Source organism: Falco peregrinus, chromosome 2 (genome assembly GCF_023634155.1).
Source record: "Falco peregrinus isolate bFalPer1 chromosome 2, bFalPer1.pri, whole genome shotgun sequence".
In the NCBI taxonomy this organism is placed as follows: domain Eukaryota; kingdom Metazoa; phylum Chordata; class Aves; order Falconiformes; family Falconidae; genus Falco; species Falco peregrinus.
Window position 1 is genome coordinate 68,400,372 of NC_073722.1, and position 107,764 is coordinate 68,508,135.

Consider the following 107,764-nt stretch of genomic DNA (forward strand, 5'->3'; position numbering starts at 1 on the left):
TGCTAACTGTGTATTAGTAACATTTACAGTGATCTTTTTAACCTCTGGGTCCCCAGTAAGAGGAAAGTTGACTGAAAATGCAGAGAGCAACGAGCACTTTATGAAATTTAAACTGAGGACACCCCAAAGATGAATGCTATTTCAGACATTTGTTGACTTTTTCCCTTTAAATTAATTCAAGCACTTAAAAAAGCAAATAAATGAGGAAAAAGCATCCCCAAAGGGTTAAATTTTTCCCTTACAGCTTTTCTAAGCGGAACTTATATTCTTAGTCTGACTTAAGGATATGGAATAGAAAGGCTGCCAACATCTGTTGTGGTCAGACACAGATAAAAGAGACTAATTCAGGGCTGGAAGAACCCATGTACAGCATTCTGTGTTGCATTACCCTTTTCACAAAAGCACGCAAAATAGTATGTGATAGTATGGAAGATACATGCTCACCTAAACTTCTTCACTGTAAAAAGCTAGGAGTTTCACATGTACGTGGGTACCCTCATTGTCATCTCGTCACACAGAGACAGTGAGAGAGCACAACATGAAACACTGAACTTCTAACTCAGGAATTCCAAGTGAGAATATTTCAGAAACACTAAGTATATAGTCATGCTGCTGTATAATGGGAATGAATGAAAGAAAAGAAGAAACAGGTCATTTGTGAGCTTACAGGTATTGGGAACAATACCGATTTAGCTTGCCAACCATGGAAAAGTTAGCACAGAACAGACTAATATGCTAATTAACTTTGGATGTGGATTAGCCCAAACTCTATGAAGCCACTTAGAGCAAGAATATCCACACAGAAACTTCAAGAAAAGCTACTGTGATTTACATTCACATACTAATTCAGTTATTAAACATACTTCATGTAGGCAAGCCTTCAAATTACTGCAATCGGCAACTATTTCCAAGGAAGCCAATTGTATTATGACAGTATAAGAGGCATACAGTCAAAACCAGCTCAAAATCTATGGACTGCAAAACTATTATGTCCATCTCTGTTTACTTTTGCCAGGACTAATCTCACTATGGGAAGGGAACTTCAATATCTGAAGTGGATTTTGAATAACAGCTATTTTACTACAGGAAGGAAACATTTTACAGGCAGGCAGCCTAATTACCAGTGAGACTGAAGTGACACCAAATGTTTAATGTAGACATTTTCTTTTGGTGCATCCTCTGCTGTCCTTATTCCACAGAAGCACCTGGTGAAGTCAGGAGAAGCTCTGCACAAGGAAAGGCAGCCAGCCTGCCTCTTTCGTCACAAAGCAAGAATTATCCCTCACCTTTTGTTTGCATCAGTTTGTAAGATGCAGGCATGGAACTAGAACTCCCTGGCAATGGGGCCATGGCATGCATTGCTGCCAGGGTAGAGACTAGAAGTGGTCACAGGGTCTGGGCCCAGCTGCCCAGCTTTTGGGAAGGGTAGAGCTGGAGAAGCTCTGCCTTCATTTGTTCCCCTAGCAGGTGGCCCAGTCCTTACTCCAATAGATGACTAAGCTTAGCAGTATTTCTCTCAACCTCTTACACCCTGACATGCCCCTAAAAGCACATCTCAGCTTTCTGCAGATGTGCAGAACTTTAGTAATAACCAGTCAAAATCTCAACCATTCTCCTTTAGCTACCTCCACCCATTTTAAAATTCACTTTGCACTTCTTGATCTTAATAGCCTGGAGAACCTCATCAAACATTTCTCACTTGATACAGAATAGTTCAGCTGGAAAAGACCTACAACAGTCATCTAATCCAACTGCCTGACCAAAAGGTAAAGCCCATTAAGAGCATTGTCCAAATGCCTCTTAAAACTCTGACAGGCTTGGGGCATCAACCACCTCTCTAGGAAGCCTGTTCCTGTGTCTGAACACCCTCTCTGTAAAGAAATGCTTCCTAATGTCAAGTCTGAAACTCCCTAAGCACAGCTTTATCAGATTATGAAGCACTGGATCAATAATTAGGGATTCTTAATGTAAACACCAGTTTCGTCTCATATACTTATAACTATGCATACCTTTCACAAAACAGGTGTAAATTTAGAAGCTGACTTTGAACTCATCCCCCATTGCCAAACTTTAAATTTTTTTTTTCTACTCAATAGCACACTTACATATTAAATATACAAAGAATTAAGTCTTATTTACTGAGGGTTTACCACTGTTAGAGATAGTTATTTTGCAACATTTAAAGCCTCCAAATATATTTTAAATTATTTATAAGCATGTATTTTGTCATAATAGTTTTTTTGCAAATATAAATGTTTTGAATAACTGATCTTTACTTTAGAGGCATAGAAATCAATTATTTAAAACATACTTTGAGGTTTAAACAACTATACCATGTCTACCTCTTCTGTAATCTCAGGCTGCATATATCAAAATCAAGATGCACGCTGCCACTTAAAGACAACTTGCTACAGCTAAATGAAGTATCCAAATGCAGCTCTTAGATCCCAGGCATGTTTCCCTGTTGTTAAATAGTATGCCCAGGAGGCTAATAGCAGTCTTTGTGCAAAACGCTATCCAGCAGGATTTTGCTGCCCAAAACCTGCCAGCCTCTAGATCCGTATTTCTACGACTGCAAAGGCAGCTCCCTGCAAAGAGACAGGGTTTGGGCAAGAAATAGGCGGCTTTAGTATACCACACTAGTTCCTCATCTTCCACAGTCCAATATAGACTTATCTGGAGCCAATTTACCGAGTGTAATTCATACCAGACCCTTGCTGGAATGACTTGCACTCTTGCAGCTCTTCAGATGTATATCCAATAGGGAGCTGTCACTCTGTATGACTTTTAATACAGAAGTCCAAGTACAAAATCCAGTACCCAGAGACACCATGTGGCTTTGTAGCTCTCCTTGAGAGAAGCTGAGCCAACATGAGAGCAGCTGGGCTACACACATCCATGGAGTCTTCCTACTTGTGACAGGTATAAAAAGAAGAAAATAACCTGTATTAAGTTTTGACAATGTTCTTCAATAAATAAGGAGGTCAAATATTTATAATGAGGTTTTCAGCCTAAGAAGTCATTTTTTAACTTAGCTGTTATTTCAGAAGGACATACCTGGTCCTTAGAGATGCTGAGCATTGGCTACACCTCAGAAGAAAAGCATAAGGTATATACAAATTTCTTATGAATTTAAGGCCCTGGTAGCCTTTCATAGTGTTTAAGAGCATGAAATCCAAAAGTCTCTATATAATAGTCTCCTATATATCTGATGCCCAGTCTATATGTATTACATACAGAGAACCCAAAACACAATGTAAGGAGCAGTAGTAGCCATCCAGGAATATCTGCTGTATGCGAAGGAGCAATGCTTTGGAAACCATACGCTGAAGGTATGCCTCCACCTGCACCCTGCAATGCAGTACACGCACTCAACTTTCAGCAAACCATTTCCCATAGCAGAAGTAGCACAGGCTAGGCAGCATAAAGCTCATCAGGTGACCTCTCCGTAAACACTGGAAGAGAACCACAATAAGCAGAATTTAGCTCATTTTGTTGCAATTATAGTGTCCAGAAGTCCTTAACTAAAAAAGGGAAGTAACACTCCTGTTACATTTCCCTCAGAATAGTAGAAGCAGATTCTGTGCAACCTGCTGCATGGCTTTCTGGATATTAATATACAGAAACGAGATTATCTTCACCTGCAAGTAAACCTTAGACCATAACATCACTGTACTATCAAAAGGCAATTTCTAGCAGTCTCACATCACCCCTGCACCCTCACTATGTCTATTTTTCAACAGGGAGATAAGGTATAGGGAGACTATGCCTAATATCACACAGGCAGTCAGTAAGGGAGCAGAACTGTGAACGTAAAGTTACCGCATCCTAGATCACCACCCTATTTTCTAGAGCATCCTTTTAGCTTGAACAGAAGGAAGAAGCTCCCTCACACTGTGTGTCCAGCAGTTCCTGAACTGCAAACAAGACACCCAGCTTGCAGGGCAGTAGAAATGTCACCAAAGTTAAAATTAGTAGATTTTCATTAGCTAAATCTGCAAATGGCTTATGACAGCAACATGGCAGATTCCTAGTCATTCATTTTAATAGGCCCACTGCCTTCTGGTAAAGAACTAGGGATCTTTCCTAGATATTTTTTGCTAAAGTAGCTGAAATTTTTACAGCATTAGGTACCATATCAGTATTTAAGACTGTCATACTGAAAACCCTTGGCCACACACAGCAGCCTCACCAGCTTTGATATTCAGTGATAAGAAAGTTCTTTTAAATTCTCACAGCAGGCAAAACAGGGCAGTGACCCCAGCCCCAGGGATATTTAGTTTCTGATCGCACAGGTGGTGTGGCCATCCAGCCCCACCAGAGCAGAGGACCAACAAGCAAAAAGGGCCACAGCAATGCCAGTGAGGACCCCAACCTCCCACACCACCCATCCATCACCTTGCTGGGGCCGGTGTGGTAGCCCAGTCATAACCTGCAACTAAAATCCAGGAAGCCGAGACAGGGAAAAGGTGAGGAACAGTGCTTATGTAGGTGCTCATCTAATTAGGTACTGAGGAAAAGAAAGATACAAGCAAGCTCCGCGGCTCATGACACACCTCTGCCACCTCCTGCGCTGGCAGTCTGTCCCATGCCAGCTCAGGGTCACCAGCCATGACCTACCAAAGCTGCCTGCTAGAAAGCAGCAACCATCCCATCACTCCATCACAATGCAAACCATTAGACACACACTCAAGTGCTTATTTATGAGTAAGCAGCACAAGAGCAGGGCTTGTCATAGTTCTCCAAACCTCTTGCAAGAGATTATTCAGCAGCAGGACACCATAGACGACAAAATCATCAAATACATCCTGGGCAACAGATACAGTATGAGGGATAAAGCCAAAATATGTATCAGATACATATAGACTATTAGGAATACCAGCTTTAGGAAAATAGATGAAATTGCTGCCCTCATAAAACCACACATTAATAAGAGAACATGCCTACAGCTTTCTGTAGGCCATCAACATTTTAAACAAATGAAATAAAGGAATGCTTTTTCACCCCTTAGGCCCCACATCCAGTGACTTTAGAACACTTTTACAGTCTGCCTCTAACCTCACCGCTGCTTGGCACTAAGCAGCCACAACAGACAAGAACCTAGTCTGAGAAGGCTTGAAGTTAAAAAAAAAAAAACAACCCAAAACCTCAAGAATAACCTTTGTGAGATCAAATGCTCCCATTTCATAGATGGATGGACCTCTCTGTACTATGCTTAACATACATACACAAGCCCTACAAGTTAAAACAGCACAGGCTCAAACAAGGCTGGGGATTAGCACAAATCAGAAAACATGGAGAGCTTACCTCAGTTGTTGAAGCATCTTAAAAAAAAAAAAATAGCTCTGGTCATAACAGACTCATACCAGCTTAGATAGCTCTTCTTCCCTCCTCCTTTAAAGCCTTAGCTTTCTCCATGGTGCACCAAGGAGAGCAGCAATCACACACAACATCACCTACCCACAGCACAGCAGGGAAGATGGGAGTGTACATCCCCCAGCCCCCCAGCCCTTTATAGTTTGTTTTGCCACCTGGTGTGAGACACAGCTGGGATGAATCTTCCAGAACTGCTCCACCCAAAACATTAGGCTGTGTAATTTATGCAGACCTCATGGCTGTCAGAGTGGCACCAGGAGTTGATCTGTCTTTCAATGCAGCAGCAATTCTGTCTGCTAACCAGAGCAACAGCAGCTCCTCCAGAAGGCCCAGAATAAAAATGTAGTGAGCTTCTTTCCAATCTTTTGCAAAGAAAAGCTATTCCCTCTCATCTGTTAGAAACACCTTCCCAATGATGTGCTGCTTGCAGTCAAAATGATACCAGTACTTTGTTGACACAGACCTTTCATGGACAAACAAAGACCATAAAAATAGTCAAGTCATCAGATGATAGGGAAGCACCAACATATTTCCCCATGGCAAGAGAAAAAGCTATCATCATCAGCCTAAGAAGAAAAGGGTTGATTTTTGTTTACAATACTTGACTGTGAGAGCAAACTGGGCCATCCATTTAGAGCTGGATCCTGCTCCCTGACTGCACAGCTATTTTTAACTTCTGTGTTTTTATAACAAGTCTGGCTACAAACTCTGCTACAGCTCCTCGTACAAAGAGAATTCATAGACTTTCAGCAAGACTGCTGTATTTTAGATTAGATGGCAATTTTATTTGAAAAGTGACAAGGAAAAAAGTGGTTTCTCTTACTTGGCAGATCTGTGCCCTGTGTGTATTCAGTTATAATTTATTCATGGTGGTGATGAAATACATTCCCCTCATTTTCAGTCACTCAGCCCCACAGAGCTGGTGGAGCTCAGAGACAGAAGAGCATCCGCATCTTGGGGCTCTGCAGAGCACATCTGTGTAAAACTTCAAAGGTTTATGGTGTGGGGTTTTTTTTCTTTCTTTTTTTTTTTTTAATTTGGCTGGAATTTCCATAGGTAGCAAGCACAGGTGGATCTCCCCTACAGCTGCCCAACTGAGCTACTGTGTGTCCAGATGCTTGTACCATCCAGGACCCACAAGATCTATTCAGCTAGCAGTAGGTAAAACATCATGAAATTCATCATGAAGCCAAATCTATGAGATCCTCATATAAATCCCTTGCCTCCAATAGCTAGGACTTTGAACAAAAGTTGTGAGATTTATGATAAAAATCATTTGGCGTACATAAATGCCACTGAGGTTAAGCAAAAGCTTTAGAAGAGATGAGTCTGCAAAGGCAAGCAAGTATGTATTTTGGCCATAGCACCACCTCTGTCCTCTGGGCCCATTGCCACCACAGCCAGCTTTGCCGCCTCCTGCCAGTAAAGCCCAGTGCAAGCAAATGTGTCACAAAAGTCATCATGTTGACTAGCTACCACATATATCACATAATGTGTTGCTTGTAAGAAAAACTGTAAGAGGTGATAAGTCCAGTCCCAACTTTTAGAAGCATTCCTGCAAAAAGGCATACAGAGAGGACAGAGGAGGAGCAGTCCTCCCTGTCCAGGGATGCGTGGGACAGCTTGGAAGACAAGCAACTCTCCTACAACATTTGATACACACATTTGTTTGGTGGCATGTACAAGTGGTATTCCTTGAAGTTGGCCACCAGGTAAACAACACAGATGACACAGATGCAGCTGAAAAATGTATTCCTTCCCTGGGGCTCCCTCCAGAGTCTAGCTTTTAGCTTCCTGAACTTTAGGGAAAAGTTTTATTTGGGGAACGTGGGGGTGTCGGTGATTTGGCTTTTTTAATTTCTACATAATTTCAGTAGATTCCCTAAGATAGAAAACTTTAGAAATCAATCAGCCAAATATATAAATAAAGGGGGGGGGGGGGGGGAAATGATGTCACCCTCAAGCAGTTCCATCAAGGGATGACATTTTAAATCACATCATGCCTCACACCCATTTCTTAGTGCAAAATAAATCACTTGAACAGAGTGCAAGCCAATTTTTACTTTAAGAAATGTTGTGTCCTAAGGCTCTCTTCTTGAACTTCAAAAGCATACTTCATAATTACTCTACCTATCAAAGGAAACTCAATATTTCACCTCCAACCTCCCTCTGCTTGTGTTACAATTTTTAATTGTTAATAAATTATATTAATTTTAAACTGGTTATTCTCTCTTGAAATTACAAATAAGTATGCAAACTTATTTTAAATTAACATATTTACCTTAAAATTATATTTCAGTAATTTGTTTATGACTTTTCTTCCCTGTTAATTCTTGTATTAGGATTTCAATCTTGAGTTACCCCATTTAATTTTATATTAATACTGTTGTCTCAATTTAAGAGTCAAAACCTATTTCATAGAGCTTGAGATTTCTGGCAAGCAAATATTCTTTTTAGCACATTTATATATTTTTGTTTGGAGGCCTCATTATCCACTCCATGGGCTTTTGTCACTGCAGACTTCAGACACAGGAGGAAAATTGAAGGTCTTTTTTACAATCTAAAATCTTTTATTACAGGTGCATGCAGCACTCTCACAGAATATACCACATCAATATTTCGGGCAGGGCTATATTATTTTCTTCAGCTAGCAGATATTTCACTTAACACTCAGTCCTTGCAAATATATTCAAGAAGGCCAGACACAACAGACTCCAGGCATGGTATTTTCTGTAATGCTGAGGGTGCTTCTGAACAAGGAAGCAAGGTTCCTGTGTATACTCAGGTCTGATAACAAAGGCATCATTCTTCACAGAGTCCAGCAGTCAACATTTAAGAGCTCTCAGTGATTTTTCAGGGCTGGTCACATGCTTAAATGGGGGAATAACTATTACAAAATGGTAGAAAAATGTCAGTATGCCAATGCCAGTGTGACATAAATCCGCACTCTTAAAAACTCCATCATGCAGAAATTACCCTCATGGCAGGACCAACCAAAACAGGTTGCAAAGCCTTGTGCTCAAAAGTGATTTGAGCTAGGAAACAGAGAAGTTCACACTCAAGCAACGTTCAGTTGGCTTCTGAGGCTCTTGGAGTGGATCAAGGCATACTGGAGCATGCTGCAAGGGAAAAAACGCATCCAGTTGGTGAACTCAACTACGTGGCTGAACAAACAATTCCCTCATTGAAAGAAAAATCTTCCCAGAGATGCCTTTGGGATTCCTGGGCAGCACACAAGAAAGAAAAACAAAGCGGAGATTGTCCCTGGAGAGTACGTTGCAAATGTTATGTTAAGACCAGTGTCTACAGGACACTATTCAGTGCCAGGTGGGTACTCCTCAGTCTGCAGGGTAGTTTTTTAAATAAAACAAAAAAGAAGACTAGGACTGTCTCACCATGCCAGTAAATTACATAGCCACATACAAAATTATTTTTTTCCAAAGTATCATAACCAACTGCAAATTGCTCATATTAGAACAACTCTGGCTATCAAAGGTGAGAGACAAACAGCCTGTATCTCAGAGATTGCTGCTTCCCAAACCTGCCACATTTTGTCATCTTGCCCTCGTTATTCTTTATGCACAACAGTCTTCCTGTAGGAAAAAAATCTGGGGTTTGCTCTTCCTTCAGCCAAGCTCTCTGCTCACAATCAAATCCCCAGAGACAACAACTATTTGTGAGTCCTGACGACACCCATTGCTGGTAGATCACAGGAGGACTAAATCACAGGATGATGGAAGCAGTACAAGCACACCAAAGAAGAATAGTTTCAGACCGAATTCACGGTCTTGCATAAATCTCAAGACATGCTCCCAAGTCCCAGCTCATCAAGATGAAAATGTAGCTCCTAATTCTTCCCATATGTTTCAAACAAAATGTTATGAATGAAAGATGGATCCTCTTCCCAGTTGTTCCCTTCCAGTGCAACCCACCCAACTCCAGATTAACCCACTTCATTTTAGTTCCATCCCCTCTGTGTGGTCAGAAGCAAAGCAGGGAGATGTGCCAACACAGACACTGGACTTCTGCTCACCAAAGGAGCAGGCACATGAGGTAGAAGGCAGCATGCACTGGAAAACTCAGATGTCAAAACACATGTTTTTCTCCAGCAAAACGAGAGAGGGAGGGGTCGTGTGGAGCGAGGCAGAGCAGCTCCTCTCTTTTATGTTGTGAGAACTTCCAAAAGAGAAGTGTCTTTCAAACAAAAGTGAGGCACGGGTAGCTTGCCAAATGTTCTCAGCTTTTTTCTGATAGTTGTCTTTATTTAAGGAGCAATGTGTTTTCTCTTGAGCCTGGAATAGCCACTGGCTGAAGCAACAGATGTACCACACTGATGATCCTGAAGAAGGAAAACACATCTGTCTGCAGTAGCTTTTTTGGACTCTGAGGACCAAGTGTGTAAGCCTGTGGGAACTTCACAGACACTTGAAGTCCTAATTTATTCATTGTTGACTTATTTATATACCTTTATGCAAGAGCTTTGGTGATACACAATAATGTATACAGAAAAGTTTTAGCATATAAATTACATTTGTTCCCCATGTTAAAATAGCAAGTAGGGAAAAAAAAAAGAGGCTTTAGGTATCTGTGAAGTGGCATGTCATTAGATACTTGTGTATTGAAGTGGGCATCACACGTTTTATAGTGTACACAATTGGCACACCTGGGAAAATGCATACACTGCCAGCTAAAATGCCTAATCTCTTCTTTAGCACATTTGTGGTTTAATTACAAAACCTACTGAACAATTAAAATTCCGGTCAGCACACAGCAGCAATACCAGCCTTTGATGTGGGGTCAGTATTGGTCACAGTCCTGTACTCATTACATAGGTTAATCAACTTAGTGGAGTAAATATGACAGGACTGACCAAAAATCGATGTAATTACCATCGCTCTGAAAGCACTGGCAAGCAGGGCTGGTTTATTTGTTTGACACACAAGCATTATTTTTTCTAAATAAAACACAGATCCAGAGCTGTTAGTGTAAAGCAGATCTGTTTCTTCCACGAGCAATCATCCCTGTCGTTGCTGCTGCCCACCTGCACACGCATGTGCACGGGGCAAGGTGTGCACCCCCATGTACACACATGCAGGCACCCCCACACACACCCCATCTCGTCATTAGATTTGTACGAGTGGTTACTACTGCCCCTGCAGCATCCTGCTGACCGCAGCTGATTATGTTCTGTGCTGACTTGCAAAGCCACAGCGCAGACCCCATTGCAGCAATTTCACATGAAATAATGCGCACATTACTTTTTGTCTCAGAAAGAGAGAGGCATCTGTGTGACAGTGGCACTTAAATGGGATGGGAATATATGGCAACATATGTTTGTGACTGCCTCAGCCAATCTTCACCTCCTAGTCCAGCTCACGAGCCCTACTTTTTGTCAGTACAAATTTTTGGGCACGGTTACTGCTTAATAGAAATGGTTGCTACAGCCAGATCAAATATTGCTTTCTCTTGCCCGGATGTAGATTCTCCTTGGAAGATTGTAGATTCTCCCTGGAAAAAGGAAACCCATCACAAGCCTCAGACAGGTCATACTCTGTGCAGCTTGAGGGGTGTAGCTAAGGCCAAAATGTCAAAACCCTCTGCAATGGAAAAGAGATTCCTGCTGGCTTTCGGGTGGGATGCACAGTGCTTGCTTCCCGCCTTGAAAGCCAGGAGTTATCAAGCTGTTCAGACTGGGATTTTCGCAATAGGCACCCAATTCCCCCTGAAAGGAGAATGACAGCTAGGAGGTTTGAGCTGGGATTTTTGCAACAGTCACCAAACTCCCAGGGAAATTCAGTGAGAGCTGGAGAGTTTTGATCCCTCACATGAAAGTTGATAGCAAATTAATATGCATTTCAATGGGAGTAGGAGTAGGTCCGGATGCCACACTCCCATAAGCTCTTTTGAAAATCACAGCCTTAAATGGTAATATTCTGATATTCCAAATATGTGGGGTTAGGTAATTTTTTCTAATTCTTAAAAATGTATTAGTCATAATTTTCTTCTGCCTTTCACTGCCTATGAGATAAAAGGAGTCTGGCTTTACAAGCAGCAAGATTTACCAAAATAGCCCCAGAGAAGTTTTAAACCATTTTCTACAATATTTCCAAATTCTTTCCTAGTTTTTCTTTCTGTAAAATGTGTGCCATACAGGGTGTAGGACTGTGGGCACTGTCCTGGCTGAGCATTTGTCTGGGCTGACATATGTGTGTTTCAGATGGATGTCATCTGAACACTATTGATTACCTTTGTGGCATCCCCCCTAGGAACAGCCAGCCAGCCACAGGTGACAATTAACCAAGGGAGGAAGCTGTAGAAACGTGCCAGAGGGTACACACAGCCACAAAACACAGAGCCAACAGAGTACAGCATGGCATTGTAACGGCATGCTGTGCTTTCATTAGGCTGTACTGAAATATTAAAATAGGACAATAAAGAAAAAAATGTTTTTGTAATAAACCATGGGCCATCCCTTTGTGAAACAAAAGCTTAATTGCTCTAGAGACAAGGTCTCTGTCTTCTTGTGCTTGTTTTCTGGTGTCTGTCTCACCAGCCTCTTTATATACTATTGGAATAACGATAAATAACAGGAGACTTTAAGTGCTACTATAGTGTTAATGCGTACTACTGGTAATGGGTGTTGATGAACAGATCTTTACTGCACATTTTCTGTTTGAATCCTACTCCCTACAACACTCTGCTCTCTCGTTCTCCCCACCCACTGCATTTAAACGAACAAACCACGTTTTCTTTATGTCATCTCCATCCATCCCAAGAGCTTTGATCACCAAAGGGAACATGTCAGAGCTGGCAGTGTTCTCATTCTGGGGGAAATGTTGATATTTTGAACTTATTTTTCTTGTGCATCTGAATGACAGCAAGTATTTTCAACTGTTTTAGTTTTCCAAGGAAAAACCACTCTGGTCAGGATAGCTTATTTAGCTTACTTTAAACATTTCATTTGCAGTTTGACTTATTTTATTTTTTAAAATGACTTTTTAACTGCTTCCTAGAAAAATAAAAAAACAAACCTTCAAGAAAAAATTGCTTGGAAACAAAACGCTGAAGCTGCTTGTGGTAGCAGTAAGCAAAAAGGACATATTAATATTTTGCTTTTGTATTTTCAAATAAAATTCAAGGAAATGGTCACAGACCCATTAGACATTCACTTTTTTAAATAAAAATGTTCTTTTTGGTAGAAAAAGATTCCGTATTATTTTTCATGGCCTAGTTGAAGCTACCAGGGACAAGCACAATGTCGTTTTGCTATTTCTCACCTCCCTATTACTGAGTTTTACTGCCAGTTATTCTGCGGACTTCAGCTGGGTCACGTGGAAATGTGGGAACAGAAAGTTAGTTACGACACCCTTGAACTGAGTTAGTGGAGTATCTGTACTCCATTAGGGACTATATAAATATGTATCTGAGGCAGATGGCGTAGTGTCAGTCACCAGCGCCATCCCTATCACCATTCACAGCAGCTCTTGATCCCACGTTGATCATTTTCCTTTATCTCAAGGGAACTCGCTTGGCTTCCCTTTTTTATTCCCAAGTCTGGAAAACAGGAGCAGTCCAAGGGCAGTGCAGTGCAGCGCCAGCAGGAGGTGCTCCTATAGCAAGAAAATCTGTCCAACAAAATAAATCATAGATAGGTGGCACCAAATTTCCCTTCCGCTACATAATAAACATTTGGCATACTCAAAAAAGGGGTTTTGGCAGAGCAGGGAAACCAGTTTGAGCTCTCCTACTGCAGAAACCTAGACAGATGCAATATTTCTCTTGTTTTTAAGTTACTGTAATCAAGCATATTGCAAAAGAGGAAAAAAATAAACGAAAATATGTTATTAGGTCCTAGTAGACTTGCCATTTCTGAAATTCTTTTACAAATGCCCATAGAGTATTCCATCTTTATCCTCCCAAGTCACTGAGAATAACACATCAAAGAGCATGTTTGCATTTCTATAATAGATAACAGCATTGACATAAGCTTCAGGGTTCGTACAAACTATAAACTGAATTACCAATCTCCTATCTCACATATTTATAAACTGTAAGTTGAGCCTGGAGAAAAAATTCCAACTCCAGGTGAAATAATTATTCTGGAGCTTTTAAAGATTCATTTCTGAGCTGCAATCTGAATTCCGGTGGACGTGAATTATCAGTTTGGTTTGTATCAGCCTCTCTCTGCTTGTGTAGCAGCAGTCAAACAGTGACCCAGACTCTGCTGGTCACTGCAGCGGTAAGGTTGGCTTCATCGTTTGAACCAGAAATTTTCTAAAAGTTTCAGGTCTGCCTCTCCCCTGGCCGAGGAAGGATGTGATTTTCTGCTGCCGTGCTCTTGCATTGCCTCCAAAGCCTGCAGGACCCAGCTCTCCCACAATCCTCCAACATGCCAGAGCCTTAACTGAAGAAGCCTTGATGGTCCAGAGCTTCTGCTAATGATCCTGAAAGCATTATAAACTATGACACTTTTCTCCTCATGCCTTAAGGAAGAAGAACATAATTACCCTTATTTCTATAAACCAGAAGGCTCACACAGAAAGGACCCATTTTTGGAGAAACTGGGCATCTTCCAACCTCCTTTGACACCAAAGCATCAATAAAGCCAGGGGGTCCTGCCTCAGAGGCAAAGGTCAGCAAAACATCTAGAGTACTTCCAGAAGACCACAGGTAACCCAGCTATAAGTATGCCCTGACAAAGGCCAAACTGGGAAAAGTCAATGAAATCTGCCTTTCTCCTGCCTTTCTCCTATTGCCAGGTGCTTGGTTGTGTGTGCCTCACCTAAACCACAGGCCGGAGACCATAGTTCTTGGGTTAGGACACATGTCAGTGAAATACAATGTTTGGAGATAGCATGAGTCATTCACGCAGCCACTCTCTATACAACTACACTGAGGTTTTGTGTGCTATATTGTCAGAAAGGAAAACAAAGTGAAAAGGAAAAAAAAAACATTGCTGGAAAAGGTTATCGTGCTGTCTCACGCACATATGTTAAAAGAGAAACCGAAACCCTTAAGCCAATACCACTTCTGGGACTCCAGTACTGGTCTGAGCAGTCAGCTCCTCACCATTACTCCCCAAAGCCTCTCTTCTGCTGTTACTGTTCAGCATGCCCAAAAGAAGGAACAATAGGTGTCAGAGAAAATAGTGGTGTGGGATTTGAGGCAGGATGTTCTTTTCCTGGGTAGTTTGGCAGAGACTGACCAAAGACTAAGGTGGACACATTTGTTTCTAGACCTCACACAAAAACAGTAGACCCAATGTTTTATGTGAACTTCTCAGTAGCATTTGGTTCTGGAATATATAACAGCACGTAGGCATTTAGGACACGCAAAATTAAATTAGGGGACTTCAGTTATTATGGGCTTGTTTTGAAAATTCAGACCTCTCCTCTTAAGGTCTTAAGAAACTATCTTGTCAGGAATGGCTCTAGTTTTTCATCTTAGAGACTTTATATTGCATCAGCCCTATGGTTCCTCACCACAATACAGATAGGAAGAATCCATTTCATTGCACCATCCCTTACTGCAGTACGCAAACACTGGAAATCCATTAAATTCAGTACTATTATGTACCTTGGAAGTGAAATCATCAACTATTTTTATTTCAGCTATAGGACAAAAAGCTTTTCTCTAATGTGTTGCTAACTTATGGAGCACTTACTAATTTAAAAACCTTTCCTGACAGACAGGACTGGTTCCAAACCAGACCAGATATAACACACTAGAAGTTCTGCCGTGTGGTGACAAAACCAGCCTATAAAATGACTTTTTGGAGATTCTTTTAAGTCTCGTCAGCATGATCAATTCTTGTTCGCTTACTACCGCATCAGTATGCGCAGAGTTGGCATTAGGATTTGGGGTCGGATCAGCAAAAGGATTCTGGTGACAATAGCAGCATTCACAAGCTCTGTCAATGTGGCATGCTTTATTTAATTCAGCAAACACTTAGCTTTGGCAGCAGAGAAAGGCAAAAGCAATGCAGACAGAAATATTAAGGTAGAAGTACAGAGAAAAAAATTTCTCCGGCTAGACCATGTCTAGATTCAAAGGAAAATTGGGGGGGGGGGGGGGGGGGGGGGGCAAGGGAGTGGGATTTTTTTGTTGTAGTTGTTGCACCTGGATTGTTTTTTTTTTTCTGAAACAGAGTCCTGTTCTTGTGCTGCAAGTGGCAGAAACATGAGGTGAGGATCACTAAGTGATGAAGGCTCTGCAGCTGACAGATTACAGGACAGATTCAGCTCAGTCTCTTTAACTTTGTTTCTCTGCAAACTGAAACACTTTTATTTTTCTCATTGGAGATAGTCTCTAAGAGGATGGATACATGGGAGAGAAGAGAGTTCAGTTTTCTGGGAAACAGAGACACAGCACTGAAGAGATGCTCAAAAAGGCCCTAGAAAGTACTTGACTCTTGAATAGGTTATTATTTAAAAAATTGGACTGTGTAAGTGAAAGATGAAAAACTGTTCCAGTAGACTATGCACCAACACTTTAAAATGGAAGTTTACAAACAAGAGCCCCTTTGTTCAGTGGCGCTGTTTCGTTTGGGGTTTGGAGGTTTTTTTGTTCCTTCCTGGCTCCAAGTTGCCTTAAAGAAACTAAAAATAAATCTTGCTCCAAAATCTTGCTGAAAAAATACTTCTAAGTTAAAACACACAAAAAAAGCACACGAACATGATGGGATGGTGTCGTGGTTTAACCCCAGCCAGTAACTAAGCACCACACAGCCACTTGTTCACTTCCCCCACAGTGGGGCAGGGGAGCAGATCAGAAGAGTAAAAGTGAGAAAACTTGTGGGTTGAGATAAAGACAGTTTAATAGGTAAAGCAAAAGCCACGCATGCAAGCAAAGCAAAACAAGGAATTCATTCACTCCTTTCCATCACCAGGCAGGTGTTCAGCCATCTCCAGGAAAGCAGGGCTCCATCACACATAACAGTTACTTGGGAAGACAAACACCATAATGCCAAATATCCCCCTCACTTCCTTCTTCCTCCCCCAGCTTATATACTCAGCATGACATTCCATGGTATGGAATATCCCTTTGGCTAGTTCAGGTCAGCTGTCCCAGCTGTGTCCTCTCCCAGTTTCCTGTGCCCCTCCAGCCCTCTCGCTGGCAGGGCCCAAGAAACCAAAAACTCCTTGTCTTAGTGTCAACATCACCCAGCAACAACTGGGTAAAAAACCATCAGCGTCCTATCAACATTGTTCTGACACTAAATCCAAAACACAGCACTGCATCAGCATCTATGAAAAACATTAACTCTATCCCAGCTGAAACCAGGACAGATGGTATGTTTGATCAACTCTCATGTCAAATGATTTCAGAATTTAGTTGCAATAGAGAAGTGGGGCAGATCCTCCTGTACATCAGGGAAATGGCCAACACCATCCCAAAACTGAGGTTGCTCAATAACGTGCAGGTGCAGTTATTATTGAGTGTCCCTGATACCTTCACATGACATCTCACTGCCAGGTGTCTTACTTGGTTTTCTCCAAATGGCTTGCAGCTTTTCTGCATGTACTGCTCCATAACCATCACAGCTGGCAGTTGTGCCAGACGCTGTGAAGTTTGAAGGAAGATGGGGTCCAGGGTACAGCATTTGCTGTGAGGTTCTTTCAGCTTTATGGAGAGGTCTCCCTGCCTTTCCCAGGACAGCGTCAGCAAAGGCACTTCATACACTGCAAATAATGTATATCGAGGCTGCAGTCAGCAAGGTGGGTTTCTGAGAGAGGAGCTGGACTTACAGAGTTGAGTGAGCAGTTTTGTGTTCTCCTAATAGTTTCATTTGATTTAAGCATTTAAAGTCCTACAGACTTAGAGAGTTGTCCTTATACTTTTTATGTAAATGAAATAAATCAGTACTACTGCAAAATTCCTGCCAATAAAGAATTCCCACTACACTAGTGTGTCTGAATAGTCAGACCTACTCATCACTACTAAACAGATGGTGGGCTGTTCAGAGAAACCCTCCTAGGTTAAGTAAGTATGGTTGATGGTGTAGGCCAGCACAACAGCTTGTCTTCATGTACAGTAACTTGTACAGAAGAAAACCTTCCATTGGAAAAGAAAAGTATAGCCAACAAACTAGCCCAGCTTAGACGCACATGAATTTCCCTACAGCTACATGCACTGAACTCAGACAGGGCAAGGAGGTAACTACAAAGAAAATGCCCTGGCTCAGCAGCCTCCCACTTTGCCAGGGAAAGGGCCGAAATCTTCCAGTAGGAAAATCTCTCACAGCTTCCCAGCTTGGCCATCTACTTGAAATAAAAACACTGTCAATCCTCACAGCTGAAGTTGTACAGCAAGTTATGCTGTGCTGTACAGCCAAAGTGAGCGCTGCTGCTCTGAAAGGCCCCGCTGGGCTGCCATCACCCTCTACATGAGCTAATCAAAGGGCATAAGCAGGACTTACGAATTGAAATAACACATATATTTAGTATTTGTGTCTATCACAGACCTGCAGGGTTACAATTGCTAAGAAAAAGGCGTGCCAAGCATGTTTCACCTGAGCAAAGAAAGGGGGGAGAGCAAGGTTTCCCCTGCACCCAAGCAGGGAGCTGTGCCAGCCCGGTGAAATGAGGGCAGGCCCGGGCCCTGCTTGGCCACTTGCTTGGCCACAGCGATGTTTACACCAAGCTGCTCAGCCTGGACATATATGCTATACGTATACATACACGTATACGCACATACAGGTGTGTATTCTGACTCTAATTGGGACTGGAGTCCTGTTGTGTTCCTCATGGAACAAACACAGAGGATACCATGGGCCTGCTCCAAGGGGCAAGTCTCTGAAACCACAAGCAAGGATTAATTTTAAGCAACTGCTGCCAAGACTGCTGAAAGTACGTGCCTGAAAACTCTTTCAATGTCCCTTGTGCTGGAGGCCGAGAGATTAGGAATGTGCAACCAGCCTCCTTCAAACACCTCTGACAGGACCCTAAGCCCAGCAGCACTGCGGCGACCCTGGCAGCCCTCCATGAGGAGATCGCGTTTTCTCCCCTTCACCAAGGAACAATTGATATTAAACACTTCTAGGTCTTAGCCAATGCTGTTTTCTTTTCCTTTGTTGGCCTCATGTCTGAGTCTCATAAAACTAAGACCGAGGGACAGTAAGTTACCTTGGGGCAATTTTCACACCAACCATCTGTTGCACGTAACTTCACAGGTGAAAGGGCCGGCGCCCTCGACACATCCAGCACGGAAGGAAGGACTCCCCAGAGGGCAACTGCGAAGGCGATGCCACATCTCGCAGTCAGCCCCAGGGCTGCTGTAAGCCTCCAACAAGCCTTGCTTTCAGAGCTGAACACCTGGCAAGCTCTTCCATCCCTGGCATGGCCAGGGAGCCATTTTCAAGGATCTTCCCCCCAGTCTTTACCCACCTTCTTCAACACCACTGCTGCCAGTTGCGCCTGAGCATTTCCCAGCTGCAGGCAAGGGGCTGCCTCCTCGCCATCCCCTGCCCAGCTCTGCTCCCGCACCGCCTGCCCACCACGGCTCCCCTCCTGCACCTCTGCCAAGCACCCCACTGCGCCGTGTGGTCTCTATCATCATCCGTCTTCCCCGGAAACTGCTTCCAGCGATCCTGTTGGGGCACGGGCATTGTCTTCCCGGACCTGATAGTAGCCCATGTCTCTTTCCAGGATCCTCCAGCCACACAGCGATCCCAAAGGAAGCTGAGCACTTGGATCAATCTCAAGCCATGCTTTCTCCATATCACCCAAGCATGGCTGACATTTAGGCTCCTGGCAGAACAAAAGAGGCAGAGCAGTTAAATGTTAACTATTGCATGCTTATTAAATTATGTCATATTATATTATTATCTCCGTTATCATAGGGATGGATCTCAGAATCGGTGTGAAAATTGTTGCTGCTGCCATTTCCTCCTCTACCATATAATAAACGTTAATTTGTGCCTTTGACAGGAGTAAGGCACGCTGGATCCCATGCTCGCGTGACAGACGACATCAGGCAGAGGCCCTTAGCCTGGGCTGAGGGTGCCTGGTGGAGGCTTTTGCATGTACGCCAGCCCCCACTGAACCAACACGCAGGCACTGGCCCAAGCCCGATAGTTACGGGCATTGCTCCACACCAAGTTATATTTAATGAAGGGACCTAAACTACACAGCAGATGAGGAGAATCCCCTTTGAAAAGGCTTACAAGCTGCCACCTGTTTTTCCCAGGTCAGAGTCAGGGCTTTTGAAAGCACATATACTTTATAATATCCAGATCAACTGAATAAAGTAACACTAATAGGACTCCCTCCCCTGCTTAGGCAATGGGCACAAGGCAGCTGCCTTGGTGCCTGGGTTAAAATTAGTAGCATCTCCCAGGGGATGTTGCAGGCTTCCCCAGCTGTGGGGAGAGTTCATAGGGAGGATGTGCAGCAACAGCAAGGGAGACAAAAGTGTGACTGAGGGGACAGGGAGCTTCTGAGAGGTGAGAAGGAGCTGAAGGATAATGAATTTCCCCAGCTGAGGATAATTCAAATGAGGTCACATAGGAGCTTCCTCCAAAGCAGAAGCTCCTGTCTTTGGAGCAAAGACCTGCTAATTCAGAGAGCTTCCCATGTGCAACAAGAGGCTGTGTGGGCACCTCCATGAACTGTTGGGGGAAGCAGGTGGTGAGACCTTCCTGCCTGAGTCAGACCTTCCTTCAGACTCACAACACCAAATCCACCAGCACAGGCTAGCGTATGGATGAAGTAGAACCAGCTCATTGCAACCCTGCACAAGAGCTTGCATAAAGCAACAGACCTGAACGCCCCCCAAAGGTGCTCTGCGCCCTTTCTCTGGACCTGCCTCTGGAGTCTGCCTCAGCTGTCCTTCAAAGCATCCACAGCAGTTCCTAAAGCACCACCATTTTACTATCTACATATAAAACCTCCTGATGTGTTGGGTTTTAGTGAACCACAAACTACCTTAAAAATGCAACGTAAAATTAAAGAATTCACTGTTCATAGCTTGTTCATAGCTCCAAGTAGGGAACCAAGTAATTAATATACAGCTTAATCTACAGCTTCTGCTATCCTTATAGAGCTCCAGCGCTTTGGCCTGCAGCCCCTTTGCTTTAATTGCTCTCGCTAAAGATAGCACTCTTCTAATGCAAAATAATCTGGTGAATCCTATGCCCGTATCAGGGCTAAATGCAGGGTGCATAAGAAGAAAAGAGAACTCAGCATAACAAGGTGTTTGCTTTCATTCAAGGGAAAACAGAAAGGTTTACCAAAAGTCAAAATAATATATCACAGATTAAATTAAACCCCACTAAAAGCTAATTTTTCTAGTTATCTAGTATTATTTTGGTTATGGTGAATGTTTCATCGATGGTCTTTTGTTAACATATAATGTTGAGCCACAACCTGCCTGCATGCTAATGATACCCTCTAAAGAAATAAAAATACCATGCAACACTTCTGTACTTTCTTATATAAAGATTATTTTTTTTTATGAAACACTATTTAGATGCTGCATGGCCAGCAAACATAAATAAATGTTATAAAAAGTAGTCTTGGCTGTGAGAGAGGTCTGAAAGACTGAATTCCTCAAGGGACAGACAAATAAACCAGGGAAAGTTTTATTTCATTATCAACATAGTAGTGGCACACACACATCAGCTGGTATTAATCTTGGTTATAGCTTGAGGCCAGTGACTGACGGCATGCTGCAAATTCAAATTCTCAAGGAAAAAAAAAAAAAAAAAGTGACCCTCTTGATTGATATATTAAATCTCATTTTACATTAGATCAGATTGCAGACATATGACTTTTACATCACAGCACACACTTGGGTCAGTTTCTGCAGGTTTTGGTTTTCTGCTCCACACGCCTCTGCTGTGTTACCTTCCCTGTGCCCAGAAGGACTGTCTGCAGCTGGAGGTTCAGGGACTTTTAAAGCTGGAGGTTGTATCTGACCTGTCATGTTTCATAGCTAAAATGAATTTGCCTAATCCTTTTCTGAATCCGTTCAACATTTTGGTCTCCATAACATCTTACAGCAAGGAGCTTCATAATTTAATTATGCATTGTGTAAAAAGGTACTGAAATTAGTAAAAGTTATTAAAGTCTTTTAGCCGAGAAGAATATTATTAGCTGGACTCTCGTTTTGTTGAAAAGCTTTGCTGCGTGGGCAAGGAGGGTCAGATCTGCTGCTGGAAGTTCACCCAGATGTGTAAGTTTTGCAGCTACTCCTTCCTTCTGACCAGCACAAAGCAGGAGAGGAGGTAAGGCAGAAACAGGAGAGCAAGCATGGCTTTCTGTGGAGATGTGCAAGCCAGAAGATGGCTGATCAGTCATGGCATAACAGCCTGACCCAGCAGATGGGCAACAACAGCCACAATCTGAACCCTGTCTGGCTTCAACCCTTCCCAACCCGGCCAATCTCAACAGGTCCCTCTCCCTTGTTACCCTTCTCCAGTGAGGCAGAAATGACTCCTTAGGTAGTGGCTTATTCTCAGGGGGGCTGAGCACCCACAGCTCTAGCTGAACTCAGCAGGAACCACAAGCGGTCTGAAAGACTCAGGCCAGCACCCCACAGGGAATTTTGTGATGATAAGGGCAACCATTCACTTACTGTTTTCTCCTCTACACCACACTGTCTGTAATGTCATCCCCCTCTTTTCTAGCTCAGGATCTCATCTGTAGGTCCCTGCTCCAGCACAATTATGAGTCAAGGTCTGCAGAATTTGACCCAAACCTCCTCATGTATGGTGTTTGCCCTCCTTCGACAGCCCAGCCACACCCGCAGGACTTTCGCTCACATCCCTTTACTTCCCTCAGCCTTAGACAGCCTTCCTGAAATTGTGAATTGCAAGCCGAAACTGCCTGTTTTCACAGGACATGGACGCAGTAACCCATGAGACCCACGCAGAGGAGAGCCGAGCTAAAGGTGAAGCGGCCAGCTGCAACTTGGTCTGATCTCGCTCTTCATCAAAAGGCAAACCCTAATTGCTCTCCCCATAAGCCGTGCCTCTCTGCCTTGCAGTCACCATGAAGACACCTATTTTTGAATCGTTATCAGACCCAAAAGCGTGAAGCTGTGATGCTGGGATGACAAGGCTCTGACCAATATCCCAGACTCCTGCAAACTCCTCATTGTCTTCTTCTGACACTTCCCTAGCAAACACCACTGCCTTTGACTGGCATTCAGCTGCTACTGTTCAATACCTCTGTCAGGCAAATTAGCAGCAGTTACTTCCCTGGGAAGTGAGAGATGGTACTTTAAAATAAGACCCACCTCCAAATAACTTCCTCAGCAAGAAGGAAAATTTGCCACCTCGTTACTCGCTTCAAACACTTCCCCAGGGGGAGTGCCCCGTATTTCTCCAAGTGCAGCGAGTTGCCTGGTACAGCCCAGCTGCCATTCCCCCTCCCCATCCAGCTGTGTATGGGCGATGGACTTGGTCACACAGAGGTCAGAGAATTAAAAAAAAAGTAAATAGAAGTCATGCCCTAGGAGCAAACATTCACTGCATTGCTGAACTGTCTTACTAACCCAGGAGAAGCCTCCCACACTCCCATGCCGTTAGTGCACAGCTGCCACTGGAAAGTTGCCCACGGAGCCTCCCTCCCCTCCCACCTCTTTGAAAGGACCTTGTCTGGAGCTACCAGGCTTCTGCCGGCAATATTTGTCAGGGCACAGAGAACTAATGTCACTTAAAAACAAGCAAGGGATTACGAGATTATTTGTTTTCGTTGTGAGCACATAAAGGGAACTGCCACTGTTTCAAAAGCTAGGAGGAAATGCTGGTGCACAGTCAGCTCGGCATGTTCAGTATATATTTGGCAGAATGTATCAATTGGTTTAATGCAGATTTCAAAAACAGGCCTAGCTAGACCCATGCCAAGGGCTTTTGTAGAAGGATGACTTCTCCACAAAGCACCTTACATACTTCTGGGGCTACAGATAGTAATTTTGCACTGTACAAGCAAGTACCAGTAGAAATAAACATTTTCAGCGCAAGGCTTCCAACAACATATGCACAAAACCCCCGGCAAAAGCCCCTCGGTGCCTTCCCTGGTGCATCCAAGGAGTCGCAGTGTGAGAGACATGCACCGGCACCTCTGAGTGCAAAGCTGAAGAAGCGGGACTCGGTCAGAGAGGCCTTTGAAAACCTGCCCACGGACACTACCCCTGGGTGCGGCATCCTGGCTTTCAGGGATGGAGAAAATCTCATGTTTTCTGGGACACATATAACAATTATTTACTCAGGAGCAGAACTTGCCCTTCTAAGAAAGCAGGAAATGTTGACGTAAGCGGGCAAAACTGCTACTCTGCAATTAAAATGCACTCCTTGTGCCAGAATCTCTCATAAATGTAGTGTCCAACAAAACTACTAAAGTTTGGATTTTCAAAGGGCCCCTCGGGGATGTGGTACTCTACTCCCTTTGAACATCTCTTCAGTCCTTTCAGAAATCTCAGCCTAAAAATCCCTGCTGGGGGGCAGCACATTGCTGTGCTCTTTTGAGGTCTTACCTTTAATACAACATTAATCTCACATTTTGCATTCTTCCATGCATGGCTTTCTGAGTTTGGTTTTGACTCTGGGTCCCTCCTCCCCTTTTATCCACATGCTGTGGATTATCTGATCTGATGAATCATCAGAAATAATCCTGCAACAGCACTGCTCGATGTAAGGGTTAGTTTGCAAGCTACTTCGTGTCACCATTTATTTGAATAAACTGTGCCACTTCCCCTGTATTTTATCTTGCGCTTAAAGAATGGAGAAGAAAGCAGTCCCTGAACTGCTTACTATTTTACTCTCAGAGTAAGAGAACATATTTGTGAGATCTGAGCCACCAATGCCTTCCTCTAAACAAAAGGTCTTACAGTAAAAACGTGCTGGTGAGATTTTCCCACTCAAATCTCATAAAGCCCATGTTGTTGCAAGGGCTAAGAAAACCTAGCTCTTTAAATAGAGTAATTCTGGGCTAAGAACATTAATGGCATCCCAGAACTGGAAAGCTGGATGTGTAAATTAAAAAGCAAAAAGCACATATACACTCTTAATATCCTAATACCTATTACATGTGATCTCTTTCAAAGTAGCTTTAAATGAGAAGTACAGTTACTCTTTGATATAGCTGCTAGAAACGTAGCCAGGATGTCCTTTGTTGTAATTTTAAAAAATGAGCCCACATCTCATAAAGATTCATAATAACTGAGTTTTCAGAGCCAGCACATATTATTCCCTTTTTGGTTTTTTCCTCCATTCAGAGCACAAATCTGCAGCAAATACGGAGCTGTTTCCTTCACTCGGCAGCATCCTCTTGACTTCGCTCAACCACGGACCATTAGAAAGAAGCCTTTTTAGCCACCATAAGGGAAATGACGATGCATGTGGTGAGAAATCCCACCCCACCCTAAGTCCCCCCGAGGCTACTGGGGACTGGCATCGCTGGTTCATCAACCGGGACCCACAGCCCCAGCAAGGTCTGGAGACCACAGCAGGCAACCCACACTGATGAGCAGCTGGATATGGGTCATGGTCACAGCATCTGCAACCCAAACCTGGACCCAGATCCAAAGCTACACCAGCTATCTGGCCCCTGTGTTAATAAAAGCACTGCCAAAGGGACCATCTGCCTGGTACAACACAAGAGCGAGGGTGCTTTGTTTTTTGCCCCCAAAACATCCAGATATGTTATTGACCACTTTTCCTATGGCATTCATCTGAGGAGCCACAAGCGTTTTACACAGAACGTTGCATTTGTTCTCACAGGGTGAAAAAGTCTTAGAAGTACTATCCTTGTTTTAGAAGGAAAGAACGGGTCCATATTCCTAAATACACTCATGCAACCTGAGGCAGCCAGGGGCTGGCTCGCTGGTGGTACAGCACAGCAGCAGCGCATGTGGGAGACCGCAGCGATAACGCTGGAGCCCAGGGCTAATCGTCGCATCCCTGCTCACCCCATGTCCTGACGGAGGAGGATTTATTTGCTTCAGAAGGAATTTGGGAATTCAGCCTATATATTCAACTTGCACATAAATCACAGATGTTATCTAAATAGGGTGGCAAACGCAGACCCAGGGAACATGCATAATTCAGTCACATTGCCTTGAAAAGGCACTGTAAAAGTTTGTTTTGAGAGATTTTGAAATCCAACATCCTTTTTTGTGCTTTGCAGTCCTGGGGGAGCCCAGAGGTGGGTGGCTGTCCCTGTGGGCCCAGGGCGAGCAAAGTGTGCACAGCGGTGGTTGGGCCCCCGGGGGCTCCCCTTCTGCACCCCAGCCCTGCCACCCATGCACCTCACAGCTCATAAAAAAGTCGTGCAGCACCTCAGCAGCGAGGTGCATGCCTGTCCCGCTGGGGAGCCACAGGGCACAGCGTGGGCTGCTGCAAAGAGCGCCTGCCCCACAGCACACCCACCCTTCGGGGGGCCACCCTCCACATTTCCCACCTGGGGGAGGAAAACCCACTGAGGGCTTGCCTGGAAAGATTCCCTCCAGACTGGCACTGGCCTCTCGGGCGGGGGAGGGGGGCTCTTTGCCGCTGTTCACTCGTTTGTCGGTCAATATAAAGTTTTGCCCATGGGGCCGCTCAGCCCCGGCCCGGCCGGGCGCAGGGACGCGCCGTCGGGCAGCACTTCCAGGCGGAGCCTGCCTGGCTCCACAGCCCGGTGGTTTTAAACAAAAGGGTTGGTGTTTCGGTTTGTTGGATTTATGTTTTTGGTTGTTTGGTTTGGTTTTTTTTTTTTTTCTTCTCTGAACGTAACTACAACCCCCTTTGCAAGCATATATTTTATTTTATTTTTTTTTCCCTCCCGGAGAAAACCAGCTCCTTCCCGCCGGTCCCTCCCCACCATGTGCGCAGCGCTCCCCCCTCTCCCCCATGCCTCCGGGCTGGCATGCGCCCAGGCCGGAGGCTTTTTTTTTTTCTCCTTTCCTTTTTGTATTATTTTTTTTAAATTATTATTATTTTATTTCCACTGCACATTTCGGCTCCCCAAACTCTTTGATCTCCCCCCTCTGTCTCCTTACCCGGAAGAAAACCCTTGCCCGCTCAGCTGGGAGCTCGGCGCACACGTGGGCGCCCTGGCGCGCCTCCATGCTCCTGCCAAATTTAGTCACACAAAGGGCCCGGGGGGGGACCGAGGGGGGGATGAAAGGGGCCGCCGGCGGGACATCAAAGGCGCCGCCGCCCCGCCCCGCTCCCGCCCTCCCCTATATAGGGGCGCCGGCGGCGGACGGCGCTTCGCACGCCAGGGTGTCCCCCCTTCGCTTCTTGCCATGGGGAGGGGCGGGGGGTTCCATAGCACCCCGCTTTCCTCCGCTCCCCGGTCAGCCCCCCGCCCCGAAATCCCGCTGCCCTCGCCGCTGGTGCTCGGCCCGCCCCGAGTTCCGCTCTCTGTTTGCCCCCCACCCCCCATCCTGGGGACGGGAGAGCCGGGGTGGTCATCGGAGAGTGCTCCAAGTGCGGAGCCCTCAACGCTGAAATGCAAGAAAAGAAAAAAAGAAAAAAGAAAAAAGAAAGAAGAAGGAGAGAAGAAAGAAAGAAGAAAACCTCCTAAAACGCCAAAACCCGCTTAAACGACCTAAAAAAGCTAAAACGCAAAAACGTCCAAAATGACAAAAAAACCCAACCATCCCCCCAAGCAAACCAAACACGCGAAAATACCAAACTGCGGTAAAATGAAACGAAACCCACCCGCACCTAAAACAAAAAAATAACCCCTGGTGAAGTCCCAAGCAGCGGGCGGCCGGTGCGGGCAGGCAGCGGGCACGGCGGCGGGCGCGCTCCCGGCGGCGCGGAGGGGGGCGGCGGGGTCCTGCCGGGGGCGGGCGGGGGCACCGCGGGGCGCCCCCCCTGCCCCGGGCCTTGCCACCCCCCTCCCGGCCGTGCCCCCTCCCCCGCCCCACGAACTGCGAGTAAAGCGGCAGCTTTGTGTTGTCTCCAGTCAAATCTGGCGTTGGGGTTGAGGTTTCCTGAATTTATCCTCTTGCCATAAATCATTACGGTCTCCACCTCCCCCCCCCTCCCCCCCCGCCGCCCGGCCGGCCCTTTTCTGCCTTCAAAATCCTTCCACCAAAAACTGATCCGGGAAAAACTCCAGCCCACATGAAGGGGAAGACCCCGGGACGGCGGAGGGGCGGGGGGAGGATGCTTTGCCAAAGGGACTCGGTAATGAAAGAGGCGGGTGGCCGTGCCGCCGGCTCCTCCGGCGGGGACCCCCGCCTGCTCCCGGGCCGGGCCGCCCCGTCGGGGGAGCGGGCTGCAGTGCTCGGGCGCTTGCCGCGGGGGTGCTTTTTTCCCAAAAGGGCCCGGGCCGGGGCACCTTCCCCCGGCGCGGGTGCCCGGTGCCCGCCGAGCGCCGGGAAAGGGAGGAGGGTTGGGAGGGATGCGGCGGCATCTCCGCGCACAAACCGTCCCCGAGTCGCCGTTTTCCAAACAACCGCTTCCCAGCCGCCTCTCTCCGGCCGCCTTCGGGAGAGGGGGGGCGTCCCTGCATCCGGGGAGCGTTGCACAATTAAGCCCCTTCCCAGGGTTTTACATTTCTAATTTCTTTCTTTCTCGATTCTTTATTTTACGCACTTGTTCGGCTTGACAAGTCCACCCCCGTTTCCCACTACCTGCCCCCTTTCTCGGGGTTTCGCTGGTCTCTGTTCTCAGCTCGATAATTTTAATTGCCCGTTGGCGGGCAGCGGCGGGGCGGGCGGCCGGGCTCAGCCCGCCCGGATCCCAGCCAGCCGCGCCGCCGCGCCGGCCCCAACATCTGCTGGAAACGGATCGAGCATCCACATCTTCCCGTTCCTCCGGCTCCCGACGCCTCAGCGGTTAGCAGCCTCGCGGGGCATGTGCAAAGCACGAAGCGCACTTTTCCGATGCCAAAATCGGGGGAAGTTGTTTCCTGCAAAATGTGCGCCCATCGAGTTCGCAAAAGAAAAGAAGTTGTGGATCCTGACGTTTCTCAAACGCAGCGCGCCTGCTTTTGTTTGGATGATTTTTTATTATTATTACTATTATTTTTAAAATTTACTTGTGCCCTGCGCTGGGGCGATGCCGTGTCAGCCGGGAGCTAACGGGGCAGCGGGCGGCTGCGGGAGCGGGACGGGGCGCAGGGGTGAACCCCAGTGACTGCGCGGGCTGCGTTCACCGGTCTGAACGCGGGGCGAGCTCACCCCGGCTGGTTTTCTCCCTTGTTGCCCGGGGGCTACTACACGTTTCTGCCGGGCACTTGCTGGATTTAATGGGATGTGTTAATTCTGCCCTTCGTTCGAAGTAGGCGCGGGCAGCGCCCGGGCAAATCCTCGCACACTCCCTCGCTCCCCCTACCCGAGCAGCGCCATGTGGCTGCAGCACCCCGCACCCCCCAAAAAAAAACAACCAAAAAACAAACCCGAGGAGTCTCAACAAAGCAGCCTTAAAAAAGCAGGTCTGCCTGCCTGGGGGGATGCGGCGAGTGCCCGTGCCCGGCTCGGCAGGCTGCTGGCTGGGGAGAGAGAAGCGCGGCAGTGCCCCGGCGCAGCCCCCCCGGTGCGGCACACGCACACGCACACGTGCGCACGCACACACACACGCACACACAGACTGCTCGGCGCAGCCTGAGCAAAGTTTGCCCGGGGGCAGCCCCGCAGCCGCTCGCCCCCGAGCCGCCGGTCCCGGCCCCCTCCCCGCCCCCGCCGCCCGGCCCCCCCCGCCCCGGGCGCTGTGTCAGTCACGGCGGCGGCTCCTTTCATCTCCGCCGCCCCCGCCCCGACGGCGGAGGGAGGGAGAGAGGGAGGGCGGGCGCGGTGCTGAAGTTGCGCCGCCGACGCCCCGCGCCCCACCGCCGCCCCCCGTGGGGCGCCGCGCCCGCCGGCTGCGGCAGGCGGCCCCGCGCCGGGCGCTGAGCGCGGAGGCGGCCGGGGGCGCGGAGGCGCCGCGGCGGCAACTTTTTTCCTTGCCCGCGGGCGCGGAGGGAAGCGGGGGGGCGCCTGCCCGCCCGCTCCATCGCTCCCGCCCGCCCTCCCTCCTGGGGCTGTTTCTTCCTTGCCCCCCCGCCCCCCGCGGTGCCGCCGAGCCGAGCCCAGCCGTGCACGGAGCCGCGGGCGAAGCGGCGGACAAAGGCCCGGTGGGTGCGCGCCGCGGGCAGCGCCGTCCCCGTCCCCCGGGCGCCCCCACCCCCTGCCCGCCCCCCCCCCAGCCGTTTTAACTCGGGCCCTCCCGGGTGGCGGCAACTTCACTCGGAGGCGAAACTCGGGCGGGCTCCGCTCCCCTCCACGTCCCCTCACCCCCGGGGTGAGCCCGGGCCCCGGGGCAGGGGGGGCGGGGGCCGGGGCTCCGGGAGGGCGGGCCCCGGCGCGGTGCCTGGGGGCGGGCGGGACACAAGCGGGTGTATCTCGACTTACTCCGGCCGTGCGGCGCGGCAGGGGGGAGGCTCCCCGCGGGGCCGTGGCCGTGCGGGAGCTGGGGTACCTCGGCCCCGAGGGGGCGGGCGGGCGGGCGGGGGTCTCTAGCTGTCGAGAGCAACCCCAAGGACTTCACGGGATTTTTCCTTCTTCTCTCCTCCTTTTCCTCCTCTCTCCTCCTCCTCCCTCCTCCTCCTCCTCCTCCTCCTCCTCCCCCCGCTGCTCCTCCCGCTCCCGCTCCCCTTCCCGCGGCGGGCCGGCGGCCGCAGCAGACGCCGCGTTGCCGTGAGGATGCCGCAGCTGCCGGGGGCCGGGGGCGGTGGGGGGGACCCGGAGCTCTGCGCCACCGACGAGATGATCCCCTTCAAGGACGAGGGGGACCCCCAGAAGGAGAAGATCTTCGCCGAGATCAGCCACCCCGAGGAGGAGGGCGACCTGGCCGACATCAAGTCCTCCCTCGTCAACGAGTCCGAGATCGCCCCCGGCGCCAACGGGCACGAGGTGCGCGGCCGCGGGGGCTCCGCGGGGCAGCGCGGAGCGGAGCGGCCGCGGGGGCGTGGGATGCCGGCGGGCTCCGGGATGCCGCCGACGGGAAGGGGGGGGAGGGAGGGAGCCTCGGCGGGGCACCGGGGAAACCCCAATTTGCCGAATTTTGCCTGAAAAAAAAATCATCCTACCCCATGTCCCGTTTCCAGAGGGGCGGCGGGCAGAGCCGCGCGAGCTCCGCGCCCCTCCGCGCCCGGGGATGGTCCGGGAAGGGGGGGCGGGGGGGGCGGCCCCCTCTGCGCTTCGGCCCGGGACGAGAAAGTTCCCGCGAGTCCCCCGACGGTGCGGTGGTATTAGACCTCAAGCAGCCATGAAATTTCCTCGGTGAAATCAGCGGGGTCGGAGCATTAGCCGTAAACTCTTTAAGGGATTTGCATAAAACTGTTTCGGAAGAAATTCCCGACGCTAAAACAACTTTAGGGCGAGCGGGGAACCTGCCTTTTTTTTTTTTTTTCCCTTCCTCTTTGCCTTTTTTTTTTTTTTTTTTTTTTTTTTCCTAAACATCTGGTAACGAGGGCAACCTGTTTTTCATCATTATTTTTGCTATCTTTTTACCAAGAGTGTTTGGACTGCAGAAGCTCCAAATATTTTCCAGAAATAAGCCAGTTCCATTAAATGTAGGGCGCTTCTGCTAGAAGCGTTTCGCAAAGCCCCATAGTTATTTATGTCATTTCTGGTACAGTTGCCTTCCAAGTGACTTAAGAGGGAAAAGAAAGATGCTTACATCTTACTCTTAACTTTTTCCATTCTACAAGAGGCTGTAGTGCCATGATCGATACATGAGCATCCATACAATGACTATCCTTTTTCTTCTTCTTTTCTGATGGTGGATTCCCTGTGGTCAGGTTTCGAGGCAGACCCAAGCGCAGGATTCCTACCATGATAAAGGCAGAGAGCACTCCGAGGAAGGTGAGAAGTGCATGGTCCTCTCTTCTGATATTGGCCCTCTTAGTCCCCCTGTGAACCTCCAAGCAATCCTCAAACGGGAGCTCGGTTTCTTTGGGGAAACATAAATCTAGTACCTTTGGGGGAAGGGGGATGCCAGGATGCTTTCAAAGTGCATTTTAAAAGGAGGTGAATGTGCAACATGTTTATCTTGAGTGACCAAATGGTATTTCAGTTGTTTAGAAACTGATAAGTAGGCCAAATGGATCTTCGCTGAAGAAATAACTATTTTTAGGCTATCAGTTTAAACACATCTATGCCCTCACTCATGCAGTGCAGCCCAGTTGTGTGTGTTCAGAAACTCTGTGCTTTTTTTGCCATAGCCAAAGTCTGTTGCTTAAATCTCCTCTTCCAAAATCGAAGCTTTAACAGACCTCTTGCTTTTTTTGATGTACCAGCTGGTTAATTTTGATTGAGGAGGACAGACGAAAAACAGTTCATCGAGTATCTCTTAGGAAGCTGGGCACATGTACAAAGAATGTGTGCTGTGAAGGATGGGAGATTATGTTTAAAATGAAATGCTTATCATCACAAACCAACCAGATCATAAATATCATATAAAGACAGACACAGTTCAATCCCAATGCTTTCTGGGACTCTGTGGCGATCTTTCTCCAAACTGGTCAGTAAACAGCCTAAAAGCAGTAATGTCCACGCTCGTACCATTTTGGCACTGAGGAGGTGGAGGTCAGCTCTATATAGTTGTCTTTTCAGCCTTGCATACTTGTAAAACCTCACTTTTGAGTAGTACCATTGTCAACGGTTATATAGGTGGGAGACCTGCTCAGCCCCCCTTTGTAGGACTGGGACCCAGATTCTTTATTTTCCTGCAAAATAGTCTCCCTCACTTGGCATCCCTCTTGACTGTAGTGCCATATGTGTGCAACAGTCAGGTGCCCCCCAGATCATGACGGTTTCCTTCCAAGCCAGCCTCTGCCCTCTAATTGTGTTCCCGGTGAGCATGGCCAGAACGCATTGTTGACCGCACACAGTGGCTCAGTGAGAGAGGGAAATGATTATATCTAGTTATCACTGCCCTGTTCCTCCCTTTCCTAACAATGACATTGGAAACCCATACTGGCAATACTTCTGAATCCGCAAATCCTAAAGGGATGTGTAAAATGGGGGGAAACTGCTACTTGAGAAATGTGATGTCACTGCTGATGTTTCTGCCTTGATTTGAACAGGGACTAGCAAAATAAATCGGTTACTCTGAGCCTATTCCATATTTTAAGCATAAACTCTTCACTAAGAGTACTTGCTCCTTTAAGAATTGACTCTTCTTAAAAAAATGTTACTACAAATTGCTGTGGACCACTTTCAGGGGTAATTTCCATGAGTAAGGAAACGTTTGCATGCAGAACATTTTTATGAATGCACAGTACCTGTTTAAGTGCTCTAACTTACAAGAAATGCGTATGTGGGGGATAATGTAATCATTGTTTCCTCTTCCATAGGAAAGCATCCAGACAGTGGCTTATACAGCAAGGGACCATCATACTCTGGTTATTCTGGGTATATCATGATGCCAAATATGAATAACGACCCGTACATGCCTAATGGATCTCTGTCGCCACCCATCCCCAGAACAGTGAGTTATCTCTTCCTAAGACTGGGTTTTGCGAGCTGGGTTTCCTCCCGTTCGGTCTGCAGTGTGTGCTCACGCTGGGGTTTTTTGGGGTAGCTTCAGTCATGGTGAAGGTTGCGCTTCTGCTGTTCAGAGCCTCCGTCCAGTGGAGTTTGAGAGGTCTTGGAGGTGTTGGTTGCGATTCTGGTGGAAAAGCTGAGATTAACATCTGCGGGGTCTGACATCCTTTGAACAGGGATGGGGGCTTTGGGGAAGCAGCCCTGGTTTGCAACTGTAGGATAATGTATGGCGGAATGATGTAAATGCCGTCTTTGTAGTGACTGGGACAGATGTGAATTTTCTGGCTTTAACTCTTCGTTTGTTGAGGAAAATGGAGGGCTGGAAGCTGAACTAATAAAATTGCTTGTCAGTGAGATGAAAAGATCGGATTTTTAAATTATTTTTTTTTGCCTTCAGATACGGCATTGCTCTTTGCTGATGGAAATTTATTTCTGCCATCAGTTGCTCTGTGTGAAGGCTTTATGTTTCTGGCAGTATTGCTTTGAAACATACTCTCTATCTCCAGCCACAAATTGTGAAATGGTTGTTTAGGAATTAATATCAGCTGTGATGCAGTAGTTAGAGCTTTCCTTTATGTTGCGGCAGGCACTGATTCATCCAGGTTGGTCCCTCTGTTTCCATTGGTGTAGATGCACGTTTGATGGATTTTAATGTATTTTTAATTTTGGATAGTCAGTGCCCATTTTATTTTTGTAAATCTCTTGGTATATGTACAGAGCGATGGGGAGGGAATGTTAAAATGAGCTGTGGAAATGAGAGTAGTAGAACCGGAGTGGAGCGAGAAGCAAATTTGGTTGTACGCATCCTGCTGAAAAAATGCCACTGCGGTTGTGTGTGGTGTGATACAAGAAGTTGGACGCTGGTATTTCCCTGTGATAAAGCAGTTTTCTGTCTTACTGGCTCTTAGATTTTTACTTGGTGGTCTCTGTCAAACAACTAGCATTATTTTGCTTTCCGATGTTCTTGATTTTTCTTTGGGGTTGTGGCTTTTGACTTCAAAAACAGGAAAGAGGGGGCCTAATCTGAATTGGTAATTTGACAGTAGCAAAGCATATTAAATTAGTGGATGTTCGGATTCAGAATGGCAGGGCAGTTTGGCACTGGGAAACACAGATCTGCCCTTTCTATATGTCACCATTTGCGTTGGAAAGATGCAAAAACTCATGCGATATATTGTTTTCTATAGCTCTGGGGTTTTTTGTGTATAAATTACAGTTCAGAGGCCTACAGCCATTTAGGGTGAAGCATGATGACCATGGTCTGTTGATATTTGTTGTTGTAAACACTGCTCTGCGGAAAACTTCGGTTCAGATGTATCATGGGGGAAAGGATGCAGCTTCTCGAGAGGGCACCGGGACTCAAACCTGCCCCTTTGAGGACTGGGAAACTTCAGACATTTTTTTTTATGCTTTCTTTCCCACATCGCCTTCCTTAGAAAGTCCCTAGTGCTGGTGCAAGGCTTTGAACAACAAAATCCGGTTTAATTATTCACTGAGGATTTTCTCTGTGTATGTGTGCCGTGGGGCTGCCGCTCTTTACTGATCGGGCATCGATGTCCCCAGAATATTGGCTTCTTGTGGAGGTTGTCTGCTCAGGTACTTGAGGAACCGTCCTGCGAGGGTCCATTGGAGGGGAGGAGCGGGGGAGCACATCTGCTTTCTAATTGTAAAGCTGCCTGCTGAACATCTGAGGGGCTAATTTAGTTCAGTGTTACTCTTGCATGTTACAGCAGCACCGCTATTTCGGTAAAATTGTGCTGTTGCAGGGCTGCAATGTTGACATAAGCCTGGAGTTCTTTCAGTTTAACCACAAGGCTACACGCTTGAGTTATTAAATAATTTTTTTGTTTAATTGAACTATAATCTTTGTTAGTCTCCTAGCTGACAGCTGGGTTTTAATGCGCGTGAGATCAAAACGCTGCATCCAGGAGATGACACGCTCGCTCGCTTCATGGCTAACCACAGCTCCAGAGTGGCACGCTGCTGGCTCTTCACCTTTGCAGGGTCCCAACCGCCGCCCTGCAGGTTTGCTCTGGCTCCCCTTTTCAGGGGGAGTTGCCGGGGCTGAGGGCAAGGAGCAGCTGAGATCAGCAAGCACTGGAGGTGGAGGTCTCCCCTGGGGTGTCAGTCCCCGGCCATTTGTTCATGGAGCAGCCCTGCAGTGTATACCTGCGCCCTTCCATTTGCATGACAAAGCCGCTTCTTGTTGATGCATCTGTTGCCTGGAGGTGTTAGGCAGGATTAAAAAGCTGCCCTGGGGCGCTGAATCTTTTTTCTGCCTTGGAAGGACCCGGCTGCCTGCAAACCGCCCAGGGGATGCACCCCTGGGGAAATGCGGCCGGGCTCCGGAGAGGGACCATCTATGATGGAGGTGGCCTCAGCTCACTGTGCCAGGGCAGAGAGAGCAAAGCTTTCTTGGAATGGGAAAAAAGTTACTTTCACCAGCATATATAGGGAAAAAAATGTCTTACTGTTTTTTCACAAAAGGCAAATGCTTTGCATGCTTACTTTGTAAAATGAAAAGTATAAATCTGTAGTCATACACAACATGTCTAATAAGACTTAAAAAAAGGAAACTGAAGTGTAATGTCAGTGCGGCTTTTGGAGGGGAAAGGGTGTTTGAGGAGGATTTCAAATCTTCCAAAATCTATTGCTGGAGTGGTCTCATCTTCCCCATTCTCCTCTTCTTAAAAATTTTTATCTTTTTAATTTTTTTTTTATTTTACTGGCAACTGATTTGCCTTTTAAAAGTTGTAATTTTAGGAGCAGGAGAGTGTTAACTACAAGTTCAGGTATGAGCCTCACGCCACAGTATGTATTCTTATCAGATAGCTGCGTAAGTGAAAAAGCAAAGAAGTTGGTTTGGTTGGCTGCAGGAGAAGTGGCACATGATGGTACTAAACCCGCAGTAACACCTGGTGAATGTGCATCCTGTGTGCTCGAGTTATCTTTTGGTGGTTTCTCAGCATTGTGGGAGTACTGAAGATGGGAGATGGAGACAGCTGTTTGTTTTCTAACGTGTGGTTTTTTTCTTTTTTGTTAATGAGACTAGTTTTGGGGGAGCAAACCTTTCTTTCTGTATGATGGGAACGTGGGGACAAAGGAAGTAACTGAAGAAGAATCATTTATCAGTGTCTTAAATTAATCCAGAAAATAATTTTATCGTTGTTCCTCCCTCTTTTCCAATGAATTAAACTTACTGTGGGAAGGTAGAGGATTTCTGCAACCTTCCTTTTGTCCTTATGTCTTCTTGAGGTCTGGTTTTATTTCTTTGTGGCTAAACTGTCTCTCTGTAGCAGCTGGAGGTGTTAAATAGTTGGCGGATACAATCTATCCTTACAGTCACCTTACAGTGACTTGGAAAACATAGCATATCGATTTGAAAATGATGAGGGATTCTACTGAGAGAGTTTGAGTGCAAGGAACAACGTTTATACGTAGGACCCCCCTACCCTGCCTGTTTTGGATATTCCTTGTATGCTTCTGCATGACAAGGGGTGTGAAGATAGTTCCTGCATTGAAAAGCTAATGTCCCAGGAGAAATTGTGCAGATAATATTGACGGGAGGAAGGGCAAGGGTAGAAATAGCAAGAACGAGTGGCTACAGAGCCTCAGTAAGAGGGTTTTGTTTCCCTCGCTGCACCTTGCTGTCCCTCTGAAAGCTGGCTGGTTCACTTGCTTGTAGGGAATTTCTGGGACCCCAAGGGGAATGTACAGGAGCTGTGGGACACGAACCTGTTTTTTCATAATCCTGAGAGTTTGCTTCTGCTGACTGTGCAATCGTAGGCACTTGCTGGGAGCCGTGGTCAGCTGAAAGCTCCCTGGCCCAGTATGAAATGGGCTTCGTAGCACAGATGTTGGGGCTCAGCTCCTACTCCCGTATCACCCATCAGAAAGCTTTGCACTGATTCCCCAGCTGGCACTGGAGCAGGATGCTCCAAGGGCCAGAGGCAGCTGTGGTCCTGTCGCACGTCTCTTCCTTTCCCCTGCAGCCCCAGACCCGTGCCTGAGGAAGCAGGTTGCATGGGCAGCGGGGGGCTCGACAAGCCAGAGCTGCTCACCCAGCGCTGAGGCTCTGCTGCTTCACCCTGCATGTGTCTTCTCAACGAAGTTGACTGATGCTGATTAGCTCCTTAACTTTGAAATCAGGTGTAGAGGAATACAAAGCTTCTTGACTCTATGGAAGCAGAACTTGCTGGGATTTATTTGGGGTTGCATGGGGAGGAGTTTTAGCACTATTTGCTGAGGTGCTCCGTGTGTCGCACCAAGTATCAGCGCCGAGGGAGAAGAGGAATCTGCTCAGCAGTAATAGAGGGACCTCTCTGCTGTAAACATGTCTGTCAGCTGCTCTGACTCAAGCATCACAGCTGATCGAAGATACGAGCCAGGTCTCTGTGAAACACAAATCCAAGCCATGAATGGTTGCGGGCCGAGTTTTGGTGGTGCTTTCTTTCTCCCTCGTAGTGAAAAGAATTCTCTGGGTGGAAATGGGGGCAGAGGAGGTTACTGTGGTGCCTCTGGGTTGGCTTTTGTCTGAATCTTGATCTCATTGCCCGTGATAAGATGGCAGCATCCAGGCAGTCTTATGTATGTATATCCATCATTAGCATGGTGGGCACATTCTGGTGAAGAAAACAGTCTTTCTACTTTTGGTGCCTTCTTCTTGTCAGGGTGATGCAATTAGCAAATTATCTAATTGCAGATGGGCAAGGGGGAATGAAAGTGGTCTCCTGATGTCTCAGTCCAGAGGCAGCAATTGCGTGTGTCAACGGAGGCATAATCAAAACTCCCTCCCATTACAAATCATCAGAGTCGGAGCTTTTTTATTTCGGTATGTGTGTATGCTTATGTTCTAAAGCTCCTTTTTTTCTATATATCTAGGAGCTCATTCAATATAAACTGTAAACAGTGGAGCTGATGCTTACGTTTTAAGGTGGTTTAAAAGCAAAATGTCACTCCTGTTGTTTTGGTGCTGTGCCACCTCTTCTCCAACTTAATCCCAGCCCAGAAAAAACATTAATAAGAATAGCTTGTTACGGGCTGCAAGTGCCAGGGAGGATATGGCTCAAGAAGAAAGCCTGAAGCTCCACAGGTTCAGGCATCAAAAGAGGAAAAGACTTTATCCAGATACTTGCAACACTGTATGGCTGCAGGCATCGAAAAGCCTGGGTACCGCAGGCCTGGCTCCTCCCGAGTACTTAACTTCTGTTTATAGTTAGGGAAAACTCCTCCTGATATGGGAAGGAAATAACCCACACAAAAGCATTTTACTGCTGCTGTGATATTTCTGAAGTCCTGTTAGAGGCATGTGCTTTTTTTGCTAGTAGTAAAACACTGTGTCTCTCAGAAGGCGGCAGATGTGCAGGAGTCTGCTTTAATGTGGACACTGAACACTTTGCAGCCTGAGGTCTGCACGTCGCATGGCCTGCTGTGGTCTCCTGTGTTGCTCTCACACAGACGGACACCAGTCCAGCATGCAGCTGGTCCAAGGGAAATGCTGCTGCGAGCCAGGCGGTCTGTGGGTCCTCAAACTGGCGGAGGCAGGTTGTCCCCAGCATGTGCCCTCCCCACTTCTGCAGGGGAGCCATGTGCTGTGATGCTCCAGTTGTGCGTAAATGACTCCCATTTTCCCCAGACTGACCCTGTCCTAGCTTGCAGGCATTTATTCCTAAGCTGGTTTTGGCTGTAAGGTGTGTTTGGCGTGAAGACCATTCTCATCTGGCCGTTGGGTTTGGTCCCTTCTTGCAGGACACTGGGGGGAAGGCAGCACAGCTGCTTGGCATGCTGCTCCTGCCCGGGCAGTTAGGGATTAGTGTCTCTGTCACTCTGGCCCTTCATAAGCATTAGATTTACTTAAGAAAACTGCTTTCAGAATAACTTAATCTAGCAACCCAATGGCTTCTATTTTGAGACTTGGATCTTGTGGATATGTTTATTTAGTTTGGGTTTCCAACTTCAAAGGAATCTGTCCTCTCAGCAAGAAAGTGATTGAGCACTTAAATAAAAATGTATTCATTGAATCTTTGGGATTGAGCTAGAAGTGCAGTAGCGAGTTAACGTGTGTGCCAACTGTGCTAATCAGCCAGGGATTGCCTGTTCTCCTAAAGGAGAAGAAAAGTGGTCTGAACTGCCCAAGAAGTGGCGTGCCTTCCTCTGGCTTCTGGTGGTGGTGCTCGCTGACGCTTCAGGTTGAGATGAAGGACCTAGAATATCTTTTTCTGTGATCTTCAAAGATACCGGATCCCTCACTGTAGAAGAGCATTTTCACAGATCTGAAAGGCCGGATCAACATTTGTTTATTTTCTTTAAGTGTCTGTGGGTATAGGTAAGGTTGGAGCATAAAATCAATAGGAATGAGCTTAGGCAGCAAAAAATTACGAGTGTAATGTTAACAAGGCTTTGGTTGAATGTTTATATAATGGGCAGTTTAACTTAAAAAGTAAGTGTACTGTTGTCATCAGCTGTAGCACATAAACCAGAGAATCACCTTGGTTAGGAATTATTAGGCAAGCCTGAGAGAGGAGTTAATTCCCAAAAGCGTCTGTCTATCCAAGTGCTTTCAGTACTGCAGCCCTGTACTTCAAACAGTACCGCACAAGTCGGCAGGCAGGTCTGCTTCGCCCGGGCCAGCGCGTGGCGGGGAAGACCCTTGGGAGCCTGTGGTTTCATGCATGTGTTTGCCACGAAGTACCTTCTGAGAATGCTGGTGCTTCAAATGAAAAGGGGTGCGGGTGCTCGTGGTGCAAGGGAGCTCTAGTAATGCTGCTCTGGCAAAGAACAGAAGAAATCATTTGCTAGACCTTGTTTTTTTCCTCCTTGCTTTCTAGGGAAGCTTTAAAGTAGCTTGAAGCAGGTTGCTGCTGCACATCCAGTGCGGTGCCAGGCACTGCATGTACTCGATGGCCCTGCTCTGAGAAGCCCACAGCTGTGGCTCGCGGGAGCTGCAGCAAGCCCTGCGGTGTCGGCGCGGGGAGTAAGATTTCAGAGAAGTGAAAGGCATGATGCTGAAATCCCATTGATACTGATGGCAGCTCAGCTTCTCCCCTTAGCGATAACCGAAGAAAACCAGTCTGGAAATGGTCTGATTTGTCATGTACATTCAAAAAACAGGGAAAGGGAACATGGGGGTTTTGTTGGGCATTTTGTTGGCTCAGAGGTGGGGAGTGATGAGCTCTAACAAGCCATCCCTGTAGGCCCTGTATTTCTGGGTTGAGGTCCTAGTGACACCGGCTGCTCAGAGCCAATGCTCTGTCTCAGTATGTGGTCATTTAGCTATGCTCTAAGTCTCCATTTCTTGGATTTTCTGCCTCTTTCTGTATTTCAAAACAGCCTCAGAGATTTGTCTTTGTGACTGTCTGTTGTCTCTCCACAGTTTTGGCATATCTTCTTGCCTTGATCTTTCTTCATGCCTCCCAAATCTTGCAGTGGCACGCTTTGTCTAGCATAAAAAAAGTACAATATGGAGGTGACGATTAAAGGTGTCAGCGCTCGTCAAACGCAGACCACGCATGGGGAGAAGGCCTTTTCCCTGCCGATGTGCTAAAATGCAGATAAACTGTGTCCAGCGATGCAAACGTGTTTACTTTGTTAAAATGCCACAATCCAGCGATTTGTTTAGGGTCCCTAATTTCTGAAGCTGGACTGGTGCTCTGTCAGGTTTAGGGAGCTGCTGTTAGAAGTGGTAATTGGTTTTGGTTGTGCTCAGCCTCCCCCAGCCCCAGCCCTGTGCTGCCTTCGCTGCAGTTCCGTGTGACTCCCGTGTACCCCCATGGCGAGCGAGGTTCCCGCCGCCGGCCCGTGTTGCATCCCACACAGCCCTGCCGCGCAACGGTGGCACAGGGCATCTTCCCGCCATGCAGCTTTCCGAATTAACTCTTACAGAGCGACTTCCTTCTCACATCTGTGCCCTTTCCTCACGTTTAGGGCTTGTGGCAGCTTGTTTCCTCCTGTGGCATTCTTTGTGGCCTGGTCAGCAGTGTTGCTGTTTCTTAAACTGAAGAAACACTTGTTACGGAAAAGTTGAGGTGACGCAGGAGAATAGCCGGGCGTGACAGTGCAGTGGCCCCTCCGAACGCGAGGAGGCTCTGGTTTCTCCCCTCAACGGCTGCACGTGAATTAGCCCCTGTGAAGAGTAAAAATTGTCCCGAGGTTCACGTGCAGGTCCTCCTCTCTCAAATACAAACGCATGCGCAAGTTCAGCCTCTGGAGGAACGTTTGGGAGCGGGGTGGGGGTGAGCGGGTGGGTGACACTTGGGATGGGAGCCCAGGGCGGTGGGGCGGGCTGCAGCCTGCCGGGTCCCCTCTGGGATGCTGGGGGGCGGGATGCTGGGGATCGACACATGGAAAGGAAAAGCGGGCTCAGGGGGCTGGCACTGGGAGAGCTTTTGAGGATACTGAGGAAATAAGCCATGTATCGAACATACTAAAATACATTTTGAAAAACATCTGCAATTAAAATAATTACCCTGAAGAATGCCCCTAAAGCTTTTTGCTTTGCTGCCCTCTGACAGTAGCGTGCTGGGTTGGATTTGCGTCTGTTCTTTGCTGCCCCATTTCCTCCTGCACACAACTGAAATTCAGCTTCACAAATAAGTTTGAACTGAGCATGTTGGATTTGGAAAATTTGTTACTCAAAAGCTTCTCTCTCACACGTTATTTCATGCCTTAAATACCCCTGGTATAGGGGGAAAAGGAAGCTGTGCTGGATTTAAAGGAAGGAAGAAATAAAACTTTAAAAAGCTTATCTTGTTAGTGTGTGGATTTTTCTGGGTTTGTTGAGACTTTTTTTTCCTTCTCAGTTATTTTGAGGCTATTTCTAAGATTATAGTGCAGAGATCCTGTTTTAGATGTAAATGTTCAGAAGGAAAACTCAGAATAGGAGAACAACAAAAAAATGCTAATTTATTAGGCAACTCCCCAGACAGTTTGACAGCACTATTGCAAACATTTTTTTTTATCTTTTTTTTTTTTAAAATGGCAACTAAGACAACTTCATACTTTGTAATAAGGAAATATTAAGAGACTCTAGGAGAGCTGGTCAAAATGCTGTTTTGCATGAAACTTTTTTAATTCAAGGGGCCCTCCCAAAACAACTTGTGCAGAAAGCTTTCCCTCTTTCTTTGAAACTTCAAATCTTTCCTTTTCTTTCTTTTTTTTCTTCCCCAGGGATAAGTGTATAAATGAGAATATTACGAGCTAATGGGTCAGAACAATAAATATTCAGTCGAGAAAAGTGATTTAATCAAAGCTGGTTCAGAAATACCTGTGTTTGAGGCACAGGTAAACTTTTTAGGAGAAGGAGATCTTAGAGGGGATTTGGTGGAGCTTGTCTTCCAGCTCTGGCTGCGGGACTACAAGTAAATGCATTCAGTTAGTTAAACAGTTGTGTTTGCTGCACAGAATTTCCCTCTTCCATTAAATGAATCTTCCTGACCAACATCTACTGGACAAAGCATTTTTTTCGGGTCCGGTCAGCACAAGAGCCTGCGGGTGGGTCTTGCATTTCTTTTCTGGAGGCAGTGTCACAGCCCCGGAGCCCGTAGGTCACCTGTTGGCCTTTGATGCGTTACCTGCATCCCCTCTCCTCTGCTTGCTGGGGTCTCCCAGGAGGGGGTGGCTGGTTAAGGCAGTGGCTGAGATTTGAGTGTAGGGGGTTAAGCCAGGACTGGGGGAGCTGCCTGTAGTACTGCAAGAGCCTGGTAGGTTTGTAGCTGTTTCGGGGGTGGAGCAAAAGTTTGTGCCTGTGCAATTAAGCATGAAATAGGTAAATTCTGTGTATAATTGCCCAACGTAGAGTCTAGCGTGAGGACGTGACCCGTGGAAATCGCAGTGCGTCGGTGGCTGCTGGCAGATTCCTGGGAGGTATCCCTGGTGCCCACACTAGCACGGGGAGGGGGGGTCGTGTCCTTTGCCTCCCCCTACCCTGCTCCCAAAAGCAGAGGCACAGTCTGGGAGGAGGCTTCTGCAAATGAGGATCTGAAAAAGAAAAACTTTTTCAAAAGTTTCTGAAAAACTTTTGTTCAGAGACTTAGAGGAAGATGATGGCAGAGGTGGGAACAAAATCTGCGTTTTCAGGAACCTGCCTGAAAGACATCTTGCTTATAAAGATACATTTCTTGGGTGGTTTGGTGGCTTTTTTTTGATGTGGTGTTTTTGTTTTCCTTCAGGAAAACAAACCAGAAATCTAAGAAAGTAAAAACTGGGATGTGCGTGGAGGGAGAGAATAAGAGTGCAGATAAGAAGAAAGCTGGTGTCAGTGTTGGCTGTGGCTGTGTTTCATACCCAGCCTTTCAGTTAAGGACTGAACAATCCTACTGAGGTTAATAAGTAAAAGCAAGGAGGGGCTTAAGAAAATTAGCTTAAAAACTTCTTGTCAAAAAGCAGACTTCTGTTTTTTTCTCTTTTTTCCTCCCTGCCATCACAGAAACACTTGTATCTTCCCACTCGGTTTTCTGTTTGTTCTCCTGCCGTGGGGGGAGCAGGCTGCTTGCCCTCAGCACCCCCCACTTTTGTCTCCATCCCTTTCTCAGAAATTCAGTGCAAACACGGTGAGATAACCAGCACGATGTGCTCCCTCTCCCAGGAAGCTGCCATCGATTAGTGGCTCTTGCACACGATATGCTGGCGACGGCCAGCCAGGGCTTCTCAGCCAGTTCACCAGCCTGGTGGGGCTTTTGTTATTTACCATGGGGCTGGGAGGACCTTGCTCAGCTGCTTCTCGAAGCAGCTTTTTGGGACGGCATCTCAGCTGCAAATCTGCTCCAGCCGCCATGGGCACTGGCCGTGGCCTCAGCAGTGTCCGCGCCCTGTGCCTCAGCAGCCTCTGGAGGAAAGAGTGGTGGGAAGAATGGTTGCAAGAAGGTGCTGGCTGGTTTGAAGCTGGGGGTTTAACTTCTTCCTGGGCATCCTGAAATACCTGCTGCTTTAACGTGCGCCCAGGCTGTGCTCGCTGGAGCACAGCTCTCAGCTTCCAACCTGTGTTTCTTGGGCAGCGTGCTCCAGTGGCATTGTCTCCCCAGGGATACCCTGCTCATCTGTGTTGGTTTCTTTTTTCTTCACAGCTCTGTAGCTGCAGCCGATACAGGGTGGCAAGAGCTGGCAATTGCACATCCCCCAGCACCACAGCCAAACCTAAAAATCGGTTTGCTGCAGTCATGCCGGCCGTCACTTTGCAGGGATCAGGTTTTAAGGAACTGGTGAGGTTTGTTGTCAGGTCTGCCGGCGCTCCCTAAGGTGGTAATCAAAAAGTCCTGTGTGAGGAGAAGTTGTGCCTCTGCTGGGGCATGGAGAGCTGCCTGTGTGGGTTATGCAGTGGGCTGCGCAGGATGGAAACCTGGCCGATGGCCTTCACGTGCCTCTCTTGGGGCTAAATGGTGTCTCTTAACTTTCAGTGAATAGCTGCAAAAAAGTAGCAAGCTTTCAAGCAAAACTATCAAGTAGCAAGTGAATCCCTTGCAAATGAACACAAAAGTCCATGGAAGGGAAAATAAGCAGTAATTACAGTAAAACATACTTTTTCATCACAGTAATGGTTTGACGCTGAGAGGCAGCTTTGCAGCATCATATAAAAGCGACTTCTCTGCTGCTGTTTCTTCATAGCGGCGAGTGTTTTGGAGACCTTTTCAATGCTACACATGTTACTTTCTCAGTTTCTGGAGGCTGGCATTCATTTCCAGATACTTGAGACTCCTTGTGGGATAGGCAGAAGTTGAATTAGCTGCCCTGCCAACATGGAAGCAGATACCTCTATTTACAGTGGCTGCTCCAGCTCCCTGTGTCTTGCTGCGCTTTCCTCAGTGTTGCTTTATGAGCATCCCTCTGGTTATCAGGATGGACACCAGAGCCACAAAGAATCAGTCCTGATTTAAGAAAGCCGGCTCTGCAGAGGAAGCAGTAAATTTGCTGGGGCTGGCAGGAGAAGGGCCGGCGAGGGGTGGGCAGGGGGGGACTCCAAAACTTGGATTAACACAGAAAAGACTTCTGTCTTAATACTGCTGGAAAACTATAAGCTTTTACATCTTGCTAAAGTGCTTGCTACTTTGGCTCTAGTTTCAGCCTCAGTATGGTTAGTGTGTGTTGAGGAACAGTCAAAGGAAAAACGAGACAGTTTCCCAGCCTTGAAATGACAGAGACATAAGCTCTATGTCCACAGGGAGGGAGGGCAGATCCCTTTGCTGTTGTCTTTGAGTCGGTGTTTTAATGACTGAGGGGAAAAAAGGAGTGTTAGAACAGCAGAAGAAAAACGATACAGCTAAGAGGAAATTATTTTTATTGCTAATACATGGGTGCTCATAATGTTTAATTCTTTACAGCTTATGCTTTATTTGCACATTCTTCCTTCCTCACCACTCTGCACGCTGTAGTGGCAGCTACCATATTTCAAAAATACTGCTCTTAAAAGCTCCTGTTCAGTGGGTTTAGTATGAATAAAAATATTTGTTGAAGTAGCGGTGGTGCTCAGACTGGTCAGCATACAGACACAGAGTGGTTCAGCTGCTGCTCCCTCCCAGGCTCTCGCTTTTTATATCCTCCTTATCCCCCTTCCTTTCCACTACTAAGTTTTAAAAGTTCCTTGGAAATATTTTTTCAGGGCAGCGTAGAAGTACGTTTAATCAAAGTTCAGGGTAGTCTTTCTTGATAGAGATTTACTTTTGTTTTCACTAGCGAAGCCAGATGAGGAGAGAGGAGGACCCTGGGAGCCTTTGATGCCCCTGAAAACAATGTTGTGGCAAGAGCAGTTTTAAGGCAGCCTCAGAATTGTCTGTGTGACTGGAGGAGAGGAGTCTTAGAGGAAGCTTTGTGGTATTTTACACTTTCAGATAATTATTTATCTTTCTGGATAACTAATGGGGGTTTAGTGTTTGTTTGCCATGTGCCCTGTGTCTGGCTAAGGGTAAGTGAACCACTGTCAGTTTGCTACAAGGAGCTGCAGAGGGGAGGTGACAGCCTAGGCATCTGCATTATTTTGCCTTGCATCAGGTGCTAAAAGTCACTAAACGTACCATGAGTCACAATATTTTTTCCCAATTTGACTTGCTTGCCCAATCGTATTTTTACTTCAGCCTTTAGGCTTGAAAAAGCATGTGCATAATCAGTTCATTTTGTGTGGTCTAGGCTATAAAAATGCCCCCTCTGTTCTTCCCATATGAAAAACCTGTTTTTAATTTTGAGGAACTTATATAATTTTCTGTGCTTTCTTTTGTATCTCAGATTAAAAACAAATGCTCCCTTCCCCTAACTTTGCATGTTCCAATTACGGAGTTGTGAAAATAAGTCATCCTTCAGCTTTTGTTACTTTAAAACAGCTATCGGTGATGTCAGAGTCAATACTAAAAGCATTAAGAATGCTGGCAGAATGTAATGCAGCTGCAATCCAACATGATGTTGGAAATGGGGTTGAGAGCATAAAGGCTTTCCATATTCCCAGGGCGCACAACTGCTCGCGGCCTTGGCTTTGATCTCTTCAAAGGCTGCTGCCTCCTCCTAGATGGAGAGACTTGGCTGCCACTCGCTCGCATTGAAAAAAGGCAGAGGTCTCTATTCAGGCAGAAATCAATCACTGTACAGAAACAATTATGTGTAATTCAACCATCATGAAAACAGGGCGAGATTATGGGTTTGTTACCTGAGTGACTGCGTGGAGATGGGGAGCAGCGGACACGGGAGTCCTGCTGACATGCCACATCTTGATGACAATTATAGACACATGAATGATGTGGCGGGCGGGGGCGGCGAGATGACAAATGCTGGTCACGCTGTCCAGCAGAGCAGAAAATGAGGTTACAATTGGGAGATAATGTTTGCATATGTAACCATATTTCAGCAAGCTGGGCAACTTCAGGGAATAGCGGAGGCAGGCGATCGTAAACAAAGTCAGTGTGTGCCAGGGCTATCAGCTTTCTATAGTGCAGAAATGCATATGTGCAGTGAGAAACCTGGGTGCCATGTCCTGAGGAGATGCTTGTTTAAAACAGCCTAGCAGCACTTTTTGCCAGGGGAGGGAAGAATTTCCCGGGGAAAGGAGAAGTCTCCTGAGTTCGGTCCTCAGAAGGCAGAGAAAGCAAACAAAAATCCTTCTCCATCTCTCTGTGTCTCGGGACAGGGTGGTATTAACATGGCAGGGAGAGATTGCTGTTTACGAATGGCATGGGTGAGCGCGTCTCACGTCTCCTGCCTTCCCCTCCCAGCAGGGATTTAGGCTAGCCTCGTGGTAGCGCATCTCTGAGCAAGAGCATTTTTAGATTTGCATGGTAACATCTTGGCTGCAGTAGACTGTTGGTAGTGTGACGTGATGCTCAAAATATCTTCTGATGTCTAATGGCCTCCTTTAATTAGGAACTTTTTTTTTTTCCTTCCCCTGAGTGGTGAGCAATAGCTGGCATGTGTAGTATCTGCCATGAGAATATTTATTTAAAATATTATTGCCTATAAAGCCTTAAAATAGTTTTCCTCCCAAAAAGGCAAAATAAAACACAGATGACTGATTATAAAATGGTATCCCCACTCAGTTTGGTACACAGGATGAGCTTACCTTTTATACTGCTCAGGCTTAGACATCAGAGGCACAAGAAGCTGCTTTGAGTTACAGATCTTCAAACAATAAGTCAAAACAAAAAATCAATCCCTCCAGTCCCTGGGTGCAGTTAGCTAAAGATAAAAGAGAAAAATAAAGTTATGCTAAAGCAGATAGAGGAAGGGAACAGATAGGCCAAGGAAACACAGAGGACAAGTGCAGAGTTGAAGTGGGCCTAGTGTGAGCCAACATCAATGAATTTTTATCTTATCAAAAAGTTTTAGGGTTGCCAATTCTTTTCAAACTGGATTCACTCTGCTCCGGGGCTGCCTGAAGCGTTGTCTTCAATAAAAGTTGCTTCTCCCCACCCTTTACATACCTCCCTCTCACTCCTAAATGTAATCACACACAGGGATTAGGCTGCACCTCACTCAAGGTATGAAACTTCTCTGCAGACATCAACAGTAAATTAAGGACTCTGATAATCACTTGTTATTACAAATATAATCGGAGATTTCTTCTTAAGTATTTGGTGAAAGATGCATAATCTTAAAAAAGTAAAACCATTTCCTTCTGGGGATATTCCCCCCTCCCCCACACCTCCCAGTAAATCTAAATTGCAAAGGAATTTTTTAAATAGATTTTTTTAATTGCATTTTTTAACCCTTTCTCATAGCTAATTCATGGCATTTTTAATGCCAGTTAACTGTCTTGATTGAATCAAATATGTGGCTTAAGCCTTAACCTGTCAAGAAGAGAGCATCGTGCCCCAAAGTTGCAATATGCAAGCTGAACCCTTCCCTGTGTGTCTCTTCAGGGTTGACATCTCGGGGTGCAGTCAAATGAAAAAAGCCTTCTTTGGAAAGAAGTCTGTTGGCTTTGGCCGCCTTCTGTTTCTGTTGCATCTTTAAAGGTGTTTATAATAGGGGCCAGCACGCATGCTTGAGTCCCGGCACGAGGAGCTTAAGGTGTCTGTCAGCATCCCTGGCTCAGAGTGGCTGGTGCTGGTACCCACCCACGGGTGTGAGAGACAGACAGGAGCGGGTAATGCTTCAGGTAATAGCTACTCCAACAGCAGAAAACACATTTATCCAACCAAAAGTGATTAACAGATATGGCTTGTACATTGCGTGCAAAAATACCTGGAATGCACAAACATACAAAGGATTGGGAAAGTCTAGTTGATGCACAACTTCAGCCCAGTAGCTGCTGTCTCAGGGCCTGTTTCCCATCTGCAGTGCAGCATAATATCCATTTCATAGACGAGGCAACATAGCAGAAGAGGAAGAATAAAAGAATTCAGGATATGCAGGTGCAAGTAAGCTGAGGCAAGGGTATTGATGTTAGGTCTTGCTCTTCCCTGAGAATTTGAGGAGGTGATTTCAGACAGCTGCCTGGGAACCTGGGGCTGAGCTCTTCTTGCTTCAGGCTGCTGAACCGCTGCTGCCTTCGCTGCTTTGAGAAAACCATAAATCATGCTTTTCTATGTAAACAATTGCATGACCTGCTACAGAGGTGTTCATGGGATTATGAACTGAATGGGAAAAGGGTTAGTGAGTATAGATATTACTACAAGATACGGTATGGAAGATGTGGCTCATAATGTGAAAAAATGGTATCTCCAGTCTCTCATTTGGTAAGCTAGAAGTTACTGTAGGTAACTACTCAAAAGAAACATTCAGCCAGTTACTGCCTTAAAAAACACATTAAAAAATGCAGCTTGATAATTATTCCCATTCATCTCTGGGTAGATTGCATCTTAAAGATAATATTTTTTTAATTGCTTTAATATTCTCCTTACAGTTGTCTTCTTTGAAGTGAAGAGCAGTGTGGTATGATACCTCTCATCAGGAGTGGCTGCACAGGGGGCTGAGCTGAAGCTGGAGGCTTCCCAGCTGCAGCTGCGTGTTGCAGAGCTGCTTTCGTCCTTTACCAGTTTTAGTTTCCTCCAGTCCCAGCTGTAGGTGAAGTCTTGTCAGCACTAATTGTCATTCTCTCAAAAGAAACATTTTGTTTTGCGGAGGCAAGAACGGGGCCAGGGCTTGGTACTCAAAATGCTGTGTATGGGATGTGCTGCTTACTGGCCAGTGGTTTTGCAAAAGTGAGTGGGAAGAAGACCAGTAGTCCTTGGGACAGATGATGCAGAGCAAAGATTACTGCAGAATAGTAGATCCTGCCCAGAGAAGAGGGCATGTGAGGCATGTGGTGCATTGTGATCGTTTCCCTGTTCTTCCTGAAGGAAGCACAACCTACAAAATGTGTTGGTTTGAATCAGGGTGAGCTAGGAGACTTACAGGGCTTAAACAACCCAATCTGAAATGGGAAGTGCCTTAGCTGTACTTACAGAGTATTTTGCTTTTTTTGTGTTTGTGTGAAGTGTGTGTTACATTGGAAACAAAGGATGGAGCAGAGGTGAATGGGAGCTGCAGCGTTCTGCCTGGCCTCTCTGCCCCTTCTGCCCTAGGAAAGCAAGCCCATACCTACTTGCTTTGGGAAGCATCAGCCATCTCCCTTTCCCGTTTCAAGTATGTTGATTGAAGTATTGGAGATACGTGTGTTGACTGGGCCTGGTTCCTCTCAGTGTGGGGCTTTTCTTTCTTTGTCGTTTTTGATCCGGCCTAGCTGTGCATCCCAGCAATAGCAGCTCATTGATTTCATAGAATCATTTAGGTTGGAAAAGACTTTTGAGATCATCAAGTACAACCACTAACCCAGGACTGCCAAGTCTTATCACTAAAACATGTCCCTAAGCACCACATCTACGCTTTTTTTAAACACCTCCAGGGATGGTGATTCCACCACCTCCCTGTGCAGCCTGTTCCAATGCTTGACCACCCTTTCTGTGAAAAAAAAAAAATATCTTAATATCCAATCTAAACCTCCCCAGAATAACTTGAGGCCATTTCCTCTTGTCCTGTTGCTTGTTACGTGGGAGATCTACCCCCACCTGCCTACAACCTCCTTCAGACTCCCCAAGTCTCCTCTTCTCCAAGCCTGTGTCAGCTCGCTGCGGTACAGAGACTTGGTTATTTTGCTCTCCCAGTACAGTGTGCAGGGAATAAAACCAGTAGGCAAAGGCTGTGTCAGGCTGGGATGGGGTAGGGGCTAAACACAGAGCAAGGGCATGGCATGGAGGCGTGTGGCGAGGAGCTGGTGCACCCATCCTGTGGCCTGAGGCGAGTTCCCGGGAAGCTGGAGCTTGCGGGACAGTGGTGTGGGCATGATTTCTCAAAGCTGACCTACTTAGCCTCTAAAGTAAACACCAATTTGTGGTCTCTTAGTAGGGAGGGAGCAGTCCAATAACACTGGGGTAACTTTCTTGCCAGCAATGCTCATTGTTCAGGGCAGCATTTAACTTCATCTAATTGGGACACTCGAGTTTCAGCAGTTGGCTTGCAAAAACAGCAGACAACCTGAAGGTGCCAAATGATTTGTTAGACACCCGTGATACATAACCCGCATCTCTCCGGGAGAGATAGCCCGGCTGGATCCTCCTGTGGGTGGCACAGGCTCTGGGGGCTGCTCGTTGGCATGAGCAGGTACTTCTGGTGGAGAGGGGGTCAGAGCCCTCCTGTGATGGCAGTGGGAGCATCGGTGGCCTGTGAAGGCTCAGAAACACGAAGTCGGTGCCTTGAGGTCACTCCAGCAGCAAGGAGCCCTCTGTGAACGGGCTGCCCAGAGGTCTCTGTTCAACTTCTGTCCCAGTGGAGCCGAGCCTTCAATAACAGGCAGATATTTGCAGAGTGCGTATTATGGAAATCGGACCAGTCATAACTTGACTGCTCTAAAATAACACACGTCTCTTTAGAAGAGTGGCGGCATAGTTTTTTTTGGCTGGAGGCAGAGACAAATTTGTGTGAGCAAGACAGTGGCCTGTGTGGGGCGGCTAGGGGCCAAGCCATGCCATTCCCACCCCTCGGGGCACTCAGGCTGTCTTGGGAGGGCACAGGCCCGCAAGGCATGTCCCATGCTCCGGCGGGAGGGTTTCACTCCTTCCTGCTCCTGCTGGCTCCCCCTGGCCCCCAGCCCCTGCCCCTCGCAGCGGGCATCGTTGCAGTTAGGAGGCTGCCATCACAGCAATTAGGAAGTCTCTGGTGCGGCCATGCAGCTGCTGATCTGCATGTCTGCCTATGTTGGGCAACTTGCATGTCACTCTGCTTTCCTCCCTGGGGCTGCCAGCATGTGGCCATCTCCTGCGAGCTCCTTCCCACGCTCCGGTGGGTGCTGTCTGGCACACGCATGATGCAACTCCTGCCTCCGGTGCCCTGAATCGGTCCAGCTCGGCGGAGTGGCTCAGCAGTGCACGATGGGTTTGAAACCAGCTGCCTTGCAGGGTTTTGCTTTTCCTTGTCTTGGTGGGTAGCTGGGGGGAGCGTTGCTTCTCCATCAGCACTTGCCCAGGGTCACCTGCAAGAGTAATTCAATGTGAAAAGTAAGCCCAAGTCTCATTGCTGGAACTTACTGTATTTTTTACGTTTCCTGCCTTTCTAACCAACCCGACCCCCTGGCCGTTCATGTTGCCCTCTCCTCCAGAGGAGGTGTCAGCACGGCAGGAGGAAGGCTGTCTTCTGCTCTCCTGTGGCAGCCTCATCAGCTGGACCTGCAGAAGTATTGAATTAGCTTTATTATGCCGCTGATTTGAAGTCATTACTGGTGTAAGCCGATGCAGTTCCATTATTGTTGATGGGATTGGGGCTCTTCATGTCACAGGTGAATTGGACTCAATTAACCAAAGCCATGGTCTTAATTAGAAGCTTGGCTTTCAGTGGCTCCTCCCGGGCGCCGGAGGTGGGACGCCCCCCACCTTGCCTTGCTGCCCCACGGGGCTCTGTGAGTTCAACGGGAGAGGTGCCACTTCGTCCTCTGCAGCATCCACAGGGACTGCATGGCATCCTCTTCTCAGGCTATGTGGCCTCTCAGCTTTGCTCTGGGGGAGAGGAGACCCAGCACGAAACCTGGAAAGTGCATACCTGCCCCTTTGGGCTTGCTAGTGCAAAGCCTGGCGCCTGTATTTTGCCAGCTCTGGATCTGCCCCCATAGTCTTAAGTGGTCTGGCCAGTAGATGGGTGTTTTGCTCTTTACTCGAGAGATTGTTAGTCAGGGGTTTTGGCAGATGCTTGCCTTGACAAGCTAAGTGGGAGGTTTCATGTTTTCACTAGCTGACAAATTTTCAGTGGCCCTTATTAAATATTACTTCCTACAGCTAGGCCTGGTTCTCCTGAGTGCCTGGATGAAGCAACAAGTCCGTAAGTACTTATGAAGAACGTGGTGCTCATTATCGCACTTACACAGGTAGAGAAGCCCAGGCACAGGGAAGGAAGCATCCACTTGTGGGACAGGCCAGTGGCACACTCCCAGGGAGGGCCAGGCTCCTGCCTCCCGCTGGGCTGCTGTGGAGCCAGGACCAGTGGGCTTGCAAATGGTCTTCTGCAGCCTGCCTTTGCCTTTCCATAAGAAAATGCAGCTTTCCAAAGGCGCACTCGTGCTGGGTGCTGGCCTGTGCCACTGCAGCAGGGTTGGTATGTGGGACCATCCTGAGGGCATGCCCGGCTGCCTTGCCCCTGCTGCTGGAGGGGACAACAGCCCTTCTGAAAGTGTGCACCCTCCTGCTAAATATAGCATCAGTGCAGGCTCTATTTTTAGTGTGCATTTTAAGTGCGCTTTTCAGCAGGAGCCCTGCAGGGTTTCGGCAGCAGACCCCGCAGCTGGGTTTCCCAGCAGTTTGTGTCCTTTCCTGGCAAGAAAGGATGTGCTGGGGATGGAGAGCTCACGTGGCTCTCACTGGTGGCCCCATGTGCCACATGCTTACCCAGCCGGCTGCTGCAAAACAGGCGGCATAGCGGCTGATTGCTGCCTTCTGCTAATTAAGAGCTCCTTCCCCTGCCTGGCCTCTGGGTTGTTCTTCCCTTCTCTCCCCTCCAAAAGGTGGTAGGAGCATAGCTGCTTGGAGACTTCTGCCCCCTGCTCAGGTGTGGCCGCAGTTGGTCAGCGCGCTCCAGAGTTAAGAGGGACTAAGCCATAAGTGTGGGCGAAGGTTGATTTAACCTGCACCCTCAAGTAAATCCCTTTCAGACCACTTCCTCCATTCAAGTTAGGGTTCAGCACATTGCTGTTGCACCCTGTCATGCATCTCACTGTGGACTCACCCTCCCTCTAGATGGCAAGGAGAGGGTGAGAAGATGAAGACTTGGGCAGCAGGGGAAGGCTCAGCGCGCCGTGGTTTAGGCTTGTTGCATGGGACTGAAGTGTTTTGAGCTGTTGCTGTAGATGCTCACTCACCCAGCTGTGCTGCAGGTGGCAGCTTTCCTTGGGCCAAGCTGGAGTTTGCACCCACCAGCAGCCTTGGGGGTGAAGCATCCCTCCCTGCTCCACGGCAGTTTGGGCAGGGCCGCTCTTCCTGGAAGCCATCAGGAAGGACTCTGCGGTTCCGTAGCGCATGTCTGAGTGTGAGATAATGATGGCAGACCCATGCCTAGTGCCTCTGATTCTGTGATCTGCAAAATGTACTCGTAGCTGCACATGCTGGCAGTACCATCCTGTATGCGACCCATTCCCTGGGGGAGGCAGGGGAGAGAAAGGTGCTGCTATTTTTGTTCCAGCAGTGGTTTATGATGGTTGTATCTTTGCCTAGATAAGTTACGGTGGGTGGCATTCACATCAGATGCTACCCCACACCCAAAAAGCAGAAAACAAACAAAAGCTGAGATAAGCGGTACTTTAAGGAAGATCAAAAACTCATCTGTGTGTTTCTTCTTCTTGGGGGAACCTACGGTCCTACTGACAGATCAAATACAGGTTTATGTATGTATATGTATACACAAGGCTTTCGACAGGCCCCGTTGTTCCCCTCTAAAAGTAGCAAATGAGCAGAGAGGATATGACAGGTTTGGTATAAATCACCCCATCAACACACCAAAAAAGTGATCTCTGAAAAGGTTATTTTTGTCCCAATGTAGACGGTCAGACATTGCCTCAGTAGTGTTGCTGGGCGAGTGCAGTATATGGTGGGGTACAGTAAAATGGTTTTCACATGGTAATAACACAAAACACGCTTCTTGTTACTTATGTCCCTAACAAACTTGCAGTGGCATGCACCATTACTTTCTAAGCCTGGTTTATTCTCATTTCAGCTCGGCTTTACTGGAGCAGCCCTTGCTTGCGCTCAACATGCCACGTACCTATCTGTGTATTTCCAGCCCTGTTACCTCATATAGGTTGAAACCTGATGGCCGAATGAAAAGCGTAACATTGTCGAGCTGCATTTTCTTGCTGAAGTTTTACATGCATCTTCATTTCACTGGCATAACTGGCATATGTAGGGGCTACTCTCTGCTGCTATTGCTATGCAAGAAGTCAGCCTCTAAACTTAGCTCTGATCTGAGCCACCTTCCCCTGAAGATGCACAACACTTTTCACCGTCATTGCTGACAGGCAGGTTTTATTCAATTCATGTCAAACACCCTCTTTCAGTGCTGTGCAGCGCCAGGGTCCGAGTTTTACCCTCTTTGTCCCTGGTGCAGTGGCCCTTCTGCCGCAGCAGCGTGAGCGGCACCAGGCTGTGCCCAGTGTAGGCAGCAGGGCCGGTGGGCTCCTGGCATGCATGGCTGTGGGAGCTGCCACCGGTGTTTTGGAGGGCATGGAGCTGACTCTCCTCCGATCCAAGCAAAATCCTGTGCCAGCTGGGTAATGGGGAGAGATTAATGACTGCCTTGGAAGCCAGTTTTCCAGCATACTGGCCGGAGGGCAAGCATCGTGATAGTTGTAGCAGCTGGTTTGGAGAGGAGGGAAATGAGGGGAAGATAAAATTGCACGCCCAGAATGCCAGGGTAGCCTGTGTCCATGCTTTGATGTCTTCTCCCTCCACACCCTCCTGTGGGTTAAAAATGAAACTAGACTGCATTTATAATGGGTGTGTGAATATCTGTATTTAGCTCCAGCGAGCAAGCTCCTGGGCTGGATCCTCGTATGTGGAGAGATACAGTTCGGCCAAATGCAGGAATGGGTATTTTCTGTGCCCTCATTGTGGGGACAGACAACACACACACACACACACACATCATTTCATCAGTTCAGGCATCACAGCCAAACAAATTCTGACACACATGTACATGCTGGGTTATGAAAGGGGATAAAGGGAGATTAAACACGGTCCTGAGGTGTGTAGGTCAGGGTGTGGGTTCCCCGCGCCCCACTGTTGCCACTGCTTTGGTTAGGGCTGTGGGGAAATGACCCTGTTTGGGTCCGTGGCGAGGACACGGGCACTGTGCGATAAGCACTGCAGCCCAGCCTTGAAATCTCTTAAAAATGATTTGTGCGACCAGAGAAGCAGGGGTGAGCATCCTCCCCGTGCTGCCCATGGGAGGGGGCGGGAGCTGTCCTCACACCCTGGGGAAGGCCAGGGCGAAAGATGGGGTTCCTCCCATGTGGCAGGCAGGGTGCATGCATGAAGGCAAGTAGCTCTGAGGAATTTAGTTTCCCTCCTGTTACAGTGCAACACTTCTGCATCCACTTCTGCATGGCGCGCTTTAATCAGCAGCCCTCCTCCCTTGGCCCCCAGGCCTTGAAATTCCACAAAACCCAATTAACAGAGATGAGAGAGCTCTAGCATGTATACATATGAAATTTCAGAAGGCTGAAAAAGAGACTCTTAATACCATAAAGCCTGCCCTAAAGTAAAATTTGCATCTGAAATCTACATAGTTAACCCCGTGAGGAAGACAGCATAGCTGAGCACAACTTTTTTTCCCCCCAGAGGGGTAACTTAGCAGGTCTGCTCAGTTTGGCATCAGCCAGCTTGCAGCTGAGGAGTGCTGCAGAGCGAGACCCGTGCTGCATGTACAACCTGCACAGAGCACCGAGGAATTGTAGATCCCAGCTTTAGAGACTGTACTGCAGTGGCCCAAACAAAACAAAACAAAGCAAAACCCCAGCCTGAGAAGACCATGTGAACTTCTCTAGGTTGGCGATCAAAAGCAGGCTGAGTGGACTTGATGCTTGCATAGACTCATTAAGGGATGTGTTCAAAACTGATCTAATTATCACTTAGAGGTTCAGTACATTCAGCCCAAGGCTCCAGGTGTTTCACACTTTATAACCTGGTACTACACTGGCTTGTTTAAATTGCCCATCATGAACTGTCCTGAGAAAGACACCCTCTCTTTAAAATAATTACAAACAAACAATCCTCAGCAAATCCACTCCTTTCTGTAGGGTTCAGTGTTCAGAGGGGAACTGCCAATAAAGCTTCATTCCTGTTCTGTGCTTTTATCTATCTCTTTTGCTATCTTGTTTGTGTGAGATACAAAATTTTCCCTCCTATTAATCCTACTTAGAGCTTAATCATGTACTAATTAGAGGTCTTACTGCAGTTGCTCTGCTCTTTTTTGAGTTTCTGTATGTGCACCTTACATTAAGAGTGGTACGCAAGCACCTTCTTCAATTAAGAAAAATTAAACGAGCTAAAAAAGTGTCACCTGAGTGCTTTATGTAATTTCCCTAGCTGACAGTGATGGGTTTGGCTTTAAAGTGGCTGGTATCTGGGGAGGGTGGTAGGGACTGAGCAGTGTGCTGTGAACACAGGTAAGTATTTCCCTGCAAAAACATGAGGCCTCAAAGCTGCTTTTTTTTTTTTTTTTTTTTTTTTTTTTTTATTACCTCCGGATTCTGCAAAGGGCTGGTTATCTCACGCTGCGAGCCAGCATGATCAAAGCCCCAGGAAAGGTCAGGCATTCCTCCAGGAGTGACACTCGGCTGCCGGCAGCACTCCTCCAGCCCACAGCTCCCACAGCCCGGGCTGCAGCACTGCACTGAAATCCTTTATCTCGTTAAGGAGTGAACCTACAGATTAGCCAGCCTGGCCTTAGCTTGATGTCAAGAGCATGTAACACCTGGCCTGGGTTTTCTGAAGAGGAAAGGTGTGGGTTTTTTGGTTGTGTGTTGGTTGGGGTTTTTTTTTGTTTTTTTTAAAATAATTTTGTGGGGGAGGCAGTATTTCCTTCCTCTGACTTAGTGTGACAGCTCAATGCTGTGAAAAGCTGTGCTCCATCTCTGTGCTACACTGAAGGAGCTGCTCTCCTCATGTTCTCAGCTCCTAATTTTGTGCAATTGATACAAATGGTGAGTTCCAAAATACTGGGCATAGAAGAAATTATCCACGGTATCTTCCACTGAGAGGATATTGTTTTCCCACTGTTTTGATAGACTGGGATTTAATTTCTCATTTTGAGCCTAGTTATCCCATACGAGCTGCTTGTGCGTGGGCAGGGAGGTTTGGGGAGAGTGAGTGGAAGGAAGAGATGTTTGAAATGAGCAAATCCTGTCTCCGCTTATGCCCATTAGATGCTGTGGTGTTGCATCTCGGCTAGTTGGGTGATGTGAGGGGGCTGCACCCCTCAGGTTGGGGAGATGGGGATTCACTCTGTGGCTCACGGTCCCATCTCTGGCTGTGGCTGGGGGCTGACCTGAGCCCGGCTGGCTGCTTGGTGTCTTTGCCAGCTTTGTCTTCAGGCCCCAGGCGCTGAAACTAGAGGAAAGGGGAGGGGGGTGGTGTGCGTGTGTGCTTCTGCCTGTGGTTCGTGGTGTGATACTGTCTTGGCTGTGAACCAGCACCTGTGGGATGGTGGAAGCGTGTTAACAGCATGAAATTTGGGGTGATTTTTATTTTCAAACGAGGTCAAGGTATACTGTCCTAGGTATAGGATAGGAGTGAGAGAGTTAGACATGCTTTTTCTTGTGCAGCATGTGATAATACACAGTAAGGGCACTTACTGCCACAAAAGGGGAAAATTAATTTTTATTTTTTTTTTTTTTTTGGAATCGAGCACTTGATTCCTTCTTAAAAGTTCTGAAATACATGCCCCTGAATCTGTCTCCCACCTTGCTTCTTGAATAAAGGGGCGGTAAAATTTTACCTCATCCGCAAACAAGCATAGCAAACTGTGCAGCTGGCTGTGGATATGTGGCCTCTGGAGCAAACGGAAAATGAGTCTGCATGCAGCATCTGCGGGGCCTGCAGCAGGAGCGCCCGTCTGCTGCCCAACCTCCCAGTGATCCTCAGATCCCAGAGCATTGAGCTAAAAAGCGCGTTCCATCTGCAGGGGAGAGGGGAGGGTCTGGTGCTGACCTCCGAAATACCATGCTGGGAATGGGGAAGGGGTCTGCTGGGAGCAGAGGAAAGAGAGAGGGGGAAGGGGTGGTGGTGGGGAATTTCTCCAGTATGTGGCTGCAGACCTTGACCACATGCCGGGCTGGTGGTGCCAGCTGGAGCGCCTGCTGTGTGGGAGCATGGCCGGCTGAGTGTGCCCAGCACCAGCACCAGCCCACGCTGGGCGCTGCAGCAGTTCCGGGGTGCGCTGCCCTGGGGCAGCAGGCGTGCAACGGGCAGGTCGTGCAAATGTACTTCGTGTCCACCCCAAAAAAAGAAAGGGGTTAGCATTGCATTTGGGCACTTGTGGTATTCCTGACCACCTGCCCTGTCAGCAGTGGAACGGAGGAGAGAAGGGCTGAATGCTTCTCTGAGCTCTCCTGCTATGAGCTGATTTTTTGCCTGATAAATTGTTTAGTGTTGTTTTGCAGAGTCTAATGTGGCCACATTTCTCCCAAGCGCGGCATTTATTGCAATGAAAAGTACTGAGGAGGGATGCAGTTACGATAAGAAATTGTCCACCTCTTCCTTTGCCACACTTTGGAGGCGGCGGGGGTGTGTGGTGTGTTTACACAGGGAAGCGCTACTTGCATGAAAAATCAAACTGTCGGTAATGATGGGGCGATGGTAAACTTCAGAAGTGCCTCTTTAATGAAATCAAGCATAACTCATATAATGTTTGTGGAGTTTAGTAGGATTGAAATATAATTGCAGGGTGACCCGTTGCTACTAGCAGGGCTCCGTGTGCAGCTGTAAGCCCATCTGGAAGGGTGATTTACTGGAGGCTTGGGCAATCTGGCAATTTAGGCCCTTTTTTATGATGTTTAGACTTCTACCTGTGTTATAAAGCACAGTCCAGGGTTTTTATGAGGATGTAGGTGCCTGCTGCACAAAACTTAGGTTGTGGGCTGGGTGTGTTTCTTTCCTTTCAAGAGTGACTTCTTAAATTTTAAAGGGCACCTCTTGAATTAAAAAAAAAAAAAAATCAAGTCTAACAGCAGGCAGAAATATCCTACGCAGGATTTAAAGGGAGTCACGTGTCTTGTGCATACCAGTAACTTTTTTGTAAGCCCCGTGGCCAGCTGGGGGAAGGAGCTTAGTAGTAATAGACTAAAATGGGTGGGGTGGGAAGGGGGAGCAGGTGAGCGGCACATTTCTCACGTTCTCCCCCCATCTCACGGGCTCCCCAAGCTGGGGCTGCCCCACCCGCTGGAGAGCCTTCAGGTCAGTGCCCAGGATGGCCGTGCGCCTGCATGGGTCAGGCCTGAAAACAAGGAAATGTCTGGTTTTGGGGAGCCTGAGGGTGCTGTGCAGTAAAAGGAGCCAAGCAGGGCCAGGGGGTCCCAGCAGCTTCCTGGGGGTGAGTGCAGGGTGAGGATGCTCTCCTAAGCTGCCCTGGAAGACAGCAGACACAAAGGTGGGGTGCTTCATCTTTTCTGGGTACCCTTTTCCCCCCTCTGCAAAAAGGATGGTGAAGTTTGTGTGGGCCCCTTATAATTACAGTACTCCCCTGACCTGAGTCACTGAGTCATCTCCACCGGCAGCCCATGGCTTGAAGGCATTGGTCCCTTTTTTCTATCTTCTAAGAAGCTGTTTGGCAAATGAGACTAAAAATACCAAGCATTTAGATTATGTGTCGATAGCTCAGCATCCAGCAGTGTTTCTTGGTAGGTTTATTGGTCTTGTTCACGCCAAGAGTCCAAATGAAACAATTGGCATCGATGTTTTGGGCCAAAAAAAGTGTTTGCAACATACTTTTTTGAGCCTGTGCCTTGATTGAGTCATTCTTTGTTCATCCTTAGCTGTGTGCTGTGATTTTTATATTTTTAGCGACGCGTAAATGTAATTTTAGGGCATTTTTTTGTGTCTCATTGACATGACAGACCCTCATGGGACTGATCTATAAAATTAAGTTTGTAGCTTTTCAACACTTGTGTTTATACTGAAATAATCTTGCACAATGTGATAGAGAAATAATTCCTGTTGTGACCTTCTGCTGATGGTTCAAATAACCTGTCTAAGAGACATCCTGTTTCTGGAGGGCCCTATTGCTTTAATTCCTGTTAAAATTGGTTTTTGCCTTCTGTGGAACAGTGCTGTAGAAATTAAGTACTTGCAAATGCGTTTTACCTCCAGATAAATGTTGCAGTTTGCATTTTCAATCCTAGTGAAGCTTTAGCAGGCTGCTACTTTTGGCTTAATCATTTGTACGTTTTTAGGGATTTTTTTTAATTTTTTTTTTTTTTAGTTTAAAAATGAATATTTTATTTTAAGCCTTTGGACCATCTTGCCCACATCCAGTGATGGATGTCTAATGAGATGACTTTTTACCTCCACTAAATGATTATATTGTTTGCACTGATGTATGCTAAGACTTGATGCATTAAATCTTTGGTCATTAGCAGATGCCATTAGCAGAAAAGTCCAAATCACTTAGAGCTGGGACTTAAGACTTTTCATTAAAACCTGAATTTGCATGTTATTGGATAAATCTGTTAATACGGTTTAGCTGGACTCAGGGAAGTTACTTGAAAACTTTTTCCAGTGTATATGCAGGGCCAGTGGTGCCTGGGAGCCTCAAATTTAGAGGAAGTGTCACCTCTAGTGCTTCATACCCCGTCATATGCTGAGTGATCCCTGCATCAATTCCATCTGGCCCTGCCTGCCCCTGCCACCATCTGTGGCCCACAGTCCCCGCTGTCAGCATTGGGCTTCAAGCTGGGCATGGGACTGCTCCACTTCTGCTGGGAAATCCCCCTGAAGCAGCTAAAATCCCGGTGGTGGGGGCTCCTCGCTTCCCAGCAAAGCGTGGGCAGCCCTTCTTGGTGCTTCAGAGCCGGAGGGGGTTGGCCTCAGCAGTGGTTTCCCTGTGGGAGCCTTTCAGCAGCATTGGTGTGGTGAGATGCAGGGCTTGCCAGGAGCAGGGACCAGCCAAGGAGTCACTGATGTCATCAAACTCATCACTCCTTCATCTTCGCATCTGTTTCTATCTTGTGCTGCCCCAGCCTGTTTTTTAGAGGGCGGACAAAGCAGGAGCACTTGCAAAAACATCGGTCACGGTGGGTAGTATGGCTAGCACGGCTGGATCTCCATTTTGCTGGAAGTAAGCAGTGGTTGCCTAGTCAACCTCTAAGCTGCAAATTTAGGCATGGTGAACAGAGGTTTTGGGCACGTAAAGGTGGGTCGGGTGCTTGCACAGGCATCTGAGCCCTTGTTCTTACCTTCTGTGAGACAGAGCCGAGATACCTTACTGACGCCTGTCATACTCTCACGTTTTCTTAATCAAGAACATTTCTGTTCATTACATTTTAAAAATTGCTGCTCGAAGAGAATTTGACCCATTTCTCAGCCTTCTAGGCCTCTGACAGTCTGTCTTATGCTATGTGGCATTGAATAGGCTGTAACATAGACTTAATGTAAATACATTTAAGAGAGGTCCTATTTCAAGCACTTTTGATCCACTGTGTGTACAGTGCCGAAAGGCATCTTCCTGTCACCAGGGTGCAGGACAGATTTTTTTTCACGGTTCCCCCCAGGAGCCTAGGTCTATATCCTGTGGGACATGAGAAGGCCCATGAGGAAAAGTCGTCCCATCCTGTGACGCACGTTGTCTGCCAGAACAGGAACACCAGGCTTCAGAGGCTGCCATCAGACCGCCCACTTTCACACAAAACTTGTATGCTTATGTAGGAGATGGTGTTTCACTTTCTGAGTGGTTTTCATGCTCAATTTAAGTGGGTGCTCAAGGGTGCAGAGGAGTCCCCAGTTGAATATCGGATCGAAACACATCCCTTTGCTCAGGAGAGGAACATTAGCTTGTGGGTCTGAGTACCTTGGAGAAGAGAAGGTGCCAGAGTTGTGAGCAGGGATCCTGATAACCTGGAGGCAAGCAAAACAAGCTTGTGTCTTTGTCCTAACTCAGCCGATGGTTCTGGTGACAGAAACCAGAGCAGCTTTGTCCCCTGGGAAGAGCTGAAGGTGGCACAAGAGGTGACATTGGGGTGGGCTCCAGCACCTTTTCCCCTACCCAAAACCCCTGGGGGTCCCTGGCACATAGTGACCCTACTGATCCCGCCCTGGCAAGTGAGTGGACTGTGGACACTGGTTCCTCTGGTGTCCTGCAGACTTCCTCTGCTGCTTTAGAACAACGGTCCTTATTGTCAAAGCAATTAATAAGCCAGACCCCCGCGACTCAGAGGCTCGAGCCTGGGCTTGTTAAAACATTGTGGTGCCTGTGTTCCCCTTGGCCAATAAAGAACAGAAAGGGCTGTGGGCAGGTCAGGAAATGGCAGGGGAAAATGCCTTTTCAGCTGATGGGACTGGCTTGTGTGTGATAAGGATGCACGAGGCAGAAGCAGGGATGCTGCATAGGAAGAAGGCTGCAGAGCTGCAGCCCATGGGCATGTTACCATTTAGAGTGTTTCCAGTGCCAGTGGTCCCATTACCAGGTTTTGGGAGTGCTTATTGACCCCTGGGGTTGAGTGTGTGATTTGATGCTGCAGGTTGCTGTTTGTTGAGGGTCCAGGCTTCTTGGTGCACATATTTACATCAGGAAAAAGATCAACTGTTCAGGATGGGCAAAATTAAAAGGACCATCGTGTGGGAACCGGAGCTTAAAATGAGCATCGGCTGCCAAATTGTGGAGTATGTACTAGCAATTAATTGCCATCGGAGAGGATCCGCTACTGAATTTGGAGAATGAAATAAAACATTGCAAAATATTTCAACAGGGAAAGCTTTCCCTGCAAGCTTGTGACTTTGTCGGCAATTTAATGCCCTATCAGTTGTTAGTACCTATTTCTAAAACGAATGGGCTGTGTATACGTGAGCGTGCAGCGCGTAAATAGAAGTGGGCTTGTCTTCCCTGATCCGAGCCTTGCAAGACCCGCCTGGCTCCCCGTGTGGTTCACCAGCACGCCAGGTCTCCTGACAGCCTTCCTGAGCAGGCAAGAACAAACAAATTAAGAAGTCACGGGAGAGAAGAAAATGAAGATAGCAGGGGATTTCTAATCAAGCTATTTTAATACTGGGTGTGCTTTAATCACTTACTTAATGGCAGTACTTAATGAACACTTGAAGTAAAGCATGTTTCTGTCAGAGATTCAACACCCGTGTTTTTAAAGCTGTCTTGAGGGAACTCAAATGTTTATTACAACTTTTCAGCAAAAACCTGTCATAGTTGTGCTATATTAATTTCCAGGATTGAGGGGAAAGGGAAAGGGGGGGGGGAGTTAGAAAAAGGCAAGAATGTACACAAGCCATTAGCGTGGCGGTTTCTCACTAATGCTGCAGTTAACTTGAATCCAGTTGCTTATTGTAATCCATCTAGATAGATGCTTATTCTAGGCTTTATCAAATTGCATGTACTCTTTTCTTTGCAATGCTCCCCTGGCTGTTGCACGGAAGTTTTTACTGCACACCGACCCTTCGGGCAGAGTGGTTTGCTCAGACTCCTCTTGCCTGTCCTTGTACGTTGCCTGCATTTCCCACCGTGACACCCCCTTTGCTTCAGGTGCTGATTCTGCGTGCCTGCAGACCGTGGCACAGCACCATTGGCTGTGAAGCTGCCTTTCCCATGCATTGCAGCCGCAGCTGCTTGCTGCTGGGCTTCCCAAAAAGAAAGGCGGTGTGGGACTTGGAAAATGGCACAAACTTTTCTTGCTCATGAATAACCACGGGAAGCTCTAGCAAGGATCCTGGGTGCCTCCTTTGTCTGCTGGTGTGCTAGAAGCTGCTTCTCTCCTTCTCCCAAGGGTCTCCTGGGATGCTGTGGCTCTACCATTGCCTGATGAAACATGCCCTGGGGAGGAGGGGAAGCTTGCAATGACTGACTTAAAGTAACTTTCTTGTTCTGCTCTTCCCTGGCTCCCAGCACTAAATACAGCTTAATTACGTGGCAAAGCACTGGAGTACAGTATGTGAGGAAAAAGGGGACCAGGCAGATTTTTAATTTCTGACCTTGGCAAGCCATCAGTTTACCCCCTGAAACATGTGATTTTGATTCTGGGTTTGTTCTTTGAATAAGTGTTAGCAGCGGCAAAGCCGTAAAGCTTTGCATTGGAGTGGATGCAGCATCTCACTTTGCCTCTGTACTGTGATGCGAGTCACTGGGGTATCACCCCCACTGCTTGTAAGCACAAAAGGTCAGTGAGATAAATGGCCTCCCGTTGCTGGGTTGTGAAGCAAGACAGAAAGACTGCGCCTTTTTTATTTGGCTTTCATAAACCACAATATTCCTAAGCCCCTGTTTCCTGTGAGCAGGGTGTTCCTGTGGGCATGCTTTCCCATTGCTGCTCCTTTTAGCTTCAGGTGAGGCTAAAAGTAAGGTTACAAATCCACCACCCCCGTACCTGCTGTGTCATTTTCCCAACTGTACCGTCTAAGGATTGGAGGTTTTGAAAATTAAGCATAAAATGATCTCTGCTGTCAAAAGCCTAGGAGGAGGTTGGCTTTGGACATAAACCTATTGCTCTAAATAAATGATTTGGGGATGGGGGGAGAGTAACTTGAGCTCTCGATACATCAAGCTTGCTGCATCTCTGCAAAGTTGTCTGTGGAAAGGGATTGTGTGAGAGCTCCCAGGGAGGGGGCAAATTGTGCAGTTATTGCTGGTGTTGCTGAGATTTATCTGTTGGTAACCAGTTCTGGCCAAAACACCTTAGTGTTACCTCTCCTTCTTCCACCTCTGGTCCCCCTATGCTTGTCTGTGATGAAACTGGACATGAGCCTGGTTTTGTCATTGCTGTAAAACTGCGTGCTTCTTGGTCTTGCATTTTTATTGCAACAGCTGGTCAGCAAAGGCATAAATGCAGAGTTAGTTTAGCCATTAAAATGCTACTGCTATTTTGAGAGGACAACTGAAATGGCTGTCTTCTGGGTTTGCGAAAACCTTCTGCCTGAGGATGATTTCAGGGCTCTAGAAACTAGAAATTAAATAGGCTGAAAAGGGCATGGATTTTTCCTGTCTCTTCAGGTCAAGGTATCCTCAAATCCTCCAACAAATCAATGGTCCTTTTATTTTGGGGTACTGCTGTAGCAACAGTGGAAGTGTTTGGGTTTTTTTGAGGAGCTATCTGTTACTGTGTTTCCCCCCTGAATTTAATATTTGCTGTCAAAAACTTGAAGCCATGTATTTTTTAAATTACCCTCTCTTCTAGGACCAAAAGTGAATGCATCCATTTCCCCATCCTTAACTTTTGGGTTGGATTTTTTTAATTGGTTTATTTTAGTTTGAATTGAGAAGACCATCTGCTAGTGCCTGTGCCCAGCACACAACTTGTTGACAGGAGAGGAAAAGTAGACAGGCTGGGGCCTTTCTCGGCATTTTAGAAGCAGCTTTGTGTTTAAAGATAGAGGAAAAACAAACAAAAAAACCCCAACAACTGAGCACTGCTTTGAGTGTTGACTCAGGGATGTTTGCATCTTGGGTGCAGGAGCTCACTTGCTCGCAGTTCTCTCCGAACCTCCCTGCCTGTCCTCCTTTGTAGATGCGCATTCTTTGAAGGGTCGTTAATTTAATATCTTTCTCTGTGCAGCAGCTGGAACAAATGGTCCCCCCAGCTCCAGTGGGAGCTCCTAGCCGCCTGCCTCGCCCAGTGCTGACCTACAGGCATTTTTGCCATGGCTGTCTCAGGCTTTTTATAGTTTTTGCACACTTGTTGCATATAGGATACCTTACAGGTGCAGGCCTTCATTAAGCATTAACTAGCTGTTCGGGGAGGGCTTGGGTGATTGTTGGCTTTTTTTCTGGTAGTCTTGCTTTACTTCAGAAGCATTTCAAAAATGAGGGAAAGCTTCATGGATTCAGACCAAATCAGAGATGCTGTGTTTCACCACTAGCTCACTGGATATTAATTTAAACTGTCTCAAAGTGTACTCCTCAGATGAGAGGACAGGCGCTTGTTTAAAATGGTGAGTAACTCTGTGACTACACATATGGCATCGCCAGTGCAGAGCACTTGCAGGGATCGCCCAGCTGCGTGGCAGCAGCTGTACCAGTGCCATGGCTGGGGGATTTCTTCCCCCCATCTTTGTCCTGCCAAAGTGCCTTGATTACAGTTCAAGCCTTACCTCTTGCAGACTGTGACTGCTGTTCGCAAGGGAAACGTTTGCTCTTGCACTGACTTTTGCAGTTGTTCCTGCATTACTTTGACACAGCAATTGTTTTAAACCAACGTCCAGTGCAGAGCGAAGCTCCTACTGGGGTAATGCCTACTGCTGGGTCAGGATCTTCTTCCCTGTCAGCTCTTACCCTTTCTCCACCATCATTATATTAGGGATTTTGGGTGGGGGTTTTTCAGGCCCATCATAAAACCGAATAGCAGCCTCCTCATAGCACTGGCTGGCCAATTAATTTGGCTCCTGCTGTTTCCAGTACATGTATATTCTCCCAACTCTGCCTGTTTGCCCTGTTGGTGTCCCTTTAGGGGACCATCCCCTGCCTGCACTGCCTCACCTTAGCCTGAGCAGATGCTCAGGAGAAGTAAAATATACCGACTGTGAAGGCCCAACCTGGTGAGCAAATGTCCAAGCAGCAGAAATGACCCAAGGAGGGCAGGGAAGAGGTCCCGTGAGTGTAAGGCCAGTTCCCAAAGGATGCTGCCATCGGCTGTGCTGCAAGACTTTGCGTTAGGACTGGAGACCTGGTGGGCCAGCAGCCTCCAAGGAGGCCACCAAGGTTTGCTCACTCAGAAGCGAGTGTCTCTTTGAGCTGGGTTCCGTGGGGCACAGCTGGGTGTCCGTGTCCACAGGCCAGCAGGTGCAGGTGTTCCTTTGCTGTTAACCCATAATGCTCATAACAGTTATGCTGTGCATGACAAGATGCCCTGAAGTATAAGGGAAGGTCTTCATGATTGTAAACCACAGGTCCTCATTTTTAATTGTTTATTTTTTTCCAAATTGCAGATCTTGAGTGAGGCTATATATTCAGTTTCCTTTACTTTACAGGTTGTGTGAAGAAGCTTGGGCCCAGAGTTTAATGCAGGTGACTAAACTGATGTGATGTGGTAGTACACTATGTATGCTACGTCAGAGCCATGTTAAGAACCATTTCAACAAACATCCAACTTCTTCAGATTGTCTTGGAAATGAGAATTGCATCCTCATCTGCTTTATTGTTTCTAGGTGCTATTTAGGTACCAGCTTAGATCAAATTATGTTTTGGTGGGTGGGTAAGCATCGTTTCTGTACTGAAATATTGAAGAACCTCCTGTAGGACGATGGGTAATTATGTAATTGTCTCGTTGAAGGTGTGTGGACTGATTGGGTTTTGCAGGAGAAGATTTTAAGGTTGTGTTGAGGAGAAAAGGTGCTCTCCAAACCGTGCCTATATGAGACGTAAATGTCACCGGTGTGCCGCGGAGAGCTGTGGCGGTTGCTGGCTGAGTCTGTTGGCAGTGCTGAGTCACGGGGGACAGAGTTCCCCCTGCATGGACGTCATGTTGACCCAGGGCGGCGGTCACTGTGTCCAGGTCTCTGTCAGTCACTCCAGTGTTTCTGCAGCTGTATGCACCATCTTCTGAGGATTTGGGGAGGGAAATGCAGGAAGGATGCCCTGGTTTTGGGAGGAGGAGGAAGCCTATGGGCAAAGACACTGGGCTGCGGTAGGAGTCGTCTAATCAGCGCTGTCTGGTACCTCAGCATGAGATAGGACTTCGGCCATGTCCTGCAGCCCTGAAAAGCCTTTGGAGCTGTAATGCCTGCTGCGAGCAGTACACAGTGGAAGGGGCTTCAGCGTCGTCCCCCGTCCAGATACCCCCAGGCGAAGGGTGCAGGCCAGCATCTGTGGAACTGGCTGGAGTGTGTGGGGCCGGTCTGCTCCTCCACTCATCCCAGCCTGGGGTTGGGAAGATTGCGAGGGCGGTGAGAGGGGCATCCAGCTCTGCATATGAGATCTTGGTCTCCTGCCCTGAACCTGCTCTGGGAGGACGGCCCAGGTAACCCATCTGGGTCGACTTGTAGTGCAGGTGCCATAGCAGAACCTACTTGCTCCATAGGGCTTTTGGAAAATCTGCTATCAGGCTCAAAACTGTATTTTGTGTGTGGTTTCTCCCTGTCAGTCCCTGTGGTTACCTTGGTGGTGGGGCTGTAGGGGATGGGAAGGCACAACTTGTGCCCACGAAGCCCCTGTCTAGTGGCACGCCTGGGTGCCCAGCAGGATTTAGAAGCCAGAGCTCCATAAGCCCTCCCAAAGCAGTGTTAGGGAGGTCTCAGCCAGGCCCGAGAGCATTATTATTATTAATTGTTTTATTATTATCATTATAATTATGCTCATTATTATTATTTATTGTTACTGTTTCTTCTTTTTTTTTTTTTTTTTTTTTTTTTCCCCAGTTTCTGGCTCTGCAGACCCCCAAATGCTCTTAATGGAGATACAGCCCGTTTATATGTTAATTTTAAGCCTGCTGACAAGCGGTTTGCTTTTCTCATGACTTCTCAAGGTTCCGTCGCCCATTGAAAGCTGCTGCTGTGGGCTTAGGGGATAAGGTGCCGAGAACTAGAAAATAAAATAAAATCTGCAGGGTGCTGGAGAGTGAGGGGGCACAGGGGCTGGCTTTCTTGAGGTACAAATGAGTGATTTCTGAAAGCAAGTAACCCTGATACCAGGGGTGTGCATGACAATTACACTCAGTATAATACAAAATGTTAATTACTAAATTTTGAGAAATTAATGCTGATTAGCAGCTCTGTGTGTGACCTAAATACATTTATTGCTTGATCTTTATTCATAATATACAGTTTATTGTTGATAAAGCAATTGCTGAATGGTGGGCTGGCCCACAAGTCTCGTGGCTAAAGACTGAGGCCCGATTTGTAAATCATCTGAAATTTGTTGGCATCTGTTTTTTGTTTAATTTATACAGCCAGGGAAGATGAATAGCAGTTTGAGCTATCCCCTTTACAACCCAGCTCAAAGATATTATTGAGAATTCATATTGCTTTTATTATTTGGTCACAAAAATGGACCTAATGCTTGTTGGCTTTAAAACACCTACTAGCGCTGCTTTCTCTCTCCATCTTGCAAAATATAAGACAAGGCCGAAGCTTAAATTAAAATCCTCAGGTTCTTATCTCTTTCCCACAGGAAAGCAAATCTGTGTTGAAAACCGTAAAATTAAGAGGAGAGCAAGGATAGCATAATTTAGCAAAAATTCATGGCACCAGATTCTGAGCTATATGACTGGAGGGATAGGTCAGACATTAAGAAGATACTGCCTACTAATGCAAGTTCCTTAAGGTGGTGCTCTGGAAACAAGGCAAGCAGAAAATGCTGCACTGGTTCCCGTTTGCTCCCTTTCCTCCACTCCTACCGGCCTTAACAATAAATTGAGTTGTCCATTCAATAACCCTTCTGCTTCCAGAAGTCCAGAGAAATCCTGAGTTTGTACTTGGAGTATTGTCCTAACGTGTTTGTGCTGGGATTTCAATAGTGAACTCAAAGAAAATTAATTTCATTGAACTCCTTTTTTTTATTTATTTTATTTTTTTCTTAGTTCCTTATATTTGGCAGACTTTCCTTGCTGAGTTTTATCGGTATTTCTGTCTGAAGGACAGTTAATGTTTTGCCTTATTTTTTTTAAAAAAATTATTAAAATCCTGTTTGCACCATAAGTATTTTTGCTAAGGGGCAGGGTATCGTGGTGGGATACAAATGAGGAGTGCCTGTTACACGCTGGCATCATTGCTACAGCTCGTCCTGCCACGGGAAGAGCAGCTTGTGTTTCAACCAGCATTTTGTCAGGGCAGATGAATCCCATTGTCTTGCAGCCTTGATCCACGAGTGTGATTTTGGGGGGTGTCCTGCCATCATGCTGAGTGTCCCCTCCCTCCCCTGTGCCTCAGCAGGAAGCCTGATGAGAAGCGTGCATCTTGTCCTGCATGGGCATTGCCTTACAGCACCCATTTTGGGATCCTCTCGGGTATTTATAAGCACTTTGATTTCAGGCCACTGCCAACTGCTTATATGTCAAATTAGGCTTTTAAGGGTGTTTTTCAGTTGCGTACTACACAAATAACGAGATTTCAACCAGAGTTTGTAAAATTGCGAGGGAAAAAACCCACCATTCCTTGTGGCAATGGAGGGGTGGGGAGGCACAGCCTGTCCCCACCACTGCAACGCCATAGCCATGCAGGAGAGCAATGGAGAGGAAGACTGAACTCAGTGAAAGTTGTGATGTTCTTAAGGCTGGAGATGTGGCAAACATACACTTTAAACCTTTTTTTTTTTTTTTTTTTTAATTCTATCCTGTAACTGAAGGGTTTCTTCAGCGTTGCTGCTGGCTCTGCCATACTTTGGATACAGCCCTTGGTGTGCAGTGCCTGCCAGCCCGGTGTGGTGGCAGTCCTGCCCTTCAGCCTTTCCAGCCACTGCTTTTCTGGCCCCATCTCTGTATTTCCCAGATGCCTTTCCTCCTATTCCTGTCCCCCACTCATTTCCTCAACGCCCACATCCCTCCTCAGGCATCAGTGATTCAAGGATGCCAATTCTGGCAGAAAACCTGGTTGCCATCCACCAGGCCCAATGTCATGTCTGTCTATCTGTTCCTCTCCCTTCGGTAGTGCAAATATGTAAAAATTGCATTTCGGAAATGTTGGGGGTTTTAGAATTTTTTTTTTAAATGCAGAAGCCCCACCTTGCTAACACTTATTTTATTTTTTTTTTCTTCTCTTGCAGTCAAACAAGGTGCCAGTGGTACAGCCTTCTCATGCGGTTCACCCCCTCACCCCCCTTATCACTTACAGCGATGAGCACTTTTCCCCAGGGTCGCACCCATCTCACATCCCCTCAGACGTCAACTCCAAGCAAGGTGAGCCCGTCCATCCCAGCATGGTGGGGATGCAGAGCAGTGCTGGTGCCCCCTGTGCTGCTGATAGAGCTTTATTTGTAATATTTTAGATTTAGAGGGTGGGTTCCAGGCATGCATGCCTGCTTTCAGAGATGGTCATTCTGCCATGATGCTGGTATTTAACTTGGCTGTTTAAATCCTCATGCTCTTTCTAATGTGATAATTTGGGCGTGCTTTACTCGTCAAAATCTTTTAAAATTTCAGTAAGCAGCAGCCAGTCCTCGCCATCCCCTGTGGGGCCCAAGGCTTGTAGCACGCAGAAACAGCAATCATCCCTCACCTTCTCAAAATCAGGGGAAAAGTACTTCAGCAGCGGTGTTATTGAAACTTTTCCTTTTCCCCTTTTACTGAAAATTGTATTTTATGTCCTTGTATCCTGGCTGTCTGAATTCTTCCATATGTCAGTTGGCATAACAGAAGCATAGCCCATAAAATACAGTTTTGAGCCTGTGCAAGTTAAGGCTTTGCAAACATGACATTTTGTTTAACCTTCTCGTGCCGGCTGCCTTCTGCAGAATGCATAGTTTTAGATGTCTGAGTCGTGGGGGTCAGTTTTCTCTGCACCCCTAGGACTCCTTCAAACAAAAGCAGCCCCCCAGATCCTCATCTGGGAACATCACACCAGCACCCTCCTGGTCAGTCTGCGGGCTGCCAGGGAAGAGGGAACAACCTGTGAGGTGCTGAGCCCAGCCTGTGCCGAGAGTACTTGACCAGTGCCCCAGCAAAGCTGGGGGTTTCCTGGGGAGGGTGTGCTTGGTTGCATTGAAATGCAGGAGCTGGGGGGGATGTGATGGTGGTTGGGGTGGTGCAAGGGGAGGACTGACCCTGGCCGGCACAGGTCTGAGCCTGGGTTTGTGTAAGTGCCTGAGAAGGAGAAGCCTGCATGGGAGAGCTGGTGACGACGAGGGAAGCAGAGGGAGCAGAGGGTGTACAAAGGCGTTCACTGTAGTCAGGACATCTGTGTGTGGTCGTGAAGTCTGTCTGTGCTGGGGCTGGTCCTGGAGGGTGCCTTTCCCTGCTGTTTTCTGCCCCCTCGCATGTCCCACCATGTGGTGTGACACCTAGTTGACAAGATCGTGAAACTCTGCTTTACCTGGGCACACATCCATGGGCACAGTTGTCCCATTTATCTGGAGAGGTGTCTAGCCACCATCGTTCAGGGAGAGAGACCATTCTTAGTTCTGACTTGCCCTGAATGCCTAGATTTTTTTTTGGCCTTGCTACACAGATAATAACATGGGCTACATCCAGAAAATTCCATGGCCCTGTGGCTCTGTGTGGTTTTTTGCTCTTTGCTGATTAGTTGGTTGTTGGTTTTTTTAGGGAGGGGGAATACAAAAAGTACTCTGCCTGGAAAGCCTGGCTTGTAAATACAGGTATAATATCTTTTTCAGAGTTGGAAGAAGCAAATGGAGACCTCCTGTCCTCATTTGTCTTCCTCCTTTGCATCAGTGCCCAGGAGAAGGATATTCACATTCATTCCTTGAAATCCCAGTGGTGCCACCAGTTAGAGAATGGGGTTTCCACTTCTTGTGCAAGCTGGCTGCAACGGCTGGGGCACACCCTGCTGCTGCAGTTCATGACCTTAAGTGAAAACCTCTTGCCGCATGATAGGTTTGCCCTCCTGCACTCCTTCTTTGCCTTTACCCCTAGTTTATTTTTGTATTCCTGTCCTGCAGACCCAAACCAAACATCTAGTTTGTTGTTTCTGCTGCCCATTGTCCCTTCTGCCTTTTCTCGCCCCCTCTCCTGTCCAGCCCCAGTGCATCCCACCACTCACATCGCCATCTCCAAGCACTAGCCTGGCCAGGGGCTCTGCCAGGGGGCAACCAGGGGCATCTCTGGTGCAGAGCTCATGTCCCCCCTGTGTTCCTGAAAGGGCTCTCGATCTCTTTGCTTAGTGTCTGGTGAAGATGGGGATGGATAATACAGACTTCTGGTTTTGGCTGTGACAGTCTCCTTTATGTGTGTGGTCTTTCTATACTCCCTGTTTCGGTGCCGCTGGCATGTGGGAGCAGCCCCAGTGAAGTGGCCCATGCAGTTGCTGTGAAGAGAGGATTTATTTTTTTTTTCCATCAAGTCCTCTGCCAAACGCCTCCAACCATTGTTTCTGTCCTTGCCTCCCACCGTGGATTTGGAACAAGGCACTGCCCTGGCACCCCAGCCCTGATGCCAGGGCCAAGGTGCCCTCCTCCCACCAAAATCCCCCAACAGGGGTGTCCACAGCAGCTTGCCTGCAGTGCTACGTCTTGCACCCCAGGCACTTTGGGAAGGAGACACAATCACCACCTTGATAAAGTCAGTCACTTCCTCTCCTTTTTTTTTTTTTCTTCTCTTTCTTTCTTTCCTTCCCTTAACCCTCTCAGGAGCAAGAACTTGCTTTGGAGAGCACTGGCTGTATGGTAGCTGTGCGTGTTCCTGCTGGGCATTAGGTGTCTAGTAGCCCCCCATCAGGGTCCAGAAGCTTTGGACTAGTGATAACCACTGTGCATTAGTGCAGGGACAGCAGCGTTGTCTCTGTTGGTCAGAAATGCGGATTTTGTGGAAGGAGTGGCCCGGTTCCTTGTGCAGAACTTGGTCTGGCAGGGGCAAGGTTGTGCTGTCACTCCCAGGAGCATCAACCATCACCAGAGATGAGAGAGATGAGATGCTGGGCTTGTTTTTCACCTTTGGTTGGTTGTTGTTTTGTTTTGGTTTTTTTTCCAGCTGCTCTGGAAGAGCATTCCCTCTCACATTAAAACCCTGGGGTATATAAAGTGTTCCCTCTCTTGTCAGCCACCAGCTGTTTTACACCTTTGAAAAGACAACTAGCCAGAAATTTGATCCTCACTCAGATTGCGGTCCCAAGTCTGAGAATTTAGCTTTTTTGAGACAGTAACACCACCAGTATTGTTGTCTATCTTTTCCTGTACATAGTCCTGAAAGATGTTCTTCAAATCTTGTAATTAAATTCAGTAGATTAAAATACAAACTGGGGGGGCAGGGGGGATAAATCACTGGCATCAATCTATAAACCACGTCTCAAGGTAGCGCACACATTCAGTCTTGGACCTTTGGAGCGTCACCACATAAATATTTAATACCCCTTTAAAGGAGCTGATTTAACATGTGAAGTAGACTTAACAATTCCTTCTGCTTCAGCCCCCTCTTCCCCAAACACATTTAAATAAACCGATGTCTTTGTGGCCTCTGCAACCATAATTCCATGTCTCCTGGGGGCACAAGGTTTAGGTGAAGAATGGAGACCACAGACCCTTTTGGGACGAGGATTAGCTTTAATCTTGAGGTGATTCTTGCAGTTGTAGGACTCTGTGTTCTGGGGAATGTGAGCTGATGGATCATTCCTGATGGGGCTCTTATTTTTCCATGAAATACTACCAATGCAAAACAGATTGACCTTGGAGCCCACAGGAGTCAACTTGATGAAGAGCTTAGTTGGAGCTGGAGTGACAATTGGAAGCCAAATGAATCATATCAAGTGTGACCAATACAGGCCTGAAAATTATTCTTAATTAACCACTGATCCTCTGTGGTAGCAAGTTTCCAAAATCTGTGAATCCATAAGGGAGCCCATGAAAATGTACGAGTAGCAATTTACCTAATCTAATAGCTCTACTGTAGTGCCTCTTTGACAACGCCTTATTTTCCTCTTGTTTCATGCAGTGTTAGAAGAGGTCCTTAGGATTTGGTCGGGTTTGGTGAAACCATTGAGAGGACAGTATTGCCTAACGCACTTTACAGAAGATCTAAACTTGCAGGGGTCCTTACCTGTACAGTTATGTGCTCCTTCCACTTTGTTTTTTCCAGTATTTCCCTTTGAATTGCAATATCATGTGCAATTTATCATTTATAAAGGTGGCATGGGTAGCCTTTTGCTTTTAATGCTAACCAAGAAGGTGGTTATTTCTTATCCAGAACACTAATTCCATTGTAGCATTGGCTGTGTTAGCTGTGAACTGTAGCTCACGTGTAGTATTTTGAGGGGGAAAGTCATTCATTCTTCTGTGCTCTTTAACAGGCATGTCCAGGCATCCTCCAGCTCCTGATCTCCCTACCTTCTATCCCTTGTCTCCAGGGGGGGTTGGACAGATAACACCACCTCTTGGCTGGTAAGATCTTTTAGCTTCTTTTCAGACAAAGGTGCATGTTCACGCCATTCACTGTTGTTGAATCAATTGCAGCATTTACAAAGTAAGAATGTCGCTGCAGTAAGAAATTACTATGTTATTTTAGCTGAAAAGATCAAAAAATGGCGATCTTGGAAATGAATTGAATCTGGTTTTTGAACACTTACAGAAATTGAAGTGTGCAGATTTCACTTTGAAGTCTATATATTTCTTATGGCTCAGATTTGTGGCTCTTGGCATTCGGAAAGATAGCAGAAAACAGTTCTCAAGGAATTAAATGTAAATTTTTAATAAACAAGATTGCAATTACTAAGGGGAGGGGAGGTAAGAAGGAACTTTGAAGTGTGTGTGTGGGGAGAAATCTTGAAACTGCACCCAAATGGAGAACAAACTTTCGTAGTCTGCTGCTTTTTAGCTTCTGTATGGAGAGAAGCCTCTGCCATTGGGAGATTTCACTGCTCTAGCTAATACTGGCACTCTCAGGATCTCTCTCCGCCACTCAGAGTGTCATTTTCCTCTTGGAGGAAACACGTGGTATTTTCAGAGTAATCAATTCAGCAGGATGCTTCATATCTGCTTGGGGTAGATAGGTACTTGTCCTCAGCTCTGTCGGAGAAAGAAATAAGAAAACTCAGCAACAATTTCAGTACTTTACAGTTTGTATCTTGACTAGTCTGTGCCCATGCAATAAGCGATGCAGATTTTTTTGGGTTTGGTTTTTTTTTTTTTTAATGTGTCTATGGGAGGGAGACATGATCCAGATGACAGCAGGCAGAGAAAGTAGAGAGCAGAAGATTGTGAAACGCTGTATTGCTGGCAAGTCTTTCAGGAAGTGTCACATACCTTTTTGGAACAAATGATTATCAGATACCAAGCTAAAATATGGAAGTATCTGACTCTCTATTTTTATATTATTACCCCCTGCCCCCATTTATTGCATTTATTGGGCTGACTTCACCACCACCAGGCAGTTCCTGGCATGCATTTTCCAGATGTGGTTAATCATTTCTTCTGAATGGTTTCTAGATGCAGAGGCTGGGGGGGAAGGAAGGGCAAAAAAAAAAAGAAAGGGAGAGACTAGATCTGGTCTTAAAAGGCTTGGGGATGTGTTCAGTGGCACTCACCAACAGTGGGACATGCCCAGCCATCCCTTATGCTATCATCCAGCTGCCTTCTGTGCAGTAGCGCTGCTGAGACTTCCTCCACCTCCCCGCCCCAAGCACTGCTGATTTCCAGTAACATACACCAGGTGTGAAACCTCTATCCTGAACCTTACGAACACCAATATCCCTTTTTTCACCCCTCTGAAAGCTGATCTGTCAGTCAGTCAGTCAGTGAATAGGCTTGATGCATGTGGTGGTCTTTCTGGGCTGGTTCAGGTATTGGGGCAGAACCGGTATTTGTTTGCGTTACCGTAGCGTGCTACTTCAGGGTGTTCATCATAGTTGCAACCTGAACCATTGGTAACTGAAAGTAACCAAAATGTAATCATGATGATTAAAAACTAGAGTTCAAATGACAGGCTGCTAACAAAATACTCTGTATCTATGGGAGTATAAAGGAGGTAAGAATTTCACCCAAGCTTCTTTTACTGGATTGCAAAGTTTGATCTTTAAGTATAGTTAAGATGGCCTTGTGTTTCTGTGGGCTTTTAGGTGGCTGTGGTTTGGGGTTTTTTTATCAAATAAACTTCTACTTTTTTAGAAAAGCTGGCCACTTGTATCTCACTATAGAAGATGCAAATGGAAAGAGTCCGTCCTAAGCTTTCAAAGATTTAATAAAACCGTTCAAAAGGTTTTCTAGCTTAATAATTCACAATCTGGTTTTGTGCTGATCTACGATAGAACTATTTGGAATAAGATGCCTCTTTCCTAAGAGCTGGTTAACCAAATCTGATACCAGTGCTTTTGAAACTAGGTGAGAGTGGGACAGAGATGGAGGAGTGTGCGTGTGTGTGTGTGTGCGCACGTGCGTGCACATGTGCTCTGGGGGAGGAAGGCTGTTTGTTTTGGCTTTTCTCCTGGGTGTAGAGCCAGATTGGGAATCTTTAATAGCAAGGGAGAAAGCCCAAAGTGTTCAAGTATTTGTTAGTTTTTAATACAGCAGAACTCTTGAAAGTTTTACCTGTTACTATTTATTTGTGACTAGTACTGAGTTCCCATCAAGTGCTTGTAACTCTAGAGTAACTATTGAATACCGTATCATATGATTGATGGGTTCCTTTCTTCTGTGACCTCAGGCAAGGTCAGCCTGTATATCCCATCTCGAGTGGATTCAGGCAGCCCTATCCATCCTCACTCTCAGTCGACCCTTCCATGTCCAGGTAGGTGTAGGAGGTGAATGACTGACTGGGGAGTAACTGTTGGCATTAGAGGGCAAGTTGGTCTTCTGCTTGCATCTTGGTCTGCCTTTGCTTGCTTTTCAGTCAGCTAAAACCTTATGCATACATTTTTATTTAACTTATTTGTGTATATACAGTTTGCCTGGATCCCACACTGGTCTCATTCAGCATTTTCTTGGCAGTCTCTGGAGTATTGCAATTAGGAGCACTGGTGAATTGTCAACAATTAATTGAGCTGTTTCATCTGAAATGAGTCATTAGTTCATTTCTAGATGCAACGTATAGTGTGCATCCTTGGGTTTTGCTCATGCAAGTATGCAACCAGGTGGATTGTCACTGTAGTCTGTGTTCTCTAGTCCTAATTTCAAAGTCTTAGTAATTAGTCTTGAATCATTTAGGTATCACTCTGTGTGGAAACTTGCTCGCAAGTAGGTATTTTATAGCCCAGAGCCACTAATGGCAGGGGATGCCAGCACAGTGTATTTGTACTGGTGTGTGAATCAGGCACTGTGTCTTTATGTCTAAGTGCAAGCAAGCAATGCTAATTGAGACCTGGCCATGACACACTCCAGACCTCCTCTCCTCTGCTTTTGCACTCTAAAGACAGCTTCTGCATCCTGTGCTTTGTGTACACAAGGTTGCAATATACCATTCTTGGTTGGTGTTTTGTGTGACCTGTAGAAGACACATCCTCTTGCACGGGGATTTAAGACAGGCCACTTGATAAGTGGTGGGTCCTCTGGCTTCTATTTGTGTGGACTCCTTTGGATTATCACTGTCCCTTCACTTCTTTACAGGGGAATGATAAGCATGTGCCTGTCAGGGTGACTGGGAAGAAAACCCATTCTTTCTCCGTAACAAAATTACTTGATTTCGTTACAGGGCTTCATGTTTGCTTTATTTTGATGGCATGAAGGAGAAGGGCAAGGGGGCTAGGGAATGGAGAAAGGGGAGGCTGGATGCCGTTCCTTAACCAGCACTCATTCAGCAACCCTTTGGGGCGTGAGCTTGCTTTTCGTGTTAATGGTACTTCCTGCCAGTTCAAAATAAAGCATGCAGGTTTTCTGCTGTGCTTGAGCTTGCAATGCTCAGCACCTTCAAGATCTGTTTCAGCTATCCTTGGGGATGACCTGGGTTCATAGGGTTGGATGATTGAGTTAGTGGTACTTCGGTTTTCTTCTCCATTTTCCTTCTTGTACGAATGAAAGGAAGCTTTATTTGGAAGTCGCTCTCTCCACCCCCCCACCCCCACCCCTTCTTCCAGGATGCAGGATTTTTAAAATGTATTTTTATTTTAAGCATTTGAGGGAACGATAGTGAGTTCAGGTGAAGTGACGTTAAAATCTTTTAGCTTAAGTACCTTGAAAAGTAAGAGATTCCCTAGAGAGCCATCAGGGACTTCTTGAAAATACTCTTCTTCTTTTATTTTATTTGTTTCTGCATGGCAGTTCCCTCCTTTGCATTCGCTGGTGGTGGATAGTTTAAGAATGTTTCTATCTTGGTGTGAAAATACAGTTTTTGGTTAAGAAATGTGTATTTTTATTGCTAGTCAGTGCAATAGTACAACCATTAAACGTTTCTTGTTTGCATTGCTAAAACTGTTTGCCTGAAAGGTAATAAAAGAACTTCTTTACAACCAAAATGTTGACTGATTTTTTTGTGTGTTTGTTTTTCTTGAATAAATGGGCTACAATGCACAAATCTTAGCCAAATGGTTTTCATGCACTCTTAAAGAATTGTCTTCCATTGCAAGCTCTGTAGCATTTACATTCTTGTAGTGTTGACATTCCTGGGGCATCCCACTGCTGTCATATGTGTTTGATGCCTGTCTGCAATAGGGTTACAGACCTTCCTTTGTTTTCTCTTTTAGGTTTTCACATCACATGATTCCTGGTCCTCCAGGCCCTCACACAACTGGAATCCCTCACCCAGCTATTGTAACACCTCAAGTAAAACAAGAACATCCGCACAACGACAGTGAGCTAATGCATGTGTGAGTCTGCCTTTCTGCGCTAGCCCTTATTTTATAAAAGTTTGAGAACTAACTCTATCTGAAGAAGAGTCGAAGATGTTAAAATAAAAAAAGGTGCCTTTCATGAACTCTCTTGAATTTTAACTCTTCTCCTATAACTGAAATGGGAGATGTGGGGCACTATTTGGGAAGAATAATGAGACGTGAAGCCATTTTTCATTCCAGTCCAGCACTTGTTAGCTATCAGCAACAGTCATTTTGATTCAGACATAATCATGGACCTGTCTACCTGTGAATGTTGCTTGAGTGTGAACTCACAACCTTCTGCTGGAAAAGATCTTAACTGCAAAATTTACTAGTAAAAAGCAGCCTTTTGCCATACTAAGCAATAAGGCTTAAGAAAGAAGCGGATGAGGAGCTATCCTCCTGTCTGTAGCAGTGGTCTTTTAGGGTACTATGGGTAGCCTTTCAAAAAGAATTGAGAGAAGTGATCAGTTTGGTGTAGATTCACAGATCAAATGTTATTTGCTAGAGACTGTCAACCTGACATCCTCCCTGAGTGTTAAATTAAGTCAGTTCTCTGAAAAGATATGAAAGTGAATGGGACATGACCGCTGAAATTCTCATTCTTACTACTTAAGTGTTACTGTAACCACAGGTTGGTAATTTTCCATTGGTTTTTTTTTAGGCTGAAGGTAAATGGATGCTTTTTTTTTCCCCTCCTTTCCCTTTCCCCCACCACGTTTTAGGAAGCCTCAGCACGAACAGAGAAAAGAACAAGAGCCAAAAAGACCTCATATTAAGAAACCTCTGAATGCTTTCATGTTGTACATGAAAGAAATGAGAGCGAACGTTGTAGCAGAGTGTACTCTGAAAGAAAGCGCAGCTATCAACCAGATTCTTGGCAGAAGGGTATGTACAGGAGGGTGTGTGTGGACTCACGTGTGCTGCTAATTTGTGTTTCCTTTGAGTTGGGTGTGATGGCTGACTTTCTGCTTGAGGTGCTAACTAATGTGCAGCTATCAAATTAGCTATATAAGATAAAGCACGCAACTAAAAGCAGTATCTTCATTTTCCTTTTTCAGCATTAGCAACATCATCAAATTCGTGTCTGTTCCACTTGTGGTGTCAGCACCTCAGGCATGAAATATCCTCATTCACACATGGAAGTGCATTCAAATCACCTTCTGGGTCCTTCCATACACTGCCATCCATCAGAGCAGGAGGGAATCATTCAAAGATGAACACTGGACACCAGTAGAGGTGGAACTCAAAAGTGAATGTAATGTGGTCCAGTTGTAGAGTCATGTAGGCTGAGAGGCATCTGTGCAAGGTCATCTAGTCCAGCAGCTGCTCAAAGCAGGCCCAGTAACATCAGGTTGTTCAGGGGGTTGTTCAGTCAAGTTTTGAATGTCTCGGAAGTCACCAGCCAAGTACTGATGGTCCCCGAGCCTTGCTGAGGCCATTTCCTTCTGCAGCACTGTAGGCATATTTTGTTCTTTCCGTGCTCTGAAACAAAAAGAGATGCACACCAACCCAGAATGACAAACTTCATGTTCATGGTCAGTGTTGTTCTTCCAAGGGAAGGCAGCAGAGGTAGATGCTCATTTTGCCCTTGACTGTCCCAGAAATGAGAACAGGGGCAACTTTTGTATCAGTCAGAGTTTGAGTAGGGAGTATTCGAATCCCCCTTCTTGACCACTGACTAAGGCAGTATTGAGAGACACTGCAACTCTCTGGAAATCCTGTGCTTTTAAGTGGGAAATCAGTACATGACCGTAACTGCTCCTTCTCTGTTACAATCTGAAGACCCTCACCCCACCCAACCCTCTCAAACAGAGCATACATCTGTTGGTACTTGTCCTGGTTCCTGGTTCCTGCAGCCTTCTGCCTTGTCTCTGATGTTCTTGTTATCTTCTCTCTAAGGACATCTCAGTGCTTGCCTTTTCCATTCTTTCATCCAGGTCTCTAGGATCGTTTTTTCATTCTCACTCCCTCAGTAATCGATCTCAGTTGCTTAGTATGTCACCCCTGTTTTCTTGGCTTGAATGAGGGCAGTGGCTTGCTTATCTCTGTTTTGGTAATGAATCAAGCCTCAGTGCCTCTTACCTGCTTTTTCCACATCTTGGAGTCTTCCTTTCAAGTTACTGTTCTCTGTGAAAGTACCTCAAATTTCATTTTTACTGTGGTACAAACCATGTCTAAGTTATCCAGTATAATTGCTTGGAGATTAATTATTGTCAAATGTTTTGTCTTCAGTCCTCCTGGTCACTGTTTACTATACCCTGTGCCACTCTGTAACAAGAACTACCTCTGTTTTCAAGAGCTAACGCTTCGCACGCTGCTGGGCTCTGTGATGCCACTGCATAATGTTCACTGCCTTCCAGTTTTGGAATGCACGTGTGGAGTCTGAAAGTTGCAAATAGGCTGAACTGCTGTGTTCTCAGTAACACATCGAACTTGCCAAGTCCAGACAGACAAGTGCTTTAGTTCACGTCTTCTGACATGTAACAAACCGACATATTAAATCAAACAAACGTGATCTGATCTGAAATCCTAGTTCTGTAAATTATTCTTGCATGAGTCTCTTAATGATTTCATGTGGCTTTTTTTTTAATAAGTTCTCCCCGCCATGCATATTGGCAGAGTCAAACAAGAAGATGCATCTAATGCTGCAGCAGTGGAATCTGATTCAAAACAAAAGGCATGTACTCTTCTTGGTTCAGGTCTACGATAGGTGTTTCAACAAGACCAAAATGATTAGATACTGATGTAGCTGGTGCCTTTTCAAATGTGCAGATGTGAAGGGATTTTTTTTGTTTCAGGTTGTGTTGTTGTTTTTTTTTTTAACTACGTAAAAGCAGTAAGTTTATCCCTACTTGACTACACAGGTCAACTCATGTAATTTGGAAGACTACAGTTCTGTGGTTTCTGTCTCTTAGAAACTTTCTGCTGTTGCCATTTTCTTCTGTTGTAACAAAAAGAAATCAGAAAGCAGGTACCTTGAAGCTCAGTACTTAAGAAGTTGATCTTGGAACAGGAGCCTGCTGACACCCAGAAAGCCCTCTGCATCGGCATTGAAACCTGTGTGTAGCTGCTGCTTAAAACCAAGGCAGCAAACCTTTCTGTGGTGGGGAGCTTGCTGCCCTTCAAAAGCAGCACAAAACCTTTGTGTTTTGTCAGGAGCTAAACGGTGAGGTTTTTTGTTGGATTGGGGATTTTGTGTTGGCTTTTTTTTTTTTTAAGTAGCGTGAGGAGAGCATGGTTCTGTGAGCAGGTTATTTGGTGAGCCCTGTTTCCATAAATGATTTTTGTCTTGCTCAAGGCACTTGGCAGTTGCAGAGCTGACGAATGCCTGAAAGTTGGTTAAAAAACACGGGTGCTTGTAATTGCTAATGAATTTCATTTTTGCAGTGGGGAAGGACTGAATCAAAGTCACAAGAACACTTGCTCATGTCATCTGTTGCCTAGGTATGAGTTATGTCCTAGTCTAATGCTGTGTTTATTTTGTTTGCAGTGGCATGCTCTCTCCCGTGAAGAACAAGCAAAATATTATGAACTAGCTCGTAAAGAAAGGCAGCTACACATGCAGCTTTATCCAGGCTGGTCTGCAAGAGACAACTATGTAAGTCACTCACTTGAAGGCTTTTTTTAACAACTAACTTCCTTTACCTAACTTCTTTTTATTTTCTTCTTTTTAATTTGTGGAAAGTTTTGGATGGAGGGACAAACATAAAACATTAGCCTTATTTGTTTGTACTTCACTCATCCAGAAAACTTGAGATGTTCTTGTTGTAGTTGACATGCTGCTTATGGAAGTCACAGTTTTTCAGAGGAAAAGATGAAAACTGAGTTTTTTTCTAAGGCAATGACCCGTACTGTCTGAAAGCATATGTTTTACTGTACAGCTGTGATTTTTCCATAATCTTCTATTGGATCACTTGCTATCCAGAAATCTTCTTTAGACCTGAGCAAAAAAGGGATGTCTCTCTTGAAAGAGAACTGAAAGCCCAGGGGTCTTAATGCAGACTGAACTTTAGCTGAAAGTAATACAGAATGGTCCATCTCTGAAATAAGGCCTGCAAAATTTGTATAAGTAAACTGCCTGACAGATTCTGCTTTTATACCATTCAGTGAAGCTACTAAATTTTCTTAAAATTACTCTTACTTTATAATTAAATATCAAACAAGTGTTAATAGCACATTGTAAGCACAATGGCATAATTGTGCAGTGCAAGCTGTGCGATGAGGTGTTATGAAACTAACAAGCAGCATCCTGAAAGACTGATCCTAGTCTGAGATCTGGGGTCCCTTCTGTCCCCCCGTCAGCTGTGGCATTATTTACTGTGATAGGAGGTGTACATGCTATATCTGGCTCAGTTTTTCATCTGCATTAGGTGGACAGTCGTATTTTTCTACTTTGGTAATGTCTTGTGGACATCAAAGATTGAGGTACCTAAATACAGTGTTAACAGAAACTGTAGAAACTGGCACAGAAGGTATTGACACAGAAACTATGTGATTGTCTTTTGAAGCAAATGCCTTGGTCTCGCTGACAGCCATGCCCGGTTTTGTAAGCACAGACGCTACTGTAAGCCCTAGCAGCTTGTTTCTGCCTGTCTTACAGTCATCTTTTCTCGTAGATGAGTTGTCATGACCTTACGCAGATAGGGTTTATTTCCAGTAACCGGACCGTGTCAACAGAGCTGTCTTGAAATATACCTGGAAGCAAATAGGGCCTTAGTGATACGCTCCTGAAAATGATGGGATTTCGATTGTCTTGAACTTACTTGCTGGAAAATCAAACCCCTTTGGAGCCTTGTCAGTTCATGCTTAGTGGACGTCAGCCTTCAAGATTGTCCTGCGATGATTGCTCATGTTGACTTTGGGCACTTGACATGTTTTGCCCACAGCCTACTGCCATACAGCACATGCAGTGGACCTGCAGATTCTTAAAAGCCTTGATAGACATCGGGAGTGTGTAAGGTGGCATGTATGATTTCTTTCTTCGGTGTGCTTCCAGCCTACATCCTGTATGGAAGTATAGCTGCGATGTACTCCAGTCCTGTATGTTACAAGGGAGAACTCTGGTAGCTTCCTCTCGCAGTCCTTCTCCCTGCCTTGCCAGGAGTGCACACGTTTGTTGCAGTGGAGGTGAGAAGGTGATCATAGTAGATGTATCAGTGAAACCTTTTCAGGTATATATAACCCTTTTTTTTTTTTTTTTTCTTTCTTTCTTTTTTCTCTTCATTTTTTTTAACTTGGATACAATTTCATTTTTTGACTGCTTATTTAGCACAGATATTACTTCAGTATTTTGAGAGTTGGAAGTGACTTCCATTTCATGTGGCTGAATTTCATAAAACAGTACAATTAAAAATATGTACTACTTGGTTTTAATTCTTCTATTTTAGTTTGCCTGGTTATGCAGGATTTCAGAAATGTCAAGAAAATGTTAAGCATTGCTATGCAACTATTGACAATATCTGTGTGCTTTTTTATTAATGACATCCAAAGCAGTTCTGCAAAGTTGTGTGATGGTCATGAGAAGCACAGTGTCTTCATAACGTGGTGGTGTCTGTGTGTGCTGGAGTTGTCAGAAACTGCTTCATTTGGCAATGCTGACAATTAGTTTCCAGCCCAGCCTTTTCCTTCTGCTCCTCTGCTTCTGGTATCTCATAGATGGATCTCAGATCAGCTTTCAGAATGTTTTAGCACTTGAAGTCAGCCTGCCATAGAGAATAAACCATAGTTTTCCTCCTGTGATTTTTGCATGTTAACATCTGCGCTAATGCACTTTCCTCTGTGAAGAAGTATTGCCTCGGTGCCTAAAGCATATCACTGCGAGTTTCCAAGAGCCCTTGAAATCTGCTTTCCAACTTCTAGCCTTGGTCCCATCTTCGGGAGCTCGCTCACAAGGCATTGCCCAGCCCTGCTGTCAGCCTGAGTTGGGCAGACCCAGACTGTCAGCGGGCTTGAGACAAATTCATCTGCTGTAGCTTCAGTGTAGCCTGTATTTGGAGCCCTTGCTTGCTGTCCATCCGTGAGCACTGCGGTGGTTTGAGGTGGTTTCTCGCATCACTTGCTTTCCGTCCTGTCACCTTCAGAGCTAGCTTATGGCACGATGTGCCCCTCCACCTCAGCCCTTCCAGTCTGTGGCCACTGTGCGTGGCACGGTCTGTACCAGGACATGTGTTGGTGGCTGCCAGCTGTGTGTGTGGGGTGGCCCCTGGCTGCGGGCAGAAGGATGGACAGCAGGCTGCAGTCCCGCTTACAGCGTCTGCACCAAGGTTCGCCTTTGCTAGAGCTCATCTGTTAGAGCCTGTCCTGGCACCTTGAAGGCTTCTTTAAAATATAAACAGATATGCCTTTTTTTTTTTTTTTTTCCCCCCAAACATACAAGAAAAAAAGTTTTGACTGACAATGTAGGACAATAAAGAGAAGTCATATGGAGGAATATCAAAGCAGTAATTAGGGCGATGCAAAATGACCGAGGTTTAAAATTGTGGGTATAAACTGACCTTTTGTTTCCTGAAAGACTGTGTGAATGAGGAGCTCTGGCCTTTTCCATAGATGGGGGTGCGGGAGAAGGTTGTGTGTGTGGGTTGGCGCAATGAGCCTGTGCTGGCATGCTGGTGCCAGTGTGGTGTCCAAGGCAGACAGCTGCCAGACGTCCTCTTCTGCCCTGCACCTTGGTCGCGTTAAGGGTGCTCTGCTGTACTGCAGCCTGCTATTTGCTTATTGTACAGCACGTTCTCCAGACCAGGCACAGCCATATGAGACTTGGCTTTTGTTAAGGTACCAGCGTTATCAGAACAGTTTTAGTTGGCTGGTGTGCACCCTGGGGGCAAGTCATGGTCATCCTGGGTACTTTCAACACCCTGTCTGCTGTTGCCATGTATGACAGTGTAAGTATCTGAATGTGTGAAGAGCTCTTGTAAGAGCCATAAATTATGATATCAACATATGTGTCATCAGATTATTAAGCGTGAGAAGTCTTTTAGATGCTTGCGGCTGCCAGGGTTAGTTGAAAAACTGCCAGAAATTGTAATTCCATGTGGATATAAAAATGTGTATTGCTCGTGCATATTTCTCCATAGATGTTGAGGGCAAACCTTGTTACCACTGAAACAGTTGCAAGTGGGTTAGAAAAGGTTTTAGCTACCCTGAAACCAATTGGGTTTTTTCCTAAATGCTTTCTCAGTGTCCAAATGGCTTTCGTTTCTATGCTGTGTGGTGGGGGAGTGACCAAGAAAAGCTCTACACATGCAATGGTATGGTGAAATTTCCTGTTTTTTAGGGGAAGAAAAAGAAGAGGAAGAGAGAAAAGTTGCAGGAATCAGCATCAGGTAGGCCATGGCCAACTCTTACTTACCATTCACCTCAGGTGTATTTTAGAAACCAGGGCTTGTGCTATTTAATTTTTACATGCTTTTCTCTAACACTTGCTTCTGATGGATGTTTTAAGATACTTCACTTTGAATCCAAGCTTGTGAAAGTGCACACAATACGTGTCTCCTTTCCCTTATGCCTTGATGTGCCGCAGTCCTGATGGCATCAACATCTTTGGCTGAACTTCTGCATTGCTGCAGTCACTGTCCTGCTTTACCTTTTGCTTTTCTCCTCAGCCAGCGCTGTATCATCCTTAGATTTAACTGTTCTCAAATACTGTGGGATTATTGGACACGAGAAACTTTACACTGACCTTTTTGTAGCCACTGTATTTTTATTGCTGTATTTTGTGTTTCTGTGTACACTAACAGCTGCCTAGTAGGTTGGCTAAAAGCATCAGTGAGGTCTCCTCTTTGCCTGTAAAATATATACAAAGAAGCACCCTGTTTTCCACAATAAAAATGGCTGGTATAAGAACCATAAAAAACCCAAACTACTAAACCAAAAACACACCAAAAAATCCATGTAATATTGTAGCAAACAAACTTATTTGGAATGTGGAAAAAGTCTGTAAAGAAATTTGTTAAAGGAAAACAATCTTCTACAGGTACAGGCCCCAGAATGACAGCTGCCTACATCTGAAGCATGGTAAGAACATCTCTAAAGCTTTCCTGATGATAAAACTGAATTGTAAAATAAGCTTTCTTATAAATTTTATGCAATAATATGAATTTAGCAAAAATTGCAGAAGTTATCATATCCCAAAGCTAATGTTACTTTGACTACTGATGGTTTTTATACCGGCTATCTATTAGGTGTTCACCATTTCACTTCTCAACCTTAATATTTTCAAATTGACCATACCTCACTGACTCGCTGCAAGTCTGCCTGTGAAGCACAGGGATGGGTTTATTAAGCAGTGCAAACCCTCCCAGCCAGCAGACTGTCACAGTTCATAAGAGCAGGTTAGATGCTGGCTTCAGAGTACGTTTTATGTGCTGACATCTTTTAGATGCTGGCTGGCTGGGTACACTTTTTAAAAATGTATTCACCTGTATACTAACAAAAAATCTGCTAAAAGATGGGGCTGTATAGTTGTATCCAGAATTTCTCAACTGTACAGTGGTATTTCATGTGTGGTACGGGTTGGTTTTGTTGTTATATTTCCGTTGTGTGTTTTTTCTTTTATCATATCATATCATCTGCACTAAAGATGGAATGACTAGTGATCCCACATATCCAGTAACAACATCTAGTCTGCTCCTGAGTGCACACAGGACCACAGTGAGATCCTAATTTCTCAGTGTTGGTGTTGGAAGGCTGGGCCTTCTCTTCTTCTCACTGCAATACATTTTCTAGTAGGAATGGTATTCATTTGATACAGTAGTTGTTCTACACTGTCTTAATTAACCCAGACTGCTCTCAGGAGATCCATGAGAATTCCAGCAACCATGCAAACCCCCCTCCTACGTTCTAAAGACACCTATACATTGTAACAAAAACTGTCTCTTTATCGCCTCTCCCTCTGCCTCGTTTGGTCGTGTGATCGCCTTGGCACTCAGAGTGGTCAGCAAAGCAGCCTGGCCTCCTTTGGCCCTCTGCTCTGCTTGGACTTGCAGCCAGAGGAAGCCAAATCTGAGTTTGCTCTGTGCAGTGTGGCAGTCATCAGCCTGTAGTTATGCCATTGTCCTGGTTAGTCTAAACTCTGTTGGATCTAAGACTTTGGGTTGTTCGTTGTTGGTTTTGTTTGTTTTGGTTTTTTTTAACATGAAAAGGCAAAATGCATGCTCTTTTGTTTCTTCCTGATAAGCAAAAGGTTTTCAGGCAAGCAGACAGTCTTGCCCTTCGCAATGTGCCTGAGTAATGCTGATTTTAAATGTGGATTGCAGTATTTGGGTTCTTTAGCCTACACAACAAATGTAGCTGTAAAGTATCATTAGTTACAGTGACTGCTGTAAGTATTATATCTATTATTAAAAAAAAAAATAAAAGCAAGTGTTTTAACGTTGAGTTTTAGAATTGGTATTTCAGCTTAGTTGCCCAGGTCCACGACTACTGTTTTTTTCCCTCTCAAGTTAACACAGAACCTAGTAAGCAGAACATGCATAATTTTATCTGAATTGACTTAGAGCACTTGATTGGGATCGGAATACAACTCAAGTTCAAGTGACGGTTTGAAAACTGAGGGATATTTGGTTTGTTGGATGCCTTGCAATCTAAGGATGAGTGCCTTGCCTACACTGAACTGTTTTGTTGGAGCTTCTCTGCATTTCCGTAGTAAAGGATTAATGTTCTGAGTATGTGGGTTTTCTGTCTTTCCCTTTTATCTCTACACCCCTGCCTTTCTTCCCCTTAAGCTTTGCAACAGTGTGGAAACTGTTGGCAATAGCTGTCTCTGTCCTCACGCAATTTGTATGACGGAGTATGAGGACAGTAGGTATCTTCTTCCTCTGGAGAGGGAGTGTGCTGTTGACTCCATATACGTGCATGTAGGCAGCCTCACTAAACATCGTGTGCCGAGGGAAAGCTCCCCACTGCAGACGTACAGATGTGCTCTAGCTGGAAGTAAATGCACAAAATGATTTAGGGAACCTGAATCAGCCAGACTTCAAAGTAAACTTCTGAAGGTTAAGACTCTTGCCCTTTGCAAGCCTAATCCAACAAATGTTTTGCCCACAAGCGTAATATCTTACCAGGCCCACAGCAGAGCTGTTGTAGTCTTTACTGGATGGAGATAATAAGTTTGGGAATGCCTTTCAGTGAGTGCCGCAAAGAGCTCTTGAAGACAGGAAAACACTAGCTTTCTTACTCGTAGGGATGGTGCAAGGAAGAGGGGGAAGGAGGGTGGGAGGTCTGGGAAGGAGACAAGCGTTCTGTTATCTGAGAAGAATCAGAAATGAGTAGGTGGCAAGACCAAAGAAAGAATCTCGAGATCAGCACAAAGGAGATCAGCCAGGGCTGTAATTACAGTGATGTAAGTGAGAAGGATGAAATGGTGGGAGGGTTGTGTGGTGGGATGTTCAGAGGAAAGTAACGGAAGAGACGCGAAAACAGAAATGATTTAAGATACTGTGAAAGTTTTGGGTGTGGGGTTTTTTTTATGGTTGGGTTTGTTGTTGGGTTGTGGGTGTTTTTTTTTGTCCATGAACACTTAAATTAGCTCATAACTGATTTTTAAGGTGGACCCCAAACCTGCGTTTTTGGCTTGGACATCATTTGACCGGTGAAGTTAAGGTGGTAGTGTTAAGTGGCCCCTCTTCCCAGGGTTGTACGCAGCAGCAGGTTTCTTCTAGCTTCACTGCTTAGGATTTAGCCAAGTTCCATGATCTCCTCCAGCCTGCTGAATGACTGGTTTGCAAAATATTTTAATATTAGAGTGCTTTAGGAATACTGTGACCTGATGCTCCAATCTTTGCTAAATTATCCTGGGGTACTCCAAAGCATGTTGCCATTCTTTAAGAGTTGTGGAACTGTCCCCAAGCAGGATTTTGTTTTCAGTTGACATGGCCCAACACCGATGTTTGAAATAACTTTTATTTGTTGAAGAAATAACTCGTGTTTATTTTCTCCTTTTGAAATCAACCGAGAGTGGCATAAGACCTGATAATGCTAAAAATGAGTTTGGGAGAGGCCAGGAGGGAAGGGGAAATGAGGAAAGCCAAGATTAAGGACAACATAGAGATTGTTGAGTACCTTTCAGAAAGGTGGGTGTTTTCTTGTTACTTTAAGCACAGCCTTCTAGAAGACTTGTAAATGGGAGCAATTCTGTGTTGGAAATGGAGATTCCCCATTTCCTATCCAACTTGACTTGTAGAGGGGGGAAAATGCTGCTTTTTAGCATCTCAAATCAGCAAGGAAGTAGAAGGGTACTACAAAAAATCCTCCTGATTGTTCCATAACATGGAAGTAGTTAACTTATGACTTGCTACGTACAGTAATTGTAAAAGGCACACCATTTGTGACATGTGGCAGGATGCAACTGGGAAGTCCTCACAAGCTACATAATTCAACATTGTGTTTTGGCATATCTTCGGGGGCTAAAAAGAGTGACAGAGGAGCTTAACAGACATTTGAAAACCTGTGAGAAGTGTATTTGTGGCTTTCAAAAATTCCATGACAATTAGCATTTAGATTAGCAAAGCTTTCAAAAATGAGAAAACTTGACTAATACTGATTTACAATCAGAAGCACTTAAAAGGATCAGATTAACACTCTTTAAACAACGAATTATCTGTAATATTTCAAACTTCCCATATGGAAATGAGAGCCAAATTTTGGTGCAGAAGTGTTGTTGGGATAGTGCTATAAGAAATTTATACAAATTTATATTAAATATAAACAATTTATGACTGGGTTATCTTTTCCTTATTACCTGGAAATAAAATGGAGTGAGGCTGTGAAAGCAGACTATGAAGTGGACCTATTTACAGCCAGAATACTGTGGAAAAGGGCTGTCTGATGACTGTGGTCATGATTGACCATGGGTTTCTGGCCAGCATCCTAGAAAGGAGGTGCAAAGAGGATGTGGTACCTTGCTTTGAGGGACATGTTTTCCAACCTGGGTTGTCCAGTGCTCTTGAAGTTGCTGCTGGAGTAGCTGAAAATGCTCCACCCCTTTCCATGCCCCTTGTCTGCTCAGCAGCTTTAAACAGCTTCTGGGGGATTTGTGCAGAAGATAGCGTGGGTGAGAATTTGGGGAAGGGGGTGGTGGTGGTGCAGAGATGTGTCCCCGCTTGCTTTAAAAATTGTTTCCTACGTGACCCATGTTTCCCTGTTCCCTGTTTTACCTATGCACGGTGGCAAGGCAAGAGGGGCAGAACGAACAGGAGAGAATTTGCTGGATTGAAACATTGATATCGTTGAATACTTCGGTTAACTTTGGCCCTTTTCAAATCGGCACAGTAATTTCCAAAGACAAGGAGTCCAGCCCTCAGACAGATCCCCTCCTGCAACTTAATTCTGACCTGACATTAATCTTGCTGGGGTGAAAGACAGAAAACCTCCTCTCTCTTTCAGGCTCCCTGACTTAAAGAAAAACTTCAGAGGAGCGAAGGTGCCGAAGAGGCGGCCGCCTCCTGCCTGAGCAGCAGGTACAGCAGGGCACTGACACCTGCTGGGAGCCCTGCGGTGGGGCAGAGCGAGCTCCCCGTTTACCAGCTTGGCGCAGGACCCTCGTGAAGGGCAGGAGGGAAGGAAGGAAGGGTATAAATGCTGTCTCGGGTGCAGTAAGAGACTATGGGAGGGATAAGGGTAAGTCAGGGTAGGAGCCAAGCATAGGCTTTCTAAATAAAAAGGCCGCAGAACACTTTCAACTAGACCGACAGCATAGATACGGCGTTAGAGAAACAAGAAAATTTTTTTACAAAACGGGTGCAGCGTGGTCAGCTGTGAAGTCCTCCTTCAGCATTTCAGGTTTTAAACTGAAACTGACAAAGGGCAGAAGTAGGTAATTCAGTAGGTGAATGTTTATTTTGCCGGAGATGCTCAAAGTTGCAGATGCTGCTGCAAAATTAGAGATGCCTAATCAAGTTTGAACTCGGCCACATTTACAAGGGATTAGAACAACCCCGTATTGTTTCACTTCTGAGGTGTTAGCAGTAGGCAGCTTGGGCTAGAATGAAGGAACACTGGGATGACTATTGTTCTAACTTTTCCTGTGGGATAGGGTGGGGACAGAGAGTTGATGGCTGGTGCGCCATTCTTCTCTGGAGGAAAACGGTATATTTTAGTGGATTGAGTAAACTCAGTCTCACCAGATTGATAATTCTAAGGTTGTGAGAAAAATTCTGTAGAAACGAACTGTTTTATAAAGAAAACGTAAGATTTTGAAATGTGGTTTCACTCTCAGTTGGAAGAAAACCTCAGCATTTAGTGTTCATCTCAGGCCTGTATTGCATTTTCATTTTTTAGAATATTTACATTAAAAAAAATTAAAATGAGAAATGGATACCATATTTCTGAACAGCTAGAAAGCAAGTTGGTATGACGTCGTCAAAGTGTTTCTCATTTGTTTCTGGTGACTAAGCTTGGGTGAAATCTGTCCTCTAATTTCAACAGACTTGTATTCAAATGCAATTCTGTCAAAGCTTAGCAAGCTCTAGCACTTTTTGTTTCTGACTTTTAGAGATTTTTGTTGGATTGAAGAGGTTTTCTGATACACATGAATGCAAAACTAGCCATCCTGAAGACAAAAACAACAAAACAGAACCGAAAAGCCTAAATGTGATGTTGCAAAAGTCACTACTAATAGAGCCAACCCTCTCATACTAGTCAGTTCCTTAATCTTCTACTTTAAGACTTTTTATGCAAGTCATCTTTCAGATCTCTGATCCTTTACCCACTCGTTAAGACTCTTACCGTATAAACAGTTTTGAAAGTGTGCAGATTGGAAAGCTGTACAAGGAAGGAAGCTCACAGCAGGGCCAGCTGAAGCACCGCGGTCTAGCCAGTTAAACATGAGACTGGCAGCCAGTTAGCATGGGTTTTAGCCTGACCTTTCAGGACACCAGCTTTCTGCTGTTGGTTCCAGTGGCAAGAGCAAATGTTGGAAGCATTTGTGCTGTGAAGGTGTCGCTGGCACTGGGGCGTAGCGTGTGAACAGGGTTAGATGCAACTGAGGGAAATGGTACCAGTGACTGTATCACTGAATTTGTGTTCTTGTCACAGGCATCAGTAGAGTGAGGTCAGGGGGTAAGAGAACTGAGGAGGCTCAACTGAACAGAGACAGATAATTTCTGAAGTCGCTTCCTCATTGCAAAAGTAAGACACATGTTTCTTCATTAAGTTGCATCAGAATTAAACTCGGGAGTTTTGAGAGCCCTCTACCCTTCATCTCAAGGATACATGAAATTGCACAAAGTAAAATGTTAATTGCCAAAATAACTACATATAATTAGTTTTACGGTGTGTGCATTTGCCTTGATACTAGGCAAGACCATGTTTTGATGAATAGTTGGGTCTCTTGAGGTACATAACAGGAGCTTGTGTGTTTCAGACCAGTAGAGATTTTCTGCTGAGGTAAATTAATTGCATCAAAGTGAAGCTGATGTGTTTGAATTCTGTCATGGTTTCTGCATACTGCTGTCTTACACTGGTAGTGTTGCTTTGCGGATGCCTGTGTGTAGAAGAGTTGATGAAGCTCAAGAAGGTATTCAGGTTACATCTGACTTACCTTTGGTTGCATGAAGGCAACTATTTAAATGAATGCATGTATTGGAAGATGTAAATGTTGAGATGGTCTTTCAAGAGTACAGTGTAAATTCTACCCTGTGTTTAATTGTGGCAGAAAAGATGTTCTACAGAGGAAAATTTACCTATGTTATTTCTTTCTTTTGAAAGAATCTTCACTTACTACTTTACCAGTACCTCAAGTCTTTTTGTGTTACAGCAGGTGAAAACTGAAGCAGCAGTTTCAGTGCCCCTAGAACTGATGCATCTTTCTTCACAGCTCTTGGGCTATAGAAGAAATGATTAAAAAAATAGTCTTCTGAATATTTACTGTATGCCACAAAGATACAAAAAGGGGAGAAGCCTATTTCTTCCTCCCTTGCAGATCACTTTTAGTATATTATTCCACTTTAACAAGCTGCTAGAGACAGCTGTCTAGAGGTAGTTGTTTTTATTACAAATATGGAACCTCTCTCCTCTTCCACCCTTAACAGGAAAAGCATGTCCTGGGTCTTCCAGTAGGATCATTCTGAAGATTGTAGCGCAGTGATAGAGCTTCTAGTTTCATGCTGCCTACACTGGGGGCCTTTGATAAGAGCCACACCTGCTTTGGCATCACTAACTTAAGCCACACAAAGCGGGAGCCTTAAAATACCTGGGCGTTTCCCATGCTGACACCATCCTGCTCTGGAAGGGGTCTCTGACTGGGGGAGGCGGGGGAGGTATTTCTGCTGCTCACTTAACCCATGTAGCTTAGGCCAGACTAAGAGGACAGAAGTTAGGACGACAGACTCCACCTGTAATCAGTGGAGAGAGATTTTCAGGGGTAGATAGTTCAGCACACCTGAACCACCAGTGGGTCATTTGTTACGGAGTCTCGATTCACAGTTACCAGCGATGGGCTGAGGCTAACGGGGGGGGGGAACGGGACGGACACACACCAAACTCCAGGAAAACTTGCTGGTGACATACCTTCAACATAGCAGTATCTGTTACAGTTTTAGGGTACAATTTTATGTAAGTTCTTTGGCAACAAAGGCAGTTTAAAAGGTTTCCTCTGCTGCCTGCTGGTATCCAGCTCTTGCAGGGAGGGCTTTTTCCTGTCTCCTGTAGCTCTCTCCATCCATGTGCTGTAGCAGCTTGTGGGACCCTGCAGCAAACTGGATTACTAAAACGATTGGGGTTTTATTGGGAGATGGTGGGGTTTTTGTTGGGGGTTTTTGTTTTATTTAATTTTTTTTAGAAACAACAAAGGTTGCGGAGTGTTTGTTTTTGTTTGCCCTGAACGTTTCAAGGATCTGGTTTAGGCTAACCCACAAACCATGGCACAGCTGGGCAGGAAGAGGAGCAGACTGCAGTGCCGGCATCTATCTGTTGCGCCTCAAACTCTCTCCAGCTCTGCCTCTAAAGAAAATAAAAAGGGGCTTCACAAACAGCACGAACCTTTCTGATAAATAACGACCTGGTTTTGCATACCCAAGTTTCTGGAGTATTGGATAAACCCTGGCAGTAACTTGAACATGTTCATTTTGGACTTCAAAAGAAAATGACAGTTTCAGCTGCCGGGTCCTGGAGTTCGTTTGAAGTACTGGATTAAAAGCCAGGTTTAGAGACTTCACTTTTTTTTTTTTTTAAATACATATAACTGCTGTTATATGTAGTCTTGTCTCTTCTTACAACTGTATAAAAACAACCTATGGTGGAGGAAGGTGTAGAAAAAAAGGGCACCTGGTTTAAAACTCTCACTTTCTCCTGCTTTCTGTGAAGGGCTAGCTATCTCTTTTACTCTGTACTTACTCCTGTACTGACCCAGACGCTCTTGACTTTCTTCTGTAAGCCGTGTAATCCTCTCCCTTGTTCTAGAAAAATGCAGATGAGTTAAAGGCCTAGAGGAGGAGCACAAGACCCTTGCGGACCCACCCTTCCATCCACCTCATTCCCAAGTGTGGGGAGGAATTCTCATCCCCCTGCGATGTTCTTGCCCTCAGCCACTAAGACCAGGCTTGTTAGGAGGCTTCGGTTTTACTGTAGTGATTCCTTAAATACAGTTTTATCACTTCAGTAGGAGGGCTTTTTCTTTTACACCGAATTATTGTTGAATTTTATTTGTTTCTTTCTGGAGGTGTTCCCCCCTACTCAGTCCCCCCCCCCCCTCCCTCCTGCAGTCAGACGTATGCTGCAAATGGCACAGACAGTGCCTCCTATTGTGGCTCAGGCTCAAGACTTCACATATGTAAAATGTGACTTGCAGCACTTTCTTTGAAGCCTAACCACAGCCAGGGAGCTGTAATTGCAGTCTTTGATTGCACCGACTTCACTTGTGGATTGGGCTTTGCTAGGGCATGCCTCGCTTGGCGAGACTTCAGCTACAGCCCCCCAGTGAAGCCTTAGATGTGGGAAGTCTTCAGTCTCCTTAGCACATGCCTGCGGTTTCTTGAAAAGAATCCTGATTTGACCTGTTTTATATCTGTAAGGCAACACCATCATCACTTGTATTTTTTAGGTATGACTTGGTTTATCAGCAGCAGGAGCAATTTCCAGCATGTAGCCTTAATGTGCAGCTGGGGAGAGGCTGGGTTCTAGATGCTGTTTTCAGGGCAGCTACTGTGTAATTTGCCGTACTGCAGTATTTGTTCAGAAATAAAAATACTTGGGGCTTCACCGTGCCTGTCCCCTTGCAGAGCTGCAGTAGGTTCCGCAGGGTCCCTGCTGGAGCGAGGGGCTGAGAAAGCAGCCATGGCCGCTGCTTGAGAACGCTGAGGGCCAGAGCAAGGCCACGGCCGTTATTTTAACCTCCTGACTTCAAAGACAGCTTGCTGGTAAGGGAAGGGGGGAGGAGGCAGGGAACCATCTCAACAGAAGAGCATTTCATTTCCTTCGGTGGAGTAGACATTCCTGGCTGCTAATGGGGAGTAGCTCTGAATCACAGCGCTTGTATCAGACTGCTGTGAACTACTGGCCTGGCGCCTCAAGGCCATTCCTCAACAGGAAGCTGAATGTTTTCATGTAAGACTGAGAGGAAAACCTTCCCAGGAAGAGCAACCTGGACCAAACCTTTGAAAATCCGGGATGAAAAGGCACAAAATAAATATAAAGCTGCAGGGTGCTCTCCCCAGTGTTCCTCTGCTGTTTGCTTGGCCTCTTTCGTGCTCCTTGGAAAGGTAGAGGCCTTCACAGCTCTTTGATCCGCACGTGTTACAGAGCACTGTGCTACTTTATATATTTAAAAAAAAAAAAGGCAGGAAGCTCAGAAGGCTTTTTTTAGTTGGGACTTGGGCTGGTTTTATGAGGAAATAGGAACTGAATTAGTCAATACAGACCACCTCTGTTGAAACCGCTGGTTTTCCAGTGGACTTTCAGCTGTGCTGTTCAGGAGGCTGCAGTGCCTTTGTATGTCCTTCTGTGGCTACCAGCAGCAGGTGAAAATTATTCATTATGTGTCAGGAATGGTGGTAATTGGGAGAGGGAAGAGCATCCTTCAAATTAAAGCTATACCAGCCAGTCTGATATAAATCTGTGCTTGTCCTTTCTACTGTACTTAGTCTGCAGCTGAACTCCTTCAGTGTCCGCAGCTTCCCTTTCCACTAAAACAATGGCCAGGTGGGCAGCCTCTGATGAGGCGTCAGCTTGTTTAGTAAAATTCTGGGGCCTCGGCTTGCACTCACTAAAATCAAAGGGCCTGTAGTCAGTTTTGGAGGCTTTCTCCCCTAGAGTATATTGGCCTGTGTAACTCTTTATTCAGGAGCTGTACTCAACCAGTGCAGGCAGAATGCTTTGTGTTGTCATGGCTTACATGGAAGGTGCAGCAGATGGGACATGGGTACCCAGTTATAAACGGCCCTGCTTTAAATACTGCTGCTGTAATACTTGCTGATTAATTCTGCTTTTGGTTCTTACAGGCTCAAGCAGTCTATCTATTATGATTATTCTAACAGAAGTTTGACTTGTGGTTTAAGCCACTTCTTTATAAACTTGTTCTGTCTTGCCTTGCTGATTCAAGGTGCTGGCAGCGTATCTTCTTCATGTGACTAAGCATTTTGTGCTGCTTCTGGTGAAAATTCACTCACTCTTTCCACTGAACTGCATTCCTGTGCTAATTTTGGTCATTCTGAAAAGCTCCGGTCATTGAACCCTCTACTTGCTTGGCAGCTGTGTAGTACCTGGAGGCCTGGAGGTTAATGCAGATTTTTTTGAGATACTGATAATCCTGGGACCATTACTGGAGAGCATGTGTCCGTCTGTGGAAAAATGCCTGACTCATTAGACAGGCTTTGGGTGGAGTCCCTGTTAGAACCCAGTTGTCTGGGTCAGAAGGGCAGGGGTGATGGTTGAGTTAGCAATTGTGTAAGTCAGCTGATGTAACCCAGAGGCCTAGTGATGAAGAACTGTTCCTCTCTGGATCAGCAGTACCTACAAGGCTTGCAATGTTGGCCTTTTCACAAGTTATAAGGATGTAAATCCTTCCAAGATCCTAGTGAACTTTATGGCTAGGAAAGAAGCCTGTGGCTCTTACTCAACAGGAAGGTGTTCCCTACCCTGCTGAAGAGCAGAACAATTCCTACCTAGGCATGTGGACGCATGGTAGGGTCAGTGTTCACACAAGCCTCACCCACCACATTCCTCTACCCAGCTGCTTGCAGAAGACAGCATTTCTTCATTTCTGCAGGGAGCAGAGTTTGAGGCTCTGAAGTGGAGGTTTAATTGACCTCAACCACCATAGTACCAAAGCCTGAGGATGTTTAGTTTTGTAACAGATATCTAGGTCAAATGTTGTAGATAAATGAAATCCACTACAAAAGGGAATTACTTCTGTGATATGCTGAATGTCTAAATAGCTTAAAAACCCACCTTTCTAGTTGGTGTGGACATCTGTTTAGTCTAAAGCACTCTCCATAAATATTCTTGCAAACTTCAAGCAAGAGCAAGTAGCAATGTGCTGCACTTGTTTGATATTGCAGATGCACATTCCGTTAACACAGTTGTGTCATAGAGTTACAGTGACCCATCACCAGCTACTTTGAAGGATTAAAAAAAAAATAATAAAGGCTTCATATAGTCTTTATCACACACATTCTCTCTCTCTCTCTCTCCTCCCCCCTCCCTCTAGGTGGGAAAAGAAATGCTTTCTCAACTTGCAAAGCAAAGGCGGCGACACCAGGACCCCTTCTGGAGATGGAAGCTTGTTAAACCCTAGGTGTGTCCTTCATCCACACAGACCACCCCCAAGGAGTCTGTCTAGGATGTCATTCACCCTGATGTCACTGCTAGAGACACTGAATCATAAAGACAATCACTGCCAAAATCCTTCACTATCACGAGGTCCAGCCCTGATATAAATAGAGCAAATAAGCTCCTGGGTCAGCAGAGCAGCTTTTGTCTTCACTCCACCTCTGCCTTGCACTCTTAAGCTCCCGTCTCATCTGTGTCCATATCGAGTCAGCAAACAAAGTAGCATGGCTGTCTCTGCCTGCTTCAGCCAGCAGAATAACGTAGACCACAGCTGCCCCATACAGCACATCGAGGAATGGAATTTGCCTGGACCAGGATGACACACTCAACCTTCTTTTTATTTAATGGTGCGACAGGATCAATTTTGGTTTTAGCTTTTTTAAGAAACTTGAATGCTTTTATATTTTAACTTTTAGTTTGTAATTTCATTGGTGTATATTTTACTAGGTATGAGCTTTTAAACAAGTGTCAGAAATCTGAAATACTTTTTAAATAAAAGGGGGTTTTCTTTTTTTTTTTTTTTTCTGCCAGAGGAAAAGCCTGTATGGAAAAAAAGGTGGCTTTTTTGTTAAACTATTTGTAACAAATAGTGGCCTCTCAGTCTATATAATACAGTGTCCTATAGAACTAAATACATGTAACAACATCAGCTGGTCAGTAGACACCTTAGTCTTGCATCATCTACTCTGTAAACATAGCAATACATCCAGCAAATCTGACTGCAGTGAGTTCTCCTTCTCACCCATTCCCCTTCTCCTTGTAAAAAGCCCAGCACTTGAATTATTACTTCAATTGTTCTGTATTTGTATCTGTTTTTGTTAGCCTGTTAGTGGGATTTTATGCCAGTGTTGAAATGAGCATTGATGTACCCATTTTTTAAAATAGTAAGGCACAGCCTTTGCCAAAAATACTGTCAACCGATTTTTTTTTTTGTCATTCCAGTTTGAGTTAATGTGCTGAGCATTTGTTTTTTAATAAAAGCTTTGTAATAAAACTAAAGTCAGTTGTCTGGCTTAAAAAAAATAATGAGGCTAGCTTGCACCAGAATCCCTCAAAGGTAGGAGCAAGCCCAGGAAGGCACAGTTACATTTAAGGCTAAATACTTGTGGCTCAGTCTTCTCTTAGAGGAAATGCAGCGTGTCTGTTTGCTCACCTGAAGTCACATCATTGTGGAAGATGACTTACTTCTTCTTCCTAAAGAGAGAAGTCGTCTCTTGTTTTCATACCAGGAGTAAGGAATGGGCAGGCTTGGTGCTCTGTTATGCTTCTCGGTTAGGTTTGGCCCACATGAAAGTAGCGGGGTCTGTGATGCCTCCCTCCGTCTTCAGTTTCCTACTAAAACCTTGGTGAACACAGCAGTGGTTATAAGCTGATAATTAGGAATATGGATTCCCTTCTTTCTGGATGCAGTTCGTGCCCACACAAGGGGTGGGAGCCTACAGTTAAATTTCTTATAGCTGTATAAATTATCCTTCACTCTGGGACCAGAGCTGGCTGCAGCATCAGCTGTGGAGGGCCCAGTTTCATGGTGTCAGATCCAGAGAGCTGGCATGACCTCCCTACTGCCAGTGGTGCCAGTGGGATGTTCCTGCAATAGCAAGCAGCTCCTCTGCATGCTTCAAAACTGGAAACGCAGGCAGTTGAGTCTTTCAGGCCCCAAACCCTACCAGCAACTTGTCTGACACCTTTTGTTCAGGGACTGATAGTCCACAGCTCTGAAAAACAGACACAGTTGCCTGACCTCTACTAAAGGACTTCAAAAGGAAAAAAAACCCACTCCAGCTATAGATAAACTAAGCCAATGGTTTGTGAGCACCACTGCAAAAGAAATGTTACAAACTGTACATCGAATCAGCGTACCTTGTATTCTAGCTCCTCAATCCTGTTTGGTGCGAGACCGGACTGAGTCAAGCTCGAACTACAAGAAATGACAAAGGTAAGTTACTGCCTAAGGAAGCCTAGTTATTGGCGTGTTTATAACTGACCCTTAAACTCTGTTGCATAAGAAATTTCATAATTAAAAATGTCATAAAACAGCTTCCTTTTAAACCAGCATGCGCTGCACACAATTGTAAGAATGTAACCAGTGTATTAGTTCTTAAAATACTTATTTCTAGCAACTGATGATTACCTTAAAAAAAAAAAAACCCAACAAAAAACAAACCAAAAAAACCAACCAAACAAAAAAAAATAAAAAGCAAAACAAGTGACCAGGCAAGGGAATGCGCTCAGATGGCAAGATAAAAGACATAGAGGAGAACAGCAACTGTATACTGGAGTTTTGCAAGACTTGGCTGTGTTTCCATTCCAGTCAGTTATCCCAGCCTTTGCTGGAAACCTGTCTGGTTTTTGGTTTGGGGTTTGGTTTTGTTTTTAAAGGGGAAAAAAGCAAGTACTTTAGTGCAGTAATTGTTCTAAATCAAGGATTATTGCAGCGAGTTCTGTAAATTACACGGTCCAAAGATAACAGTTCTTTTTAAAACTTAAAACATAGTTACTTGATTTAGATCTTTTAATGGCTATTTAAAAAGCCACTTTTACTCATTTTGAAAAAAAATAACTGTTCCCAATAGATGTGTTAACCTTATGTTGTCCCAAATAAACACACTATGTATTTGCCTGTCTTAAGGGCAAAAGGTCTTTCAGCTCTAATAGTGAAGGAGAAAAAGAATTCAGGAGCTAAAAATAACATCTCTGCCATTAACATACAGTGAGCAAGCACCGTGTGTTGGGTTCATTCATAGATCGAAGACCTTTCACATATAGCAGCTATGGGAAAGGTTGACTAATACACAGCGCTTAGGATGCTCCCAGGAGAGCACCTGAAACAGTAACCACGCTATCCTGGAACACCCTCTGTGGCCTGGGTCAGCGTCCGCTCCTGCTCCCGCCACTAACTGGCATTTGTTCCGGTGGGACCAAAAGAGCAAAGCGACCTGGGCCCTCACTGTACCACACCAGCTTGTCAGTGGGGACAGATGAGCTGGTAAAAACGGCCTACTGATGATGGTGTTACCCTGGCAGTAAGACCAGGCTTAAATCCTTGTGATACTAAATAAATTATTCCAGTTGAGACTCAAAAAGGACACCTAAATTCCTGATGTGCAATTTAGGCAGAAGTCAGCCTTTAACCATGTCTGTCTTGCATGCCTGAGGAGATGATTACCCTGTATTTCCCACAAAAAAATGTCTTTAAGGATTTAAATGCTCCTACCTAACGGCTGAGTTAATTACCCAGACACTTCTGTACAAGCATTCATAAACCCACTCTCTCCCTCCATACTTCATCCCACGCGTGCGCCAGAGACAGTTGTGCACGGATCATGGTACAGGTAGCCCCGTTCCTAAACCCAGGAGATCCCCTAGCAGCTGGGAAACACGCGTGCTTCCCCCTCCCCTCATGGAAAAACAGCAGAGGGCAAAGACACAGAACAGGGCAGTTGAGCCAGGATTATTTACAGCTCATCAGGCCAACACCACAGGATGGTCTGGCTCCTCAGGCTTCTGGATCGCCTGGACCAGAGCCATTTCCCCTCTGTTACATAAAAGAACAATGCTCCAGGCTAACTTCGGATTCTTACACAGCAAGTGATGACAGATTCACTAGTTGTGCTTATAGGGGCTCACCAGCTCTGGAGAATTATCTTCTGTTGTAGTTTCCGCTTTGGATTAGCTAACAGAAAAGGCAGTGAGTTAGCTGTACAAGTGACAGCTCGATGGTTAGCTCTATTTGCAGCAAATGTGGGACCTTAAGGACCCAGTACTTGCTGCAAGCTGTAGGACAGCAGAATCCAGAGCATCAGTCATCTGCACTCGATTGAAACCATGACAGTGCACAAGGCTTTGAAGCAACCGCTCCGTCTCCTGATGGCCTCCTGCTCTGACCTACACGGTGGCTGACTGGGCTAAAGCAAGGCAGGCAGAAAATGAAGGACACTGCAGAGAACAAGAAATGCCTGCTGACCTCCCCAGTAGTGCAACTGCAGTTTGCTCCCTTGCATTCACAACGGGGCTAACGTGCCAGGATGAAACCTCTCCTCCAGCATAAGGACCTAATACAAAGTAGGACATTTGGGGGGCAAAATGACTCCACAAATAGCCAGAAACCTGTCAGCTATGAACATATTTCTCCTGAGTCAGGTCAGTGACAAAACTACTGGGCTAAGAAGGAAGTTAGCCAAAAGAAGGGCAGCTGTAACAGGAAAATGGCCTGCTGTAAACACAGACATTCCCAGCTGTAGCCAAAAACCTAGAAAGTAAGCCCAAACACATTCATTTTTCCACATGACAGGCCAGGAAGAAAACCTCTGGATTAACGTATGAATTTACCCTGCAAGCCTCCTCTCAGATACAACTATCAACTTTAGAGAGCAAGCAAGCAAACAAGCATCTGTAGCCCCAGAAAAAGGGACATATCTGCAAGAAATATGGGAAATGAACATCTTAATCACCAGCTTTCAGCCAGGTCAAAGCAAAGACTGAAATTCTGCTCCCCATCCTCCCAGGTAAATATACCTTCAGGCCATGGGCTTTAAATGACATCTTCTCTCTGGCTGGCACATTCCTGCAATAACCATAACTTCACTGAGCCAGAGAAGCAGCGTCTGCTTGGTCGAGGTCTGCGATACCAAGGTTTTCTTCCTGTGAATAATGTTCTACAAAACGCATTTCAATAAATTCATGCATCCCACCTCCCAGAAACCCAACACATATAAGTAAGTGACAGGTTTGTTCAACCCTCTCAGCTATGGTTTTCCAACATGAACCAGCAAAGCTAGGAGAAAAATTTCCATCTGCCTCATACCAGAAAAGCAACTTACCCAAGAACTGGTCTGTCCTGTTCACTGTGCTGAGAAAAGGCAACTATGAGAAAATAAAATCTTCAGCAGAATAAGAACAATAACATACTCCACAGCTTAATGGTGGTCAAGACACTTACTTAGGCAACTCTTGACTCTTTGAATTTGGACTGATTTCCTACAGCTAAGAAAAGTAGCAAAAAAACCCTGCAGAATATTGATTAGGCTGAGTTAGGACCATCTCTGCATTGTCTTTTAAGACGGAACAAGCCACAGAAACAAAGACTCCAATCCTGACAGAGCAAAATGCTGTGTAAGGGTTAGTTTTTCTTAGCACCTGCCTGTGGAAGTGAAGTGCTGGGTAACTGAAGAGGAGACAGTACACACCAGAACATGGCAGCGGCTACACCCCTTGACTGAGTCAAAGTTTCAAAACCCAAGATGGACAAGATTGTTAAAACCTAATTGCTGATTTTGCTACCCTGAAGTAAGTTTCCTTCTTCCTCTTCTCCTGTGAAGTCTGTTTTATCTTGTCATGACAAACATCATCAGCAACAACTTCTTCCTCTCCACTCAATCCTACATCAGATAGGCAGCGATTATTTGCAAACAAACCATCTGGTAGAATGGCCACTTCTTGCTTCCTGTAAAAACCTGCTAGCTCAAACTCTACTCAACTTCTTAGTACAATGTCCTGAAAGAATTCATAATCAAAACATCTTAATCTAAAGCCCCTCAACAAATTTAACAAGTGGTTTTAGTGACTGTTTGAAAATTCAGATTTTATAAGGAAGATTTTGACATACAGTCAAAAAGTTTCCCTTTGTGTGGGACTGGTATAACAACATGACTCAGAAATCAAATGACACAGCACTCAGTTAACCACTGAGCAGTCTAGTTTTGCCTATACTGGTATTCTAAAGCAGTTACTCCCCTCATTATTTTTTTTTATTATTTTTTTTTTAAGTGTGAATTTACTGAAGAAGAATAGTAAGCAATTTCTCAATATCCAGACAGTTTATTCCCTTCGTCCTCTGGTCCATTTGTTTTCACTCCTGGTCTAGGGTTTCTCTATCCTCCCACGTCTCTCGGGTTTGACTAACTCTGTTCTTGCCCTGTCCTCCTGGGCAGCTGGGGCTTCCCTGCTGATGGAACAACACTGCTAAGCAATCTCCCCTTGCCAATGGCCTGATGCTGGATTTGCTATGAACATAAAAAGATAGGGCTTAAAACTAGCACAGGTCTAACACCTATACTGTACCTTCATTCAGTCCAGTTTGGAAATAAATACCATTTAAAAAAAAAAAAAGAATGGTGGGAAAAGACTTGTTTTCAAGTCCATTTAAGGAAGAATTTTCCTTGTATATCTGTTCCCCAAATGCATTCCAGGGATGTACTTCCTTAGCTCACAGATCTGTTGTGAGGATCAGATACAATTATATATGACTATATAACCACAGACAAAAGAATTAAGGGATATCTTAAGTGAGATGCATACACCTACACTATGGGTATAGTTATTATAACTGCTACCACACAATTATATAAACATGGATTATACTGTATTTATCAACCAGCGTTCAAAGAATTCTTCAGATTACCCTACCCCAACAGCTCCCTTGCTAGCACTCACCCCCTGTCATTTTTGTTTGGGAGTCACCTCACTTTCAGAGACAATGGTAACTCGAGGAACAGTAACACAACACAGTAAGTTGATGAGAGTGAATTTAAATATTTCACCTGAACTGTCTTGTGTTGTGCACTACTGTAGCATTATCCTTCCATGATCCCATGGAAGCATGGAGAGACTTACATTTAGGGTTGTAAATAATTAGAAGTAACAGCTCACAGAAAAGATGAAATGGAAAAGCATTAACACCAGTCCCAGCTACCCACTGCTACTACAATTTCTGAACACTAAAGACTAGGCAGCACCTTCTCACCTGCCCCTTTACCAGATTTCATCCAATTTTTTTTCAGACATTACAGCCAATACTTAGTTAAATTAGGTAATTTATAGACACGACAACTCCTGAACAGGACAGGAAAGCCTGCAAAGTTCACCAGTTGGGGCTGAAGGATGTCCTTGCTAATTCATATCTTGAAATCAGTTCTATCCAAAGGTATCTCCAAGTCCCTTAACATGCTGAATTTCCAGCTGCCATATGAAAATACCACTTTTTGTTACTTCTCTCTCTATTCCTCGGCAGATCCACCAAGTTCTCCAAAAGAACTTCCTTCTGCCCAGAAGGCGGACAAAGTGGATCTCCTTCCCTGTCAGTAGCCAAAAATGCACATAGAATATTAGTTAACAGAAAGCAAGCCTTGTGGGCAAGCAAGCCTTAGCAAACTGCTATACTTAAATCAGAATAACCTGCTCTGTAGGCACTGCTTTTGTTTAGATTGATTTTTAAATTCCCAATTTCAATATAAATCAGTTGTAAGTTGAGCTAGATGCCTGCGGGTTTGTACTACTCTCATAACATGCATTAAAATGAAATTCTAAGTCAAACTGATACCAGACGTAACTAAGCCCAGTCTTATCTGTCACTGAAACAGTTCATTCCCTAAAACCACAATAAAAGGATTTTTCAAAATCAGTCTTCACTGGAAACTTTATTCCTTGTAAAGTTAGCTGCCACTGTAGGAAAGCTCTGCTCTTTGCCAAAAAGCAGTGAGCCTGTGGGTGAAGATCATGTCTATTGTACAATCATTTGACATACTCATCGTCATTTGCCATTATTATTCCTTTCCATCAGCATGCTACTTCAAATGTCACGTGTCAATAATCTAAGAAACGTTTTCATCTGTGAGCCTGTGCAAATAATCTTTAGAGTATAACTCTGCCCTTAAGGTAAACTATATGCTCAACTTTTATTCTAAAACAACCAAATGTCCTTACAATTTTAGATCCAAGTAACAATACTGGCTTCAGTTCATAGATTTGCCAGTTTAGCGTCAACTTAGGCAACAATAGCTTTCAGTCTCAGCCAAAAATAAAATGCCAAGTCTCTAAGAAAGAGAAAGACTCCTTCCTGAGTTCCAATTAATGCTTTTGTTTAAAGAAATAAAAAAGATGGTAGCAGGAAAACCAGTTACGTGAAATTTACAGCATTTTTCCCCCTCCTCCTATTCCCTCCCCTTCTTTAAAAACTTCATCTCTCTAGTACCAAATGAATGAAATTCTCCAAGTATCTTCTGTCTCCTACTCTAAAGTAAGCTATTTAAATGTTTATCACAGTTCTTACTCTTCACAGACACTGCCATTTTCCTAAAAGCACCCTGACAAGGTTTTAAGAATCCACAGCCTCATTCAACTTGGCGCTCTCAATGAAGTGTTTCCCTGTAGCCTATTTCACCCACTCACACAAACTTTTTTTGGCACTTAAAACA

At 45.7% G+C, this 107,764-nt stretch overlaps 1 protein-coding gene and 1 long non-coding RNA gene across 7 annotated transcripts; one reads left to right on the forward strand and one right to left on the reverse strand.

Moving 5' to 3' along the window:
- Window positions 1-29,129: 29,129 nt before the first annotated feature.
- Window positions 29,130-100,566, forward strand: LEF1 (lymphoid enhancer binding factor 1). Of its 6 annotated transcripts, none has more exons than XM_055797143.1 (12): window positions 29,130-29,429; window positions 29,979-30,207; window positions 31,098-31,161; window positions 32,655-32,788; window positions 71,173-71,305; window positions 75,363-75,453; window positions 77,711-77,794; window positions 79,683-79,805; window positions 80,534-80,696; window positions 83,302-83,409; window positions 87,085-87,133; window positions 99,451-100,566. In XM_055797143.1, exons 2-12 carry the CDS (start codon window positions 29,998-30,000, stop codon window positions 99,528-99,530), a joined length of 1,239 nt encoding a protein of 412 aa, XP_055653118.1. In that variant the 5' UTR covers window positions 29,130-29,429; window positions 29,979-29,997; the 3' UTR covers window positions 99,531-100,566. The 6 variants fall into 6 exon arrangements, with proteins under 6 accessions (XP_055653118.1, XP_055653119.1, XP_055653120.1 ...); XM_055797144.1 differs by lacking the exon at window positions 29,130-29,429 and adding an exon at window positions 29,542-29,596; XM_055797145.1 differs by lacking the exon at window positions 29,130-29,429 and adding an exon at window positions 87,784-87,824 and having other exon boundaries at window positions 29,810-30,207; window positions 99,451-99,589.
- On the reverse strand, window positions 100,076-101,562 carry LOC129783912 (uncharacterized). The gene is made up of 2 exons (XR_008746013.1): window positions 101,433-101,562; window positions 100,076-100,914 (listed from the first exon to the last, which is right to left on the reverse strand). It is a non-coding gene; the product is annotated as an uncharacterized LOC129783912 (long non-coding RNA).
- Window positions 101,563-107,764: the final 6,202 nt, after the last annotated feature.

Bases quoted from the DNA above. Each gene is read 5' to 3' on its own strand.
- LEF1 (XM_055797143.1), top strand. From the start codon at position 29,998: ATGCCGCAGCTGCCGGGGGCCGGGGGCGGTGGGGGGGACCCGGAGCTC. The intron at 32,789-71,172 runs GTGAGTTATCTC...CTTCTCTTGCAG, and splicing joins CGCCACCCATCCCCAGAACA to TCAAACAAGGTGCCAGTGGT. The intron at 87,134-99,450 runs GTAGGCCATGGC...CCCTCCCTCTAG, and splicing joins GTTGCAGGAATCAGCATCAG to GTGGGAAAAGAAATGCTTTC.